Raw genomic sequence first — 144,179 nt, forward strand, 5'->3', positions numbered from 1 at the left:
TACTACCCTTCTTAAGCACTGGTGTGACCTGCGCAATTTTCCAATCTGCAGGTACAGATCTATCGGTGAGCGAGCGGTTGTATATTATTGCTAAGTAGGGAGCTATTGTATCAGTGTAATCTGAAAGGAACCTAATCGGTATACAATCTGGACCTGAAGACTTGCCCGTATCAAGCGATTTGAGTTGCTTCGCAACCCCTAAGGTATCTTCTTCTAAGAAACTCATGCTAGCAGCTGTTTGTGTTTCAAATTCTGGAATATTCCATTCGTCTTCCCTGGTGAAGGAATTTCGGAAAACTGCGTTCAATAACTCCGCTTTAACAGCACAGCTTTGATAACAGTACCATCGGCACTGCACAGTGAAAGGATTGACTGCATCTTGCCGTTTGTGTACTTTACATACGACCAGAATTTCTTCGGATTTTCTACCAAATTTCTAGACAATGTTTCGTTGTGGAACCTATTAACTGTTCGCTCATAATGCATAGCTTGGGGGTAAGTATTTCTAGAAAGGAAAAACTAAGGAAAAAAACATAAAGTGAAAGTGTTATGTGGAATGTTGGATATTTTATAATCATTATCATTATAATTATTTATTTGTATAATTTTTTTATCAAACCCCTACTCTGTTTTAGCTAAGTAATCTTCAATGTATAAAATTTATTGCATAACAGATACTTTTTAGCTGCCTTTTAAAATAAGTGTATTTTTTCAAATTCTTTAATCTCTTCTGGTAATTTATTGTACAGTTTTATTCCTTAGTAGAAAATACTGTTTTGAGTTTTATGTTTATTTTTTCTTGGTAAATGTAAGTTGACTATCTCTTGATCTGTGGTCACAGACAGAGCTGTTTGTGCAGTAATTACCAATGTTATTTTTGATGTGTACAGCTGACTGATAAATGTATTCACATGGAGCATTTAAAATGCCCAGTGTTTTGAACAAATCTTTACAATGAGCTCGACTAGTAGTTTTGGTTATTATTCTTATGGCTCTATTCTGGAGTTTAAAAGCTGTGATCATATTTTGTGCATTTGTTCCCCAAAAAAGAATGCCATAGCTGAGAACTGAGTGTACGTATAATTAATATGTAACTAGAAGACACTGGATGTTACACACTAATGATAGGATTCGAAGGGCATAACATGCTGATGACATTATGTTTACAGGTACTTTTTTATGTTCACACGACTTCAACTGAGAATCAATATTCATTCCTAGAAATATTTTATTTGTTATACAATCTATAGATGCCATCTACGTTTAATTTGACATTGTTATTCTTCCTCTTCAAACTGAAATTCGTGGCATCAGTTTCCTTTGTGTTCAATGTCACTTTATTGCTTATTGACCAATCATAAACTTCATTGAGAGTTTCTTTTGCTTTCTTGACAAGGAGTTCTCTTATTTTCTCAGTGATTGTAATATTGCTAACATCACCAAAGAGAATTTTTTCGCCATGAGTACGACTACTGGGAAAGTCATTGATGTATATCAGGAACAGCACTGGTGATAATGTGCTACCTTGCAGAATCCTTATATTATTGTATTTTGGTTCTGATAAGTGTTTTACTAAATGTTTAGATCCATTTGAAGTACGTGTTGTCTCTACTCTTTGTACCCGACCAAAACTAGTAATTAGCTATCCCTCTTATTTCTAATGCTTCTAATTTATTTAATAGGATCTCGTGGTCGACTGTATCAAACGCCTTAGAAAGATCCAAAAATATGCCTCTAACACACTCATCTTTATCAAGAGCATCAAGTACAACTTTTGTGAATTCTACTACAGCTGAATCCGTATTTTTGTCTCTTCAGAAGCCAAACTGTGTTTGCTTAAAAGATTGTATTTATTCAGGTAATTCATTAATCTGTCTTTCATTACTGTTTATATTTTTTTTAAATGCCCACAGCAGGGAAATGGGCCACTAATTTTCTATGTCCTCTGCATGAACTTTCTTAAGCAAAGGTACAACTGTTGCCTGTTTTAACTGATCTGGAAATGTCCCTGATGTGAAGGATTCATTTTTCATATTTGTTAAGGGGCTTTGTATAATCCCTATGCATTGTTTCAGCACACACACTGGGACTTCATCTAAGTCTACTGACTTTTTATTATTTCTAGTTTTTGAAGAGTTTTATTGACTTTTCTGTGGTTGGAAGTAACATCATTGTATTTAGTGCAATATTATTTACAGGTGCTATATTTGGGGGGGGGGGATTTTTGCTGTAACTTCTCTGCAATACTTGAAAAATGCTCGTTTAGATAGTTTGTTAAGTGTTGTGGATCTTTTATTACCCTATCCCCCTCCCTTAGCAGTATATTATTCTGCATTTGTTTGCCTCTCCCCATTTCCTTTTTTATAGCATGCCAGACCTCTTTGCTTTTATTCTCTGCATTATATATTGTTTTATCATTAAGTGACATTTTTGCAGCAATAAGCACTTTCCTATAGATCTTTTTGTATCTATTATACAAATTTAAGAATTCTGGATCATTGTGAATCTTTTTCAAGGAACTGAGGTGTTTAAGTGTTTGGGAGGATTTCTTAATACCTGCTGTTATCCATTTGTTTTTGTGAGATGTTGATACAGTCACACATACTTTTGGAAATGCCTTTTCAAAGTTCAATTTATATAATGTGGAGAAATTAAATAATTTCATATTGACATTGGTTTTCTTGCACACTTCATTCTAGATTTGTTTTTCTAGTTCTTTTGAAAAATCTTTTATTTTGATTTCTGATAGATGTCGTTTGTAGGCTTGTAGTTTTCGGAATGAGTCGATGCTTGATTTTACTGTTGTTATTTGACAGAGGTGGTCTGATAGTATGAGATCTTTTACAGCTACATCACATTTTTCCCTGTCCATATTTGTGGCCACATGGCCAATTACTTATGAAGTCACTGATCAATAGGGACATGCCAAAACTTTGAAGGATGTTTATGAAGATGCTGCTGGATTCATTTATGATATTAGTGTCAATGTTAATGTCACCACATAGAATTATGTTAACCTTAGTAGTTGAAACTTTATCTAGAATTCCTGTTAACTTATTGAAAAAAGTGTCCACACTACCACTGGGAGATCTATACACACAAAATGATTAATTTCTTGGTGATATCAAGCCCTGTTAATTCAATAACTGATATTTCAAAGTGTTTGTCTTCACTTACTGTACTGAGGTCATGTCTTGGTTTGAACTGTGTTCCTTTTCTGATATAAATGCATGATCCCCCCTCAAAGTAGTTCTGCAGTAAGAGTTTTCCTTTTCATACAATGAATGTTAGATTTCTGTGTCTGTACACCAGTGCTCAGTAATACAAACTACTGTGCAGTTCAAAGATTGGAGCTCAACTATTAATAGTTGTATTTTATTTTTTATTGATTGTATGTTTTTATGGAGGATTGTTACGTCTGTGAAATTCCCCATGTTACTCTATCCAATGGTTTGTTTTTCTTTGTGACATCTGGTATATGTGAAATTTGAGCTGTTAAAATCTGTCTTGTGAGAGGTTGTTTCAGTATTTTTAAAGTGCTGGAGATACTCTCTAGGCAGGGGAACGTGTTGTCAGGATTTATTATCAAAAAGGCCAACTTTTCCTACCTATAACAACCATTTGACCATGTGTGTCTCAAGATCCACTCCCTATACTTTCATGAATATTTCCTTCCCAGTCCTGTTTAGGTGTAGGCCATGCCTAGTGAAACCCCATCTGTTGATAGTCCCAACTGGCACCAGAGAAACATTAGCAAAGTTGGTTATCCTCAGAGCCATCTCTAATCCCACACTGATTCGCCTCACAGCTCCATCAAGGTGTGGCCGATCATGACGCAGGAACAGCTCAAAAAAGTGAACATTGGAGCCATGAGTCATGGAAGCTATCTTGTCCAGGTCACCACCTATGTCTTATGCTCCATCCCTGACCAAACTGTTTCCCACCCCACCCACTATCACAACATGGTCCTCTTTTGTAAAGTTCTTACATAAAGACCCTAGATCCTCTATCACATGATTTAGCCCTGCATTTGGCTTGAAGACACTGGTGGCCTTGTACGCTACCACTAAACTTTCTTGTACCTGAGGGCCTGCACCTCGCCTATGGCTAATACCTAGCAGCAGCACTTTCTTCTTCCTAAGACTTTGCACATTCCTAGGCTTCTTGGCCTTGGTTGAAGTGTGCAGCACATTTCCTTCTCTTCGTTCTACTTGAGGATCTTCTCCACTTAACTCTGGCAGTAGTAGATACCTGTTTTTGGTGTTGATGATAAAACTGTCAGAAAGCGTTGTCTTTCTTCCTATCCTCCTATCAGCTGCCAGTTCCCAACCACCGTCATCCCTCCTACCTCCCTTGATCCTTATGAGTTCCTTCCTTGCTTCCTCCAACTATGCCTGAAGGACACAGATTTTCCTTTCCTATTCCCCAATCAAAATGTTCCTACTGTGTACTCTGTAGTTCCAGGAGAGAGCCTCTTCTGTTCTCCAAATATTCTCCGCACTGCATCCCCCCCTCCACCCAGTGAAAATATTTCCTAGAAGATTGTACACTGTCTTAGATTTATACTTGATGTGTTGCTATTTTCTATAGGAAAAGTGAAGCCAGAAGTACAGTGTCTGTGTGAACATTGGTTATCAGCTCAAAAAGGTGAGTACCATGACTGTATTGAATACCTAGATTTGGTAAGCGGATGGCTCAGAACAGCTGCTTCATTTGATGGTGTATCTGCATATACCAACAGAGAACTGAGTGTTAAAGAAATTCTGTCAGGATCTAGAGTTAGAATGGGAGTTATTAGATCTTCATATAACTGTTGTGTTAGTCTACCGTTCTCCAAATGGCAACTTTGAAAGTTTTCTCATCCAAGTGGAATTGTGCCTGTGTTACTATTCGTAAATGAACTTGAAATGAAAAATTGCACTGTGTGGTGATTTCAGTGTTCACTTTGGTGAAGAGAGTACTAAAGAGAGAATTAATGAATCTAATAGCCAGGTATGAACGACTTGTTGCAAATCATGCCTGCAGTTGGTGATTGTAATTGACACGATGATCTCTGGTCACAAAGCACTTGTCATGGAATTTTATACAAAAAGAGCTATTTATCGACCAACTGTTCCTTGCCATTCTAATAATGTATTTACAAAAAGGGTCATAAATAAATATAAAAGCTTAACTGCTTTTGAAACAGCTCTATTTGCAGTTGAGTGACAGCTCGCATTGCAGGAAATGGCATTGACTGATACATTTAAAGAGTTCTTCCAGACTACTGAAACGATATTTCCCTACATCTCTCCACAGAACACTAGAAAACGTCCACATCTACATCTACATCTACATCCATACTCCGCAAGCCACCTGACGGTGTGTGGCGGAGGGTACCTTGAGTACCTCTGTCGGTTCTCCCTTCTATTCCAGTCTCGTATTGTTCGTGGAAAGAAGGATTGTTGATATGATTCTTTGTGGGCTCTAATCTCTCTCTGATTTTATCCTCATGGTCTCTTCGCGAGATATACCTAGGAGGGAGCTATATACTGCTTGACTCTTTGGTGAAGGTATGTTTTCTAAACTTTAACAAAAGCCCATACCAAACTACTGAGCGTCTCTCCTGCAGAGTCTTCCACTGGAGTTTATCTATCATCTCAGTAACGCTTTCGCGATTACTAAATGATCCTGTAACGAAGCGCGCTGCTCTCCGTTGGATCTTCTCTATCTCTTCTATCAACCCTATCTGATGCGGATCCCACACTGCTGAGCAGTATTCAAGCAGTGGGCGAACAAGCGTACTGTAACCTACTTCCTTTGTTGTAGGATTGTATTTCCTTAGGATTCTTCCAATGAATCTCAGTCTGGCATCTGCTCTACCGACGATCAACTTTATATGATCATTCCATTTTAAATCACTCCTAATGCCTACTCCCAGATAATTTATGGAATTAACTGCTTCCAGTTGCTCACCTGCTATTTTGTAGCTAAATGATAAGGGATCTATCTTTCTATGTATTCACAGCACATTACACTTGTCTACATTGAGATTCAATTGCCATTCCTTGCACCATGCGTCAATTCGCTGCAGATCCTCCTGCATTTCAGTACAATTTTCCATTGTTGCAACCTCTCGATACACTACAGCACCATCTGCAAAAAGGCACACCTGAAATCACTCTTACTTCGGAAGAGTTCTCTCCATTGAGAATGACATGCTGCGTTCTGTCGTCTAGGAACTCCTCAATCCAATCACACAATTGGTCTGATAGTCCGTATGCTCTTACTTTGTTCATTAAGCGACTGTGGGGAACTGTGTCAAACGCATTGTGGAAGTCAAGAAACACGGCATCTACCTGTGAACCCGTGTCTATGGCTTTCTGAGTCTCGTGGACGAATAGCGCGAGCTGGGTTTCACACGACCGTCTTTTTCGAAACCCATGCTGATTCCTACAGAGTAGATTTCTAGTCTCCAGAAAAGACATTATACTCGAACATAATACGTGTTCCAAAATTCTACAACGGATCGACGTTAGAGATATAGGTCTATAGTTCTGCACATCTGTTCGACGTCCCTTCTTGAAAACGGGGATGACCTGTGCCCTATTCCAATCCTTTGGAACGCTTCTCTCTTCTAGAGACCTACGGTACACCGCTGCAAGAAGGGGGGCAAGTTCCTTCGCGTACTCTATGTAAAATCGAACTGGTATCCCATCAGGACCAGCGGCCTTTCCTCTTTTGGGCGATTTTAATTGTTTCTCTATCCCTCGATATCTACTATTTTGTCAACTGCGCGACAATCTAGAGAATGAAGTACAGTAGAGTCTTCCTCTGTGAAACAGCTTTGGAAGAAGACATTTAGTATTTCGGCCTTTAGTCTGTCATCCTCTGTTTCAGTACCATTTTGGTCACAGAGTGTCTGGACATTTTGTTTTGATCCACCTACCGCTTTGACATAGGATCAAAATTTCTTAGGATTTTCTGCCAAGTCAGTACATAGAACTTTACTTTCGAATTCATTGAACGCCTCTCGTATAGCCCTCCTCATACTACATTTCGCTTCGCGTAATTTTTGTTTGTCTGCAAGGCTTTGGCTATGTTTATGTTAGCTGTGAAGTTCCCTTTGCTTCTGCAGCAGTTTTCTAACATGGTTGTTGTACCACGGTGGCTCTTTTCCATCTGTTATGATCTTGCTTGGCACATACTCATCTAACGCATATTGTACGATGGTTTTGAACTTTGTCCACTGATCCTCAACACTATCTGTACTTGAGACAAAACTTTTATGTTGAGTCATCAGGTACTTTCTAATTTGCTTTTTGTCACTTTTGCTAAACAGAAAAATCTTCCTACCTTTTTTAATATTTCAATTTACGGCTGAAATCATCGATGCAGCAACCAGTTTATGATCGCTGAGTCCCTGTTCTGCATTAACTGATTCAAATAGTTCGGGTCTGTTTGTCACCAGAAGGTCTAATATGTTATCGCCACAAGTCGGTTCTCTGTTTAACTGCTCAAGGTAGTTTTCAGATAAAGCACTTAAAAAAATTTCACTGGATTCTTTGTCCCTGCCACCCGTTATGAACGTTTGAGTCTCTCAGTCTATATCCGGCAAATTAAAATCTCCACCCAGAACTATAACATGGTGGGGGAAACTACTTGAAATATTTTCCAATATTTCTTGTAAACATGAAATAACACAGACATTATATGGTGAAAGAAAAAGCAAGGTACACTAAAAAAAAGGGGAAAAATAAAGTGCATTTTACTTTTATTACATGATCACTCTGAAACAGCAACAGATCCCAGTGCAAAGGAAATGTTCTGCAGCAAATATTTGCAGACAAAAAGACTTTATAGAAAGACTGTAGGAGAAGCTAAAAAGAAAAGCAATGATAGTTTCGCTGAAGAAGTTCTCAACCCATGCAAGGTATTCTGGGACCTGATCAGTGAACACAGGAAAAAAAATCCCTTCTCCATTACATAGTCCAAAAAACTTCAACAATTATTTTATTGGCATTGTGAGGAACACTATAAATGCAGTCCCTGACTTGATGATAGACCCCACAGCTGCTGTAGGAAGTGACAAAGTTGCATAATGATGAACTGGAGGCAGTTACAAAAAACGAAGAAATAATGATTGTAAAATCTTATCACCGTTTTGACAATCATTATATGTATGGGGTGACCTCTATCATACTCAACAAAATGATCTACAGCATTACTTAACCATTAACTACAGTAATTAATAAGTGTATCTCTGCTGACTTTCTTAAACTTTTCAAGGACAGTACAGTTTATAAAAAGGGTAGCCCAGTCATGGTAGCAAGTTTCAGACGCATCTCAATAATTTCAGTCTTTGCTAGAGTCATTGAGACTACACTGAAAGAACAAATATCAAACTAAATGAAACAGTGGAAAATCCAGGATAGACTGTGACAATATTGTGAAAACGTTAGTTGCTACTCACTGTACGGCAGAGATGCTGAGTCATAAGCACAACAAAATGACTGTAAGAAAGTTAGCTTTCTTCTAACAAGGCTTCCATCGAACACACACACACACACACACACACACAATGCCTTGTTGGTCGAAACTTTCTGACAGTCTCTTTGTCATGCCTATCTGCTACTCAGCAACTCTGTTACGTGGCGAGTAGCAACTGTCCTTTTAAAAATATTGTAACATTTCAACTACTTTGAAATTCATGAACTCTTCTTAGATGCACAGCATGGTTTCCAGAAAGGCAAATTTGCAACAGCAGCACTAGATCTGGTTACTTCAATAAAGCACAGTTTTGATGAAAAACCATCTTTTCCAGTGGCATTCTGTGACCTTACAAAAGTGTTTGACTGCATTCCTTAGAAGGTCCTTCCAGATAAGCTCAGCCAGTATGGAGTTGGCAGCCCTCGAATATTGTCTCGAAAACACACGGCAGATAGTGCTAGTCCTTGGAGCGCTTTTGTGTGAACAGAAATTGGAATTTAATCTGCCACAGGGATTGGTAATGAGCCCCTTTCTGCTACTAATTTGTAAATGACTTAGGCTCTCAAGTGCAGTTCTTGCAATGTGTGGACGACTCAACTATTTACTCAAAAGGTCTCGATGCCAGCAAGGCTCAAGAATAATATGCCTTATTTGATGTGACAAAAGAATGGTTTGTTATAAACAAAACGAACATCGATGAAGAAAAAAACGCAAGAATTGATAAGAAGCATCAGTGAGAAAGGATACCTAAACAGTGTATGGGTTGTAAAATTACTGGCGTTCGTGGTGGACAGCACACTTCAGTGGCAAAATAACGCTGCACATGTTTATGAAAACGTGTTATGAGACATATACCTCCTGAGAAAATTGAAACATGTGATAGCCGATCAGTATCTCCTAATAGTAGTTACTCATTGTTTCACAGCAGTATTGACTATTAGGCTGTTACTATCACGTCATCTTACAGGCTGCAAGAAAGTATTATTACTAAAAAGCAAAAAGAAAAGAAGCAATCGGAATCATAATACTGAGTAGCCCAGAGGAGCACTGCAGTCCATTGTTCACAAAATTGCGAATAATGACTCTTTATAGTTATTATGTATTTTTCTCTCTCATTCACATTAATAAAAATGTAGATTCCCTCAGCAAGAGATATAACATACATGACCTCAAAACTCGCAATAAAGAGAGCGTTAATATACCAACTTGTCGACCCAAAACAAGAGATAGTCTTCCGAACACTGCCCTGAAAATGTTCAGATCATTCCCAATGGAAGTGCGGGTCATATCCTCGGAGAGATTCAATAACAAAATTTCAAGAGCCTTGAAACTAGGTCCATTGTACTCCATCAAATAACTTTTTACTGTGAAGAAATTAAATGGATGTACTGAACTTTCTCCAAAACTAGCGAATCTTTCAGAGAAATCTAATGCAACAGCAGCTTAAAATTATATGTAGTAAAAAGCTTAATCTATTAAAATATGTTGTATTGTTACACATTGTTCGTAGATATCAATTTTGTAAGTTTTGTCTTAGTCTCTCCAGCCATGGCTGGCGAATGACACAGACTTGTTAATAAAGTAATGTTTGTTTTGCTCACAATAAGGACACTTTGCCTCATAAAAATATTACACAATGCTGAATCTTCCTTAAAGAAAGAAAAATGTTCGCAGTAAGTAAGTCGCCGTGTTTAATGAAAAGTCCCGACATCGACATCAATAAATAAGTCACATTGGTAAATGTCAAATATTTACGTAAATGTAATCTTTGATTATGTAGCAGTGGTTGGGGGCGGTGGTGAGGATAGTGCGTACGGGATGAATGTGGCCAATATTCCAGTAGTAATGAATTAGTCAATTAAGACATACTCTGTTTTTGTGTTGTGTAGTACTGTTACATAATAACATGTGTTGTTTATTCGCTGGCGCAGCGGAGTTGGGTCCATATTAAGTTATTAATGCGATGTTAAAGTGATGGATCCGTTCTATTTTTACGAGGATTGTAGGCTCAGAAGAGACTGTGTAAGATAGAGTAAATGTCAAAGACATTTCATCATGCCATTCGTCAGAAGTGTACGTCCTTTTTTTCATAACAAGATAAATATAAGTAGTACAATTTTTCCTCAGGAATTTAAACTCAAGATGATATAAGGTCTGAAACATGGGCTCTGTGCCCTACGTATTAACCAGTTTAGAAGATGTGTCATCGCTGTACGCTCCTCTCAGATCCACACAGAGAATCAAGGTGAGTTACTAACATGCGCCTTTCTCACTTAGTGTAAAAGATGCCTTCATTGTGATATTGTGCCAGCTGACAAATTCTTATAAGCAACAGAAGTTTGTAAGTTCAGATACTTACTGTAGTTCAGTTTTGTCATATCACCACGTGTTCCAATCATCCATGAACCAGAATTTAATTTTTGTTTATGTCATATAACAGCTTCACGACGTGCCACTTTATTTATTTCAAATTCCATGAATCAGTATAGTGATGAATCACAAGGATGTGCATCTTTATATATATACAACAAACATTATTGTAATGACAAGAATGTAGCAATCTGGTGATATACGCTTAAAGGATGGACTAAAATTAAATAGATACAGTTCAAATAAACATGACTTAACTACTGAAAGTAACTTTTGATACAGAGAAAAGAAAATTAGTACATTGATCATATTAGGCAGCAAAGACGAATTACAGCTAACATGATATAAATAGAGACTAGAATGTTGTTGTTGTGGTCTTCTGTCCTGAGATTGGTTTGATGCAACTCTCCATGCTACTCTATCCTGCGCAAGTCTCTTCATCTCCAAGTACCTACTGCAATCTACAACCTTCTGAATCTGCTTAGTGTATTTATCTCTTGGTCTTCCTCTGCAGTTTTTACTCTCCATGCTGTCCTCCAACACTAAGTTGGTATCCCTTGATGCCTCAGAAAACTGTCCTAGCAACCGATCCCTTCTTCTAGTCAAGTTGTGCCACAAATTCCTCTTCTCCCCAGTTCTGTTCAGTACCTCCTCATTTGTTACACGATCTATCCATCTAACCTTCAGCATTCTTCTGTAGCACTACATTTCAAAAACTTCTATTCTCTTCTTGTCTAAACTATTTATCGTCCACGTTTCACTTCCATACATGGCTACACTCCATACAAATACTTTCAGAAAGACTTCCTGACACTTAAATCCATACTCGATGTTAACAAATTTCTCTTCTTCAGAAACGCTTTCCTTGCCATTGCCAGTCTACATTGTATATCCTCTTTACTTCAACCATCATCAATTATTGTGATCGCCAAATAGCAAAATTCTACTACTACTTTGTCTCATTTCCTAATCCAATTCCCTCAGTGTCACCCGACTTAATTCAACTACATTCCATTATCCTCGTTTTGCTTTTGATGATGATCATTTTATATCCTCTTTTCAAGACACTGTCCATTCCGTTCAGCTGCTCTGCCAAGTCCTTTGCTGTCTCTGACAATGTTATCAGCGAGCCTCAAAGTTTTAATTTCTTCTCCATGGAGTTTAATACCTACTCCAAATTTTTCTTTTGTTTCCTTTACTTCTTGCTCAATATACAGATTGAATAACATCGAGGAGAGGCTACAACCCTGTCTCACTCCCTTCCCAACCACTGCTTCCCTTTCATGTCCCTCGACGATTATAACTGCCATCTGGTTTCCATACAAATTGTAAATAGCCTTTCGCTCCCTGTAGTTTACCCCTGCCACCTTCAGATTTTGAAAGAGAGTATTCCAGTTAACATTGTTAAAAGCTTTCTACAAATGCTAGAAATGTAGGTTTGCCTTTCCTTAATCTTTCTTCTAAGATAAGTTGAATGGTCTGTATTGCCTCACGCGTTCCAATATTTCTGCGAAATCCAAACTGGTCTTCCCCGAGGTCGGCTTCTACCAGTTTTTCCATTCATCTGTAAAGAATTTGCGTTAGTATTTTGTTGCTGTGACTTACCAAACTGATAGTTTGGTAATCACATATGTCAACACCTGCTTTCTTTGGGATTGGAATTATTATATTCTTCTTCAAGTCTGAGGGTATTTTGCCTGTCTCATACATCTTACTCATCAGATGGTGGAGTTTTGTCAGGACTCTTTCTCCCAAGGGCGTCAGTAGTTCTGATGGAATGTCTACTCCCGGGGTTTTGTTTCAACTCGGGTCTTTCAGTGCTCTGTCAAACTCTTCACGCAGAGTCCTATTTCCCATTTCATCTTCATCTACATCCTGTTCCATTTCCATAATATTGTCCTCAAGTACATCACCCCTGTATAGACCCTCTAAATACTCCTTCCACCTTACTGCTTTCTCTTCATTGCTTAGAACTGGGTTTCCATCTGAGCTCATACAAGTGGTTTTCTTTCCTCCAAAAGGTCTCTTTAATTTTCCTGTATGCAGTATCTATCTTACCTCTAGTGAGATACGCCTCTACATCCTTACCTTTGTCCTCTAGCCATCCCTGCTTAGCCATTTTGCACTTCCTGTCAGTCTCATTTTTGAGAGGTTTGTATTCCTTTTTGCCTGCATGTTTATATTTTCTCCTTTCATCAATTAAATTCAATATTTCTTCTGTTACCCAAGGATTTCTACTAGCCCTCTTCTTTTTACCTACTTGATCCTCCGCTGCCTTCACTACTTTATCCCTCAAAGCTACCCATTCTTCTTCTACTGTATTTCTTTCCCCCATTCCTTTCAATTGCTCCCTTATGATCTCCCCGAAACTCTGTACAACCTCTGGTTCTTTTAGTTTATCCATGTCCCATCTCTTTAAATTCCCACCTTTTTGCAGTTTCTTCAGTTTTAATCTACAGATCATAACCAATAGATTGTGGTCAGAGTCCGCATCTGCCCCTGGAAATGTCTTACAATTTAAAACCTGGTTACTAAATCTCTGTCTTACCATTATAAAATATATCTGATACCTTCTAGTATCTTTAGGATTCTTCCATGTATACAACCTTTTTTTATGATTCTGGAACCAAGTGGCAGCTATGATTAAGTTGTGCTCTGTGCCAAATTCTACCAGGTGGCTTCCTCTTTCATTTCTTACCCCCAATCCTTATTCACCTACTATGTTTTCCCTTCACTACCTGAATAATTTCTTTTATCTCATCATACATTTCTTCAATTTCTTCATCTGCAGAGCTAGTTGGCATATAAACTTCTACTACTGTAGTTGGCGTGGGCTTCGTGTCTATCTTGGCCACAATAATGCGTGCACTATGCTGTTTGTAGTAGCTTACCCGCACTCCTATTTTTTTTATTGATTATTAAACCTTCTCATGCTTTACCCCTGTTTGATTTTGTATTTATAACCCTGTATTCACCTGACCAAACGTCTTGTTCCTCCTGCCACCGAACTTCACTAATTCCCACTATATCTAACTTTAACCTATCCATTTCCCTTTTTACATTTTCTAACCTACCTTCCCGATTAAGGGATCTGACATTCCACACACCAATCCGTAGAACACCAGTTTTCTTTATCCAGATAACGACGTCCTCTTGAGTTGTCCCTGCCCACAGATCCAAATGGGGGACTATTTTACCTTTAAATTTTAGTCAAGAGGACGCCATCATCATTTAACCATACAGTAAAGCTGCATGCCCTCGGGAAAAATGACGGCCGTAGTTTTCCCTTGCTTTCAGCCGTTCGCAGTACCAGCACGGCAAGGCTGTTTTTGTTAGTGTTACAAGGCCAGATCAGTCAATCATCCAGACTGTTGCCCCTGCAACTACTGAAAAGGCTACTGCCCCTCTTCAGGAGCCACACATTTGTCTGACCTCTCAACAGATACCCCTCCGTTGTGATTGCACTTATGGTATGGCCATCTGTATCGCTGAGGCCCGCAAGCCTCCCCACCAATGCCATGGTTCATTGGGGGGGGGGGGGACTAGAATATAAGTAGGAAATACAATAAAAAATTGCAAAAGACTGTCACTGATTGGGCCTATTCTGCAGGTACTCGCCCAGAGAGTAGAAGGACTTATCCATAAAGTAGTATGTTAATTTAAATTTAAATGTAGGTGGGGAATTAATGTGGGCTTGGATGTCACCCGGAACTTCTGTTGGAGTTTTGTAGCAGTGTAATTAACACCTTTTTGTATAATTCTTAGCTGTTTGTTCTCTGTGTGAATCATTTTTAGCCCCTGTATTGCGATCATGGTAGGCATTATTGGATGTAAAAAGTGAATCGTTATGCAAAACAAAATTCATCAAAGAAAATAAGCACTGACCTCTGGTGTATCATATTTGGAGCTTACGGAACAGGTTTGTGCCAGAATATCTTGGTTGAACACCGCTCATGATTCTAATTGCTCTCTTTTGTGCAGTAAAGATCGTTTTGGCTACACCAAAAAATTATGCCATATGACATGATGGAGTGAAAATAGTCGAATTAAGCTGCTTTGATAGCATTCATATCAATAACTGGGTTGATTACATGCAGGGCATAAGTTTATGAAGATCTAGAATATGTCCAGACCAGTTTACCTTGTCTCAAATTATAATGCCCAGAAACTTAGAGGTGTCACATTTTAATATGTTTTGACCATCACAGTATAAGTTGATTGCTTCATTTTCTTGTTCTTTTTTTATATTTAGTGTTAATCCGTTAGACTTAAACCGGTGTACGAAATCAATAAGTTCAGCATTGTATTTATTTACTAGTCCACTGATTGATTGACTTTCAAGGATAAGTAAATTTGCTCTGTGTTTGTACAGAGTGGGAGGTCATTGACAAAGATAAGAAACAGTAAAGGCCCCAAAATGGATCCTTGTGGCACTCCACAGTTTAATGTGCCCCAGTCAGGTAAGACAGGACAGCCATCAAAACCATTTAGTATCACCTTCTGCTTACTATTGTGTAGGTATAATTCAATGCATCTACCAGTATTACAATTCAAACCATAAAGATTGGCCTTCTCTAAGAGAATGTTGTTGTCAACACAGGCAAAAGCCATTGACAAATCACAGAAAATTCCAATAGACGACATTTTGTTATTTAATGACTCAAGAATTTCATTTGTGAGAGAGAAAATAGCTTGACCTGTTGCTCTGTTCTTTTTGGAAGCCAAATTGATTTTTGTTGAGGATGTTGTGAGTGGTGAGGTGCCCTACAGTTCTCTTGTACATTGCATTCTCTAATATTTTTGGGATGCAACCTTACACAGCTGTTGGACAGTAGTTAGTTGAATTAGTTCTGTCACCGTTCTTAAAAAGTGGCTTCACAATAACAATCCTCAATCTCTCTGGAGAATACCTTGCTGCATAGATTCATTAAAAATGTAACACAGGACTTGACATGTATTTAATCCCTACAGTGCTTTACAACTTCCGATGAAATATCGATACGTGTGGAATTTTTGTTTTTTAAGGATTTGATTATATTTTTGACTCCACTAGTGGTGACTGAAGCTATACAAATTGGGTCACATCTGTTGTGCTCAGCTCTTTGTATTAAATTCATGGCCATATTTAATGAACGCTGACAACCAACATGATTCGATGCGGTTAAGAAATGATTGTTAAATATGTTAGAAATTGCTACAGGATTATGTACCACCATGTCATTATGGCTTATCTCTGTGGTCTTATTATTAATTTGTTTTTGTCATGTTCTCTTTTTATGACATTCCAAATTGTTTTGATTTTGTTTTTAGAGTTATCAATTTCAGATGTTATGTATAAGTTTTTGGATTTGTTTATTGCCCACTTTAAAACTTTACAGTACAGTTTATAATAAAATCTTCTAAGGGGATCATTTGATAATCTTACGAGGCATGTAATTCTCTCTTAGTCTTGCAAGAAATAATAATTCCTTCTGTAATCCATGGTTTGCTAGAAGCAGCCTCGGAGTTCTTCCTAAGTCTTTTTGGAAAAGACATTTCAAGCAGGGAGATAAATTCATTTAAGACAATGTTAAATTTATCATTTACATCAGGTATCCCACAAACTGGGTCCTAATCTATTTTCGATAGATGGTAATTAAAGTTGAAAAGAGTTTCAGTGTTGACGCATCTAAAGGACTAGTAGGTGTGGGAGATTTTGTTGCACAAACTGGTGTTATTTAACCTTAAGCTTTGGCCATCATGATCAGAAAGGCCGTTTATGACTTGGCTTATCTTTGCATTGTTCATTCTATTCTTGTCAATGAAAATATTGTCTATCAGACTTTTGCAATTTTCTGTAACTCTAGTGGGGAAGTTAACCATAGCTGCCAAGTTGTCAGAGTTCATTAAATGTACAAGGTCAGTCGTTACTATCAGTTAAGAAGTTGATTTTAATGTTTCCAGCAACTATTAACCCTTTAACTTCTCTGGACGTGTTAACGCGTACGCCTTTTTACCTGTCCCTGTGTGCTCTGAACGTGTTTATGTGCACCACCAGTCCTTCTACCTGGTACTCTGAACGTGTCTATGCGTACACATGTTCAGAGTACTAGGTAGGACTGGTGGCACACTTAAACACATTCAGGTTTAGGTGCGCACATTCACCTATCCAGAGCACACAGGGGCAGGTACAAAGGGGCACGCGTAATACGTCCAGAGCAGTTACAGGGTTAAATTTCTGGATATGATAAAAAACTTCCCAAAAGTGTTTCCAACTTATTCAGAAAAATACAAACTTCTCTGCTGGAGCTCTGTAAATTGTAAGCATTGCAACTGACAGGTTCTTTCTAGTTATTTAAATCCCATGGACTTTAAAATGTTGATCTGCAGAATATTTTTAAATCCAAAGATTTGTAAATAATTTTGCTATCAATATAAATTACAGCACCACCTTTCTCTCTGCTTGTTCTACAATAATTATACCCCTCAAGTTGCAGTCCTTAAATTTTGTTTGTCATATGATGCTCATTAAGGCATAACTGGTGTGTTTACTTCCAACTGTCACTTTACTGAATTCTACACATAGTAGTTTCCTCCCTCGTACCTATCTTTATTCACTATTTGGAAGCGTGTTTTGGATCTTGCCCAATTTTTATTTTCCTTATGATCAATAAACTCAAGGAAAAAGTCAGTGACACTAGTTGGATAAACTGTTTAATGTTGTAAGAATGTGCTCAAAGACGCTAATCTAACACAGATAGTTAAACCATTAAATAAACAAAATGATGAATGCGGGTTTTACACATCTGTTGATAGACACTGTTATTGTTATGTAAAATATTTCAGGCACCTACTAAGGAGGGAAATTTATATTGAAATGGGCAGATGTATGAATATGTGTAAAAAGTTAAACTATTTTTTAAAAATATTTACGTATTTGAATACCACTTTCTGAATCAGAAAATAGAAAAAACTTACACAATTAGGCAACTTATATCAGAACTGCCAGTAACAATGTGAAAGCTGTATAGATGGTTGTAAAGCAGCAATCTAATCCAAAGAGAGTTATGACAACTTCCTAAATTGTAAGCGAAGTCAGTGGACTCAAATCATGCAGTAATAAGTGATATTATCAGAAAACTCGAGTAACAACCCTGTTTCTGTCTTCGTCTTGCTAATCTGGAAGAATGTCAGTGTTAAGTTCCAGATATTCTATAGCTGGCTTCCCAGATTACATTATTATGAACAATTCATGTCAAACTGGGACTTTCTCTAGATATTTAATAAAGTAAAGTTATATGACCACTAAATACGCTGGGCAGAACAGGTGATTAGGATTGTGGAAAGGGCCAAATGAGGTTGGGGTCAGTTTCACCTTAAAATTGTAATTTATTGTAATTCAATAACATATTTACAACCAAAACGGCACACAGCCAAACCTTTACAACTAAGAATTTCAAACTGCAATTCTTTCACGGATGAAGACCTCCAAACAAGAAATCTTAAAAATCAAAAAGATAAAAATGCAGTTAAAAAAGCAAATAAAAGCCCACAATAAAATTTTCAAGATTTTAAAATAATAATGTTTCAAAGGCAGAAGGAAGCACTGTTTAAGCTTGAAAGGTAATTCTAAGAATAAGATTCCAAGGCTGAAGGCACAAAATTAATTTTCCAAAATTTTTAAAAAAATATAACCATAAGCCTTAAGTTTTAAGTAGTTGAAGCCGGACTAAAAGAAAAGACAACACAACGGCAATAACCTTTCAGCAAATATCCACTTGCCCAAATTCAAATTTACTTACATAAAACACAGTGAAACCAAGAATTTTTTTATCATTGGCTATGATAGAGTATAAACAGACAATTAAACACTAGTGAGAAAGACAGTAAAGACAATAGTACTCGGAAGCCTCCAGGGAGTCGGTCTGCCCTCGTTCACTTAGGTGAGACAGGTGGTGAGCCCAACTACACTTGATCCTTCGGAACCCAACCAAAGGGACAGCCCCGGACCGACTGACAAACAACTTGGTTGCCACCAATCGGTACATGAGAATTCAAACACAAAATGTTTATGTGAATCTGCAAATACCATAACTATAGGTTTGCCTTTTCTCAACCTGTCTTTGAAGATGAGTCGTAGAGTCAGTATTGCCTTACATGTTCCTGCATATCTCTGGAATCCAAATTGATCTTCCCCCTAGGCTGGACTTTGCTGACTTTTCCATCCTTCTGTAAATTAGGTTTGTCAGTATTTTGTAACCATGACTTGTTTAACTGATGGTTCGGTAGTATTCACAAGTCAGCACTTACCTTGTTTGAAAATGGAATTGTTACAAGCTCCCTAAAGTCTAAGGATATTTCGCCAGTCTTATACAGAGTGATTCACAAAGATATGCAAATATTTTAATATGTTATTGTACAAGTAAAATGAAAGAAGAAAGTTCATATAAACATAGGTCCACAAATGTTTAGCTACGGAGTTACAGCTAATAAAAGATTTTGCCTGAAATTCAGCACCTTTGCTAATACAAAGCCATCACAAAACTGTACAAAGTTAAAGTAAAGCACAATTTCCATTTATTTTGTTGTTATTGATCTGGTGAACCTAATAAAACATGTCCCAGATTCGTATCTGTAGTAGTTTTCCAAAACATCCAGAGCAGCAAAAACGTAATTTTGTAAAAATTTTAATTTGTTAACTATGTGGTGCAATTTGTTTTTTAATTGCCAGACAATTGCACAAATGACTGAAACAACTCTCTAATAGTTGCCAACAAAGACACAAACATTTCTACATTCTTAATGGAAAGTAAACAAATTTACTAATATAATAACCTTTGCTTCTCTGGATTTCTGGAAAATTACTGCAGATGCACATTTGGGACATGTTTTATTAGATTCACCAGATCCATAACAGCAAGATAAATGGAAATCATGCTTTACTTTAACTTCGCATAGTTTTGTGATGGCTTTATATTAGCAAAGTTGCTAAATTTCAGGCAAAAGCTTTTATCGCCTGTAACTCCGTAACCAAACATTTGCGAACCTATGTTTATAAGAACTTTTCTCTTAAGTTTTACTTGTAGAATAATATATTAAAATATTTGCCTATCTTCGTGAATCATCCTGTATATCTTGCACACCAGTTGGAATAATTTTGTACTGGTTGACTCTTAAAGGGATCTCAGTAATTCTTGACAGAATGTTTTCTACTCTGGGGGCCTTCTCTCCACTTACAGTCTTCAGTGCTCTGTCATGTTGTTCTTGCAGTATCTTATGTTCCATCTTATCTTCACCTACTTCCTCTCCTTTTCTGTAATATTATCCTTAAGTGTTTGCCTTTATATAGGCCCTCTAAATATTCCTCCCACCTCTCAATTTTTCTTACGTAGCTTGACACTGGCTTGTCATCTGAGCTTTGATATTCATGCGGTTGCTTCTTCTTTCTCCAAGGATATCTTTAATTTTTATATAGATGGTGTATTTAATTCCCCTAGTTATGTATGCTTCTACAACTTATTTGTTCTCTAGGCATTCCTGCTTGGCCATGTAGCATTTTATGTCATTCTAATTTTTTAGATGTCTGTGTTCACTTTTGTTTGCATTATTTGGTGTTTTTATATATGTCTCCGTGTTTCAATTAAGTTCAACATCTTCTGTCTTACTGAGTGATTCCCACTAGGCTTCGTCTTTCTACCTATGTGACCCTCTACTTCCTTCCCTATTTCCTCTCTCAAAGCTACCCATTCATCTTCCATTGTATTCCTTTCCTCTGTTGCAATCCAACGTTGCCCACAACTTTGGTCCTTCTGAAATTCTCAAAACTTCTGTTTTCTTGAATGAAATTTTCACTCTACAGAGGAGTGTGCACTGGTATGAAATTTCCTGGCAGATTAAAACTCTGTACCGGACCGAGACTCGAACTCGAGACCTTTGCCTTTCGCAGGCAAGTGCTCTACCAACTGAGCTACCCTAGCACGACTCACACCCCGTCCTCACAGCTTCGCAGGAGAGCTTCTGTGAAGTTTGGAAGGTAGGAGACGAGGTACTGTCAGAAGTAAAGCTGTGAGGACGGGGCGTGAGTCGTGCTTGGGTAGCTCAGTTGGTAGAGCACTTTCCCGTGAAAGGCAAAGGTCCCAAGTTCGAGTCTCGGTCCGGCACACAGTTTTATTCTGTTTTCTTAGCTATGTCCTGCTCCCATCTCTGTAAGTTCTTACCTCTCTTCAGTTTCTTCAGTTGTAGTCTGCATTTCATAACCAGTAAATTATGATCAGAGCCCACATCTTCCAGTGAAAATGTTTTGCAGTTTAAAATCTGGTTTTAAAATTGGTCTTACCATTATGTTGTTTATTTTAAAGCCTCCAATGCCACCCAGTCTCTTCCACATATGTAGTCTTCTTTCATGATTCTTAAGCAAAGTGTTAGCTATGATTAAATTATGCACTATGTAAAAGTCTGCAAGGTGGTTTCCTCTTTCACGTGGTTTCCGCTGTTCCACATTCACCTACTATTTTTGCTTCTCTTCTTTCCCTACATCCAAATTCCAGTCCCGTGTCACAATTAAATTTTTCATCTCCCTCAACTATCTGAATCATATCTTTTATCTTATCATACATGTCTTCAATCTATCCATCTTTTGCAATTGTAATAGGTCTATAAACTTGAATTACTGTTGTAGGTGTTGGCTTTCTTGTCTATCTCGGCTATGATAACATGTTAAGTATACTATTCTCATTCATTGTGGAACAGATTGTCAGGGAAGTAAAATAATTACAACTTAGAGCAAAACTGTTGCATGGTTTTAACATACTGACATATGCAGATGATAGCATACTCTTAGGAGAAAATGAAGATATTAATTCACTCACCACAATATTGTGTAACAGCTTACTTGGAAGAGGAATAGAAACAAATACCAGTAAATTCATATACTTCATTGTCTCATGGCTAACTAACGCAGATCATATCTTTAAAATTGGTGCGAAGAAATTGAAATAGTAACAGAATTCATCCAGAACTGCAGTACCAGCACAGCAAGGCCACATCAACTAATGCTGTAACACCAGATTAATCAATTACCAGACTATTTTCCCTGTACTTTTGAAAAGGCTACTGCCCCTCTGCTGGAACCAAGGGTTAGTCTGTCCTCTCTACAGATACCTACCCATTTTGGTGGCACCTATGGTACAGCTATCTGTATTGTTGAGGCATGCAAGCCAGCGTAGCTTGGCAAGGTCTGTGGTTTATGGAAAGGAGGGGGGCTGGGGGCTGATGTTTTCAGTGCCTATCTCTGATAATATCCCAGACCTCCAGTTTCAATGACTACTCATAGAATTTTATCAGATTTCTGTTTTTACCTTACATTTATTGAACTTCTGTTGGTCATTATTACTGCTAATCTGTCTGTCTTACGACAATTTCCCATTATTAGCTGCCAGCTCCTTGGTTTTCCGTAGTGTTCCTTAAGAAGTTTGGAACTGCTTTTTATTTCCAGTTTAGGAAGATTGTAAAAATACTGGCCTCTTACTGAACTGAACTGAAGTGGGTCTCAGATTGGTACAATGCCTTTCTGAAATAGGTTTTGTGTAATTTATGTATGCACTTCAATGACCATCTGTATTGTGTCTTCAATGAACAACAATGGCTTCCTTACCTCATCTTGAGATACTGGGTCTGCTGCAGTGCTTTTTAATATCCCAAATATTCTACAAATGAAGATGTAACACATTGTAAATTGTGACTAGACTACAAAGATCTAGAGTTTGGCTCCCAGTCAGATCTAGAAGTTTGCTGTCAGCAGTTAATCTCCAACAATTGTTTGTTAAATTGAAAGTTACGAAGTTGCACTGTGATTTGTAGTTTACAATAAACTGTAGGTGCCATAGAATTTGTTGAAGTCTTTTTAAATCTCTGATAGGAATAAGGGTATGCAATCTCCAACAGGATCATATCCAGTAAAGCACTGTGATGTTGGAACCAACCTTGGGCTTGTGGACGGCTTTACCACTTTTTTACTACATTGGTAGATGGAGAGATCTTTCGAGTGCTGGTGTAGAAAGTATACGAAGTTGACTCTGACATAGAACATTCTTGAATATCATTCTTTTAAATTTTGCATCATTTTTCAAAGTGATTAATTTAGTTGGCAAGGTGATATTGGTATCGCCCTGACTTCTCCCAAGCGATTGGCAGCTGCTGTGAATCGATGAGTTGGAAGAGCTCCTGAGAGTCTTGTACCTGTGATACCTGTACCAGAGATACCTCAGGTACTATCCTCTCCTGTGGATCCTGGCTCCTCTGCAGAAAGTACAAGATCTGTTATTACCTGTTCGCTTGACTGCAAGTGGTGTCCTGTCCAGGGTGGATTCGGGTGTTGTAGTGATCCCTATAACCAACAAGTTCACTGATACTGAAACAACCAGTGGGACTCCGGTTTTGGAAAATCAGTTTTACCTAGTGTTAGGAGGCAAACGCAAAAGGATAGGGGTTTATTAACTGTCAGCAGTCCAAATGTATGGTGAATGATGGTACCTCTTAGCAGCAGGGGATAGGAAGGTATGTGTGTGTGCCTGGAGCTTTATTCAATATTTTGAAGAGACTATTACAGTAGCCATTGAGGGAACAGAGTGCAACCAACTGCAAATTGTGGCACACATAGGAACAAATGATGCTTGTCATCTGGGCTCAGAGGTCATTCATGGGTCATCTCGGCGACTGTCATTGAAGGCAAAAAGACATATATGTTCAGTAAACTAGATAAAAAAAAAAATCAGTAGTTTCATATCCAATGAGGAACTTGAAACTTTCAGAACGAGGCAGGAGTTTGTAGAGAAACAGTAGCTCAAATTTAAAAGAATACTTAACAGTGCATTGGAGAGATATTTATCCAGTAGAACAGTTCATGGTGGGAAGGAAACTCTATGGTATACAGTCACTCTAAAGAAACAGAGATTACTGTATAATAGGTGTAAAACAAAGGATAAGACTATAGCTAGAGAGATGCTGAATGAAACGCATTTGGCTGCCAAGTGAGCAGTGTATGATGCTTTTAGTGACTACCATAGCAGAATATTGTCAATTTCTGATCATATGTAAAGACTGTTAGTGGCACCAAAGTTAGTGTCCAGTCACTATTGAATGACAAAGAAACTAAAGTTGATGGTAGCAAAGCAAAAGCTGAAGGGCTTAACTTTGTTTTCAAATATTCCTTTTCAAAGGAAAACCCATGAGAATTGCCCCAACTTAATTGTCATACCACTGAAAAGGTGAATGAAGTAAGTATGTGTCAGTGGTGATGAGAAAATCATTAAAATTGAACAAAGCTCCAGGCCCCCAATGGAATCCCTGACAGATTCTATACTGAATCTGCAGCTCAGTTAGGCCCTCTTCTATCTGTAATCTGCCATAGATACCTTGAACAACAAAACCATCGCAGTTCTTTAAAAAAGGCACAGCTCACACCTGTCTACAAGAAGTGTAGTAGAAATGATCCACAAAATTACTGTCCATTATCCTTTATATTGATTTGTTGTAGAATCTCATGACAGAATCAAGTGAAATTTGTGACTGGATTGAGGACTTTTTGGTAGAGAGAACACAACATGTTATCTTAGATGGAGAGTCATCAGATGTCGAGATAACTTTGGGTGTGCCCCATGGAAGTATGTTGGGACTTTTGCTGTTCATGTTGGATATTAATGACCTTGCAGACAATATTAATAGTAAATCAGGTTTACTGTAGATGATGCAGTTATCTGCACAGTGAAGTACTGCTTAAAAGAAGTTGCGTAAATGTTCAGTCAAATCTTAAGATTTCGATGTGATGCAGGTACTGGAACTTGCCCTACGTGTTCAAAAATGTAAAATTCTGCACATCACAAAAGGAAAAAAAAGTATTCTGTGACTAATGTCAATGAGTCACTGTTGGAATGAGCTAACTCATACAAATACCTGGGTGTAACACTTCATAGGGATGAAATGGAGTGATCACATATGTTCGGTTGTGGGTAAATCAGGTGGTAGACTTCGGTTTATTGGTAGAATACTGGGGAAGTGTAATCAGCCTATAGAAGAGATTGCTTACAAATCACTTGTGCAACTGGTTCTAGAACATTACTCAAGTGTATGGGACCCGTATCAGATAGGACTGACAGAGGATGTTGAACATATGCAGAGAAGGGCAGCAGCAATGGTCAGAGGTTTGTTTAAACTGTGGGAGAGTGTCACATAGATACTGAAGGAACTGAATGGAAGATTCTTGAAGACGGACATAAACTATCCTGAGAAAATCTAGTAATAAAATTTCAAGGACCAGCTTTAAATGATAACTCTAGGAATATACTAGTACCTCATACTTATTACACAGGTAGGGATCGTGAGGACAAGATTGGAATAATTACTGCACACACACAGGGGCATTCAGTTAATCATTCTTGCCATACTCCATATGTGAATGGAATAACTGGTGCAACTGGTAATAACTGGTCCAGTGGGATGTACCCTCTACTTTACTTCTCACGGTGTTTGCAGAATATTTAAGTGGATGTAGTAGATGCAGCTGTGGCTATAACACCCTCCCCCCCCCCCCCCCCCCCCCACACACACACACACACACACACACACACACACACCAACAACAAAGTGAATCGTGAGCAGAAATTTGATCCTGTCAAGGCCACCCATCAGGTTTGACCCAAGACATAATCATAAATCACGTGTGGAAATCCAGTAAGTGTAGGATACACATTGTAACAAGAGCTGTAGTTGTCATCATGACATCATACTTATTGGCTTTACCAACTTGTAACTAAATTGCCAACTTCCAATCAAATCTAAGACATTGAGTTGTGCTGCAGATTAGTTTGTCACAATGGTCTACATCGCAAAAAAATAATTAAGACCACAATAAATTTTTCAGTGTTCTTTTTTTTTTTTCTGTTTATGCATATACGAAGCTGCACAACTCGTTATTACATCTGGTGTTGGTAAGTTCAACTGATCCACACAAGCTTATAATAGTAATTTGCATGTCACAAATAAGTGTGGAGTTCTCAGTCACTACTGGTTTATATTATGTAAAACTGAAAATACTTCATTTTAATGGGAAAATAAAAAAATACCTTATTTATACATAGTTTAACAGGTTTCATAAATGTTATTATTGAAAACAAAATAAGGTTATCGCAGCTATTTCTTTTTCAGTACACCTGCTTCGCTGTCTCAAAAAGTTTTCTAATATTTGGTGCCACAAGTGGAGGCCTCTATGTGTTTCGCAGAGAATCGTGTGCCTTTCTACAGTTGATTCCTAACAAGGTAAATACATGAAAAATAATTGAGATGTAAACATACTTTTAATGTATATGTGGTAACTTCATGTGGTATTTGTTCTGCACATGCACCAGTTTTGAATTCAATTACAGGTATCACAACTTGTACTTTACAATAAAAATTGAACTGGCAGTTTTCTTTCTCTGTCCTTATGGCTGTGGCCTATATACCTATGCTGGATCATCATTACCTGTAGAAAATACTAATTCATTGGAAAATATTACATCCTGTCAATCACAATACTTATTTTCCTCCACAAATACTCATTGGTAGTCAGTAATCATCGTGGAACTTCCCCTTGGTGGCTGCACATTTACTTTGTGCTTAAGTCTTGTGAAACTTGTACCAATCCTTATCAACTGACCTGGGAAATGCCGTAATATGTTCATGTTAAATTTAACTGTGTGTGTATACCATTCCGACATTTTTCTGAAGATTGTGTGGCAGCTGTGCCACAGAAATGCATGAATGGAACAGAGCTACTTACAGCTGGCACAAGCTAGTTGCATCAGGTATTTGTTGGCATGCATGTTTACCGATAACCAAAGTCCTGACAACGGTGTGACACGCATGGGTGTAGTAGGTCTGCATAAAGCAGCAGTGCAGATGCATTCTTTTCCCTCCACAATCTGCAGACTGTGTCGAGCCCAATGCGAGCTCTGCATTGATGCGTATGGAAGTTGGTTTGATGATATGTGTTATTTTCTGCTTGCATTTCTTTGCATCAGCAAAGTATAGGGCACCCTGGAGTCATGGAAATAGCTTGCTTTGTTCTAGACACAGGTCTATTGTTCTCTCTCTGTCATGGGATCGGTTGACGCACTGGGCACTGAGGAGTGTACACCCTCCAGGGCAGCGTTTGAGTGGAATTATCGTACAGACACCTTTACCTCTTTTGCCAATTAGTAGTCATTGTAAACAGATCATTTTTCAGTTGCTCATTTACTCTTTTGTGTAGAATAAACATACTTATGGTAAATATGTACTTTAGCAAGTCCCATCACTATAGCCTGTGTCCTAAACATAGCGCGTGGGTGCAACATTAGAGCAAACTCACTGCATGACTTGCCTGTAAGCAATTGTGCCCATAAGTTCCATAATTCACTGCCCAAAGTTTTTGCTTTCGTTCTGTTGTCTGCTTCAAACAGTCAAGCTACATCATAACAACATCCCACCATGCGGCACAGCCTGCCTGTAATCCAGGTATTTAACGGGTTACAACCTGGCACCTCATCACCATTTGATCTAGGTGCCTTGCCTCCAGTGGGCCACATAATCAGCATATTGTCTCCACTGTAGCTCCATACACCAACTACCACATAACTGGCTGCTTGTCCATTGCAGCTCCTGGACTTGGGTTCACTTCCCTGTGCCAGCACTGTATCAGGTGTCTAGGCAGGATGAACTTCCCCACTGGTTTTTATGTTCTCTGCCATCAAGCTCTGGGCATCGCACTCTGTGCTGCTAGGCTTGTCCTTTGCAGTTCCAGGACACAAGTTCAAGTCATGATGAGATCAATGTTGCAAGAGAATAGACACTTCGCTTAAACTGTGTGGTTCCACTATGGTGAAGCATTGAGGCCGCTTTGAATCCCGCACCGTGCTTCTGTCTCTGTGTGTGTCAGTGAACTCTTGAACAGTGCAGCCCATGAATGCTTTATTTCGTTATCTTTTATCATCAGTCCTTTTCTAGGTGGCCTTTTTTTTACTCACAGCTGTGAGGTCAGCTACATGTTACTAAAAGCAGTTTGCAGCTAGCACTGTGTGCCAATACTGTCACTAGTCAGCTGCAGGAGGACACACCTACTGTGCGTGTGTCCAGTCACCACTGATGGCTTACTGTCATGGTGCTAGCACTGACATCATGATGATGTGCATGAAACCCAAACATCTGTCCACAAGCCATATGCAGGCTGGATGCCTGTGCCTTGTTACAGCTCCGTAGCTCTGCTCTCCAAAGGGCGATCTGTGTGCGACCATGTTGCAGAAATGTGTGACGGGCCAGAGCTGCTCACAGCTGGCACAAGTTAGCTGTGTCAGGTATCCATCAGCACGCACACTTACCAATAGGCAGAATTCTGACAGCAGTGTGATATCAAGGGTGCAGGTCAGCAGAAAGCAACAGGCAGTGTGAGCTGAGCCACTGCACAGTCCAGATTGACCACGAATCGAGTCCAATGTGAGTGCTCTGCTGGCATGTATTGAAGTTAGCTTGGTGCTCTCTGTTTGTTTTTGCTTTCATTTTATCATTCCCATGATGTACACAGCACCTCGCAATGGCGAAGAAAGTTTGCTTCGTTCTGGTCCACGTCACTGAGAAGTGTGTACCCTTCAGGACAGTGTTTGAGCGTCATATCATGGTCATGAGGCCATCAGTGTCATGATCGCAAGTTAGTAGTCATTGTGAACATTTCAAATGTCAGTTGTTCATTTACTCTTTTGTGTAGAATAAATATATTTACTGCAGATGTGTGCCTCATCAATTCTTGTCACCATAGCACATGTCGTGAATAGTGGGCAGGTGTGACAATAAAGTTGGGTCACTGCATGACTGACACGAAAGTGGCAATAGACCATGTTCCCTCTTTACTGTGGTAGTGCAATTAAGAGTTGAGAAGAGAACTTGAAACATGCTAGCAAATACAATTAGAAGTTGAATTTAACACCAGGCGTGCCACATGAATCATTTTTGATATAGAAGAGTCCTGCCCCCTTCATAATCATTGCAGGACCAAACGCTCCTGTGACTTTGTCATTTCTGGAGTTATACAACTCGCCAAAATTTCATCCCTATAGCTTACTTACAAGTACGAAAAATTTACCTGTTATACCTGATGTACCATGTATGCTATTTTCGACCCACGTGCAGAGTAATGTAATTTGATTTCAATAACACTGGTTTGCAGACTTCAAATAGTTTCTGAGCATGGCTCAAAGCGATTCACGAGATGTTGAAGTGTGTTATGGTAGTTTAGGACAAAAAATAACATGAAATAAGAACAATTTGGAGGTCGGACAATGTTATGTATCACTGTGGCTTTCCGTTCCCTACGGACTGGCTACATGCTGTCTTCTTAGGCTTAATTTTATATCATTAGGGAGACAACACAAGAAAACTGATAAATTTTGCCTTCCTTCAGAAATACGGAAACTATATACTGCATTGCCTGTCACAAGTGAGGTGAGAGCATGATTGCTGTTGGGTGTTGTATCCTTGCAACTGCAGGTGCCCATTCATACAGTATATGCCAAAGAAACCAGATAAGTGTTGGATAAAGTACTGGCTTTTGTGTGACGCTGACAAGTGCTGCTGCCTGAACGGATTCCCTTACTGTGGCAAACATGAAACTCTTGGTCTGAGCAAGGGTCTTGGTCACCATCTTATGAAGTTGGCACAGGCAGTCCTCAACTGTGACCGTTTAACATCAGGAATGACGATTTCTTCACTTCTGTGAATCTGGCAAATGAGCTGAAACAAAAATGAACTACTTTAGTTGGTACTATGCAGAGATCAGTGAAAGAGGTCCCTCCTGTGGTGCGAAGTGGAGATGATGCATTGTATGCAACACACTTGTACAAATTGGGTGACAATCTTCCTACAGGATATTAAGACAAAAAGAAAAAAAAAAAAGGTTCTTATTCTGAGTAACATGCATGCTAGATGTCACTTCAATGAGAATACTGAGAAGAAATTTTCAGAAACTGTGAACATTGTTTACATAATCCGGGACATGTGGAAAAAAACCAGGAATTTTTTCATCTTGGAGAAAACTAGGAAAACCCTGGAAATTTTTTAGAATTCCAGGAATTTTTCATTGTTTTAGAATTCAGTTAAAATGTTTGTAATTTTGACTGGTAAGAGCTGATAAGTGGCAAAATGTGTCAAAGGCTGTAGGACAAAGACTGTGGAATACTTCATAACAATAAACTGCTGCTGACAAGCATGACATCACAACTGTTGACATTAGGTTCGTTTGACCAGTTGCCTGTGGGCTCACACACATGCGCAGTAGTTGTGTATGGGCAGTACCTTCTCCCACTTCCGGCTATTTGAAGTGTGGCTGTTAGCTGTATCAGCAGTAGCAACAAGCAGCCAGATGGTAGCCAGAAGAATTTTCTGGTACACCCAAGTTGCCAGATTGCTGCACGCGCTTAGGGGTCTGGGTATTAGTTCAGAGGGGGTTAGTCACCACGTAAGCCATGCTTACGTTTAGTGATTTTGATGTTTCCTCTTTGTTTACACTTCAAATGAAAACAAAATGGATTTCTGTGGTTGGGAGCTATCGAGTGAATTAAAATACATTCACATAATTACAGAAGGCTGTCATATGTTATTTGTTTGTTTTATGATTTGATTTTATTTCCACGTTTGTGGAAGTCAGTCGCCTTGCAGAATAATGAAGTTACTCTTGTCAGTTTGATAAATAAATGTGGCTTTTATTAATGTTTTCCCTAGAGGCAGTATTGGTACTCCAAGAAAATTTGCATCCTGAAAACTGCACTGTAATGTTAAGATCAGGTTGGGACCTACTTCATTAGGAATCTGGACATACGAGGGGCGTTCGAAAAGTCCATGCAAAGTCCGAGAAATGGCACCACTAGTGCTGGTTGAGGTCATGTTTAGTTAGCAGCATCTTTGGAAAGAACGCACACCAAGTTTCAGCCATATTGGTCTATTTCTTTGGGTTTGTCGTTTGTGTGAACCAAGGAAGTCGAGTGATTGTCAAAAAATGGACAAAAAAGGATTTCGTGTGGTGATTTAAAGATTACTTTATGAAAGGCAAAACGCCTTAGAAGACTAAAGAGGAGTTTGATAAACATTACCATGACTCTGAACCTTCGATTAGAACAGTTTATAAGTGGTTTCAAAATTTTCGGAGTGGGCATATGGGCACAAGTGATGCTGAATGTTCTGGACGCCCTGTGGAGTTTACGTCTCCAGATATCATTGATAAAATCCATGATATGGTGGTGGATGACAGAAGAGTTGTGGTGCGTGAGATTACTAGTACTGTGGGCGTCTCGAATGAATGAGTACATAATATTTTGTATAAACATTTGGACATGAGAAAGCTATCAACAAGATGGGTTCCGCGATTGCTCAGGCTTGACCAAAAATGGAATCATGTGAAGTGTTGCAACAATGGTTTGCAGCTGTTCAGGAAGAATCCACAGGACTTGAAGCATCATTTTGTCACTGTGGATGAAACATGGATACATTAGTACACTCCTGAGACCAAAGAACAATCGAAACAATGGGTTACCAAGGGAGAATCTGCACCAAAAATGGCGAAGACCATTCCTTTTGCTGGAAAAGTTATGGCGACTGTCTTTTGGGATTCGCAATGGATAATCCTCATCGACTATCTGGAAAAGGGTAAAACTGTTATAGATGCATGTTATTCATCGTTATTGGACCATTTGAAAACAGAGCTGCAAGAAAAAATGCTGGCGATTGGACCGCAAAAAAGTCCTTTTCCATCACGACAATGCACCACCACACACCTCAGCAGTTGTGGTAGCAAAATTAATGGAAATAGGATTCCAGCTCATTTCACATCCCCCATACTTTGAGACTTGTCTCCCTCGAACTACTATTTGTTCCCAAATTTGAATAAATGGCCAAATTTGAATAAATGGCTGGCAAAGATTTCATTCAAACGAGGTGATTGCAGCAATTAATATCTCTTTTGCAAACTTGGACAATTTCTATTATTCGGAAGGGATTAAGAAATTAGAACAGCGTTGTACGAAGTGTATAAGTCTAAAAGGAGACTATGTCGAAAAATAGAAAAGGTTTACCCCAAACTCGTAAGTAGTTTATATTTTTGCACAGACTTTTCAAATGCCCCTCGTATGCATGTGTACTTTAAGCTTTATTATGCATCTTAGTATGGTGTATGAAATTCCAATGCTCTTGGAGTATCTGATTTCTTTTATGACATCATGTAAGATCTATTAATACTATATATCTATGAAGATATGGACTTCCTATGTAATTGTAGCTGCCCATGTGCAATAACTCCTGTTTTCTCATACTCTCTGGCAACTGATGAAACAATTTCTAACAGATCGTAGGAAAATATTGTGAATGGTTCTTTTAAAAGCATTAGTTTCAAAGTAAATTTCCTTTTATGCAAGATGAATTATATTACATGTGCAAATGTGCAATGAATTTCTTAAATCACAGTGTGTTTGGCTCTCATTTAAAATTTAATGCATTGAGGACTAGCCACTTTGAAGAATTTCGAACCCAGAAGACCAGACATTGTCATCTACTGGCACGTTTGTGTGATGTATCTTAAAGTGTAACACATGTGAAAAAGACCAATATTATATATGATAATTTAGCTTTTCTTGTAGCTACACTTGTTTACATTAATTTAAACTATTAACTTTTCCTATTTGTGTGTCCACACTACTTAACAGTGATGTTACTATTGGTTGACTGCACACATGTCGTATGCCCTGAATATTTGCTGTCATTGGCTGATAAGATCATGTGACATGAGCTATGACCGGCTTACAAAAGCGCATTTCAGTCTTGATTTCAGTGCTTCGGAAACTAGTTACAAATCTATGCTTTCGTAATAGGAATACAAAAATATGCACCGTATCATAATATGAAAATATGCAGCATAAATGTTGCTGCACATCACAGATTTTTCCAAGACTTTTTCTTTCTGCTGAGTTTATTTGTTTTCTGAAGTTCCTCGCTGGTGTACAAAATCTTTACTATTCAAAGGATTGATATTTTTACAGCTCCAAGGGAAAGTTTACCGTCACTTATAATGGAAAAAGTATATTTTTCACCTTGGAAAAAGTGCATTGTTAACTGGAAGATTCAGGAAAAATCTGGAACTTTTTTCCTTGTCCGCGTATACACGGTAGTTGGAGGCCTCCGTGGGTTATAGCGTTACATTTTTCTAAAGCAACATAGCATTCCATTGTGATCTTCTGGGTTTTGTAATCTTAAAGAGGATTTTCTGAGGTTTTATTATATTTATATTCCCTACTGTAAAATAATGTAAAAACACTTCTTATTAGCACAATTACATTCCCTAAACCACAGGAAAATCTTATACTATAAGAAGATAGTACAATTACAAATTTTTTGATGTACAACTTCAAATTATATTAATTTTTTTGTATTTATTGATAATCCATTTTTCTCTACTTTTGATAGGTATTCTTACTCATAAATATGCAACGCTCAGAAATTAAACAATATAGCTTTGAAAGCTTTTTCCAGCTGTGGCAAAAAATAAATAAATAAATAAATAATAATAATAAAAAAATTGAACGAGACATAGTTGAGATATTTCCTCCCAAAAATTCCCTACAATTTGCACATAGAAAATTCTGGCCACCTTTTGCAGATGCATATCTTTTCATCTAGGCACCCAATGTTAATTAAATTTGATCCATATACAGACACCATAGGAAGGAATAACCCTCTGAAGTTTTGGTGTGATTCGTTCATATGAAAAGTATCAGTGGTCGGTCAAACCTAGGCTCTCAGAATAGTGTGAAGATTTTTTTTAGCTGCTTACATGCGGTTATCTATATTTAGGTGTGGCTAAATCCCTAACTTTTGCTGTGATGTGGTTCAGCATAAAATATTATCTGATGTTTATTAAACCAAATTACCAAATGTCTGCTAGAACTTTTTAAAAAAGCCTAGCAAACTTGGCACATTTGCACCTCCGTATGTGATGTGAACATGAGTAACCTCTCTTTAAAAGCCCCTAAAAATTCAACCACAGAAGATGCTGGACTGAAATTTGGTATATAACCATCAAAGTCCATGTAGAACCTTCACACCAAATTTCATTTGATTTGGAGATGGTCAAGTGGGAACCCCCTTTAATAGTGGTCCCTTTGATGGGGAATAACCTAAATGCTATCCTTACTGATGTGGAATGTTCCATACCTTGCACCTCTTCCTCGCCATACCTTGGCAGACTGAAGCATGCTGCTACGCAATCCACGTATGGAGCAGAGTTTGCGTTTTTAAATTACATTCCACGATTGTAAACTGTATGTGTTATAAACAGCTATGTGCACAGTGTTGCTGCATTTTCAGAGATAGCAAAAAAGTTAGTTGACTTCCTTTTCAAAGCTCTATTACCAGTTTTAGTCTCTCTATCTCTTCCGTCATTTGAGATAATCTCCATCACCTTTCAGGAACCTTGGTTCCTGGTCCAACCATAACGAACAATGTCATTGTGGACCCTCTTGATCTATCCAATACCTTGGGTTGATATTTTGCAGACGTTTATAGTCCCACCCATTACCATTCTGCCTTCCTCCCTCTAAAACAGGTGGTGGAAGATATCTTTCTCCTCCCAGAATCGTGAATGTTACTATACTGTCTTTACTATGAGGGAGCTTAAACTTGAGCTCTCTTAGTCCGTCATACTTTCCAAGACCAAACTGCATTCACATTCTGATGTTGCAATATTTATGTCCTGAGGGCTCATATGCTTTGTCCTCCATGCATATAGTAACCGTGTTTGGACAGATGTCAGATTTTCCAGTTGCTAGTGTAACACCATTGTCATTCCCATACCTAAGCCTGGTGAGGACAAACACGTTCCTTCCAGTTAATGCCCAGTGTCCCTCACCAGTGGTGTCTGCCAGGGTTCTGTGCTCAGTGTCATATTATTTGCCATTACCATTAACCCCGTTATGGATTGTTTCCTGCCAGGTATCTCAGGCTCTCTTTTTGTTGATGACTTCACAATTTGGTGCAGCTCTCAATGAACCTGTCTGACCTAAGCTGCATGTTCAGTGATTTCTTGATCATGTTTACTTATGGAGCATCAACAATGGCTTCTGCTTTTCCGCTGACAGGACTGTTTGTATGAACATATGGCAGCACCAGGAGTTTCTTCCCACATTCCTATGTCTCGGCTCATTTTTATTTTCCATTCATTGACCCACCAAAATTATTGGGACTTGTGTTTGATAGGAAACTCTTTTGGTCCTCCCATGTCTCGTATCTGACAGCTTGTTGTGGTTGCTTCCTCAATATTCGACATGTTTTATGCAGTGCCTCGTGGGGAGTGGATTGGACCATCCTCTTCCATTTATACCGGTCCCTTGCCCATTTGAAAATGGATTATTGATGTGCTGTATATTCATCTGCACGTTCGTCTATCTTACATTGCCTTAACACCGTCCACCATTGCAGGATGTATTTATCCACTGGTGCCTTCTATACTAGTCCCATTGGGACTCTTTACGCTCTTTCTTACACTCTTACTTACTGTTGTCTTACCAGTGGGATGTTCTCCTCAGTTGTTACACAAGTCATCTGTCTTCTGTGCTAAGTCATCCATCCTATGCTCCATTTTTTGATGATTCCCTTGACCACCAGTGTGGGCTGTGCCCATCACCTCTCTGCTTCAAAAGCTTTGCTTTATGCTTTCTGCCACATTCCCCATAGGTGCAAGCCCTTCACCGCACTCACTTCGTGTTGAGGTATGTGCTCATTTCGGACTCTATTCACTTCCTAAGGACATTACGTCCGGCCTGGTGTATTGCAGCAAGTTTCTCGCTCTTGACACATGGCTTGGGGACAGTGTCTTCGTCTACACCGAAGGTTCCAAGACTGACCATGGTGTTGGGTGTGCCTTTTTACTTGGCGATGACCCCTTTCAATATCTGCTTCTTGACCAGTGCTTGATTTTTACCGCAGAGCTCTACACCCTTTTATCATACCACCCAATATATTTGCTGACACGGGATTCCAAATTGCGTCATCTGCTAATATACTCTGTGCTGTTCAGAGCCATGGTGCACTTTAGTCAGTCCACCCTTTAGTACAACGGATCCAAGAATGCTTTCTCACGCTTACTGTGGGGGGAGTTAATGTGGTGTTCCTATGGGTCACTGGTCATGTCGGTGTGCCAGGGATCGAGGCTGCTGATGTTGCTGCAAGGGCTGTAGCTCTTCTCCCTCGGGCTGCTAGTCATTCCATTCCCTCGGAGGATCTTTGTGTCACCGTGTGTCTTCATATAGTATGACCTTGGAGTGCACAGTGGTCTTCTCTCCAGGGGAACAAACTCTGGGACGTAAACGTCTTCCCGTAGCATTGTCGACTTTCGGTCCTCACATCACGAGGAGATAATGCTAGCCTACCTGCTTATAGGACACTGTCTTTTAGTCACCATCATTTATTAAGTGCCGACCCTGCCTCACTCTATGCTTACTTCTCTCAACCCTTGATGGTGCGCCATGTTTGATTCCCTCCGCTTCGTGGGGACCTCTGCCATCTCAACAATGTTTTGAGAAATTTTCCCTAGGGCTGTCCTTGTCCTTAGTTGCTCCTCTTTTAAAGTTGCTTGATTGGGTTTTGCCTTTTTCATCTCGTGTTTTTATTTAATACTTTTTTTTTTCCTACGTTGTGATATAGGTGCTTATGATATTAGTATTTTTGCATCCTGAAGCACTAACCAACAACCTCAGTACCATTATGGTACTGTAATTCTTACAGTGTCCATTCTGTTGTTCTCCAGGCAATGGCCAATCTGGCTATGAGCACAGTCTGTATGCACACTGACAGGCCGCCCACATTGTTGCGTGTCTGCTGTCGCAGCTCTGCCATACCTGAATGCATCTACCCACTGAGCTGCTATTTGGTGCGGTAGAGCAACATTCCCCGCCGCTTCCATAAGCATTGTCATGCATTTCTCCCGTGCTGATCTACAGTCTTTACTTAAGAGTGCTGTTAAAGTTGGGTGACATTCATCCGGAATGGCTGCGCAACTCACAGTGTGGCCTCTCTTCACATTTCATTCTCCTGGAAAAAGACTGCCATCTAGTGTAATGTTACATTATTGTCGATTCTTGGGGAGACTCCTGGTGATGCCATGAAATGAAATGCGTGTAGGTTGTGATGTACTGTTATGCACTGTTGCAACTGACAGTAAAACAGGGTTGCGACAACAACCTTGTTTTCACGTTTCTTTTTCTCGTGCTGTGTGTGTGTGTGTGTGTGTGTGTGTGTGTGTGTGTGTGTGTGTGTGTGTCCCTATATGTAGTGTTTACAAATGAGTTAACCTTCCATTTGCATAATCCAGACTTTTAAAAGTTTCGTACAATTTTTGAGACAATAAATTGTTGCCATGACTTCAAATTATGTAAAGCAAGACTTGTCATCAAAGGGTTTAATAGCACTGTGGTGTAGACTGCAGTAAAAAAAAGTGAGTGTAGTTTGTTTCACATTAAGTGTTGGTGCAGCTGAGATGATGCATTTGATACATATCTACTGCTTTCTTATACGAGGATTTAGATGTAATCTATTTGCAACAACTGGAAGGATACAGTGATGGTACAGAATGAGTTCGCAAATCTAGGTGAAGTTCGTATGGACTTAAGCAAGTACTGAGATGCTAGAGAATAAATGCATTTGAGGATTTCTCTTGTCAGCAGGCTTCAAGGCAAGTGATGCAGATTTCTTCTTATACATCAGAGAAGGTGACAAACTGTTATTCACTCGTTATGTAGATGGTGGGTTAGTTATGGTGAGTGAGTGGCAGGAAGCCAGGAGTTCATTGAAGAGTTGAAAATTAAATTCAAGATCATGATGAAACCAGCACTGTGCATCCTCAGACTCAAGATTTAATGATTTGATGATGGTGCAGTCTAGATAAGTCAGCAAACTTATGCAAGGAAGATTTTGGAGCAGTTAAGTTTTCAGGAGTGCAAACTTCTTTCAACATCTATTGTAAAGAAGCCAGATACATCACCTATGAACAACCAGTTGGAGTACTGATTTTTCTGCTGCTTGGAATGGGTCTCGATTTGGCTTAAATGTATCAAACACTTCACTCACTCTGCACCAGCAGATGATGTAGTGAGATTAAAATTAATATTTTGGTATTTAGCTGATATATGTGACCTAGCCATAATCTACTGCTCAGTTTTAGCAGTGGGGCACCAGACTGTTATGCTGATGTGGCCAGTGGGGGGTGCAACAAAACTGGTCGATATCTGGTGGCTTTATTGTACATGCAGATGTGCTATCTCCTGGCTCACTCAAGATAGGTAATGATTGCCGTATCTACAGCTGAAGCAAAACTTGGAGATGCGATAGATGCTGCTAAGCAAATAATTTATCTGGTAGACAACAAAACAAATGCCAAGTAAAGGAACGAAATAAATTATAAACGTAATGGAGAAACAAACTGTTGAGATCCTACAAATACCAAGTAAATGAATGCAGGAAACAACAAATCTATCCAGAAAAAAAACTATACAGATTGCACAAACCAATGAAATCACCAAAGAAACTGTGAACCACTCAAATTTAACTAGCAAAGACCAGTCAGTATCCTAAAAGCAAACCTTCAAAAGCTAGAAACAATCAAAATCACCAAAAGAACTGTAATTGATTGAAATCCAAAGAGAAAAAAACATTTAAGAAACCTGATAACATCAGTCTTCTAACATCTGTGGTCAAAGATTACAGTCCAAAACAATTCATTGAAATCCAAAGAGAAAACATTATTTAAGAATCCTGATAATATCACAATCGAATACACATTCTACATTCTGTGAAATATTTTCATGAGCATAAGTTACATTGTTATGGAGTTTAGTGATGATTTTATCCTGAAGTAATATTTCTGCTTTTGTAAATTTATGTATGTACTTTCTTCATTTGTTTAAACAAATCAAAATGGGCACTGAGTAAATGCTAATTTCCATATTTGAAACTGTGTGTTATGGCACCATTCTAGTTAAAGGGAACAGCTCATTGAAGATCCATCACAAACTCAACATCTGTGGTATGATTTGTAGTAATGGCTATTACTGCCATGATGAGCTAGTAAAACAATATCTGAAATGCTTATTGTCATGTGTTCCGTGTAGCCACATGGTTAGAAATGTCATATTATGAAGTTGCATTAGGTATGTAGATAGTTTGCGTTCTCATGCAGACTTTCTTCTCCCCCCCCACCACCACCCTCTTTGCATTTGTGAAAGATTCTTATTAAAAACTGAAATAGTTGCTATACTGCTTCTTTCAAAATTTAGTTTTTTATTGTGAATCTGTTGGTTTTGAGGTTTTGGTTAGGCAGGAACTAACAGTAAGACTGTTTAAATTGCTGCAATTTGTTTACAATGATGCATCTCACAAATATTTCTTTTATTATTACATGTGTGTTTATTTCTATGGTTGCATCCTGGATTGCAGACCAAAATAAGCATATATATATATATATATATTCCACATGGGAAAAATATATTAAAAACAAAGATTCCAAGACTTACCAAGCAGGAAAGCGCCGGCAGACAGGCACAATGAACAAAACACACAAACACACACACAGAATTACTAGCTTTCGCAACCGATGGTTGCTTCTTCAGGAAAGAGAGGGAAAGACGAAAGGATGTGGGTTTTAAGGGAGAGGGTAAGGAGTCATTCCAATCCCGGGAGCGGAAAGACTTCCCTTAGGGGGAAAAAAAGGACAGGTGTACACTCGCGCGCACACACACACACACACACACACACACACACACACACACACACACACACACACACACACACACACACATCCATCCGCACATACACAGACACAAGCAGACATATTTAAAGGCAAAGAGTAAGGGCAGAAATATCAGTCGAGGCGGAAGTACAGAGGCAAAGAAGTTGTTGAAAGACAGGTGAGGTATGAGCAGCAGCAACTTGAAATTAGCGGAGGTTGAGGCCTGGCGGATATCGAGAAGAGAGGATATACTGAAGGGCGAGTTCACATCTCCAGAGTTCGGATAGGTTGGTGTTGGTGGGAAGTATCCAGATAACTCGGACGGCGTAACACTGTGCCAAGATGTGCTGGCCGTGCACCAAGGCATGTTTAGCCACAGGGTGATCCTCATTACCAACAAACACTGTCTGCCTGTGTCCATTTATGCGAATGGACAGTTTGTTGCTGGTCATTCCCACATAGAAAGCGTCACAGTGCAGGCAGGTCAGTTGGTAAATCACGTGGGTGCTTTCACACGTGGCTCTGCCTTTGATTGTGTATACCTTCCGGGTTACAGGACTGGAGTAGGTGGTGGTGGGAGGGTGCATAGGACAGGTTTTACACGGGGGGGGCGGTTGCAAGGGTAGGAGCCAGAGGGTAGGGAAGGTGGTTTGGGGATTTCATAGGGATGAACCAGGAGGTTACGAAGGTTAGGTGGTCGGCGGAAAGACACTCTTGGTGGAGTGGGGAGGATTTCATGAAGGATGGATCTCATTTCGGGGCAGGATTTTAGGAAGTCGTATCCCTGCTGGAGAGCCACATTCAAGGTCTGATCCAGTCCCGGGAAGTATTCTGTCACAAGTGGGGCACTTTTGGGGTTCTTCTGTGAGAGTTTCTGGGTTTGAGGGGATGAGGAAGTGGCTCTGGTTATCTGCTTCTGTACCAGGTTGGGAGGGTAGTTGCGGGATGCGAAAGCTGTTTTCAGGTTGTTGGTGTAATGGTCGAGGGATTCAGGACTGGAGCAGATTCGTTTGCCACGAAGGCCTAGGCTGTAGGGAAGGGACCGTTTGATATGGAATGGGTGGCAGCTGTCATAATGGAGGTACTGTTGCTTGTTGGTGGGTTTGATGTGGACGGATGTGTGAAGCTGGCCATTGGACAGATGGAGGTCAACGTCTAGGAAAGTGGCATGGGATTTGGAGTAGGACCAGGTGAATCTGATGGAACCAAAGGAGTTGAGGTTGGAGAGGAAATTCTGGAGTTTTTCTTCACTGTGAGTCCAGATCATGAAGATGTCATCAATAAATTTGTACCAAACTTTGGGTTGGCAGGCTTGGGTAACCAAGAAGGATTCCTCTAAGCGACCCATAAATAGGTTGGCATACGAGGGGGCCATCCTGGTACCCATGGCTGTTCCCTTTAATTGTTGGTATGTCTGTCCTTCAAAAGTGAAGAAGTTGTGGGTCAGGATGAAGCTGGCTAAGGTGACGAGGAAAGAGGTTTTAGGTAGGGTGGCAGGTGATCGGCGTGAAAGGATGTGCTCCATTGCAGCGAGGCCCTGGACGTGCGGGATATTCGTGTATAGGGAAGTGGCATCAATGGTTACAAGGATGGTTTCCGGGGGTAACAGACTGGGTACGGATTCCAGGCGTTCGAGAAAGTGGTTGGTGTCTTTGATGAAGGATGGGAGACTGCATGTAATGGGTTGAAGGTGTTGATCTACGTAGGCAGAGATACATTCTGTAGGGGCTTGGTAACCAGCTACAATGGGGCGGCCAGGATGTTTGGGTTTGTGAATTTTAGGTAGTAAATAGAAGGTAGGAGTGTGATGTGTCGGTGGGGTCAGGAGTTTGATGGAGTCAGGTGAAAGGTTTTGTAGGGGGCCTAAGGTTCTGAGGATTCCTTGAAGCTCCGCCTGCACATCAGGAATGGGATTACCTTGGCAAACTTTGTATGTAGAGTTGTCTGAAAGCTGACGCAGTCCCTCAGCCACATACTCCCGACGATCAAGTACCACGGTCGTGGAACCCTTGTCAGCCGGAAGAATGATGATGGATCGGTCAGCTTTCAGATCACGGATAGCCTGGGCTTCGGCTGTGGTGATGTTGGGAGTAGGATTAAGGTTTTTCAAGAACGACTGATATCTCTGCCCTTACTCTTTGCCTTTAAATATGTCTGCTTGTGTCTGTGTGTGTGTGTGTGTGAGTGTGTGTGTGTGTGTGTGTGCGTGTGTGCGTGTGTGTGTGTGCGTGTACACCTGTCCTTTTTTTCCCCCTAAGGGAAGTCTTTCCGCTTCCGGGATTGGAATGACTCCTTACCCTCTCCCTTAAAACCCACATCCTTTCGTCTTTCCCTCTCTTTCCTGAAGAAGCAACCATCGGTTGCGAAAGCTAGTAATTCTGTGTGTGTGTTTTGTTCATTGTGCCTGTCTGCCGGCCCTTTCCTGCTTGGTAAGTCTTGGAATCTTTGCAAGAAACTTCCACATGGGAAAAATATATTAAAAACAAAGATTCCAAGACTTACCAAGCGGGAAAACGCCGGCAGACAGGCACAAGAACAAAACACACACACACAGAATTACTAGCTTTCGCAACCGCTGGTTGCTTCTTCAGGAAGGAGAGGGAAAGACGAAAGGATGTGGGTTTTAAGGGAGAGGGTAAGGAGTCATTCCAATCCCGGGAGCGGAAAGACTTCCCTTAGGGGGGAAAAAAGGACAGGTGTACACTCGCGTGCACACACACACATATCCATCCGCACATACACAGATACAAGCAGACATATTTAAAGGCAAAGAGTAAGGGCAGAGATGTCAGTCGAGGCGGAAGTACAGAGGCAAAGAAGTTGTTGAAAGACAGGTGAGGTGTGAGTGGCAGCAACTTGAAATTAGCAGAGGTTGAGGCCTGGCGGATATCGAGAAGAGAGGATATACTGAAGGGCGAGTTCCCATCTCCGGAGTTCGGATAGGTTGGTGCTGGTGGGAAGTATCCAGATAACTCGGACGGTGTAACACTGTGCCAAGATGTGCTGGCCGTGCACCAAGGCATGTTTAGCCACAGGGTGATCCTCATTACCAACAAACACTGTCTGCCTGTGTCCATTCTGCGAATGGACAGTTTGTTGCTGGTCATTCCCACATAGAAAGCGTCACAGTGCAGGCAGGTCAGTTGGTAAATCACGTGGGTGCTTTCACACGTGGCTCTCCCTTTGATCGTGTACACCTTCCGGGCTACAGGACTGGAGTTGGTGGTGGTGGGAGGGTGCATAGGACAGGTTTTACACTGGGGGCGGTGTGTGTGTGTGTGTGTGTGTGTGTGTGTGTGTGTGTGTGTGTGTGTGTTAATGCCACCTTGAGCTGTTAGAATTAGAGCACACTGATGACCAGTGTTTCATTATTTCGTTTCCCCAATGCAGAGCTGGCCGACATAGATTTTGTATATGGGGCTGCACAAGAAAATGGATGTACAGGGAGTGATTCTCAGATAGGAATCGGCTGGATCGGCCAACATTCGAGCGTCTTCGTAGAGAGTTACGCACAAGTAGCTCATTTGATGTTTCCAGGTGTGGAACTGGTGTTCTAAGATATTGCAAAACTCCTGTAATGGAAGAAATAATACTAAACAGAGTAGAGGATAATCCTTCGACAAGCTTGGGAGCTGTAGGACGTGTGCTGGGTATTAGCCATCGAAGTATTTTGAGGATTTTACATGAAGGTGGAATGTATCTGTATCATTTACAGAGAGTACAAGCAGTGCTCCGTGATGATTATTTTCCATGTCTCCACCTGGCTCATTGGTACCTACAGTGAACTACAGCCAATGAAACCTTCACTACAGATCTTTTATTTACTAATGAGGCTACCTTTACACAGCTGCGTATTTTGAGCATCCCTAATTCTCGCCTGTGAGCGCATGGTAACCCGCATGTCACAACAGCACATGCCTACCAAGAAAAATTTTCCATTAATATTTGGGCAGGCATAGTGCACAATAACTTAATAGGACTGTACATTCTGTCATTTAACTGGCCACACGTACATCATCTTCCTAAGGAGGTCTTATCAGAACTTGTGTGTGATGTTCTTCTAGCCATCTGCAGATGAATTTGGTTCCAGCATGATGGGGCCCCAGTTCACTTCAGTCGAAACATCAGGAATCAGCTGGATGCTGTCTATGACCAGCTGTGGATATGATGGGGTGGTCCATTTCCCTGGTCACTGTGTTCTCCTAGTTTGACCTGTGTAGATTATTTCTTGCAGGGTCATTTGAAAAGCCTGGTGTACAAGAGTCCTGTCTCATCTGAAAAAGAGCTAGTTGCCTGCGTGTCTGTTGTTGCTGGTCATGTGATCAAAATGCCTGACATCTTTCCTAATGTATGCCGATCCATGCGCCGTCACTTTGAAATGTGTATTGCTGTTGGTTGCCACTGTTTCGAGCACCTTTCGAAAACTATTAATAAATTTCTGATGTGATTTGTCTTTACATGTCTTTTCGGTTTCCTGTGATTCATACCACTGTACAAGCTATCACTGTAATGTATCATTACCGCACACTTTATTTGTGTTCGAAATCTGCTTATTTAGGTTCCTTGTACCTGCCTTTACATTTTTGACATATAGTTTAGGACCACCCAGTGTATGGGATAGTCATGCATGTTTAGCTTGGTACCATCCTGTATGCAGATAACTTAACACCAGTAGAGCATTGTGAAGCTAATGAAGAGTTAATCCACTGTCTCGAGCAAACACTTGGGAAGGTAGAGGCATGGGTAAAAAATAACTGAAATTAAACTTGCAAAAACAGAAATTTGTCATTTCACCACAAAACAACCTGCACAATGTGTAAGAGAAATACACGGCAGAGGGGTCCAGAAAAATATACATTCTTTTTGATATATAATATCTTTGGACCAAAATGACATACCATTGCAATTTTACACGGTAGAGTAGTCCATTGTTTTCTCAACAGAAATTAGCATGCATTTTCCAGCAGTTGGCAGTGCAGCAATGATTTAAGTAATATTTTCATTTGAGCAATGCAAACCCATATTGAAGTGGTACTGGAAGTATGAAAACATGATGCAGGTACAACGGCAATGACATGATGTGTGCAGATCTAGGCCACCAACATGTACAATAATTTATCATATTCGGGATAAATTTGAAACTGATGATACTCTTCAGGTTGTGTATGAGGAAAGGTCTGGCTTACCAAAAACATCAACAAATCCAGCTTCCAGAGCTGCTGCATTGAAATAGTTGCTATACTGCTTCTTACAAAATTTAGTTTTTTATTGTGACTCTGTTGGTTTTGAGGTTTTGGTTAGGCAGGAACTAACAGTAAGACTGTTTAAATTACTGCAATTTGTTTACAATGATGCATCTCACAAATATTTCATTTTTTATTACATGTGTGTTTATTTCTGTGGTTGCATCCTGGATTGCAGACCAAAAGAAGCAGATGTCATATAGGAATACGTGTTTTACTAGATTGGCTCAGAAATCCACGAAGCACTGTGCACATGAAAGCAGGGTAAACTGATAAAGCATAAAACAAAAATCTGAAGACTGCAAAGTGGAAAGTGCAAATTCCATGCTATGAATGAGGATGAACCGGATTGGACGATGGAGTACTTTAAAGTGGTTTGAAGGCGTGCTTTGTGAGGATGAACATTTTTGCATGGTTATCTGGTCTGATGAGGGACAATTCAAACAAAATGGTACTGTAAACTGCCAAAGCTGCATCTATCGGACACCTGAAAATCCTCACATTCACTTGGACAAACATGTTAATCTCCACGATTCTCCTGTGTTCCACTGCCCATGTACATTGTTCTCACAAGTACATCTTTCCACACTTGGCAGATTGAAGTCCCTTCATTGTTTACAGTACACTGTGGCTCACCTGAAATATAACCCTCTTCACTATGTGTATATAACATCTAACTTTGCCTCTGTTACATCCTTTGCTATTCCTCCCCCGTCCTTATCCCAGTCCCCCTATCTCTCCTTTCCTTCTCCTCTGTGGTTCCCATGCCCCCCCCCCTCTGGATGCTGCTAGCCCTACCCAACCAGGGAAGTGTCCCCCTTCTTCGGCATCAGCCAGTGATAGGTCCCCCTCTTTGGACCCCTCCCTATGGTGCCTCCTAGACAGAAGGCCTGCAGTCCGTGTCTATTCACTATGGAATTCTTTTCTGGGGAACAAAAGCACGAAACTTGAACACAGATTTCAGACTACAGAAGTAGTTCATAAGAATAATAACTAAAAATAGCAGTCAATCTCATTGGGAATTTTAACTACACCATGTGAGTAAGTTCACTGATCTGTTGTATACATCAAGAATAACATTGATAGTTACTGCACAAACAGCTCTGTCTCACATTTATAAAGAATCAATAAACATAGAACAGAAACCAGCTTTTTCTTTTTTTGGTAACTGTAAAATAAATTTCCCAAGGAAATTTAAGAGATTACAAAACAAACTTATTTAAAAAGACACTTAAAAGTACCTATTGAGGAATATATTCTGTTCAGTGAATGTTACTTTTAATAACAGAGTATGTGTTTGGTAAGAAATGCAATGCTTTAACGATAATAAAACACATGTCATTTCCATAACATTTTCTCACTGTCTTTTTTTTTTCTTGCTTTTCTGAAAACTTACTCCCAAAACTATGCAGTCCATAAAACTAACACCTTATTCTTGGTCTGATCTCAACATCTCACTCGCTATAGAGGGATGGTTGCTCAGTTTTTAAGGCTAGCAAATGGGAAGTTTCTGCACACAAAGTGGGAACCAACCATCATTGCTATGGCCCTCACGTCAGCTGATTTTGTAGTGTTACATAGTGAAACTGTGTGTGTGTGTGTGTGTGTGTGTGTGTGTGTGTGTGTGTGTGTGTAGTGAATGGGAGTGAGAAATGAATGGCTAGTATAGCAATAGTTTTTTACATTATTAAATAATTTCTTTGCGATATAGTATTGTGCACAAAGGATAAAATGAGTGAAGTAGCACGAATGCCTGTGTATATGAATTACATTATTTTTGTTATTCGTAAATTGTAATACCATGCCATGTCCAATATCCTTGTAAAAGTGATCTACAGATGAATAAAAACAACAGTGGGCAGCTGTGATATAATAATAAATTGTAGACTCAAATAAAACAAAAGTAAATAACCATACTCCTGTTACACGTAAGTGGAGAAAATGACTACGGTCGTGAAATACACATTTTGAAACATTATTTGTGGATTGCAGTTTTTTGATCATCATTTCATTGAAATAGGATGAAGAATTTTGTAACCAAAAGTAGATAAAAGTACTAATAAAAGAAGTAGTAGTTCACATCTTGCTGTAAAACCCAAAAGTCTTGTGCTGCTCAGTGGCAGTATATTGATAGTAAGGAACACACATAATATTGTTATCAGTCTAATATGATCATACACTGTGTTATCACTTTATAAAAGGAAAAAGTATTTTTGCTCTCTGTCTATGTTCTACTGGAGCAGTTAAATGATTCAGGATGATATCCATTGATTATGTGGAGTTCTAGTGGACTGAAATACTCGTAAGATAATACTGTGATATGAGCAATTGCTTTAGTTTGGTATTCTTTTCGTATGGGATATTGCCAGGCACACCTCCTTCAACACCGAAATTCTGATAGAGTTGAAGGACTCAGTCATTCCACGAGTTCGAAGAAGTTTTCAAGACCTGTTCAGTCTTTGTTTCATCTCTCACTTAAATAATTTTACTACTTTCCACAGTGTTGTTGCATTAATTAACTTTTTTTTTCCTTTCCAGAGTACTGATACAGCTTTGTTCCTGCCTGAAAAAAAAAGCAGTAATTAAATTACTTTCTGTTACTCTTAGGAGGGGCCTATTCAGCATGTGACAGTTTCTCCTGATGAGCAGCTGTTTGCATTTGCCACTGTTAAGGGAGCAGTGTGTATGCTTGAGCGGAACCATGTAGCTGGATCACGTCATTTGCACAAGTCATCTGAACATGTTGGTACTGAAGTTACTGCCTTGTGTTGGGGTGCTGAAAATGAGCTGTACATTGGAGATGCCTTGGGACGAGTGTCAGTACTCAGTGCACCCGTGCTGGTAAGTGTTCAGAGGTTTTTGAGACACAATATAATCATCACTTCGCTAATATCATAATGAAATCCATTGAAAAATATAGTGGGAGCATTGATGACATATGTGGTTGTTTTTCATGATAACCTGCGCTCTTTTAGGGGTTTATGGAGGTATTATAAATCTATAACATCCTTTCATTAGTGATTGAACTAAAGATTTTGTAACCTTGATGTCTATGACATTGAACCAATTGGTGCAGGTATCAAAAGACAAATAACAATATTTGGTATGCTTCCTTACCACAGTTTATCAACAAATTGTATTACTGCAGTTCTGTTCCCAACCGGCATTGTCATTAATGCAATAAATAACAAATTACAACTATATAGAACATAATGTAGAACAGGCATTTACTTCAAAATTTTACAATTGGTGGTGTTATGGTTATGCCTACCATTAACTAACCTACGCCCAGTCATAAAATTTCAAAGTAAATAACTGTTCTACACGAAGTTCTCTATGATTGCATGTATGTCTCGGTTTTGGCTGTTTCTTCCTGGAAGTACTTGGTACAGCACAAGATTACTGCAGTGTGGCATTTTTTGGTTGGCACAACTATCTCAGTTTGGTAGAATCATTCAGCGCTATTCACCCTTCACTATTTTTTTTTGTGGTATGAAGGATGATCACAGGTCCAGTGGGTGATTGCACAAAAAGAAAGTCCAGAGGTCTATCATGGAAAAACCCTTAAAAATGAGCAGGAATAACAGAAGAGAGGATGAAAAGTCTCCAGATCTGTCATGCAGTTGCATAAGTGAATTGTACTGCAAATTTAATATGAAATGATTTTACATTATCGTGCGGAAAGAAATTAAAGATGTTATTGACAGTGAAAGAGCAAAAATTTACGACAGATGGGATTCATTGTTCTGTACATCAAGAAGTACTTAGTGTTAATTTGCAGGCATGCAATAAGTGTGTTACTGTTACGTGGCAACTTGAGTGCGAAAATCTGTGAAATTGTTTGTGACTACCCTTATGGCTACAGTTTGTACTGGATAAAAATTATATTATGTCTTCAGCATGCCAAAAATAATTAAAGAATACTGAAAATCTGTTTTCTTTGTGATATATGTTGTTGGGAAACATGAAATATAGAACAGAGTAGTACCCAGTGAGACTGCATTGCTGTTTAAATGCTGTGCCTTTGCAGTTCCTCCTCCTCCATCCTCCTCACACTCAGACAGCACGCCACAGTGTTAGGGGATATGTGCAGTGAGGCTGAGCAATACGGCACTGTTGCCAATGTATGGCCCCCAAGACAAAATCTTGGACGGCCATGTTTTAGGATGTTGTTATTAAATAACCGAACAATGGAAAGTCCAACAATGTGGATAGTATGACAATGAAAATAATCCATTTTTGACAATGTAATGTAATTGTATTGATGAAAAATCTGCTCACAAAGCGGCGGCAGGAGCGCACACGCATGTGCGCAGACACGCATGCATGCATGCACGCACGCCCGCCAGCGCCCCCCCCCCCCCCCCCCCCCCCCCACACACACACACACACACACACACACACACACACACACACAGAGAGAGAGAGAGAGAGAGAGAGAGAGAGAGAGAGAGAGAGAGAGAGAGAGAGTCAGTCTTGTCCGGTGCTGTTCACAACAATCAGTCTTTCCTTTTCATCCCATCTGGTAAGTCTCCCCTGACCAAGGATTCTAGGTGTCTTTTCCGAGCTCTACTCAGTTTTCGAAACCTCCACAGTCTTTTTCCTTCACACCTCTTCCTTCCCCTTCAATCCTTCTGCCAGGAGGAGGAGTCAATGGCTCCAAAAGATCTCATAAGTAAAACCTTTTTGTTGTACGTCTGTTCTCCTGCTGCCACTTTGTGAGTAGATTCTCTCTCTCTCTCTCTCTCTCTCTCTCTCTCTCTCTCTCTCTCTCCCTCCCCCCCCCCCCCCCCCCTTGTCTAATAACAATATGGATAGGACAGACCACACAGAGATGGCATTTATTTGCAGACAAGCAGAATGAAGAATACTGGTAAAATATCAAGCTTTCAGACAAAGCTGTTCATCTGAAGCAGAAAACTTACCTACCGTATTTACTCAAATCTAAGCCGCACTTTTTTCCCGATTTTTGAAATCTAAAAACCGCCTGCGGCTTAGAATCAAGTGCAACGTAAGAGGAAGTTCTGAAAAATGTTGGTAGGTGCCGCCACAACTAACTTCTGCCGTCAAATATATGTAGCACTACACAGGCATGCTTTGCAGTCACATAGATAAATACTGGCGCCAAAACCTCTGCGCCAGTAAATAAATTTTTTTAAAAAAAGGTGGAAAACGAGCTTTTTTCTCTGCCCCGAGTTTCGACCACTGCATTTTCATACATTATCCAACGAAGTAAATACAAATTCTGTATTGTTCATCTTCGAATGTAGCAGTCTTTCAATGTACTACAAAAATCCGACTGGCAAGACTGTTCGGGATGTTTGTCAATATGGCCAACTCTACGTTCTGAATTTTTTCCTACCTGTGAGAAGATATGGTTGCTAACAGTAACTTTTATGAATTGTGAATAACATGCAGTATTCTCTTCATCATAAGAATAATACAAATATAAACATTTTGCCATGTATTGTTTCGTGTTTGCTGCTATCTCATTTAAATCTTGTCAGCCTATTAAACTGTGAAACTAGATGAGACAACAGCAAACGCGGAAGAACGTACATATCATGTCATGTTCATATTCGTGTTATTCTTATGCCGAACAGTGATACAGTCAGAAATAAAGCACAGCAATTGACTAGATTTTTAAATCCAAGATGACTAATTTCTGTGCAGAATGTTATGTACTAAAGAGGTGTGTGCAAAGATTTTCAAACAGAGAAAAATTTTCGCTAAACTCTAGTTCAGAACATCATCTATCATACGCAGTTTATTATCTGGTTCTTATTGACCCTCTCTCTCTCTCTCTCTCTCTCTCTCTCTCTCTCTCTCTCTCTCTCTTTTTTTTTTAAAAAGGCGGCTGTAGCGCGTACAAAAGTAAGCCATGCCACGAGTGGCGACAGGCTGTAAACTCATTATCAGAATGCGGCAAACAATGCATGATACAGTACAATAATGTGTTTTCAGCTTAGAGTGACGTAAACACCTATAACAAAGAGAACGGCAGTTATCAGATCAAAGAAAAATAAGCAATCAATTCAATCCAGATGAAGGACGTGAAAAAGGAAGGGTACCCGTATAATACGGACGGAGCGCCTGACGCATGGCAATGGCTACCTGGTAAAGCATAACTGCTAAACTTAAGAGTCGAACCACACTACTGTAGCTGTATCGTCATTCATTCGACCTAAATTGTGTCTCATATTACAATGGACCAACTTTGTTTCTCCCCTTGAATTTCGAGTCTCAAATTTCAGGTGTGGCTTAGATTCGAGTAAATACGGTACCCATTCTTACAAGCACAACTCGCACACTTACAGCCACTGTATCCAGAAGCTGGAGCCTGACTGTGACTGCATCTGATGTGAGTGACAATCTACTGGGGTGGGTGGCGGAGGTAAGGAGGAGGCATCGGATCTGGAGGGGGAAGGGTAGTAGGGTAGGGGTGGGGGAAGGTGCTGTGTTGCCTGTTAAGTGTGCAAGTGCAGAGACATGGTGGGTACAGAGACCCATTCCATGTTAAAACCTGAAAGTACTACATTGTACTACTACTTTCATTCTGTTGGCTTTTGTTTGTATGTGTATCTGCCACCCTTTGACAAGTAAAAGTTTATTGATCTTCATTTGCTTATTATTCATTTGCTCATTATTTCATTTCGGGGTTCTCTGACACTGCTATTAGCTGCTCAAAGCATGGAAAAAGCTCTCCTGAACTTCTGAATAGTGGCTTAATTGGTGTGTTTCAGTGGCAATTATAGCTATGTCAAAAACCATATAAGGTGATGTAGCCCTCTTGCTATTGGTCCATTGTTAAGGCAGGTGATAGAGCTGTTCTTGTGTGGGACATATTGCCAGCAAATGAGTAAACACTACACCAATTTGGTTCAAAAAGGTGTCTACTGTCCCCTCTTATTATATATTTTATGGAGAATAACTGCATCCAGTTTTTTTTTTTTTTACTTCATTCATTGTTATTTGTACAAACAGTAATATCTGTGCTTGTCATTTTTTATTTGGAGATCAGAAAAAGTGCATCTCTCACATCTTTCCACTACAAACAAAGGAAGTGATTTGTACTCAGGTGTACACTTGTGTTTTCTGTTTCTTTGAAACCACTTTCCTTCCACTATTCTTTATGACTGTGTATGCACGCTCTAACAACTTCGATTTTTAATTTGTCACAGAGCTGTAAAATTTGTCAATGTGAATAGTGTGACCTCTTTGAAATGAGGCAAGCACATTCCTACGACTTTGATTTTAATTTGCCACAGAAAATCAAACACTTTTGGAGAATTGAAAAATCTGAGAATGAAAATAACATGAACTTTTTCAAATAATTAGAAAACAGGCTGTGGAAGAATTGTGGCTGTGTTGTTTACAGAATCATCTTGTGATCCATACCACTGTAACTCCAAAGACAAGAACACAGTCAGTCTCAGAATCGTAAACAATAAATATTTTTAGTCCATATTTATCAGGTTTGTCTACATAAACACAAAATGTCAACCATCCACCAAATCCACGTATGCCTTTTTCGAAGTTTGCAGATGGCTAAAAGGGTTTTTTAAAAGTTCTTCTAATAAATCATCAAAAATATGTCTGATTTTTTGGTTGGTACCATGCTGATGTTGGCCTCTACATATTAAAATGCAGATTTTACTATGTGACCTTCAACATATTTATGATTGCTACGGATTCTGTGAAAGGGTTTAAGACGAAGTTGTTGGTAGAACAGTAATCTGTCGGTTTTAGTTTCTTCATGAGAAACGCGGATAGTTATGACAAAAACCAAATACCTTTTGTTTAGCTTCACAGTTACCCATAAAAACTAAACACTCTCAGATTGTAGCATGTGTCTGTCTTCAGTTTTTCATAAAGTATCTTTGCATTCCAGACTGTACATTTCACAACAGAATGAAGAAAAACATTGAAAACACTCAGTAGAGTGGAGCTCTCATCAACTACTACTTTTACTCCACTACTTTAAAAAACTGTGGCACAACAGGTTGTTGGTCAGTGAATGTCCAGCCTAACGCTGCATCAATCATGTCATATTGATATGTTTACCATCTCTGTGTTGGAGATGCAGACAACTATGCTGCAGCAATGTACTTGATTGAGTGGAGATTGTCAGAACCGTTGCAAGAGTGTCATCAGACTCCTCTCTCAAAAGATGCCTCAGGTTTATGGCCCTACTGTTTTGGGATGCCGCGACAGGTCTGCTGGCAGAGATGCCAGGCAGAAGCATGGGACGCAATGGAACATCCCTCAACTGGCATCTACCGGAGCGTGGGAGCTCTGTCTGCAAACTGGCCGCTACAGGTGTATCATCCTGGCTGCTGCTGTACCAGAGTGCCAACACACCTGCCATGTGATGGCTGCTGCTCACTCGTACCGAGTTCTTTTTGGGGAGGGGGGGGGGGGGGAGGGGGTGCACTGTGGATAGTTTTGACACTAAATCTGTTATCTGCGAGATTCAGATGATATCAGCAACTTTGTACACTCCGTGTCAGGACTACTCAGAGAGTGAATTGGAAAAACACTGGGAAGTGAGAGAGTCATAAATGAGGCCCAGTTTGAAGAATAAGCCCCACTACATTAGTCACATTCAGCTACATATAGTAATGCCCCTTTTAAACTGTGGCCAGCTGGAGATGGTGGAAATTATGGATCCTCAATTTCCTCACAGCCTGTTCCTGATGCTGCACTCCGATCACAAGAACTGTACGCCACAAAGTACGTTTACTATCCAGGCTATGTAATTTTTCCTCAAAACCTACTTCCAGGCTGCAATAGCACAGCTACATCTCCTGCTGCAGCAAATGATGCAGATGGTCCCAATACATGATACATGCTAGAATTATTTTAAGAAAAACATACATAAACAAATGAGACAGGTTGTCTCTTGTCAAAAACATTTGCAAATTGAATTTCAGTCTATAACAACGTACTTTTCAAGTAAAAACTGAAAATCACTTCTATGTGTATTTTACTGTTACAACTAAAACTGTAAATATTGCTGCAGACAACAAATAATTAGCAGTGACCGGACCAGCAGCAGCATCAATGGCCGGTGCGCCCATGTTGGAGGCGCGAGTGGCGGAGGCGCTGTCAGTGGAGTCGTGGGCTGAGGCGGCCAAGATGGCGAAGAATGCGCTCCTGCTCTCAGCGCTGCCTGCCAGAGAAAATGCGATTGAACACCAAATCATGTGGCGCCAAGCCAGAATGAGGTGAAGCAGCAGGAGCATGCGGTGGTGGGCGCAATAGCTGCAGGAGCTACCGATGGGCGCGGCTGTGTAGCAATTTCGCTGGGGAACGGGTGCTGCACGGCTGAGAGCGATATGAAGCAAGGAAAGTCCAGAGTGCGCACTCGCAAGCGTGCGTTGTGCGCTACTTGCTCATCTGCGACTTAAATGTATGCACAAAGCATTCAGCCTCGCCGTTCGACTGGGGGTGGAACGAGGCAGAGGTCAGATGGCGAATGCCATTAGCAGCACAGAATGCTTTAAATTCTGAGGACACGAATTGGGGGCCATTGTCGGAGACAATAACTTCAGTAAGGCCCTCAATACATAAAATAAACGTCAAAGCCTGAACAGTACTCACAGGTGTAGTAGACACCACGAAAGGAAAGTTGCTGTACACATCAATAACTATCAACCAGCGGGTGTCCCAGAAAGGATTCCCAAAATCAATATGGACGCACTGTCAATGTGCAGTAGGAGTCGGCCACACACAGAAGCGGATTGATACTCTGCGCAAGAGCGACAATTAGCAAGCAAATTCTCAGTATGTTTCTCAATGTTGACCCAAGTGTAGTGACGACGTGCTAATTGCTTCGTCTGCATTATACTCCAATGACCAGCATGCAGCAATCGGAGGATTTATGACTGCAACGAACGAGGTACAACCACACGAGACTGATCATTGTCAGTTCATAACAAGATAACACCGTGGTGTACAGACAAGTTATGATGTTGCGCAAATTAACATCAAACAAGTTGATCTCGAGTCTGCGTAGCAGATGGAGGCCATTGAGTACGAATATACTGCAAAAGAATCTGCAAAGAACCATTGGCAGCTGTCGCGAAAGCAACGCGACGAAAAGCCACCAGAAAACCATCAGCTAATTCCTTATCCTGCTAATCAATAAACATGCATGACAATTTGGAAGAACCAAACACTGCATCAGGACTGGTAGGTAGACGGGACAAAGCATCACCATTGCCATGCTGGGCCATAGGCTGAAACAAAATTTTGTAATTGTAGTTAGACAAAAACAAAAACCAGTGTTGCAATTTTTGTGCCATATGGGCTGGAACTGGTTTTGAAGGGAAAAACGACGACGTCAAAGGCTTATGGTCGGTGACCAAATAGAACTTGCGACCGTACAAAAAATCATGAAACTTTGTCACTCCATAGACAATAGCTGAAGCTTCTTTCTCAATTTGAGAATAGTTTTGCTGGGCAAAACTGAGCAACTTAAACGCAAAAGCGATCGGGCGATCGACAGAATTAATGCGATGCAAGAGAACCGGTCCAATGCCATGAGAAGCTGCATCGACAGCCAAAACAACCGGTTTGGAGGAATCGAAAGGAATCAAACAGCTATCATTCAACAAAGCAGATTTGAGCTTATGGAAAGCAGCGTCACATTCCGTAGACCAAACAATAGAAACATTCTTACGCCTAAGGAGATGCAAAGGTGCTGCAATCTGCACTGCATTTGGTATTAACCGAATATAATATGTAATTTTGCAACACGGACTGAAGTTCTTTCACGTTCCTTGGTGCTGGCAAGTCCCTAATTGCACTGAGATATGACAGCGAGGGGTGGATACCCTGTCCGTTAATCATATGTCCTAAATACTGAATCTCTGTTTGAAAAAATTTGCACTTGTCTCTGTTTTACTTTAGTCCTGCCTACAAAAGTACAGTAAATAAGGTATGCAAATTCTGCAAATGTTTGTCAGGGGTGCGACCTGATACAACTGTATCGTTCAGATAATTGTAATAACCAGGGACAGTGGCACACAACTGCTGCAAATAAGACTGAAAAATAGCAGGAGCCGAAACACAACCGAACAGAAGGTGGTGAAACTTGAACAATCCAAGGTGGGTGTTGATTACAAAATAGCGCTGTGACTCTTCGTCGAGTGGAATCTGAAAGTATGCGTCCCGCAAGTCAATCACGGAAAAGAATTTTCCCACACCAAGCGTATCAAAAATGTCTTTAGGACGCGGTAAGGGAAACGTAGCTACTACTGTATGGGGATTTACTATAGACTTAGTCAGCACAAATACGGAGACGACTGTTTGGTTTCTTCACATACACTATAGGTGAAGCCCATGGCGAAGTAGAAACAGATGCAATGACACCATTGTCTTGCAAATATGTAAGTTCAGCAGCTACGGCATCACACAGTGCGCACTGGAAAATAGGCATGGCACTGTTTTTAACTACAGCATTCGTTGCAAAGTCTGTGGCACAAGCAAGGCCATCAGAAAAGAGTTCAGCAAAATCATTGCACAGTGCAACAACACTGTCTGCATGGTCACTATTGTTGATGCAGAGAATTGCAAGGCCAAAAAGTTCAAATGCGTCCGTGCCAAAAATATTCGTAGCATCATTAGAGCGGATAACATGGAAAGACATGGCTTTTGTCGTTGCATCATATGTGGCTTGCAAACTACACGTGCCGAGCACAGAGATTTCCTGTCCAATAAATGCAGTCAGCGTGGAATTCGAACGACGAAGCGGGACCAAGCCAAGCAAGTCATACGTTGATTTGTTCGGTAAAGAAACTGACGCACCAGTGTCCAGCTGCATGGGAATAGAACATCCACAGACGTCCAAAGTCACAAAAAGTTTCCTCGCACTGTGCTGAATGCGGGAGGACGTGTCTGGCGAAATGTGAGTCACACCAAGAGCAGTAGAAGCATGTGAAGCAGAGGGCTTTGAATAAATGGCATTAACGTGCATAGGCTTATGTGAATCATGAGCACTTGGGTGAAATTTGAAGCCCGTTACATGGATGCTTAATCGAAAAGGTTATTTTTCAAAGAGATGAATGTCTGTACCCCAGGGAAAGGATACTAATGTCAGGGGAAGGGGAAGGGGGAGGGTAGTAGGCTGGAGGCCAGATTGCATTTCTTGCATGAGAAAATGTTCTTAACCCAGCCCTGAACATTTTTCTGGGAAAGACCATTTCCCCCCACCACAAATGTTGCTTGCTCTTCCAGTTATAGACAGACTATACTAACTGCACGGTTTTGAGTTTTATTCTTTCTCCATCATCCCTTGTCTTATCCAATATAATGTTTCTGCTGAAAAGAAAGCTTCATACTGGAAATGAGAATAAGTATCTTCTTATTGTTTCTGCATTTTTAATGTGCATTACTGATGCTTATGATAGGGCTGGTACTTTCAGTATTGTTACTTTAACTATATATTAATAAATGCCTGCGAGGAGTCTGTTGCCAGGTGTTGATAGAATGCATATTATTTTGTTGTATGACTGTTTTTATTTTGTAGTAAAAATCAATCATTGTTGTATCTCATATGATACTGAATACTGAGATCCTAGTTACATCTTCTGAATCTTTCATCGTCTGTGAAACGCCTGTTTTGTAATCTGCTAGGGAAAGTGATTATAGTAATGTTTATTTATACACAGAAACAGTGTTTTTTGTGCTATAAGTGTTAACTGTAACAATATTGTTATTTGCAGGGGAAGAATGTTTTTAGCACACCATCATTCCAGCTTATGCAGCTTGATTCACGTGTGGTACAAATGGATGGACAGGATGGACTTCTGTTGGTGTCAACACTCACACGATCATTTATCTGTGATACAATTAGAGAACAATATAGGCAGATAGGACAGAAGCTTCGGGAAGGGGAATTTGGAGGCTGCTTTGCAAAGCATGTCGAAGATAGACAACCACATATGTTTTGCGCTCGACCTGGATCACGTATTTGGGAAGCTGCATCAGATGGAACTGTTCTGAGCACACATCAGTTCAAACTTGCTCTTGCTGTACCTCCAGAACCAGTTATAAGTTATTCTAGTCAGAATTTGCCAGTCAGTTTAGAAGGTTCCAGTGTCTGTTGGAATCAGCAGTCATTTAATTTTGCTAAGCTGCTCACTTTATCTGATAGTTTTCTCTTTACTTTCAAAAGTGATGGACTTTACATTTTTGATCCGTATACAGCCAGGGTGATTCTGTGGAATAACAGCTTTACTGATATTGTGGATGCTGGCACAGTAGACAATAGCATTTATGTCTGGACAGCCACAGGGAAAATGCATGTACTTACACTTCATCCATTGGAGAAATTCTTGTTACTACTGTACTTTCGTAAACAGTATACATTATGTGGCCTAATGTGTAAACTTCATGAGAAATGGTTACTGGAAGCAGTAAACACGTCTCCGAAACTGTGTGTGTTAGCAGATCTTACAGAAAAGTTGGAACTTGATCAAGATTTAGTCCTGTCACTATCACCACTTCTCAAAGAATTGTCAAAACACGCTGAACAGAAACAGATAGCTCAGCGTCTTGATTCAGGAATTTTTATTGTTGGTAATGATTACTTTCTGTGCAATGAGGAGAACACTGTTTCCGAAGTCCCTAATGTAAGAAGAACAGAACATCTCAAAGATAAATCGAGATCACTAAGTCTTTCCCCTGAAAGAAACAGTGCACACAAATTAGAAACAGTTAATGAACTTGAGAACAGCAAAAGATGTGTCAGTCACAGTTCTCTGCCAGATGTGACAAATAGTTTGATTGATCAGCAACGTCCTTTTGTTGATAACAACATGAATAAATGGATAACAGAAGAAAGTTGTGGAAATTATATGGACCCTGATAGCAAATGTAGTGATGATTTTCAAACATCTGCTGTACCATCCCAGGAAGCAGTTCAAGCACTGAGAGAAATAGGACAATCAGTTACATGGACTATTACCAACAGTACAAAGTCTCTGAAACAGAAGTGGCAGTTTCTGGAAGACAAGGTCAAGAATTTCGCTCAAGAAAACTCTTCTCATCCATCTGAAGCTTTGTCTGATTGTCAGTTAACTGAAGATAATTCTCTTGTTAATTCAGAAAGAGCATACGAAGAACAAAGTGTCTTAGAGTATCCAAATTTGAACGTGTCTGATTTAATTAACATCTGTGATGAATATTGTAGAATGGATATTGCTGATACGGAATCACTAAGAATGAATTTTTGTAGTAGTGTCATAGCAATTTCTTGTAAATATAACCATTATATAAACAGAAGGAATACTAAACTAGATTGTAGCAAAGGTGACAATTTACATTTTAAAGATGAAAGTGAACATTTGGATGAAAGTGTTGATTCTTTGGTAGTGGGAACAGCCTTTCCATTTCACCACTACTTTTCTCCAGAGAGACTTGAAACTATGAAACTCTTAGTTCATGATGTTTTGAAGCATAAATCTCTAGTCAAACACTTAAAAGACTTCTTATATGATATAGAACTGCCAGAAAGCTCTCTAAAAGACTACTTTACTGTTATTTCAGAAGATAGTTTAAAATTAGATATAGCTATTGGTAGATTTTTGTCATTGTGTTCGGAAATAATTGAGCCTGAGACCGTTCTTGATGATTTAAGGAAACTGGAAGTGCCTTGTTACTTTACCTCTCTTTCTGTGTTACTATATATAGTCCAGATAGGTGCTTCAAATTTTCTTGGTTCTAGAAGTATAGAGAAGAGTGACAGTAGCAATGGTTGGTCAGAATTGCTGCTACTTAATGCTCTGTTCATTACAATGCAGATGGGTCAGACTGAAATGTACAACTCAGTTCGAAAGGAAATGTATGTAAAAGATATTTGTTATTTAGCGATAAAGTTGGAGCAATATATGGTGAAACATGGTGAAAGTGAACACTCTGCAAAACGTCACTGCCATTTTCTCTTCCTCTCTTGTGTTGTTAAATTGCCTAACTTCAGAAACACTGTACTGGATTCGGTGCATGACAGCTTCCTTGCAAATTTCATCACTGCAGCTTTAGAATCAGTTAACCAGGATTGTGGAAAGACATGCAAGTGTGGATATCCTCTGGAAACACCGAGTAGTGAGAAAGTTAAATTTATCGAAATAGGTACAATTGTTTTAGATTACTTTCAGAGGACTGATCATGAGCGAGCATTACTTCTATGCAAACAGATTCCTCATTTATGGTATCAGATGTTACATAAGAAGTGTGATAGGTCAGATACAGACTTAAAATTGATTGTGCAGTTGGGCAGTATACAACATTTAGAAGAATATCTATCTGAAGCAGATGTAAGTTTCTGGAATCATGTTTTATCTCTGGTGTTTACTTTTCGCTCTGGTACTTGCCTGGGCTGTAGCTACCCGTTTACGGTAGAAAAGGATTTCCATGGATCACTGTCTCTCTCTTTGTTGGGTGCTTTGATTGTCAAAAGCCTGGGCCCTCATGGAGCAACCTCTCTCTTCAAGAAGCATAGTCCACAGATTCAGCCTGGTGAACTTGATGCAAAGTAAGTGCAGTACAGTATTAATTAATTAATTTAATAAAATACTTTATTCTAGAATGCTGGATGCCTTACACATACATTTGATTTCTTAATTTGTCTGACCAGTGTGTTTGTAATTGCTGTATAATACCTTAAGTAATAATACATTGACCGCTACGGTCGCAGGTTCGAATCCTGCCTCGGGCATGGATGTGTGCGATGTCCTTAGGTTAGTTAGGTTTAAGTAGTTCTAAGTTCTAGGGGACTGATGACCTCAGATGTTAAGTCCCATAGTGCTCAGAGCCATTTTGTGTAGAGTTAACCCCTTGCCTTAACATTTTTTCAAATTATGTTCAAAAAATACATTTTTATTAATGAAAATATTCTATAATAATTAACATCATATATAGACATATAAAGAAACTTTTAAAGCTCCAAATAATGATTTACAAAATTTTGAAGATCACCAATAATAAAATCCCGAGTATGCTTGTGCACTGGACTTTGACTAAAATATCCTGAAACTTGAAGTCATTTTTTGGTTCTTTTATAGCTATGAAGTCTTACATATTCCTAGCAGTTGAGCATGTCTGATCGTATTTGTGGTCACAGAGAAAATTATGAATAGCATCATGTAATGAAATGAGCTTCTGTGTAGTGTTCAAAATTGTCAAATGGACTTTCTGTGGTAAGTCCAAAAAGAGCCTTACAAAACCGCATAGTATTAGCCCTCTTTGTCATTCACTTCACTTTGCTTTGAAGTTGTGCTAACTATTTTTCCAATTCGTCTGGGATTATGTCTTACTAAAGACTGCTTTTGCAAAACTGTTCAAGTGTGTTTGTGAATTGCTTAGAAATCTGACAGAGTCTATGCTCAGATGTATAATGAAAGAAGCTTTTGCTGTCAAATTAGCTACACAGGGTGAAGGCTTCAAACGTTTAGTATAAGAAAGAGTCTCTGAATCTACCACAAACACTATTTTGAAGCAAGCAATTCATGTGATCATATTATATCAGATGTCATCTCTTGTTTGCTGCGGGGTGAAGTAACTCGTTAATTGTTAGTATCACACAGGAAATCGTAATTTGTTCAAAGTTTTAGCATCAGAATATTATGGATGTACAGCACCATGATTACAGTACATAGATTTATTTCACACAAAGGAACGTATCACAAGGAATATCAAACAAATCAAGTCATGGATAATCAATATTGTCACAGTTTCTATAATCAAATATAACTATCCACAACAGAAGGAGGGAGTTGAGTGATAGGTCACTCAAACCGAAGGTAGGGGAGGAAGTGTGGCAAAAATGTCACTGGTAGGACAGTGCTAAACACTATGCCAGCTTCACTGCAGAGACAGAAGGAACATAGTAAAAATAAGTTAAAAGAGGAAGCGCAAGTAAAATTGGTTAAAAAAGGAAACAAAAGTAAAAATAGATTAAAAGAGGAAGAGTAAATGAAAAATGGGGAAAGGGAAAAAATAATACATTTTTATTGAGATTATACCTGCTTCCCTTCAATTTTACAACATGTGGGCCTGTCTCTGATTGCAGTTGAAATTACCTTCCCACACCTACATTCTCCAATCAATCCTACTTCCTTTCTAGGAAGTTATGGTTCCAAAAACTAGAAGAAATTGCCTTGAAGAATTTCTGTTACATGTATTGGGATTGAGCCTCCTGCAGGTAAGTATTGGCCAGCCTTTGTGTCTCTCTGTAATATTAAATGTTTTATTAATTGAATTTTCATTTTATGTGTATTATAATCACTGTCAGATATACATTTCCAGGAAAAAAATAATACACATCAAAAGACAATGTCAATTTTTATCTGATGATGGCATATGTCACCTGGGGGATAGTAGATGTACTGATAATAGTTTCAGTAGGGTTTGCCAAGAGGTATCATATTGGCATAGGTACGAGAGCGCCATCTATGTCTACCCTTTAATAGGGAATGCTCATACCCAAAAGGCTGAGTGTGATGCAAACATGTGAAGTAAGCAGGCAATTGTGCCAGGAAGATGCACTTGTGCTTCCTACAGCCAACTGAGTGAATTTGAAAGGGGTCAAACTGTGGCCTTCAGAGTGGTGGGATGGTTCTTTCAGAAAATTGCTACGCAAGTTGGATGTGCTGTGTTAGTTGTCCAACAGTGCTGATATCAGTGGTCACGTGAACATTCTCAGATCAATAGATAAGGTTCTGGATGTCCACACAGCACAGATGCGTGCCAGGATCATCGTATTGTAAGGGCAACAGTGGCGGATTGTACAGCTGCCACAGCACAGATAGGAGGTCTTGTAAGTCCAGATGTGTCAATATAAACTGTTGTAAACCTGTTAATGGCAATGGAACCATGGGCACGCACACCTCTAGCCTGTCTTCCACTCACACCACAGCATCAATGGGCACTGCTGGACTGGTGCTGTCAGAGGATCACTTGGAAGATGGAATGGCACACTGTAGCCTTCAGCGATTAAAGCAGACTCTGCCTGCATGCAAATGATTGTTGGTTGTGTGTACATCACAGTTTTGGTGAGTGTTGTCTTGTAGAGTGAATTTGTCGAAGACACGCTGACCCCATCCCAGGCCTTACAGTCTGGGATGCAACACACTACAACTCTCGTTCATCCTTGTGTTTCCAGAGGGCATACTAATCAGTGCTCGGTACATGCAGAATGTTGGTAGACCCATTCTTTTGTCATTATAGCAATAGGAAGGTGATGTGTCTACCCAACAGGATAATGCTCACCCACACACCGCCACTGAAACTCTGCATGCTCTGTAAGACATGCAACTTCCCTGGTTAACATGACCTCCAGACTTGTCTCCAATCCAGCACATGTGGGATGTGACGGGTGAGAAGTAACTAGTGCAATTTTTCAGCCAGCAGCTCTTGCAGAACTACATAACAGGTCGAGCAGATGTGGAATAACAGATCTTAGGACAGTATTCACCATCTGTACAGTTGACTGGATTTCAGAGTCGGCACCAGGATTACCACCCATGGAGACTACATAAAGTATCAATATTGGTGTTTGAGAATGGATGGATACCTGGTACCTCAGAACTGCTTCTGCCATTGGTCTGTAAATATAATCATTTCATGTGCTCCATATGCACTGTTGCAGTAATAAATCTTGAGTGAATTGGAAACTGCTTATGGGTTTACACACCCCCCCCCCCCCCCCTGCAGTGTGCTTCGAAATCAAACATATAGCCAATCATGATTGTATTTTACGTTCGAGAAGACCACTGCCATAAACGATGTTGTGCGTTTAGTTGTCATTTTTATAAACTTTGTTAAAAGGCAGGTGAAATAATTTCTTTCTGAATTCAGAATAAAAATACAATCTCATGTCGAAGAAGCATGGGATTTTAGTCAAACCTTGTCACACATGCAAAGAAGTGAGATTACCAACTCTGAGAAATAACAATATTACAAAGTTTTGACCCTGTAATGTCAGTACATGAACCATGAACCTTGCGTTTGTGGGGAATGCCTCAGTGATACAGATAGCCGTACCATAGGTGCAACAGGAGTGGAGGGGTATCTGTTGAGAGGCCAGACAAATATGTGGTTCCTGAAGAGGGGCAGCAGCCTTTTCAGTAGTTGTTGGGGAAATAGTCTGGATGATTGACTGATCTGGCCTTGTAATATTAACCAACACGGTCTTGCTGTGTTGGTACTGCGAATGGCTGAAAGCAAGGGGAAACTACAGTTGTAATCTTTCCCTATTGCGTTCAGCTTTACTGTATGGTTGAATGATGATGGCATCCTCTTGAGTAAACTATTCCAGAGGTAAAATAGTCCCCCGATTCGGATCTCCGAGCAGGGACTACTCAGGAGTACGTCATTATCAGGAGAAACAAAACTTGTGTTATACAGATCGGAGCGTGGAATGTCAGATCCCTTAATCGGGCAGAAAGGAAAATGGATAGGCTAAAGTTGGATATAGTGGGAATTAGTGAAGTTCGGTGGCAGGAGGAACAAGACTTACGGTCAGGTGAATACAGGGTTATAAATACAGAATCAAATGATGGTTATGCAGGAGTGGGTTTAATAATAAAAATATAGGAACGTACGTAAGCTACTGCGAACAGCATAGTGAATGCTTTATTGTAGCCAAGATAGACACCAAGCCCATGCCTACCACAGTAGATTTAGAGAAAGCTTTTGACAATGTTGACTGGAATACTCTCTTTCAAATTCTGAAGGTGGCAGGGGTAAAATACAGGGAGCGAAAGGCTATTTACAATTTGTACAGAAACCAGATGGCAGTTATAAGAGTCGAGTGACATGAAAGGGAAGCAGTGGTTGGGAAGGGAGTGAGACAGGGCTGTAGCCTCTCCCTGATGTTATTCAATCTGTGTATTGAGCAAGCAGTGAAGGAAACAAAAGAAAAATTTGGAGTAGGTATTAAAATCCATGGAGAAGAAATAAAAACTTTGACGTTCGCCGATGACATTGTAATTCTGTCAGAGACGGCAAAGGACTTGGAAGAGCAGTTGAATGGAATGGACAGTGTCTAGAAAGGAGGATATAAGATGAACATCAACAAAAGCAAAACTAGGATAATGGAATGTAGTCGAATTAAGTCGGGTGCTGCTGAGGGAATTAGATTAGGAAATGAGACACTTAAAGTAGTAAAGGAGTTTTGCTATTTGGGGAGCAAAATAACTGATGATGGTCCAGGTAGAGAGGATATAAAATGTAGACTGGCAATGGCAAGGAAAGCGTTTCTGAAGAAGAGAAATTTGTTAACATCAAGTATGAATTTAAGTGTCAGGAAGTCTTTCTGAAAGTATTTGTATGGAATGTAGCAATATATGGAAATGAAACATTGATGATAAAAAGTTTAGACAAGAAGAGAATAGAAGTTTTTGAAATGTAGTGCTATAGAAGAATGCTGAAGGTTAGATGGATAGATCATGTAACAAATGAGGAGGTACTGAACAGAACTGGGGAGAAGAGGAATTTGTGGCACAACTTGACTAGAAGAAGGGATCGGTTGCTAGGACAATTTTCTGAGGCATCAAGGGATACCAATTTAGTGTTGGAGGACAGCATGGAGAGTAAAAACTGTAGAGGAAGACCAAGAGATAAATACACTAAGCAGATTCAGAAGGTTGTAGATTGCAGTAGGTACTTGGAGATGAAGAGACTTGCGCATGATAGAGTAGTATGGAGAGCTGCAACAAACCAGTCTCTGGACTGAAGACAACAACAACAACATCGTCAGTACAGGTTACTTTGCAGAGAGATTAAAACAAGCCACTTCTCACTATCATGTCTGTTCCAAGCAAAGAAAGTGTACACTTATTACATTATACAGACAAAGTTTTGGATTTTTGGACTGATACAATAAAATAGTGGTTTGCATCATCACCAATTACAACATTTAATGAGAGAATGAGAGAATGTCAGCAGTTGGGGTTTTGTGTGGCTGTGACCATTTCATAATCTCAGCGTAGTCACATTTTATGGGCTAGATTGTGAAGTACATGAGGTAGTAACCGCAGCTTATGGAAAAATCTTTTTAAGTAACACAAATAATTTACAAAGTCTTCACTGCCTGAAGGAGAATTCGTAAAACTACATTGTGCATATTTGAAAGGTGATTTTATGCTCTTCTTGCATTTTATTTGAACCAAAAGCAAAAGAATCTCTCTCTGTCTCTGGCACAAATATTATTATTATGCAAACAGATATAGCCACCACAGGGAAAGATTTAATATTTTTAGAAGTTATTGCATTATTTTCTCCATTTGGCTTTCCGTGTACTACATAAAACCAAGGTATATTTTGTTTGGTGCTACAAATCAGGTGAATAGGCAAAAATATTTTTTTATGAATGGTTTTGTTTTGCCCGATGCATTTTAATGGCTTACAGTTATTGCGACTTATGCTGAACTGAGGTAATTGTTGTGGACAGTTTTGTCTAATATTCCCTTCACTGTGGTGATTTACTTACAGGACAGCTATGTAGATATGAAGTATAACTGCAGTAAATAGGAGACTCCTAGAAGAAATGACTTAAACAGAAGGCCTACTAGAAAACGTCCTGTTTGTCACTAATTCCTGAAACTCTTTCAAAAACTTATTGAAAATGACTATTGTAGAGTGATGGTCACTTTTATGCATTGTGGCCCCTTGCTGTTCTTACTTTTTCATAAATGACCTTCCTCACAGCCTACCAGTCGCAAAAACCCTTTTGTTTGCTGATGACACCTCTGTACTCATATCTGCACCCGAACAAATTCTCCAATCTAATATAGATAGCCATCGACTTATTTGATCTGTGCTTCTTAATGCAAAAAAGACAATTGGAATAACCTTCCACACTGCCCAAAACCGAAATCCATTACTACCAACTATATCACTGGAAAAAAGATGTTAAACTTGAAAATGAAATAAAATTTTTGGGGGTCACTATTACTGATGTGCTCATATGGAAAAGGCACATTGACGTTACCAGCACAAAACTTAGTAAAGTGTGCTTCACGATTAGATCAATAAGGAACGTCACTAACACAAGTACCCTAACCACAATGTACCATGCACTCTTTCACTCTGTACTTAACTACAGAATCATCTTCTGGGGCCAAAATTCTGAATCAATTAAGATATTCAAACTGCAAAAGAAGATAGTCAGAACAATTATGTTCAAAAACAGATAGACACTTGTAAACCATTATTTAAGAAACTAAATATTTAGCCCCTCCCATGCCAATACATACTAGAATTATTATTCTTTACCAAAAAAAGTATCAACAAAATTAGCAAAAATATGGATTACCATGATTATGACACAAGATCAAAAACCTCTCTAAGAATACTTCCCCACTCAACAAAACTGTACAGTGATGGTGTCAAGTGCATGGGAATAAAATTATATAACCATTTTCCAACTTTTATACAAGAAATCCAAGAAATAAAGAAATTCAAACAGACCGTGAAATCTCTTAATAAAAGACTGCTTATATACCATCCAGGAATATTTGGAATCAAAATTGTCTTAGTGCATGATAATGTATCAAAGCTGAATGTTATTAAGTCAATTTTGTCACATCATATTACAATTCTCTGTAAAGCTGTAACTTCAAGTAACATAATTTGTAGGTAATGTAAAATAATCATTCTTCTCTGTTCTTGTTTACTGTTTTAGACTCCTGTAAACTGTATATTTGTATTGACTTACTCCAATCAGGTGTACAAGCCATTGTACTGATTTGATCTAGGGGACAAATAAATAATAAAAATAAAGTTAGAGATAAACCTCATTCTCTCTCACATATTCACTGAACTGATGTGTTGTTCATGTTAGAAAAGTTTATATTGCCAAACATAAATCACACAAAAGAGTAGGTGTATTGTGATGTCATTATAAGAATTCCTCGATGGCAAAGTTGTGATAAAGGACTTTGTCAGAAGAAACAAGATTTAAATTCACTGTGAAATTTGTGCAGTGTATGGAGAGGTTGTCATGAGTGATAGTGATGTGAAACATTTGTGCAGAATGTTAGGGGATGGGCTAAATGATGTGCATGGTGAGGCATTGAATAGACAACCATCTTTAGTCATTGATGAAGTCATACACAAAATGGGCAGAATATATGGAGAAAACTAACAGTTTGCAATTGCGGTAATTATCCAACAAGTTTCCTCATTAGTGAACAGTTGTGAGCTGTAATAACATACAGGTTAAGCTACCTCAACTTATCTGCCAAAATTTTCTTGTCATTGTGAGACCCTCAGAATTGCTTCAGCTATCACGTTTCTGCAGTGGCGCGCAGATGAAGGTGATCATTTTCTGTGTGACATTGTGATGTGATAAAACATAGGTTCCATATGTAAGCATTTAAATAAAAATTCTAGAATGATTGACAAGCTGTAGATTGAAATTACTTTGCTGTGCTAGATATAGTTATGAGTTAGCTCCCAGTGATATGCACCTCTCCTCTGTCTTGAAAAAATAGCTATTCTTACTACAGCATTTTCAAAGATACCATCAAATCATACTTAAGGCCACTGGTGACATAGCTCCGTGATGAGTGTGTGCAGAAGTTCGTGCATCGGTATAAAAAATTCATGTGCTATGAAATAACTGACAATTCTGGTATAAGGTGTACACAGTATTTTATTACCTGTTGTTGTTAATAACAAGGTGGAAACACCTTTTTAGGTAGCCTATTATTTTAACACTTCAGGTAATAGAAAAGGTTTATGGTTTAGTATTGCCAGTATTAGTGTGTGTGGGTTTAATATTGGTAGAATCCTTGGAAAGCTGCTTGAACTTTAGGAAAAGATATGTATTACATTAAAACTGCCAATTTCCTAATTAGTTAGTTTCACTTGTCATTACGTGCCTACTATGAATGAATAAAAATCTTGGTAATTGCACTTTCGTTCCCATTACTGGTTTGTTTGAGTACTGACACTCTGTTCCACTATCTGTAGCATTTTCCATGTGGCTCTGCTCTTGTAGGAAAAAAGTGCCTAATTAAGAAAGCAGGTATTTAGTATTTGAATCCTGACTGATACTTTTGTTTTTAAAAATAAGCCCCTATTTAAGTTTGTGTGTCAAGTCCTTTTCATGAAATACACTGCATAACAAAAAAAGTGAAGCACCCAGAAGATGAGGATGAAACGAAGTGAAACTTCATGAGTTGAGAGGATATACAATGTTATTTCAGTGATTACAAATTGACTCAAGTTTACAAGGAACTTGGTAGTATGAGCCCAACATGATGTTGCAGCCTCTCCCCTGTGGCCCTTTCGTGGTCTGGATGCATGTATTGATTTAGTTGAGAAGCCACAGTGCCCTCTCCTGAGACAAGTTGGCCTACAACTGGTTCTTAAGATTCTGACTTCTGATACTATCACTAGCACAGTTTATGCCCGAAGTGATCCCACACGTGTTCTGTTCCAGACAGGTCTGGGGATTTTGGTGGCCACGGAAGAATCACACCATCATGAAGGCAGTTCATAGGGCTTTGTGTGAATGTGCATAGTTCCTTTGGAAAGTTGCACCTAAATACATTTGCATGAGAGGCAAGGATGAGGACATAGGATGTCTGTTACTTCCAATTGTGCTGTGAGACTTCCCTCAATCATTATGAGCCATGACCGGAAGCCATACACAATGGCTCCCGACACCATGACGCAACGAATAATACCGCTGTCTCTCTCCAAAAAGTTGGAAGAAGGGACCTCTCCAGGTCACAGCTATACTGGGCAACAATGTTCGTCTGGGGTAGTGCAGAATGGTGGGTTCATTGCTGAACACACTGTGACACCGTCAGCAGTCCTTGCTTCCAGATCACGGTACCTGTCCAACATATGGGATAGTAATTCACTATTTTGTCTGCTACTAGTCTCCAACCAGTGGTTTGGTTTGAGACAGAATGTTGCTGGGAGTTCTTGGTTGTCAGGGTTCACGGTCCCAGAACAAAGGAAGTCATTGGCTACTGATAGGACGAGAATGTTATATAAAAGTTTTATCTGTGTCACCAACTGATGAGAGAGAGATGCACACTACTAATGAATGGATGTTCCTGGCTAGTCAAAGAACAATGGAACTTTATTAACACAACACGTCAAGCAAGTTCAACATAAAGTAGGTTCGGAATAATCCATCTAAAGGATTGTCCAGATTTGATGTGAGAATGACACAATATACAGTAAAAGTTTCTTAGAAGATATAAACCATATCCTTAATGCTAGATGAAGTCAATGAATTGAGTCTGCTGGCATGCTCTAATAGGGTATCATAATGTAGCCCGTGGTGTATGCACTCGAGGTGAGTTGACAGTCGGGATGCGGTATAGCCCAGAGTGTACTGCGCACTCAGCAAATGAAACTCTTATTGAGGAACTGTGTAATGTTTGGCATTCAACCCAGAGAATAGTGAACTCCCAGTGGTTGTGTTGCTGGTGTACAGGAACGACGGTACATTGCTATTTGATTGGTGGCTGAATCACAGGTGACACCCAAGATAACAGCCTGAGGTGGTGCAGTTGTTAGTACACTGCACTTACGTTAAGGAGAAAGACAGTTCAGATTTAGATTTTCTGTAATTTTGCAAAATCACCCCAGGTAAATTCTAGGATGGTTCTTTTGAAAAGGGGAAGGTGGATTTCCTTCCCCATCATTTCATAATCTGAGCTTGTACTCCATCTCTAATTATTTCACTTCTGCTGGGATGTTAAGCTCTAATCTTCCTTCTGCCCTTCACAAATCTGGATAATGCACGATTCAACCAGATGGCTAAATGGAGACCCAGAGTGCGGTTCCTTTCAAACTCTGTCAGGTGCTGATGATGCTGTTACACATAGGCGGCATCTCCATGATCTTCAAAGTGACCTCTCAGCTTCTGACACTGTTCACACCCCTTATATACCGGAGCAGACTTATCAACAACACTTAACATGAACAACACTAATGCTCTCTGTTGGCCATTGTACCTGTCACAGAGAATTGCAGCTCTATGTATTTAGATAGTTGCTGATCATGTGTACAGGTATTAAGTTATATTGACATCTGCCATGTCTTCTGGGTGCTTCACTTTTTTGGTCTGCTGGTGTATATTGATTCACTGTGTATTAAATCCATAAGAAAATAATTTTATTTTCATACTGTTAACATGTGTGTTACCTGAAAACATTATCTGCACTTAGATGTTGAAGGGTGAGGGGGGAGGGGAGCAATTTTGGTCTCATTTTGTTCACTGTTTCCTGTCATCACCAATTTTTTTCAGGTTTTTCCAGTCCTGCATCTTTGCAGCCATGGTAAATGTAAAAAAGGACGGACTACAAAGTACTGTTGTTGATAGAGTACAAGGGCTGCCCGGACATTCATCTAAAGTTGCCACTTTCTCATCGAAGGTAAATGATGCATGCAATAAAATTTTAATATAGTTTTTAGGAAATTTGATATTTATATTTCTCCTTACCATATTCCTATATTAAATCGAAACCCTTTTTTCGGTGCTGCATATTGCTGTTTATTTTGATTAATGTTGTTTTTTGCTAGTGATGCTCATGTTTACAATTACATTATCTCATGTTAAAACATTTCTGTTGAACTTCATGGTCATCTCCATTCTTGCAGGGAAAATCATTCTGGTGCCACAGCTGATGATAATGTTTCTGGAAATAACCTGTCCACAGGTATAGTTGAATTCTTTATTTGGTCACAGCCAATTCTGAAAAAAAAATCTCATTTTCAAAAGATTGACATCATCATCATCAAACATCATTAATGATTGTAGATAGTTCACAAAAATAATGGAAATGAAGTCTGAAATTACATATGTAGAAAGTACACAAAAAAATGGAAATGAAGTCTGAAATTACTTACGGCTGTTAAACAAAACTACATTTTCCATCATGTTAACAGTAATAAGCAGGAGCTGATCGAAGACAATATAATGAGGCTTAGCCTTGAAACTGGTTGTGACAAAATAAAGAAGCCAACTTCAGCTGTGGAATATTTATTTCCTGGAATATTTCTATCGAAGTAACTGTTTGCCCAGACATTGATTTTGAAAGAAATAAGAAAATATTCATTATCTTCTTAGTTATATTTTGACCACATGCAGTCTTTTTTAAAAATTGTCTTATAAGGTAAACAGAGTTAATTGTATCTCCTGTTTATGTAACAGTTTGTACTGTATTTATAAAATGCTTTATTGTCTACTAAAAATGGTGCAGATAAGATAATGAGAAATATCTAAAATTGCCACTTTTGTTCTAAGCATGATGGTTACCTATAAAACCAATAAATATGTATTCATTCTCTTACAAAATACCATGCTTGAATCATCTGATACCCAGAAACAATTACTTTTTTAAAAGTTTTGTCTTGCGATGAGATCAGCACTACTGCAAACCTTTCTCATATCTCCTAAAATAATCCATTTATATCTGTGATGAACTTGCTAATTTTCCAATAAGTGAAAAAATTGTTTTGTAGTTTCATTTTGTATGACCCTGGGTACATTTGCTAGTAGTTAGTATCTATTACACACTCTGCTACTCTGCAAACTGTAGATTAGGTCTGTATGTATGGTAGCACAGGAGGCAAGTTTGTGTCAGTGCTGTAATTTACCTGATCTCGGATGAAACTATCCCTTCCATGGGTTCGTTTATCCTTCCTTTCTCCTATTCACACATAAATTCAGGTACAACCCATCTTATAAATTTTTCAATTTTATTTCCAGTTTCTGTCCCTTCTCCCTTACACCTACTAATTTTGAAAATTTCTCCATAGGATAGTGACCTTATCAGTCTATATAAAACACCAGTTTTGTGTCTCCTCCTTTTATATCATTTCCTCTGTTTCTCACTATGCATTTATTTCTATATGATTCAGATATTTCACTCTGAGCGTTCTCTCTCATGCACATGTTTTTGTTCATCAAGAACCTATTTTCTGTTACTAGATTGTAACGTCATGATGTGTTTGTTATTGTAGATCATCACATAGTTACAAACCACTAACTTGAGAGAGAGAGAGAGAGAGAGAGAGAGAGAGAGAGAGAGAGAGAGAGAGAGAGAACTGTAGACGTAATGATTTGTTGCTTTGTTCTTACCTTTAGATTAACGAAGACTGCTTATACAGGATGAGTAACCTAAAACTTGCACCACAGATATTGATGAAATGGAAAGTGCTATTGATGCATGGATTTCTCAGAATGAATTGGTAGTCAGGGGCTCATATTGTTAGCCAATTGACAGATTCTAGTAATACAGGGTGTTCCATTTATCTGATGATCACATGCCTGGGCATGGCAGACTGGCCATGGAAGCTGCGCCTGACAGTCGGATGGGTCCTACAGGACCACTGTATGCCCCCCCCCCCCCCTCCTCCCTTTTTTTGTGGGTTTCAGGCTGAGGGCCATACAGAAATACGCACCTTGTCAGCCAGTGTCATTCGATCGGTGAAACAAGCATCATGTGTGTGTAACAGTGAAGTTTGCAAAGGCAACAATGGCAAGAGTGAATTATTTAATTCCACCATGAGTGTTTACTTACAATTCGTATGTGTCTACAGAGTCCGCTCATACTGTTCGAAGATAGTTTGAACAGAAGTTTCCAAGTGTTTGAGTGCAGAGTCGTGATGCAGTTTACAAAGTAGTGAATAAATTTCATGAAACAAGAAGTGTTCAAGACAAGAAGTGTAAACGACAATGTACAGTGCTCGCAGAAGCTCATCTCTATGACATTGCATACCACCTGGAAAATTCCCCTAAAAAGTCTCTCAGAATTGTTTTGCAGCCAACACAAAGATCCTGCACCTCTGTACAAAGAGGCGCCAAGCTGCTTGACCTAAGACCCAATAAAGTATCAGTTGTACCTGACGATCCTGCGCTCAGGGTTAAGTTTGTGAATGTGTTTTAAGACAATTTCATGAGGGTGAAATGGATCATTACCTCATTCTGTTTTCAGATGAGGCTTGGTTCCATTTTCATGAGTATGTTAATTCCCAAAACTGTTGACATTGGAGTGCAAATTCTTCATGAGGAACCCCTCATGATCAGAAAACAGGGGTGTGGTGCAACAGTTAGTGGGACAGAAAAATAGGACCCCTTTTTTTTTGCAATGACAGTTACAAGAGAAAGTTACATGCAAAACATTTTGCGACCTATTTTAACAAACTGGGTGAAAGAGAATGAAGCTTCACATTTTTTCAACAGGATTCAGCAGGGGCCAATACGGCCAATGTTTCTTTGAATGCAGTTAATGATGTGTTTGATGAAAGAGTGATTAGTAACACAGTCCGGCTCACTATAAGTCCTGATTTAACTCCCTGCCAGTTTTATTTGTGGGGTGCACTGAAGGACAAAGTGTACACAACAAATCCTCACACAATAGAGGAACTCGAGGATAATATCGACGAATCAGTATGTACGAGAGCTGATGGGGACTCCTTTGTCTCGATGAAATCTTAGTTTTTTGTAGAACATTCAGAGGAAGAGTTTGTGGAGGTGGACGGCTTGTGCAAAATGCGGTCAGTCAGTCTTGATAAAAACAGCATCCTCTCCTCAGTCATGGCATTACTCACTTGCGACAAGCTGGGGGATGTTTCCATTACCATTGCACTTCGTAATAACTTAAATATGGTCCAGGGTATTATATTCCAAAGGGACCTTCTTTTGCAGTCCGATGACAAGTTGCATGCCAACTTAGAGTGATGAGAATTCATTTTGTCCGGCGCGTCCATCAGGGTCTGAGGGATAATCAGGTTTCCACCGGTGCCATCGTCTTGACTTTTGATTGTGACACATTACTCGAGGAGGTCAAAGAGATGGTCTATTGCTGTGATATCGAGCCGTATATCCCTCCCCCAATGTGGTGCTTTAAGTGCTGGAAGTTCGGGCATATATCTTCCCACTGTATTTCCAGCATCACATGTCGAGATTGTGGACGTACATTCCATCCCAATACTCCATATGCCCCACTTTCCATCTGTGTCAACTGTGGAGAACCTCATTCTCCTTGCTCACCAGAATGCAGGATTTTACAGCGAGAAAGGAAAATCATGGAATACAAGACCCTGGACCGACTGACCTACACTGAGGCCAAGAGGAAATTTGAGTACTTACATCTTGTGGCTATGACCTCCTCTTATGCCGCAGCTATGAGAACAGTTGTAGCCCCATCAGTTCCATGAGGTCCAGTCGGCTCTCAGAGCCGGAAGACTACACCTGCCCACTTGATGGTGGGGGGCACTTCCCTCCCTGTTGTTCCTGCACCACCTACCTTGGGAACACTGTCCCCCCCAACCATCGGGGACACCAGTCCCCACTTCTTGGCCTGAGAAGCGTAAGTCTTCTTCAGCTCCTCTCACTGGGAAGGGGTCCCTTGGGCCACCCCCTTCCCAGGTTTCTGCTAGTGGGACAGATGACATCCGCCAGTGGCTGAAGCGCCCAAAAGCAGCTGGTCGTAGGGCTTCATTATCATCCTCAGTCCAGGATACTGAATTAGTGAAGCGCTCCCAGCCAGAGAAACCCAAGAATCAGCGAGAGAAATCCAGAAATAAGATCACCCAAGACCAAGGGAATTGTGGTGGCACCCACACCACTGCTGCCTACAAGCTCTGCGTCTGAGATGATGTGAACATTCTGGCATCCACTGAGGACTTAGATCTCACCAGACCCTCAGACACAATGAATATAGCCTGTTCAGGAAATAAGTCGGCAGCAGCAGATGACCCTGAGGCATAGACTGCGTCATTGAGTGTTTCATGCCTTCCCAGTCTTACGATCACGTCATCCTCCACCCCTGTCCTTCGCAGCTACAGGGGATATCACAAGAACCATAGCGAATATAGTAGTGTGTCAGGTGGAGTTTGAGTTTGTCCTGAACTCTGTATGTAGTGAACCTGTTGCCTTTCAAATTCCTCTTGTAGCTGTGGCTGTCAGGATATGGACGAAATAGGAAATAACTGTCCGCAATGTATATCTACCTCCAGATGGCGCAATACCCCTGAAAGTATTAGCTGCACTGATTGATCAGCTCCCTAAACCTTTCCTACTTTTGGGAGATTTTAAAATGCATAACCTTTTGTGTGGGGTGGCACCAAGCTTGCTGGCTGAGGTATGGAGGTAAAAAATTTACTGTCACTACTCAACTTCTGCCTCTTAAATACTGGGGCCACCACACATTTCACTGTTACTCATGGTAGTTACTTGGCCATTGATTTACCAATTTGCAGCCCAGGGCTTCTCCAATCTATCCACTGGAGAGCACATGACTACCTGTGTGGAAGTGACCACTTCCTCATCTTCCTGTCACTCTCCCGGCATCATACCCATGGACACCTACCCACGTGGGCTTTAAACAAGGCAGACTGTGTAGCCTTCACCTCTGCTCCCACCATTGAATCTCCCCCACGTGGTGCCATCGATGTTGTGATTGAGCAGGTCACTACAACAATAATTTCCATGGCAGAAAATGCCATCCCTCTTTCTCTTGGGTGCCCCCAGTGAAAGACAGTTCCTTGGTGGTCACCAGAAGTCACGAAGGCAATTAAAGAGCATCGGCAAGCTCTAGTGTGACATAAACGGCACCCTTCCCTAGAGCACCTAATAGCCTTTAAGCGGCTCTGTGCCTATGTTCGCCTGCTTATAAAACAATGGAAACAGGAGTGTTTGGAGAGGTACATGTCTGGACGAAGATCAGACGTCTTTTTAGGTACCAGACACCAACAGTTGTCCCTGGCGTTAACATGAATGGCGTGCTCTCTACCGATGCAAACACAATTGCTGAGCACTTTGCTGAGCCTCTGCATCAGAGAACTCCCCCCCCCCCCCCCCCCCAGCCTTTCACACCCTCAAATGGTGGATGAAACAGAAAGTTCTCTCGTTCACTACATGCCACAGTGAAAACTATAATGCCCAATTTACAGAGTGGGAGCTGCAGAGCACCCTTGCACATTTCTCCAACACATCTCCTGGGCTGGATCAGATCCACAGTCAGATGATTAAACCTCTCTTATCTACTGCAAGCGGTATCTACTCGTCATCTTCAACCGGATGTGGTGCATTGGCATCTTTGGGAGAGCACCGTCATTCCGGTGCTAAAACCCGGTAAAAATCCGCTTGATGTGGATAGCCCTTCAGCCTCCACCAACATTCACTGTAAGTTGCTGAAACGCATGGTGTGTCGGTGGTTGGGTTGGGTTGGGTCCTGGAGTCACGTGGCCTACTGGCTTCATGTCAGGGCGGCTTCCACCAGGGTCATTCTACCACTGATAGTCTTGTGTACCTCGAATCTACCATCCGAACAGCCTTTTCCAGACACCAACACCTGTTTGCCGTCTTTTTTGACTTACGTAAAGCATACAACACGACCTGGCGACATCATATCCTTGCCATGTTGGAATGATTGGGGTCTCCAGGGCCCACTCTTGATTTTTATCCAGAATTTCCTGTCGCCATTAATTGCCTAGCAGCAGCTGTAGTGCCATTGGTCTCCCCTTCTCTGTATGCGGATGACTTCTGCATTTTCTAGCCCACGGCTTCCAGTTTTCAGCCGCGAAATCGTGTGTCGTGCACTTCTGCCGGCATCGTGCTGTTCATCTGGAACCAGAACTTTATCTTAATGATGATCCACTCACTGTAGTGGAGACATATCAATTCTTAGGACTGGTTTTCGGTGCCCGATTGACTTGGCTACCTCACATTCGTCAGCTTAAACGGGAGTGCTGGCAGCACTTCTCTGCGGCCTGAGCAAAACCAGCTTGGGTGCAAATAGCTCTATGCTGCTGCAGCTCTACAGGGCCATTGTTCAATCGCGCCTTGACTATGGGAGTCTGGTTTACGGTTTGGCAGCACCCTCAGCATTGCGTTTACTCGGGCCAGTGCACCACTGTGGCATTCACCTAGCAATGTTAGCTTTTAGAATGAGTCTGGTGACTAGTGTCCTGGTAGAGGCGGGATTCCCGCCATTGTGGAACTGCTCATCAGTTATGTTGCACACATTCGTAGTTCTCCTGAGCAGCTGAACTACCATCTCCTTTTCCCAGCCGTGGCAGTTCGTCTCCCACATAAGGGGCCCAGGTCAGGGATCAAAATTGCGGTTCACGTGCAATCCCTTCTCTCCAAACTGGAGTCCTTCCCTTTACCAACTCTACTTGAGGTCCATTTACATACATGTCCATGGTGTACACCTCGGCTGAAGTTTCGTCTGGACCTTTTGCATGGCCCTAAGGACTCCGTTAACCCTGCCACTGTCGCTTTCTCTCAACTCTTGACGTGTTCCAGAGCTCTAAAGTTGTTTACACCAATGGCCCAATGGCTGACATTAATGTTGGCTTCTTCTAAGTCCACAGTGGCCATATTGAACAGCATTCCTTGCCTGCTGACTGCAGTATACTCATTGCAGAGGTTGTGGCCATATCCCGTGCACTTGAGTACATCCGTTCCTGTTATGGTGAGTCGTTTCTTCTGTTCTGCCTCCCTGAGCACCTTACAAGCTATCAACCAGTGCTCCCCCCCCCCCCCCCCCCCCCTCCATCGTCATTCAGTGGTGTTTGTGTGGACCCCAGGACACGTCAGAACCCCAGGCAATGAACTTGCTGACAGGCTGGCCAAGCAGGCTACGTGGAAACCCGTCCTGGTGATGAGCATCTCTGAAACTGACCTGCATTCTGTCTTAACGAAGCAAGGTTTTTCGTCTTTGGGAGATGGAGTGGCATAACAGTATGCACAACAAACTGTGTCATTAAGGAGACTGCGAATGTGTGGAAGTCTTCCCTGCAGGTTTCTTTATAGGAATCAGTTGTTCTTTGTTGGCTCCACATTGGCCATACGAGACTCTCACATGGTTACCTCCTCCGTCAAGGGGACCAACCTCAGTATCGCTGTGGCTCCCAAATGATAGTCGTCCCTCTCTTGCTGGACTGCCCACTTTTAGCCACTATGCGCCGGACTTTTACTTTTCCAGTATCCTACCTTTGGTGTTGGGCAAAATGCCTCAACAGCAGCTTTAGTTTTATGTTTTATTCGTGAGGGTTGGTTTTATCAATTGATCGGACTTTTAGCACTTGTCCTTTGTCCTCCTGTGTCCTCCACCATGGAGCTTTTAGGGTGGAGGTTTTAATGTGTTGCAGAGTGCTGGATTCTCCTTTCTTATTCTCATGGTCAGACACTAGATCGCGTGTTCTTTCTTAATTTTAATCTCTTCTCCCTGTTTCGTGCGTGTCTGTGGTTTTCCCATCCTGTTTTGTCCATTGTAGTGTTTGTTGTCCTTCTGTCATTCTTGTGAGGTTTCCTTCCTCCTGACGTATGTCGTTTTTATTTTCTTCTTTCCCTTGGGTAATTGTTCCACTGGGAACAAGGGACCAATGACCTCACAGTTTGGTCCCTCTCCTCCCCCCCCCCCTTTTTAAACCAACCAACCAACCAACCCACCCACCCCCTTCAACCTGTAGCATGGCAGGTTCCATTGCCTCTGACCCAATGTCACCACTGGTGACTGGCACAATCTCCTCATGTTTAACAAAAAACTTATATTCCTTACCTCTTGCAACACCCACTTACTGCACACTCCATCTTTGCATGTATATTCATTGTATCTAATTTTACCAGGAATGCTTTTAGGTGGACTTAGAGTTCCCATTTGCATTTAAAGGCTTCTTTCCATGTCTTGCTGACTTGCTGACAGGCTGGCCAAGCAGGCTACGTGGAAACCCCTCCTGGTGATGAGCATCTCTGAAACTGACCTGCATTCTGTCTTAACGAAGCAAGGTTTTTCGTCTTTGGGAGATGGAGTGGCATAACAGTATGCACAACAAACTGTGTCATTAAAAATCTACTGCTGATACCTTCCATTGTGTGGTTCTCTTTGGCTGGCAGAACAGCCGTCCACACCTGTAACAATCCATGTTCGCAGAAAATACCCCACGTCTGTCTAATACCCCTGTTGATATGTTAGATTCTTCGCATTCAGTCACTAACCTAATAGCAGAATACGGATCCTTTGCTGCACCTATACGCACCCCTCTTGACATGTATGACAACAACTTCCTCAAAAAGCATTGAGCACCGTCTACTCAGCTTCTTGTAATGAAATTGCATTTGCTGTGCCCCAAACTCATATGTGTGTTCATTAACTTTCAAACAATGGAAATCCAGCAAGGAATATCAACAATGTAAGAAAAGACACATAGCTACTTACCATAAAGAAGATCTATCAAGTTGCAGACTGGCAGAGATTACCACCATCTCCAGCATCTTGGACCAGAATACAATTGTCACGTGGGATGCAAGCAGAAGCCTGGTGGGAGTGGGGAAGAGGAAGGGATAGTAGTTTACGGGTGGGGAGAGAGATGGCCACTGCCTGATGGAGTGTTCAGGAACTAGGCTAGGAAGGTCTCCTCTAGATGGACCATAAAAAGATCAGCATAGGATGATGCCATGCAGGTGCCCATGGCTGTGCTGTGGATTTGTTTGTATACCTTCCCTTCAAATAAGTAGTAGTTGTGTGTTAGGTTAAATTTAGTAAGGTGTATGGGGAATGAGGCAGCTGGTTTGGAGTCTGAAGAACGTTGGGACAGGTAGTGTTCAGTAGTGGTAAGGCCATTGTGTGAGGGATGTTGTTGTAGAGGGATGTACCATCAACATGACAAAACAGGGATCCAGGATGTAAAGGGTGGGGGATGGTGGTGAGTCGGTGAAGGAAGTGGTTGGTGTCTTTCACATGGGTTGGCTAGGCTGCAGATAATTGGTTGGAGGTGTTGGTTAGTGAGAGCCGAAATTCTTTCAGTGGAGGCACAATAATCAGCTACAATGGGGTATTCAGGATTGTTGAGTTTGCGAATTTTGGGGAGCGTGTAAAAGTAAAGTTGAATGTGCAGGGTGTCATAAGCCTGAGGAGGGAAATGAATTCAGGGGAGATGTTTGGGGGGGGGGGGGGCGCTAAGGCTTTAAGCAGGGATTGTGTGTTGGACTTCTGGGATGGGATCACTCTGGCAGGGTTTATAGACAGCAATGTCATTTATCAGTTTTCTTGCAATCATTACATAGCTTTTTATATTGGTATGATTACCAACCAGCTGTACACCAGGATGAACAGCCACCACAAATTGTGGCTAAGAGCAAAGTAGACCAACATGGGGCACAACATGCTGCTGAACATAACACACTTGATTTCAATGGCTGTTACACTACCCAAGCCATCTGGGTCATTCCCTCCACCACCAGCTTTTCTGACCTGAGCAGATGAGAGTTGTCCTTACAACAAATTCTCCGCTCCTGTAATTAATCCGGCATCAACCTATGATAACAAACTGTCTCCACACCCTCCACCCAACAGTTTCCACCCCCTCTGTCCTATCATCTCCTCCCCATTCTCATCTCTCACCCTGTTAATTGGCAGCCCACTGCTGATGCATTCACCTGCTTTTCCCCACTCCTCTCCCCCTCTCTTTCTCCCCCACCTCCCTGCCTCACAACCACCTGCCCCCTGATGGTGCACCTGTTGGTATCTAGTTCCTGCACACTCAAGCAGACAGTGTTCCTCTCTCTGTCTCACCCATACGCTACTATCCTTACCCCTTCCCCACCCTGCCAGACTGCTGCTTGCATCCCACATGATAGTTCTCGGAGATGCTGGAGGTGGTAGTTGTTTGTGCGTGAGGTGTGTGTGAATGGTGCATGTCTCACTTCTTTACAGTAAGTAGCAACCTCTCTCTTTGTACATTTTTGTTCTTTAATTTTACTTATCATGTCTGCAATATCTTACACAGTTTTGCCATGCCTCTTCACAACAGTGTTCAACTGCTCCTGAAAATATATCACACTATTCTGTTTTTACATATTTGCAAACACCCCTTTTCCATCTGTTCAAAATTTCTGCATTCATTAGTGCCTGTGTGTGCTGTATGTACGTGTTCATGTCTCCCCTTAGTCGCAGTTTTGCTATTGAGTGTCTGTCATTGACTCCCATCCTCAGATGATTTTCGAAAACAAGGGAACAATTAATCCTGTGGGAGCTGGATTCACCTCTTGCTGTGGTACCTGAAGCCATGCAAACTGTTTATCACTAGCTATCACTTTCACATACAACTAAATTTTGTCAGCTGTGCCACCTATTCCAACAATATCCATACTGCCTGCAGCTCGTTAAACTTGGCGTGTCTGACTCTGCCATCACAACACTACTCTCCATTACACACAGTAAAGTAAAAAGGAATCATGGCTCCAAAAACTCATCACAAACTAGATTTTTTGTTTATCATGAGCCATCTACAATCTCTATTTTGGCCTTGCAGTGTGACCACACTGACAATACATATAATAGGCTAGAGGCACTGACTCCATGTGTGGCACAGTATGCCCAAGCAAGTTAGTGTGTACACCTTACAGACACCAGATACTACTCTCTGCAATTACTCCTAAACTCAGATAAGTCAGTTGGCTCCTCCATCCTTGACAAAGTAATTTTCAAGTTATGATCACGGTCACTCTTCACTTCAATGTCTATTACATCCTCCAAAAGATAACAAAGTGATACACCACTTGCTGCGCTGTGTTAACACCATAGGCTGTGGTCCAGACACCAGTTTGAGTGAAGATACCACCACTAATTCTGAAACCAAACTATAGTGCCCTCAGGGCAGGGAGGGGTGGCTTAGAGGCAGGATGGTGCAAACCGGTGGTAGAGGCAAGGTAGAAATGGGAAAAAGTTACCTGTTAAAACCGATACTGATATTTTAATTCTGAATAAATGTATTTTTCGGTATTCATTTGATCTATATTTATTAGGTTGTCTTTGTTTTCCCAATAACTGGGTAAAAAAACTGGTCTTTCAATTTGCCTTACAAGCAGTGCTGAAATTTTTGTATTTAAATAAAACTTTTTAAAAAAGAGTAATGTTTATTCATTAAATGTCCATTGGTTTGAAATATCTGGTTATTATTGAAAATGGGAAAAGTGATCAATGCTATTTTAAATAACTGCTGACAGCTGGAAAGAGCAATACATGGCATATGAAGAATTGGTACTGTATTGCTGATACAATAGTGTAATTGTTACCACATGGCTTGGTCTATTAATGCAGCTACATCTGTAACTGCATGCTTGACAAGCACCCGTGGACAAGCGTGCTTGCTCAAGCATGCTCGAATGTGTGTAGGATAAATTTGCCAAAGCATCAGGACTGTACAAGCAGCATGATGCTTGATCAAATTTCAATTATGCATGATTGTGCGTATGTACCAAGAATAGGGAGGCTTGTGCAAGCCTTCATTAGTGATATGATTTCATTTTTATTTGGTAATGTTAAATTACACTCTACAGAGGCCGTACTGTAATGTAGGGCAAAGGAAAGTTAAAAATTAAAATGTTACATGAAGAAATAGAGAAGGAAGTTAAAGTGGCTGTTTGGTCAACACTGGAGGTCATGAGAGCCCAGAGCACCAGTGTGAATATGTTTCAGTTGAGTGGATGGTGTAGTGGTTGCGGTCTCACCTGTTTCAGGATAAGGTAAAACTTGGTTTTTCCTATAATCCTATGGGCCATTTTGGCCCATGTGTCATGCAATAGTAGTGTTTCATCCCATGGAATTCTTTACAGAAGAGTCTTTAAGAGACAGGAGTAGTGTCTTCACAAAACTCTGTAGAATAGTCTTTGTACTACACTGCTCTGCTCATATGAGCGACAAAAACGTTTTCCCACAATCTCTGCTGGAGTAGTGGCTACCAGATACAGGTATTTTAGCTGAAAAAAAATTATAGACCACCTGTGTTCTTTATTTTATTACTTTTTGAATGTGACAGTCTGCCGTCCTTTTGGACTAGTTTTGACAAATCTTCCAGTATCTTTAAAAAGCATGAACTCCAAATATCAGTTTTCCCGTTCTTCATAGTTTGGTGTTACACAAGTGCTTGACTGAATTGATTATTTTCATTTTGGATTCCCTTCAACTGACTTCAACAATCAAGCAACACAGCAACTCTTCTGTTGCAGTATTTCATCTTCCAGTACGTACCCAAAATTTTCTCATGAACTATGTTGAAATTTTGCAGTGAAGAGTGTGCCCACAACAGTTGAGCTGCAGTACTTACATATTGTTTAGTGTTGTCATAAAACATTATTCACACTACTCACATTGTTTTAGTACAAGGTTAAGTGCATCAAAGTTATTTAACTACATGTTCTGTAGATTATTTGAATGTTTTTTACAAAATGATGTGGAACGAATCAGTTTACTGTATGGGATATGTATACATAATTAGCTTTAACATTAATGAACATATTATTTTTCAGTCCTATTCATTCATGCAACTACACTTAAAAATTAGTTCATTTATTTATAAGCTATCAATTTTTGAATAAAAAGTTTGTGTAGAATGGAAAAAAATATTCAGAAAAAATGGTTTTAATTTAAATTTTAAACTTTCTTTGCTACCAACCAGACTTTTGATGTTATTGGGGAAGTATTCAGAGATTTTCATTGATGCATATTGAAGTGCTTTATGGTCCATTGACGGCTTTATTAGTTGGTAACAAAGGTAATTTTTTATTGTGATGATGTAGGTACTGACATTGATAGCCTTCTGAAATTGTGATGTATTGTTTGTGATGAATTTCATTAGGGAATATACGTGTTGTAAAGGTGTAGTTAAAATTCCAAGCTTCTTGAAGAGCTACCTGCGAGATAACTTTGAGTGAACATCAATGTTATGGTTACCTCTCATTTTCTTGCAGTCAATGTGTTTGTCTAAGTGATGTGTTAACCCAGAAAATTGTTCCATAAGACATCATTAAGTGGAGATATGCAAAATATGTTACAAAGGTGATTGATTTACCCTATTCCTAATTGATCATTCTCACCATTGCAGTAGAATGTGGGTTAAGTCTCTAGCAGTAGGACATAACTTCTTATATCCTGTACAGAATCTGTCTTCATGAACTTCATTTGAGTGCCACAGTTATATAACGCGTGATAGACCAGGAATGGAGATTACATCTGTCTACCCTCATGTAGCCGTTGTTTTCATCTGTATATTCGTGATGCTAACTAATTTATTTACTTTTGGGTGTAACACACATCTTGTAGCAGATACGTATATTAATTTCTGTATTTTCGTGTCAGATGAAATTCCTGAATTAATTTTTTACAGCTTCACACAAATGGTGACAGCAAACAAAGACAGAGGAGTTCCTTGATGTATGGTTAAGCAGTCATAATTAATTTTAACATTGGACTGTCTTTCTGACGTGCTTATGAGATAACCATACGCAAGGTATGAAAACATTTAAAAGATGCTGAACTGAAAATGACTGGCTGTCGAACTGTTTCTTATAGCACATCACAGTTTAGTTTTACAGCCAGACAGGAGCAATGATTCTTTTAAGCAAAACAGAATTAATAATATTTCACCAACAAGTAACCAAAACTGTGGAGCTAGAGGATTTTGCAAGATCCACTCAAAGAATTTGTAAAGAACCTGAATCCTTGAGGCAATTTTTGTTTATGAAATCTCCCCACCCTCCTTCATTGTACCACTGTGTTGTTTCTGTGTTCTGTGGAATTTTCTGCGCAATTGAGAGGGACCAGTGACATAAGAATATTACATCACATTTCATTGTTTGCATGTCATTACTTACTTCCACTGCAATCCATTAGGAACATATGGGCTGCTATCCATGATGGCTATTTCCACAGTAGTTCAGCTGTTCCATAACGCCTAACTATGCTGATGGTCAGGAAGCAATTTCACAATTGCTTCTTCACAAAGCTTGAAAACACAACCAATATTTAATATAAAATCTGTTCTGAAAGTAATGTATAATTTAAAGTATATTTCTAGTAGCTGACATACTTAGTTGACATTACACATTTGAAACAATGGAAAATGCACAACAGAATGACAACAACATTATGAAAAGGACACACACGTGCACATGCACACACAAAAGCGCAAGCACAACTCACATACATATGACCACTTTCCCAGGCCACAAAGGCTGGACTGCGAACAACTGCCCCTGATGGGAGAAGATCTTTGGTGGTGGGGGTAAGGAAGCGGCTGGGGTGAGGAGGGGGAAGGATAGAAGGGTAGAGGTTGGGGGGGGGGGTGTAGTGTTGCTTGTGGGAGCATGTAGGGACAGTGTAGGGCTATAGTGGACACGCTAGAGAACTACAGCCTGTGTAGTTCTGGAGTGGGAGCAGGGAAGGGGATAGACAAGTGAAGGACAGGGTTTAGCGGAGGTTGAGGGTGGTGGGGGGACTGGAATGTAGGATATCGTGCAGGGAGAGTTCTTTTAAACCTCCTTGGCCTCAACCTTCGGTAGTCCTGTCTTCACCCACATATTTCCCTACGTGTTGCCACTACAGAACTACAAAGTTCCACCAACACATCCACTAGTCTTTCTCCCCTCCTCCATTTCTTTCCTTTTCTGCTCCCCCCCCCCCCCCCCCCCTCCTTCCAGCCTCCTGACTGCACCTAGGATTCCTACACTGTCCCCACCACGCCGTTGCATGCTCCCACAAGCGGCTCCCCCACCCCTACCCTGCACTCTCCCACCCCAGCGTCTCCCTTACCCCCCACCACCCAAGGACTCCTTTTCCCATAAGGTGCAGTTGCTTGCAGTGTGGCCTCAGTGGCCTGAGACACAGTGGTCATGGGTATAATTATGCTTGTGTAAATGTGTGCACATGCATGTGCTTGTGTTTTCTACTGCAAGGCCTTTTAGCCAAAATTGCAAATGTACAGCAGGCGTTTTGTTGTGCCTGTCTGCAGCTCGACATCTCCTCTATAAGGTAAATTGAGCATTTGAATAGATACACTCTTCTTCTACACAAAATTGGTAACTCAATCACATGTGCACCAGTCAGCCGGTCCAATCTTTTACAATTCATGTCAGAGCCACAGTTAGTCACCACCTGTGCTTTTTAATGCTGGTTTCAGTTTCTGTAAACTTCATCCACCTGTGTGCATTGCTTGTGCATAAAATATGTTATTCACATGCAAAAGGGGAGGGAGATATGAAATATCTATATAACATTGATTCTGAACACACTACATCTTCTGATGAAGAGGTTATGACCCGTTTTTTGCTGCACTTTTTATTCATTCAATGTATTAGGATTCACATTATTGCACTTCTCCCCAAATCTAACTGCTTAATGCAGGTGCTTCGTTTCATTATTTAATTTATAATGGACAAACTTTCAGGAAAATAAATGCTGTTCACAGAATAATATTGCACATGTTACAGAATGATAAAGGTATGGAACAGTACTAATAAGGCTTGTGTTGCATTAAAGATTTCAGCCTTGTGAAGAAGTTATGTAGCAAGCTGCTTGAGTAAAATCATGCACTATCTGTGTGAAATTTATTTATTATTTCTAAGAGTTTTTTGTAAGTTATTTTTGTATTATTTGTTTTGAAAGAAAACCTAAAAATTCAGTGTTAACTGTTAGGTTACCCTAACTTGGCATTAAGGAGAAAATTATTTGCTTTTTCTTGTATTTGCAGGCAGCAGACAGGATCAACAAAGCTCTTCATGAAGATGGATTTGTTTTGAAACAGACAGGATACAACAACATCACAGAAAGAGCAAATAATCATCACTGGGGAGCACGACTTGACCTCTCTCGTGATACATGTGCTCTATGCTGCTTGCCCTTAGGATCACAGGTCTTGCTGAGAGAAGGGCAGGGCCTTACTGCATATCCATGTGGACATGTGTACCATACAGTTTGCCTCCGGAAGAAGTATGCTACCTGCCCTCTTTGTTGTTAGTCTGTTGATTGCTGATGAACAAAATGTCATATTTTGAGGCTCTCTTTTTGATACATACTAAAATTAATAACACAAGTAATTTCATTATAATTATTTTTTCACAATAGCAGCAAATGTCTGTCCTTTGTTAAACAGTCACGACCACGATGGTCAACTCATAAACAATTAATTTTTTGATGTATTATCATTTTTCTGGTGTTCAGAATTGTCACGAGAGAAGCAATACTAAATATTTTTGGGAACAGTGCTTTCTACAAGTGTTACATGGCATGACTTTCCACACCAAAACAATACATATATACTACATTTCAAGTAAATGACAGTTTCTAGAAATCACTTCTCATCTGCTGGGGTAAAGTGTTCTGCTGTGAAATTGGTTACAGTATAGATTGGCATCAGCAGTAATTGTTTGATTGATGGGTGAGGATCTCATTGTTGGCTTTTGCCACTCCTACATCTCGTGGGCAATCGTGCTGCTCATAATCTGTGTTGAGACTATAAGAGAATTTACAGAGCAATGCATGTGACTTTTCCATTTTAGGACCATAATATTGTTGATGCAAAGCAAATAAAAAATGGCTACTGTGGAATAATAAGTGACTGAAAGGGTAATTACATTAATGGTCAGAAAAGTAACTGATTCTAGAAAACTGCCTGTCAGGCAGCAATGCTTTCTTGGTTTGGTCATTTATTTCTCTCAGGATTGTTCTGTTTTAATCCGATTAAAAACATTCGATTTAGTGAGAGATATCAAATAAAATAGGCACTTAAATTTTTATTTTTATGATGATAAGATGAAGAGCACAGGAAAAGAATTTGCTTTCTCCATATTATAAACTGTTCAGGAGAGAAATTTTAAAGTATATAATGAACAAAATTAATCAATACAAAAGTCATTTGGAAGGACACACTATATAGATTAAATTAAACTGATTCCTTAGATATTTAAATTGTAATTTTATTGACATAATGTTTAAAGTGATCTCATGTATAACAAAGGAAAAATGTGCTGTGTGTATACAGCAGAATAGAATATAATCAAGTAAACCTATTTTTTTGTTTTTTAGAAATTGTGTTTGATTATTGTGTAATGAAAAACAATGTTTAAAACAATGAATGTTTAAAACAATGAATGTGAAAGGTAAAGGTCCAGAGTTAGAGTCTCAGTCTGGAACACAGTTTTAATCTGCCAGGAAGTTTCAAATCACTGTGTCCTCTGCTCCAGAGTGAAAATTTCATTCTGGGATAAAGACACTTCTTGGTAAGCATTTTCTCTTCGCTATTTTAACTTCGTGTGGCAGAGTGGTAATTAGAGTAAAATATAATATCACTTTGTCCCAACATACATTTCTCAGCCTAGTGTAAAATGTTTATGTAAAACACTCTTGGTTCTCTTCTGCAATACTACTTCAAAACCTGGAGGTCTGTAATACTTTTCGTTTAATGTTGCCAGAGAACCTATAGAGACATGTTATTATTATTATTGTTGGCATTATACAAAATTATACTGAAACAATTTTTTTATATTTTTACATTTTACCCCTGTAAGCAAGAGATGGGTATTCAAGTGACTGCTACTTTTAAGTCACTGTGAAGCTCTGATCACCAATAAAATCTAAGCTTCATTATCAGTTTCTTGATGTTGAATGACACACAGATGTTTGTTATGATGACCAACACTCTGATGAGTCTTGGTAGGAAAGGACATTTCCTCGAATATTTATTCTTCTGAAATGACCCACAATTTTGTATCATATCTTAATTGACAAGATTAAAAGGCGTAGTTTTACATCAAGCTTTAACCATTATCTGCACACTATTCACTGTAACTCCTGCTAATGCTTGTCACATTAATCAGTCTCATATTCTTATCACACTCCAAAAATAGTGTCTTCTGGTAGGGGAAGCTACTTCCATTGTTTCCAAAAGTTCCAGTTCACTCACACAATAATTAAGATACTTCGGTACAATGTAATTGTTTTTCTGGGATGAAGATGAATCACAGAAACTTAGACGTTTGACTTTCTTGTCCAATAATTTTGTCACAGAGTGATTTAGATTGTAAACAACTTCATTGGCTCCTTTCTTTTCAATATCTTCAATGTAATTGTAGAAAACTGAAGTTGCACTTGAAAGCTGAGAACATTGAAAGAGTAAACAGACAACTGCCTTGTGTAATAGACGTCATTAGTACTTATGTTTGATAAGCGTACATTTTTCGTCCATGCAGGTTGCTTCTGTTTCATTTGACTTTTGGCTTCTTAAATGAATGTTTCACCTTTGAATTTGTGTACTTTCCGATCAATAGTGATCTTATTTATTTATTTCAGTACTTGTGTTTCCATGTCATCTTTTTAATTTTCAGGTAACACTGCATTCATCACAGTTTCAACTCAGCAGTGCACTTATCTCAGGTTGATCATGCATCATGCCTTGTATATCCAAAAGCTATATTGAATTTGCTCTTAAAACTGTTCTATGCATTTCATATGACACGTGAAAATTTGGGTAGTTTTCCTGGAATATTTCATCCAGTTTTTTTTTTCACCAAAAGTTCCTCTGGGAGATACAACCTCTTGGTCTTGTCATTGTTGTAATGACATGATCTATCCTTAAATGAATGAATGTGATCATTAACTGCCATTCCTACTTCAGCCTCAATTTTCTACAGCCTATTGCCATGCTTATTCCTTCCAGCATGAGAAGTCTTGCCCTGCTTCAAAAAATTCTGACCTGTTATTAATCATTGCCTTGGTACTCCATGTACTTCCTCATAAAGGCTTTTCTGCATATAGGAATTTCATTTACAATGTCGTCACCTTCCACTCGTAAGTGTGTAGTATGCTCAAAGCTGTGCTTAATCTTCATTCTCCCTTGATAGCACTCTGAAGTGAAAGTATTGTAATGAGATCTATCAGATACAATGAGTGTTCAATCCAATGTCCCATATCACTAAATTTTATATAATACTTGATCTTTCTCCAGCCCTTACTATCACAAAACACTTTAACATACAGTTACAGCCTCTTCGTAGTTCTTGTGGCTCAACTCTTAATTTCTTCATGAATGTACTCATTTGCTCTCATCCATGGGTTTTCCTAACACTGAGGGAGTCTGAAGCACCCTTGTCTTTCATCCTCTGTTTAAGTACACATCATTCAATATAAATAATTAACTATTCACACTGAAATGAATCACTTGCAAAACCTGCATTACTGAACAGAATGTCTCAGGCTAAAGCAATGGTTTTCAGTAGCATTATTTCCCTGTAGAGTTTGTAGAGTTGTAGAGTGTGGACTGTTCATATTATCACACTGGTTGATTACCAATATTAAACAACATGGAAGCCAACATCTGATGGCATACATAACTTACTTTTGGAAAAAAGTGGACAAAGCACGTTCTTTCCCTGTACTCTTCAAATGGAAAAAAAGGCTAAACAATGGAAAATCCAGGATGTAGTGACAGTATTATGAAAAGCATAAGTTTCTACTCACCATATAGAGGAGATGTTGAGCTTTAGACAGACACAACAAAAAGACACTGTACGTTTGATCTTTTGGCCAGAAGACTGTGTTCTGATTTAGAAAACCCAAACACATTCACCCAAGTACAACAACTGTCTCTGACCACTGAAGCCAGACTCACTGGCCACACACTGTGTTTGTTTACGGCAGTTGTGTTTCCAAGAATGGGTGTTTGTTTTCTACATTATAAGAACCATTTTTGCATAAAGCTCACATGTATAGCAGTCTTCTTTTGTCTGTCTGTGCACTCAACATTTTCTCTATATGAAGAAAAAGATTACTAATTTTTGCTATGCATAATGCATATTATTTGTGAAATGTCTGAGGAATTTGCTACCCCCCGCAAAGGAAGTAAAACCTGACATGTCCTATTGTGATATCTTCATTCAACATTGTGTTCATACTTAATTAAAATTTATAATATGTTACAGACACAAGATATGGAAACCATTTTAATGAACTTTAATAATTCATTCATTCATTCACTCACACATTGTATTCCATATATCACATTTTGGAGAGCCTTCAACGGTGTGAAGTAATGAAAAATGCTGACTTAAGATTCTTTTGCTGTATTTGTGTGACTCATTCTTTTGTAATTTGCGACATGGACTACAGACAAATATCTCTGTGTCTCCTTAAAGTGATAGTTTCTGTTTCGCTATGACCTGTGCTACTTTTTGAAAATGAATTAGTTATTTGATGTGCAGATAAAAGTAAGTGGCTTCCGCTCTTGTGACCAATTGGGAGTAGCCAAAGGAACATAAAGTAAATCAGCTCATAGACCTTAATTATAAAAACAGAATGTTACCAAAACTGAAACCAATTAAATATATAGTTTTTCCATTGCATGTTCCACTTTTAACTTGTACAAACATTATCATTTTCATTTTTGTGCTCTTGTGTATTCTTTCCTTTAAAATTAGTGGCAAGTACAAGACCCAGATAATTCTGTGATAATTTGTTTAGGATGCTAAAAATGTGAAAGTTTATTGAAAAAGTCTGCCATTATCAGAGTTATTTAGTTATGTAGCATATTGTTGATCGCCAGTTGAGACTTCTCATTTGTTTGACAGTGTGTTTCCCACATTATTAACTTCACTGTGACACGCTTTAACTGTTGGATAAGCTGTTTTAGGAAACACATACAGAAGAATCCTCATTTGACTCCACATAAAACAGATTAAAAAAACAGCAGTGCACAAAACTATATGCTAAATCTTGAGTCTTGCTAATCAAAGTTTCTTAAATGAAAGGTTTGAGAGAGAAAGTGAAAGACAAGACAGTTACTGAAAAACAAGAAGTTTGTTCATATTTGTGGTGTCATCTTTTACTTTTTGTGTATTTTTTTAAAAGAAATGTTTTTTCTTGTTGAAAAATGGACTGTTTAATATTAGTGTGTGTATCAAATGGTGCTCTCTTTTAATGTTGTTTTGTGTGTTTTTGTTATCTTAACAAATTGACTTCTAAATATAATTTAATGGTAGGTATTCCTTAAGTGTTTATACTAATTGTTTCAGTACAAAGGAAAGTATTCATGAAAATTTGAAGTTAACTTGATAGTAACAGATTAGTACAGTGCTTAAAATATGTCAGATTGTTAGCTGTTCTGCAATGACAGTTTCAGATTACATTGGCTTAATATACATTATTCTGTATATAATGAAGAGATTTTATATACAGCTTCTTAATTATTTAACAACAGTGACATATGAAAACTGGTTAGAACTTTCAGTTCATTGTACACTATTTTGCATTGTTGCAAAAACTTAACTTGTGGAACTGTGTTACTTGCCTCAAATATTTAGAAAGAAATTGTGTGCCATCACTGAGCATCTACTACTATTGCCATCTACAGTTTTGTGTAACGTGTTTCATATGATATGATAGAAATTCTGAGTCTTACAGTGAAGTCAAAAAGAGTTAATACTCCAGTCTGTGCTGTAGAAGTTATCAAAATCAGCAGATGCTGTTATACTAATACTGTACTGTTGAGTCATTTGTATCGTAGTGGAAGATTAAGAGTCGTGGTAGCTGTAGTTGCACAACTCTATGAATGAATGGCATTGTGTGGAGTTTCATGAAAACTAGATGTCAGAAAAGTTGTGTGAATCTCAAAACATTGTGCAGGAGAGAGTGAATTAAAAAATTGTTGATGGTTCTCAAATGTTATTGATGCATAAATGTGGTGAGACTTAACCTAGCTAGGTATATTTTTCAGAAAAAAATTGTGTCCTTTTATAAAGCTTGCAAGTGTGTGCGTGATATTGCCCTTTACATAATTTTTTGTATATGTTACTCCAGTGTTACAAGAGAGATCTTTTTGTAGAAAACAATGTGATACAAACACAACTGACATTATAAAGAAATCATTATTTTATTATGTATGTGGATTACTGCTGAGGTAAATCCTACTGATTTCACATTGTGTGAAAATCCACCCTTCACCCTTAAAATTCCTCTACAAAAGGAAACTTTCCTTTTGCAAGGTGAAAAGCTGTAATAGAGTTGTGAAGTTTCCTTAGTCACAGTAATGTTAGGGGGATTATTCCTGAGATAACTGAAGCAGGTGGCAGAAGAATCTGCTTATCCATAAAAGTGTAATTTTGAGTTATTGCATGCTGTATGTGCTCTAGTGCAAAAAATTTAGGACTTCCAGTTAATTCATTTTTATAAAATTTCTTAATTGTTTCATAAAATGTCACTGGGCAGGTACTGGAGCAAAGAAGTAATCATTTTACTCTTGCATGGTCTCCAGCTGTTGTGTGTTGTTACAAGTGCATTTAAGTTAGACGTGATAAGACTCCCCCCCCCCCCTCACCCAACCCCCCCCCCCCTCTCTCTCTCTCTCTCTCTCTCTCTCTCTCTCTCTCTCTCTCTCTCTCTCTCTCTCTCTGTTTACCAGTTACTTATTATATTAGATCAAATCGCTACATAGTACAAAACTGTCCACTCTCTAAGTATTTATTATCTCCCCTCTATGGTGTATACTTGTAGCAATATTGTAATTATATTCAGAACTCACATTCGTAAAACTCAGGCGTTAGATAGCACAACTTATCTTTTGTAATGTATTAGGGCAGAAAAAACTTCAACATACCCCAGTGTTGATGGCTTAAATTTCATCATAAACCCCTAGTGGAAATACACTCCACTTTGTAATAGTCAATATTAAATAACAATGTTGGGGACAAATAAAAAGTGTTTATTTATCATGATGTAAATTGTATCCAGGATAGGACTAATGTTACAAACATGCAGAAACTCCAGAACACCATGGTCTGTGGTGAAACATGCAGGGTAAAATTAAATTAAGGATTATGTATAAGATTGTAGGTAATAGTATCTTTAGAAAAATATTATTTCGAGTCCAAAGTATGTAAAAAAATTATCAAATAATTTTACACAATGTCATATGATGCAATAGAATGAACACAATATATGGGAAAAATTAATAAAGATATATTTAACAATTGATGTGAGTAAAACTTCAGTGTCACTAGCAAAATCTCAAAACTACTAGTGCAACTGTGCAAACCATAAACATTATATTTTAATTCAAAGGTGAAAAGTAAGCAGGCAAGGGGAATTCTGTTGAGAGAGAAAACTGCTTCAGTTAGGAGAGAGAGGATGCAAGAGAAGGAAATGTAGAAAGCAGTGGGAAATGAATCACAACAGACAGCTTTTTTTAACAACATTTGGTCAGAATCATTCCATTACAAGAAGTTATGATTAAAAAAGTAGAAAGTCCACGATGTAACAGCAAATTATGAAAAGGATAGATTGTTTCTCAGCATGTAAAGGTGGTGATAGTCGCAGAGAGGCACAAGGAAAAGACCACTCAACATGTTAAGCAGTCTTTTCATTGTGCCTCTACGTAACTCAATGCCTCCTATGTGATGAGTAACAATCTATCCTTTCCATAATGTAATAATTATAATTAACTGTATTAGACGAGCATTGTGTTTGAAGTGCGCGGCATGATTTGGGGATTCATTAGTCCATTTCTATATCTGTCTTTCATTGAAGCATTTAGTTTTTCTGACAATATTAGGACCTTCAGGCCCTATCTTACATTTAACCAAACATCCTTAGAGGTTCTTATTACATTTGCCATCGCAATGAGTATAGTACATAAGTTACACATTGTAATAGAGATATAGTTATGAACATACTTATTACATTGTCAAGGCAGGTGAATTAATATTAGGGATGCTATGGAAGTTATTTGCTGCATTTCCAGAGAGAAGGAAGGACAAAGATGAACTAATGCAAGGTGAGTGGTGACATTAAAGCATACAAGAGTAGCCTGAGTGTTTCTCTGGAACCCATAATGGATGGACCTGATTTAGATTGCAGAATACTGCAGTGGGTACCAAATTGGGGGAGGTGGGGCAAATGTCAGTTGTATTGAGATGGTTTAATTCTCCTGCATCGTGAAAGAGAGAATATACTAACAGAAAGCCATGAATGCGAGACCAGAAGAATTGTGTCTTTAGAAAGCTGACATTTTAAATTTCACATTTAAGAAATCATTCACGCAGGAGGATTGTACAAACATACTGTCGTCTGACTTTTGTGCAGACTCCTGCATGTAGAGCACAGAAATAGACATCTATGGCATAGAGCAGCAGCTGAAAAGAGATGAAAAAAAAGTAAGCCACCAGGTCCTAATGGAATTTCAATTCAGTTTTACACGGAATACTGTGCAGTGCTGGCTTCTTACTTAAATTGCTTTTGTTGCAAATCTCTCACCCAGTGCAAAGACCTAAGTGACTGGAAAAAGTGCAGGTGACTCTCGCATAATCACAGACCAATATCCTTAACACCAGTTTGTTGCAGAGTTCTTGAACACATTCTGCATTTGAATATAGTAAATTTCCTTGAGACAGAAAAGCTTCTGTTCACAAATCAGAACAGGTTAAGAAAGCATTACTCGTGCAAAACTTGGATTGCTCTTTTCTCACAATATTCTGTAAACCATGAATGGAGAGTAGCAGGCAGATTCCATATTCCTAGATTTCCAGACAGCAATTCGCATGGTGCCCAGTGCAGACTATTGAAAATTTAGCTTTCCAGATGTGTGATACATGAGGGGCTGTAAGACCTTTCAAGCAATAGAACTAGATAAGTTGTCCTCAAAGGCAAGTGTTCATCAGAAACGATGGTATCATCAGGAGTGCCACAGATGATAGGACCACTATTGTTCTCTATATACATAAGTGATGTGATGACAAACAGGGTTATCAGCAGTTTACACCTGTTTGGTGGTGATGCTGTGGTGTACGGTATGGTGGCGGTGTTGAGTGACTGTAGGTGTATACAAGATGGCTTAGAATTTCTAGTTGACGTGACAGTTGGCAGCTTGCTCTAACGTAGAAAAATGTAAGTTAATGCACATTAGTGGGAAAACAGTTGTGCAATTTTCGAATACAGCGTTAATAGGGTGCTGCTTGACACATTCACATTGACACAAATATGCAAGTCTAACAACGCACAGTAATATGAAATAGAATGAGTGTGTCAGGTTGGTAGTTGAAAAGGTGAAATGTTGACATCGCTTTATTGTAAAAATTTTGGGAAAGAGTAGCTCATCAATAAAGGAGACGGTGTATAGAATGCTAGTGCAACCAATTCTTGTGAAATGTTAGTGTTTGGGATCCACACCAGATCAGGTTAAAGGAAGGTATTGAAGCAATTCAGATGTGTGCTGCTACATCAGATTTGTTACTAGTGGGTCCAGTCAGCACACAAGTGTTACAATGTTGCTTCATGAAGTCAAATAGGAATCCCTGGTGCGGAGATGGTGTTCTTTTCGTAAGGCACTATTGTGTAAATTTAGAGAACCGGCATTTGAGGCTGACTGCAGAGCAGTTCTGCTGCCATCAACATACATGTTGTGTAAGGACCATCAAGATAAGATGTGCAAAATTAGGGTTCGTAAGGAGACCCTTAGACAATTGTTTGTCTCTCACTGTGTTCACAAGTGGAACTGCAAAGAAATGACTAGTGGTGGTGTGTGGTACCCTCTGCCGTGCACTGTACAAAGGCTCGTACTTTGTCAAATAATGTGATATTTGATAATGATAAGGCCTTTCTGTATATAGTTTTCAAAAACACACCTACTGAGATACTGACACATTCAAAAATTCTTGGAAAAAGGAGTTCAGTGATATATGGCTTGTTAAGGTTTTCAGTGATTTTTTATAATAATAATGAAACAATTTTGTAAGTACACTTACCAAGGCTGGCAGAAAGAAACTGTATCTACATAACTCTATGGAGTTCGGCCTGATCTTAGAAACATTATTGTTTGTTTATACTTGTGATGTTGAAGATTGGATGCAACTCAGGAAAGAGGGAACTATTCTACTTAATAGCTATTAACAAGAATTTGCAAAAAGTTTTTGTGAAGATGTAAAATCATTGCAAAACATGACAAAAGTACTAGTGAACTGTATCATTTCTGCAGATCAACAAGAATTCAAAAACCTATAGAAATTAAATACATGATGCAGTATCACTTTACACTGTCACATTTGCTTTAACACACAAAACTACTTGATAACATAAACAAACACCTGATACCTGTTGCATATCACACAAAATCATTGTAATAAATCCATAGTGACCTTAAATCATCAAACTACATTTTTCCAGGTTAGTTGATAACTTGTCAGGTGCTCCTATGTACTGTTCTACCTACAGACACCGGACATAATGGTAACCATTAAGCAAATGCAGGGTTTAAAGTAATAGAATTTAGAGAAACTAAAGCCTTTATCCATTTATAAAATAATCAATGAAATTTTATTTCTTAACTAAAATAGGATGTTAGTGATTTATCTGAATAATCAAGTTGTGGGTGTCTGAATGTAAAATGAATAAGCTGAAACTATTTGCATTATATCTCCGTTTTTACATTTTTTTTCCATGTACCCCATTTAAGTACAAAACTGTATATATTCTTTAATTTTACACTTGAAAGTGTCACAAATGTCTTTACCACTTCACTAATGAGTACAAACATGTTTTAGAAATAAACAAAAATTATCTATCTTCAGTTGTTATATGTGAACAGCAACTAACTTGGCAGGCATAACCACCTCAGAATAAATAAAAATGTGACAATACAGTTTCACAAACCAATTACGAAACATTTATTTATATAAACTTATAATTAAAATGTATATGTGGTGTCTATTCTTTCAGACATGTCCAAAAGGACAGACAATGTTGCTGACCCTGCAGCCTTTATATGACAGTTACAGGAATAACATCATTAGCTGCTAGTGGGCATTGTAATTAAACAATGGGGAAAGTTAAAAATTTGTTCCGGATCAGGACTCGAACCTGTATATTTCTGTTTCTTGCAAACGATCGCATTGACCACTTACTCTGCTATCTGGGCATGGAGCATGAATGACTCAAATTTCCAACTTCTCCAAATACTACTGACGTAATGTCCCAGCCCATTACCATCACTGCTCACAGAGATAATTGATTTCCATTGGAGTTTGGGCTTTTTTGTGCACTTGCACAGAAAGGATAATGCGTCATTGGCAAACTGAAAAGTTTTTATTTCTTCTCTCTCAACCTTAATTTCCTTTTCAAATTTGTCCTTGCTTTCCTTCACAGCTTGCTGGTTGTACAGATTGAATAACATTAGCAATAGGCTACAACCCGTCTCACTCCCTTCTCAACTGCTGCTTCCCTTTCACACCCTTCAACTCTTATAACCGCCGTTCAGTTTCTGTTGTACAAGACGTAAATAACCTTTTGCTTTCCGTATTTTACTTCTGCTAACTTCAACAATTTAGTGTTGCAGTCAGCATTTGCAAGAGCTTTCTCCAAATCTACAAATGATATAATGTAGGTTTGCCTTTCCTTAATGTACCTTCTAAGATAAGTCGTACAATCAGTATTGCCTCATGTATTGAACATTTCTCGGGAAATCAAACTGATCTCCCCAGTGGTAAGCTGCTACCAGTTTCCATCCTTCTGTAAATAATTTGTGTCAGTATTATGCAGCCATAGCTGCTAATTGTTCAATAATATTCATGCCGGTCAGTACCTGCTTTATATATATATATATATATATATATATATATATATATATATATACACTCCTGGAAATGGAAAAAAGAACACATTGACACCGGTGTGTCAGACCCACCATACTTGCTCCGGACACTGCGAGAGGGCTGTACAAGCAGTGATCACACGCACGGCACAGCGGACACACCAGGAACCGCGGTGTTGGCCGTCGAATGGCGCTAGCTGCGCAGCATTTGTGCACAGCCGCCGTCAGTGTCAGCCAGTTTGCCGTGGCATACGGAGCTCCATCGCAGTCTTTAACACTGGTAGCATGCCGCGACAGCGTGGACGTGAACCGTATGTGCAGTTGACTGACTTTGAGCGAGGGCGTATAGTGGGCATGCGGGAGGCCGGGTGGACGTACCGCCGAATTGCTCAACACGTGTGGCGTGAGGTCTCCACAGTACATCGATGTTGTCGCCAGTGGTCGGCGGAAGGTGCACGTGCCCGTCGACCTGGGACCGGACCGTAGCGACGCACGGATGCACGCCAAGACCGTAGGATCCTACGCTGTGCCGTAGGGGACCGCATCGCCACTTCCCAGCAAATTAGGGACACTGTTGCTCCTGGGGTATCATCGAGGACCATTCGCAACCGTCTCCATGAAGCTGGGCTACGGTCCCGCACACCGTTAGGCCGTCTTCCGCTCACGCCCCAACATCGTGCAGCCCGCCTCCAGTGGTGTCGCGACAGGCATGAATGGAGGGACGAATGGAGACGTGTCGTCTTCAGCGATGAGAGTCGCTTCTGCCTTGGTGCCAATGATGGTCGTATGCATGTTTGGTGCCGTTCAGGTGAGCGCCACAATCAGGACTGCATACGACCGAGGCACACAGGGCCAACACCCGGCATCATGGTGTGGGGAGCGATCTCCTACACTGACCGTACACCTCTGGTGATCGTCGAGGGGACACTGAATAGTGCACGGTACATCCAAACCGTCATCGAACCCATCGTTCTACCATTCCTAGACCGGCAAGAGAACTTGCTGTTCCAACAGGACAATGCACGCCCGCATGTATCCCGTGCCACCCAACGTGCTCTAGAAGATGTAAGTCAACCTCCCTGGCCAGCAAGATCTCCGGATCTGTTCCCCATTGAGCATGTTTGGGACTGGATGAAGCGTCGTCTCACGCGGTCTGCACGTCCAGCACGAACGCTGGTCCAACTGAGGCGCCAGGTGGAAATGGCATGGCAAGCCGTTCCACAGGACTACATCCAGCATCTCTACGATCGTCTCCATGGGAGAATAGCAGCCTGTATTGCTGCGAAAGGTGGATATACACTGTACTAGTGCCGACATTGTGCATGCTCTGTTGCCTGAGTCTATGTGCCTGTGGTTCTGTCAGTGTGATCATGTGATGTATCTGACCCCAGGAATGTGTCAATAAAGTTTCCCCTTCCTGGGACAATGAATTCACGGTGTTCTTATTTCAATTTCCAGGAGTGTATATATATATATATATATATATAAGAAACTTCCACATGGGAAAAAAAATTAAAAACAAAGATTCCAAGACTTACCAAGCGGGAAAGCGCCGGCAGACAGGCACAATGAACAAAACACACAAACATACACACAGAATTACTAGCTTTCGCAACCGATGGTTGGAGGGAAGGAGAGCGAAAGACGAAAGGATGTGGGTTTTAAGGGAGAGGGTAAGAAGTCATTCCAATCCCGGGAGCGGAAAGACTTACCTTAGGGGGAAAGGGACAGGTATACATTAGCGCGCGCGCGCCCACACACACACACACACATACACACACACATACACACACACACACACACACACACACACACACACACACACACACACACACACACACACACACGTATAAAGACACAAGCCATGGCTCTCCCTTAAAACCCACATCCTTTCGTCTTTCGCTCTCATTCCTGATGAAGCAACTGTGGGTTGCGAAAGCTTGAAATTTGTGTGTGGTTTTTATTGAGTCTATCTACCAGTGCTTTCTCCGCATTAATCCTTGTTCCATAGATCATGAATACACTTTTTGTAATGATGTGGAATGTGTCACTTTAACACAAGTTTTCTTTACACAAGATAATTAATTAATTTTTTTACTACTTCATATCTAAAAATTCATCTATTGAGTAGAAGGAGTTGTCATTCAGAAATTCTTTTAATTTTCTTTTAAATGTTGGTTGGCGCTCTATCAGACTTTTAATACTGTTAGGGAAATGACCAAAGATTTTTGTGGCAGCGTAAGTCACCCCTTTCTGTACCAAAGTGAGATTTAATCGGGACTATTGAATATCATACTCTCTTCTGGTGTTGTAGTTATGCAATTCACGGTTATTTTTGAATTGGGATGGGTTATTAATTATATATTTCATAAGTGAATATATGTATTGCGAAGGCACTGTGAATATCCTGAGTTCCTAAAATAAATGTCTGCAAGGTGATCTTGGGTGGACTCCGGCTATTAATCTGATTACATGCTTTTGTGCAATGAATACTTTCTCTCTTAAAGACAAATTGCCCTAAAATATGATGACATATGAAAGCAGTGAATGAAAATAGATGTAGAAGGCTAATTTACTGATACGTTTATCACCAAAATTAGCGATAACCCTAATAGTATAAGTAGCTGAACCTAACCGTTTCAGCAGATCATCGGTGTGTTTCTTCCAATTCAATTTGTCATCAGTGCCCACACCCAGAAATTTTGAGTATTCTGCCTTGGCAACAGACTTACGTCCATAGTCTATATTCATCTACATCTACATGACTACTCTGCAATTCACATTTAAGTGCTTGGCAGAGGGTTCATCGAACCATAATCATACTATCTCTCTACCATTCCACTCCCGAACAGCGTGCGGGAAAAGGAACACCTAAACCTTTCCGTTTGAGCTCTGATTTCTCTTATTTTATTTTGATTATTATTCTTACCTACTCAACAAAATATTTTCGCATTCGGTAGAGAATTTGGTGACTGAAATTTCGTAAAAGATCTTGCCCCGACGAAAAACGTCTTTGCTTTAATGACTTCCATCCTAACTCGCGTATCATATCTGCCACACTCTCTCCCCTAGTACGTGATAATACAAAAGGAACTGCCCTTTTATGCACCCTTTCGATGTCCTCCATCAATCCCACCTGGTAAGGATCCCACAGCATGCAGCAATATTCCAACAGAGGACGAACGAGTGTAGTGTAAGCTGTCTCTTTAGTGGACTTGTTGGATCTTCTAAGTGTCCTTTGGCTTGCCTTCCCCACATTATTATCTATGTGGTCTTTCCAACTGAAGTTGTTCGTAATTTTAACACCCAGGTACTTAGATGAATTGATAGCCTTGAGAATTGTACTATTTATCGAGTAATCGAATTCCAACGGATTTATTTTGGGACTCATGTGGATCACCTCACACTTTTCATTATTTAGCGTCAACTGCCACCTGCCACACCATACAGCAATCTTTTCTAAATCGCTTTGCAACTGATACTGGTCTTCGGATGATCTTACTAGACGGTAAATTACAGCATCATCTGTGAACAAACTAAGAGAACTGCTCAGATTGTCACCCAGGTCATTTATATAGATAAGGAACAGCAGAGGTCCCAGGACGCTTCCCTGGGGAACACCTGATATCACTACAGTTTTACTCGATGATTTGCCGTCTATTACTAAGAACTGCGACCTTCCTGACAGGAAATCACGAATCCAGTCACACAACTGAGACGATACCCCATAGGCCTGCAGCTTCATTAGAAGTCTCTTGTGAGGAACGGTGCCAAAAGCTTTCCGGAAATCTATAAATACGGAATCAACTTGATATCCCCTGTCGATAGCGGCCATTACTTCGTGCGAATAAAGAGCTAGCTGCGTTGCACAAGAACGATGTTTTCTGAAACCATGCAGATTACGTATCAATAGATCGCTCCCTTCGAGGTGATTCATAATGTTTGAATACAGTATATGCTCCAAAACCCTACTGCAAACTGACGTCAATGATATAGGTCTGTAGTTACATGGATTACTCCTACTACCCTTCTTAAACACTGGTGTGACCTGCGCAATTTTCCAATCTGTAGGTACAGATCTATCGGTGAGCGAGCGGTTGTATATGAGTGCTAAGTAGGGAGCTATAGTATCCGCGTAATCTGAAAGGAACCTAATCGGTATACAATCTGGACCTGAAGACTTGCCCGTATCAAGCGATTTGAGTTGCTTCGCAACCCCTAAGGTATCTACTTCTAAGAAACTCATGCTAGCAGATGTTCGTGTTTCAAATTCTGGAATATTCCATTCGTCTTCCCTGGTGAAGGAATTTCGGAAAACTGCGTTCAATAACTCCGCTTTAGCGGTACAGTCGTTGGTAACAGCACCATCAGCACTGCGCAGCGAAGGTATTGACTGCGTCTTGCCGCTTGTGTACTTTACATACGACCTGAATTTCTTCGGATTTTCTACCAAATTTCGAGACAATGTTTCGTTGTGGAACCTATTAAAGGCATCTCGCATTGAAGTCCGTGTTTCGCGCGTCTGTAAATTTTAGCCAATCTTCGGGATTTCGCGTTCTTCTGAACTTCGCATGCTTTATCCGATGCCTCTGCAACAGCGTTAGTATCTGTTTTGTGTACCACGGGGGATCCGTTCCATCTCTTACCAATTTATGAGGTATCAATCTCTCAATTGCTGTTGCTACTATATCTTTCAATTTGAGCCACATCTCGTCTACATTTGCATAGTCAGTTCGGAAGGAATGGAGATTGTCTCTTAGGAAGGCTTCTAGTGACACTTTATCCGCTTTTTTAAATAAAATTATTTTGCGTTTGTTTCTGGTGGATTTGTAAGAAACGGTATTGAGCCTAGCTACAACGACCTTGTTATCACTAATCCCTGTATCAGTCATGATGCTCTCTTATTAGCTCTGGATTGTTTGTGCCTAAGAGGTCAAGTGCGTTTTCGCAATCATTTACAATTCGCTTGGGTTCGTGGACTAACTGCTCGAAATAATTTTCGGAGAAAGCATTTAGGACAATCTCGGAAGATGTTTTCTGCCTACCACCGGTTTTGAACAAGTATTTTTGCCAATAATCGAGGGAAGGTTGAAGTCCCCACCAACTATAACCGTATGAGTGGGGTGTTTATTTGTTACGAGACTCAAATTTTCTCTGAACTGTTCAGCTACTATATCATCGAAGTCTGGAGGTCGGTAGAAGGAGCCAATTATTAACTTAGTTTGGCTGTTAAGTATAACTTCCACCCATACCAATTTGCACGGAATATCTACTTCGACTTCACTGCAAGATAAATCACTACTGACAGACACAAACACTCCACCACCAATTCTGCCTAATCTATCTTTTCTGAACACCTTCTGAGACTTCGTAAAAATGTCTGCAGAACTTGTTTCAGGCTTTAGCCAGCTTTCTGTACCTATAACGATTTCAGCTTCTGTGCTTTCTATTAGCGCTTGAAGCTCAGGGACTTTCCCAGCACAACTACAACTACAGTTCCGACTGTTCCTTGATCCAAGCACGTCCTGTATTTGCCATGCACCCTTTGAGATTGCAGCCCACCCCATACTTTCCCGAGGCCTTCTAACCTAAAAAACCGCCCAGTCCACGCCACACGGCCTCCACTACCCGTGTAGCCGCCAGCTGAGTGTAGTGAACTCCTGACCTACTAAGCGGAACCCGAAACCCCACCACCCTATGGCGCAAGTCAAGAAATCTGCAGCCCACACGGTAGCAGAACCGTCTGAGCCTCTGATTCAGACCCTCCACCCGGCTCTGCACCAAAGGTCTGCAGTCAGTTCTGTCAATGATGCTGCAGATGGTGAGCTCTGCCTTCATCTCGTAAGCAAGACCGGCAGCCTTCACCAAATCAGATAGCCGCTGGAATCCAGAGAGAATTTCCTCAGATCCAAAGCGACACACGTCATTAGTGCCGACATGTGCCCCCCACTTGCAGCTGGCTGCACCCTGTGCTCTTCATGGCGTCCCGAAGGACCCTTTCCACATCAGGAATGACTCCACTTGGAATGCACACGGAGTGCACACTGGACTTCTTCTCCTCCTTAGCCGCCATATCCCTAACGGGCCCCATTATGCGCCTAACATTGGAGCTCCCAACTACCAATAAGCCCACCCTCTGTGATTGCCCAGACTTTGAAGGCTGAGAATCATCCTCTGAAACAGGGCAGGCAGCTGCCTGCGTCTGGCTCAGCCAGAGACAATGCCTGAAACCTGTTTGTCAGACGCACTGGGGAGGCTTTCTGATCAGCCTCCGTTGACGTCTTTCGGTGCCTGCCATGTCTTGGAACGACCTGCCAATCAACCACAGACGAGGGTTCAGCCCCACTGCGGGCAGCAACCGGGGCAACCACAGCGGTAGACCGATCTGGGGACAAACGGGACGAAGTTGACATCCCCGTGATACCCAAGTCCGGCACCCCACAGTGGTGCCCATTGGCAACAACCTCAAGCTGCACGATCGAAGTCAGCGCCGCTTGCAGCTGTGAGGGAAGGGGTGCCAACTCAGCCCTCATCCGAACACAGCAATCACAGTCCCTGTCCATTCTAATCGATATTGAACAACAGTTACTGAAACACGAGTCCGTGCCTAGATAACGCAAAGGAAACACGCAAAGAATGTATTAACTAACCTGTACAAATGCCTAACGACTGCGCTACAATCTGCCTGAATTTACGATTACAGTAACTAAAACTCGAAATTACACCTCCTATACGAAACTCACACGCAATTTAAGTAAGAATCTACGAATTAAACAATAAGGCGCCATGCTACAACTCTCAAATACTATAATACGCCCGAAAATTATGAATTAAACAATGCAAGTACCCAAAACATGCAAAGAAATTAAGAATTAAACTATGTAACGAATAAGTAAGCTAAGGGTATACGACTTGCTGCTGCAGCGGCTTATCCAACGGCGGCGGGGAGCAATGGTGTTATGCCATTTGCTGCACAGAATTGTATAAACTGTTTTTTCTCAAAATTTAGGAGAGTCTATTTGCAGAGAACCAATTAACAATTTTCTGAAATACATTATTTGCAATTTCCTTAGCCGATTATTGCTTCTTGGATGAGATAAGTGTATGTGTATCATCAGCAAAAAGAACTAGCTTTGCATCTTCATAAATAAAGAATGGCGAGTAGTTGATGTATATTAAGAATAATAAGGGTCCTAAGACTGAACCCTGTGGGACACTATTCTTGATACCTCCCCCGTTAGAGGACTCTGCTGGTTTTTGGAGACTATCTGAACTGTTAATTTTAATCTTCTGCATTCTTCCAGTTAAGTATGAATTAAACAATTTGTGCACTGCCCCACTCATACCATAATACTTAAGGGGCTCTAGAAGAATTTCATGATTCACACAATCAAAAGCCTCTGAGAGCTCACAAAATATTCCAATGAGCGATGTTTAGTTATTCAATGCATTTAGTATTTGATCAGTGAAACCCTATACAGCATTTTCTGTTCAAAAGCCTTTCTGAAAACCAAACTGACATTTTTACAAATATGTGATGCTACTCTTGAATACATTACTTTTTCAAGAACTTTGGATAAAGCTGTTGGAAGTGAGATTGGGTGGTAGTTTTTAGCATCAGATCTATCCCCTTTTTTATGCAGTGGTTTAACCGTAGTTTATTTCAGTCTATCTGGATAAATGCCCTGTTTCAGTGAGCCACTACATATGTGGCTGAGAATCCTACTTATTCGTTGGGAACAAGGTTTTAGTACTCTCTTGGAAATGCCATCAATTCCATGTGAGCTTTTACTTTTGATTGAATTTATTATTTTCCTAATTTCAGTAGACGAGATGGGTTGAATTTCAATTTTATCAAATTGCATAGATACTGCCTCTTTCATATACTGCTTTGCATTTTCTAATGAATTATTGGATCCTGTTTGCTCTTCAACACTTAAAAAAATGATTATTAAAATGTTTTGTACTTCTGACTTCTTGTTAACAAACTTTTCATTGTGTTTGATAGAAATACAGTCTTCCTGTGCTCCCGGTTGCCCTGTTTCCCTTTCCACAAGATTCCAAATTGTAATTTTATTATCAGATGTGCTAATCTCAGACATAATGCACATACTTCTTGACTTTTTAATAACTCTTTTTTTAATACAGTGCATTAGTTTTTATGATGTTTCACTGTTTCAGGATCATTACTCCTCCTAGCTACAAGGTACATTTCCCTTTTCTGTTTACAAGATATTTTTATTCTGTTAGTAAGCAATGGCTTTTTACATGGTTTCTTACTATTATATTTCATTGCTTTCTTAGGGAAACGGTTTTCAAATATACTCACAAAGATATCACGAAATAGGTTAAATTTTAAATTAGCGTCACGTTCCCTGCACACCTCATCTCAGTCTAACTGTGGCAAGCTTTCCCTAAAATTTTCAATTGGTAAATCGTTAATGGAACACACTATTTTAGAGGACTGAATTTTGAATTGGCATTACTAAAATCTTCGAACAATCCTGTTGGAAGAACATCTGCAACCAAGCACTATAGCAGCGCTCACTTTTAAATATTTTAGAAGAAGTAGAACTCATCCACAGCATTTTCAGTGATCCATCTGGCATTTTGAACGAGCAAACCCTACTTAAGCACGCAGTCCTGCTGAATAACTTCCTGTTGAATAACTTTTCTTTTTTGAAGCAGTGTCTAGCCTCATTTCCTTTTCTTTCTGCACACTGGCCTCGCATTCAGGAGGATGAGGGTTCAATCCCGCGTTCGGCCATCCTGATTTAGGTTTTCCGTGATTTCCCTAAATCGCTCCAAGCAAATGCCAGGATGTTTCCTTTGAAAGGGCATGTCCAACTTCCTTCCCCGTCCTTCCCTAATTACATGAGACTGGTGACCTCGCTGTTTGGTCTCTACCCCCAAACAACCCAACCCAACCTTCTCTTTCTGATCCCTGATTACTGTACGCCATACATGTATATTACTGTTCATCGAGTCAGTGAATTTTTTTTTACTCCAATAGGCTTAACGTATGTACAGCATATGCCACTTTCCTATAGTGAGGTCCACAAGGTCGACCCAGTTCATTTTACATAGCTGTAAAATTGTCCCCTCTTAATAAAAATTGCATGTTTTTCATTTTATCCTATGACTATTGCACACTATAATAGTGTGGCATTGTCTGTGCCCTCACTAATTAAAAATTTACCTGTCTTTCATGATGTGAAATGTGTCTCAGGTCTTATCTAAAGAAAGCCTCGATTAATTGCCGACTGTTGGTTAGCAGTTTTAAATTGACCCCACTCTTAATGTGTCCTTTTAGTGCTATTGCAGCTAGCTATTAATTGACATATTACTTTCTGACAGTAAAGACTATAAGGTTTCGCTACTTTCCTTGTTGATCAGTAATGAGAGCTTGTAAATAGGAGTGGCACATGTATATGTTCTTTTAACTGATGACTGTGGTGCGTTGTTCCACATTGACATTTATATATCTCCACTAAATTTAAAACTTGTTTGCTACTCATGTAAAAGGAAAGTTTCATTGCTCTTCACAGTTCATATAATAATTTTACATTGCACCTTCCACTCAGTTTAACCACAGTTCTGTACTGATCTGTTCAATATGCTCCTTTACTAAGCATAATGCACTCTTGACTTATTTTGTGTATTTGTATGTAATTTTTTTGTTTTGTTTTTTCTTCATTTCAAATATAAATCACTAAATTCAAATTGTGAATGACTGGGCTAGTGGCCCCACGTTCTTCCGTCTATAGATGGCAGCGCTTTTGCCACTCTGGTTTACCAATTTTTCTCCTCGTTCACATCTGCTACTCCCTGTTCTGTGCTCATAGGCAGCATACCACACCTGGTACATGCAGTGCTCAGGGACTACAGCACAGTGTGTTGTGATATCATTTGTATAGTTCCCTATCAAGGCAGTCGTCTGTAGTACTGTCTGGTGCCACTTTTGCATTGACGTAAGTTTCACAGCACCTAGCCCAACTGGCGGTTTCTAAATGTTTTTTTAAAGTTTTTAAAACCAAGAAAGTTTCTGTTTTTTATTTTTTGTGTGTGTTGCGGTGTGTGAAAATTATCTCCCTTCTTTTACTATTTCCAGTATGACACCTGGAGGTGGGATTATAACAGTGCAACACCGGTCGTGTGAAAATAAAAGAAATTTACAACTGAAGCGGTATTTTCAACCCCTGCCATTACAATATTTTTGAAGTCTGAGGGTACTTCCCCTGTCTCATATATCTTGCACGCTATGTGGAATAGTGTAGTCATCTCTGGCTCTCCCGAGGATTTCAGTAATTCTAGCTACTACTTCAGTGACCGTGTTTCTGGTTAAGCTTTTCACAGGGTGCATACGCTCTGGGAGATCTGGGAAAAAATTCGGGTATTTTTTATCCAGAGGAAAACGGGAAAAACCCGGGAATTTTCCAGAATTCCAGGAATTTTTCATTGTTTTCGTCTTTCGTTAAATTTCTGTAATTTTGACTGATAATAACAAATAAACAGCAAAATGTGTCAGAGGCTTAAGGACGAAGACCATGAAATACTTCATATCGGCTAACTGCTTCCGATGAGTGTGACATCGCAACTTTTTACATTAAGTTCGTTTTGAGTAGTTGCCAGCGGATGCAGTTGAGTTGCGTATGAGCAGCACCTTCTCCCACTTCTGGTTACTTGAAGTGTGGCAGAAGCGGTCATGCTACACAGAAAATATTATTCTGTTGCGCCCAAGCTGCCAGATTCGCGCATGCGCAGAACAGTCTGGACTTTAGTGGGGAGGGGATGATGACCCGTATTTAAGTTTAGTGATTTTGCTGTTTCCTGATGTCCTATTCCTCTTTATTTACAGTTCACATATCAAATGAAAACAAAACGGATTTCTGTGGCTGGCAGCTGTCAAGTGAATTAAAATACGTTCACATAACTACTCAAGGCTGTTCATTAGTGTCAGTCATCTGCTTTTATTTAATTTCCACGTTCTTGGCAGTTAAGCATTAATGGACTTGCACAAAAATGAAGTTCTTTTTGTCGACTTGCTAAATAAATGTGACTTTTATTAATCTTTTCCGCAGATTCAGTCAATTTATAAGAAAAAAGTGTTTCATTCCACATTATTGGCTAGTTTCAACTGTTCACTGAAATTCAAGTGAACATTTTCATCTTCTGCCACGTATGGCATTATGCTATAATAAAGAATCAAACATGAGAGAATACAGAACTGGTACTCCAAGACAATTTGCATTCCAAAAAGCCCACTGAAAAGTTTAATATCAGGTTGGAGCCTACTTCACTGTGAATCTGACATACGAATGTGTTGTTAAAGCTAAATTATACATTTTAGTATGTTTTATGAAATTCCTATGTAGCACATGTCCGCAAAAGGCAAAGGTCCCGAGGTCGAGTCTCGGCCCAGCACACATTTTAATCTGCCAGGACGTTTCATTAATGTCATTGTTTGAAACTTTACTGGCACATTTGTTTGATGTGTCTTAAGCCTAGATTACACGACAGCACTAGGTTGCAGGCAACTGCGCTATCGGCCATTGCGCATGCGCGCCAAGCAGCTCGTTGGTGAAACTAAACACTTTTGGAGTGTACCAACTTTAGCGACACTAGTTGTATGAGTTTGTGTGTGTTCGTAGAGTGTAGACAAACTGAAATATGAAGTGGGGAACGGAGAATAATGTTCTCATTTTGGATATCTACTCTTTGCATAGGTGTTTGTGGGATTTCAGTGATGCTGCTTACAAAAATAAGCAACATATTGCTGCCCCTGAGACTATCATGTGCCGTCATAGCATAGATGGCTTGACAATATCTGATGTGCAGGGCAAAATTTATTGAGTTAGGAGCACATATACAACTGAATGAAAAAAATACAAGCAAGAGTAATTCTGGCTGTGACAATGTTCTCGTCTGCAACACAAAAAATGCCATGGTTCGAGTTGGGCAACTCTTTGTTAAGGAATATTGTTGACAGGAGGGAAGGCTATACAGATTCAACAAGCTGCATTCTTTATTCGATATTCATCTATTCAAAACGTTACTGCAATGTTCCCCATTCACATACATTGGAATTTTGTCATATTGCCACTGTACATATCTATCTTCGAGAGAGTAGTTTGCAAACCATTCTCTTGTTAATGTGATGAGTTTCGAATTTATTAGTGTTAATGTTCATAATCATTGGTGTTAATGTTAATAATTATCGGTGTTAATGAAATAGCGTCATCACGAACTAAAACCGTATCTTATAGCATCCCAAGTGTTCTCATTGTAATACCCGCAATATGATGCTCGACTGTAATGCACTGAATATAATGCGTAATCTCAGCCCTGGCGACAGTGCTTCATTCCTTATCGCATAATTAACTCTATTCAGAGGAAACGTGAACAGTTCTGGTATCATTAAAAGAACTTCTTGGATCTTTCGCTATAAATTATTTCAGCAAAGTGCTGAGCAACCGAGCTGGCGTCTTTTCTTCATCTGGTCATGAATCGAAACATGTCTCTTATTTTTTTTCTTGTGCAGCGATTCCAGAAAACAAGATTTAACTCCATCACAAGTCGTACGACGTGCAGCTGCCAAAACTTCCATTTCAGACACTACTTAGGCACCCAAAAAACGACGAAACTGAAGTGTACACTGGTGTCGCCGTGTCACATATATGAAATCCTTGCATGCAACTCAGTCCACGCAACGAGTGGCTCAACACAATGTCGTCGTGAAAACTAAGCTTTTAAGTGTAACACACGCAAAGAAAGACCAATGTTACATGTGAAAGCCTAGCTTCTGTTTGGTTAATCTTCAAGACCAATATTATATGTGTAAGCTTGACTTTTCTTGTAGCCACACTATGCACATCAATTTAAACCATTAACTTTTGAGTACACCATGTGTACTCTGCTCTGGATATCTCCTGTGACTGGCTGACGAGATCACGTGGCATGAGCTATGATTGGCTTACAGTTGTGCATTGCAATCTCTGTTTCAATGCTTCGGAAACTAACGTGCTGTGTTTGGTGGAGTTGGAATTTACACTTTTGTAATGTGGAAACGTGCAGCGTATCGTACTAAAAAAATTTGCAGCGTACATGTTTCTGCACATCAAAGATCTTTCCAAAACGCATTTCTTTTCCCCCTGCCGAGTTTCGTTTTCTAAAGTGCTGGGAAATTCTCACTGGTGTATAAAACCTTTGCCATTCAAATAATTGATGTTTTTACAGCTCCCAGGGGAAGTATCCTGTCGCTTATAATGGAAAAAAATGTATTATCACATCGAAAAAGTGCGTTTTTAACCGGGAGATCCGGGAAAAATCCGAGAATTTTTCTTTTCCTTGTCCGCGTGTACACCGTTTCAGTACTCTGTCAAATTCATCTTGCAGCATCATATTCCACCTCATATTTGTCTACTAGCTCTTCCCTTTCTTCTATAATACTGTTGTCAACTTCATTTACTGAGTATACACCCACAATATATTCCTTCCACCATTCTCTTCTTTGCATAGTACCATCTGAGCTCTTGATATTCATACAACTGCATCCCTTTTCTCCAAAGACCTCTTTGATTTTCCAGTAGGTGGTATTTATCCTTCGCCTAGTTGTAGATGCTTCTTTAGCCTTACATTTGCCTTCTTAGTCATTTTGTGCTTCCTGTCAATCTCAGTCTTTAGAAGTTTATGTTCCCTTTCATCTCCTTCACTTGCTGTATTTTTAGATTTCGTCCGTTCGTCAATATCTCTTGTGTTATATAAGGAATTCTATTAGGTCTTATCTTTTTACATATTTGACCATCTGTTGCCTCCACTATTTCATCTCTCAAAGCTACCCACCATCTTGTAATCTATCCGTTTCCCTTGTTTCAGTCAATTGTTGCCTAATTATCTCTTTGAAACTCTCAGTAACCTCTGCATCTTTTAACTTATTTAGATCCTATCTCCTTAATTTCCTACCTTTTTGCAAATTCTTCCCTACAGTTTATAACAAATAAGTTGGGATCCGAGTCCACATCTGCCGCTGTAAATGTCTCACAGTTTAAAAACTAGTTCTGAAATGTCTTGCCTTACCATTATATAAGCAATCTGAAGCCTTCAGTTGTTTCCAGGTCTCTTCTTTGTGCCCAACTTTCTTTCTTTTCTTTAACCAGGTATTAGCAATGATTAAATTATGCTGTGTGCGGAAAGTCTAATAGGTGGTATCCTCTTTCATCCCTTTCCCCCAGTTCATGTTCACACACTATTTTTCCTTTCTACCCTTTTCCAACTATTGCATTCCAGTCCCCCATTACAATCAAATACCCATCTCCTTTAAAATCTGCATCATATGTTCTTCCAATCTGTTCACATTCTGCAGAGCTAGTTGGCAAACAAACTTGTACTGCTGTGGTTGGTTTTGGCTTTGTGCCTATCTTGTCTCCTATAATGACTTTACTATGTTGCCCATAGCAGCTTATCTGCATTACTATTTTCTAATTCATTATTAGATTTACTCCTGCATTACTTCTATTTGATTTTGTATAGGCAGCCCTGTACTAATCTGGCCGGAAGTCCTATCCCTCCTGCCACCAAACTTCAGTAATCCCCACTATATCTAATGTCAATCCATTCATTTCCCTTTTCAAATTTTCTGATTTACCTGCTTGGTTAAGAGATGTAGCATTCCGCAGTCCGATCTGTAGAATGTCAGTTCTGTTTTATCTGATCATTTAACCACACAGTAGAGCACCATGCTCTTGGGAAAAGTAATGGCTGTAGCATCCACTTGCTTTCATTCATCCATAGCACCAGCACAGCAAGGCCATCATGACTGATGTTACAAGGACAGGTCAGTCAGTCATCCAGAATTGCACCTGCTACTAGTAATAAGGCTGCTGCCACTCTTCAGGAACCACATGTTTGTCTGGCCTTTCCACAGATAAAAATCCATTGTGGTTCCACGTACAGTACAGCTACCCACATCATTAAAGCACACAAGCCAGTGCACATTGACAATGTCTGTGGTTCATGGGGCAGAATATGAATGAAAAACATCATTAAATGACGAATTGACAAAATTGCAACATTCTCGATTTTGGATCAGGCTTTTCATTAAATGTCAAGGTGTTCATCACATGCTCAATACTTTTTGCGCAGTAATATTGACCATCTGAGAATGATACTGACAGATTGCACAATATATATATATAAGGATACTGTTCAGTTTTAAAAATATTGATCCATGCTCAGTATATTTCATAATATACTGTACTGTGTAAGGCATGAACAACCTCCTCCCAGCACGCCCCCCCCCCCCCCATGAACCATGGAGCTTGCCATTGGTGGGGAGGTATGCATGACTCAACAATACAGATAAGTGTACCATAGGTGCAATCAGTGAAGGGGTATCTTTTGAGAAGACAGACAAATGTGTGCTTCCTGAAGAGAGGATGCAGGGGCAGCAGTCTGGGTGATTGACTGGTCTGCCCTTGTAACATCAACCAAAATGGCCTTGTTGTGCTGGTACTGCGAACGGCTGAAAGCAGGGGGAAACTGGGAAACTACACTCAAATTTTTTCTGAGGGTATGCAGCTTTTCTGTATGATTAAATGATGGTGGCATCCTCTTAGGTAAAATATTCGAGAGGTAGAATAGTCACCCATTTGGATCCCCAGGTGGGATCTACTCAGGAGGATGTCATTATCCGACAAAACTGGCATTCTATGAATCAGAGTGCGAAATGTCAGAATCCTTAATTGGGTAGGTAGGCCAGAAAATTTAAAAAGGGAAATGGATAGGTTAAAGTTAGATATAGTGGGAATTAGATAAATTCATTGCCAGAAGGAACAAGACTTGTGGTCAAGTGAATACAGGGTTATAAATACAAAAACAAATATGGGTAATGCAGGAGTAGGTTTAATATTGAGTAAACAAATAGGAATCCAGATAAGCTACTACGAACAGCATAGTGAACACATTATTACAACCAAGATAGAGACGAAGCCCACGCCTACCACAATAGTAGACGGTTATATTCCAACTAGCTCCATAGGTGACGAAGAAATTGAAAAATGTATGATGATATAAAAACAATTATTGAGATACTTAAGAGTTACGAAAATTTAATAGTTATAGCGGACTGGAATTCGATAATAGGAAAAGGCAAATACGGAAATGTCGTAGGGAATATGGACTGGTGGTAAGGCGCGAAGAAGAAATCCACCTGGCAGAATTTTGCACAGAGCATAATTTAATCATAGCTAACATTTGGTTTAAGAATCATTAAAGAAGGTTGTATACGTGGAAGGGAATTGGAGACACTGGAAGGTTTTGCGTAGCTTATATAACAGAGATTTGGGAACCAGGTTTTAATCTGTAAGACATTCCCAACGCCAGATGTCGACTCCGACCACAATTTATTGGTTATTAACTATAGATTAAAACTGAAGAAACTGCAAAAAGGTAGAAATTTAAAGAGATGGGATCTGGTTACCTAAAAGAACCAGAGGTTGCAGAGAGTTTCAGGGAGAGCGTAAGGAAACAATTGACAGGAATGGGGGAAAGAAATACAGTAGAAGAAGACTGGGTAGCTTTGAGAGGTGAAATATTGAAGGCAGCAGAGGGTCAAGTAGGTAAAAAGAAGAGGGCTAGCAGAAATCCTTGGGTAACAGAAGATATATTAAATTTAATTGATGATAGGAGAAAATAAAAAAATGCAGTAAATGAAGCAGGCAAAAAGGAATATGAACATCTAACAAATGAGATCGACAGGAAGTGCAGAATGGCTAAGAAGGGATGGCTAGAGGACAAATGTAAGGATGTAGAAGCATATATAACTAGGGTAAGACAGATACTTACTGGCTATAGGAAAATTAAATAGACCTTTGCAGAAAAGAGAACCACTTGTATGAATATCAAGAGCTCAGATGGAAAAACCAGTCCTAAGCAAGGAAGAGAAGCGGAAAGGTGGAAGGTGTATATAGAGGGTCTACACAAGGGTGATGTACTTCAGGACAATATCATGGAAATGGAAGAGGACGAATGAAGTGGGAGATATGATACTGCATGAAGAATTTGATAGAGCGCTGAAAGACGTAATTTGGAACAAGACTCTGGGCTAGACAACAGTCCATTAGAACTACTGATAGCGTTGGGAGAGCCAGGCATGACAAAACTCTTCCATCTAGTGAGCAAGGTCTATGAGACAGGCGAAATACCCTCAGACTTCAAGAAGAATATAATAATTCCAATACCAAAGAAAGCAGGTGTTGACAGATGTGAAAATTGCCGAACTATCAGTTTAATAAGTTACAGTTGCAAAATACTAACACTAATTCTTTACATACTAATGGAAAAACTGGTAAAAGCTGACCTCGGGGAAGATCATTTTGGATTCCGTAGAAATGTTGGAACACATGAGGCAATACTGACCCCACGACTTATCTTAGAAGATAGATTAAGGAAATGCAAACCTACATTTCTATCATTTGTAGACTTAGAGAAAGCTTTTGCTGCTGTTGACAGGAATACTCTCTTTCAAATTCTGAATGCGGCAGGGATAAAATAAAGTTTTAAAAAGGCTATGAAAGGAGGATATAAGATGAACGTCAACAAAAATAAAATGAGGCTACTTGAATGTAGTCGAATTAAATTGGGTGATGCTGAGGGAATAAAATTAGGAAATGAGACATTTAAAGTAGTAGATGAGTTTTGCTATTTGGGAAGTAAAATAACTGATGATGGTCGAAGTAGGGAGTATATAAAATGCGAACTGATAATGGCAAGAAAAGCGTTTCTGAAGTAGAGAAATTTCGTAACATTGAGTATAGAGGTAAGTGTACAGAGTCCTTTCTGAAAGTGTTTGTGTGGAGTCTTCGAAGTATGGAAGTGAAACATATACAATAAATAGGTTAAACAAGATGAGAATAAAAGCTATGAAACTGTGGTGCTACAGAAAAATGTTGAAGATTAGATGGGTAGATCACGTAATGAGGAGATACTATAGAATTGGGGGGAAGAGGAATTTGTGGCACAAGTTGACTAGAAGAAGGGATCGGTTGGTAGCACATGTTCTGATGTATCAAGGGATCACCAATTTAGTACTGGAGGGAAGTGTGGAGAGTAAAAATAGTAGAGGGCAACCAAGATTGAATACACTAAGTAGATTCAGAAGGATGTAGGTTTCAGCAGTTACTCGTAGATAAAAGTCTTGCACAGGATGGAGTAGCATGGAGAGCCACCTCAAACCAGTTTCTGGACTGAAGACCACAACAACAACAATGTGAACAACTGATACAGCAATGCCATATGAGCTTGAATACATCAGAAAAGACAAGATGAAAGAAAACATCTATTGAACTGCATCCAGGGGAATAAACTAATTACATGTTTAATACTTTTTCAGTAATTAGCTCTAGAAACATTCGAAAAGATGTTTAAGTGCAGGAAAATAACTCTGCAACCATTTGTTTCTTTGTTTCAGAAGCTTTAATTATTTGTTGCAGAAATATATAATAGTGCAACCTGCCTGCCCTCTATTCTAATGTATTATATTCTTTTCAAGTTTATTGACTGCTTCCAGCATTGTGGAAAGAGAAATCTGACAAATATATGAACAGTATCTTTTCTGTATACATAGGTTCACCAATTCATTGAAAGATTCCGATAGTTATTTGGCTCTCCAAGATCTCTTAGTGTGCTAGTATGGCCCTGTATGGAACAGCTTTCAATCCACATTTTCACACATCGCTGCTTCCTCTTGTTTTTCTATTCGCAACACGCAGCGACTGCAATCACAGTACATGCAAGCTCTATGCTATCAAAGTCCAACGTGTTCCCTACAAAGGCAGAGTTCTAACTGATTTCTCCAGGGCATAAATATAGCCCAATAATAATGTGCCAGTCTTGGCCTCGCAAGCTAGCTCGTGAGGGCCCCATAAGGAACCATTGTTACACTAGCCTGCTATGTGACAACACTCAGAAACACATTATTTATCAGTAACACCGAGGAAATGTGAGAAATAAAATAAAATGTTGCTTGTTATTTTTTAAAAAATGGACTCAAAACTTAATTTCTCCTTACAAGGATTCAGGAACGAGAATTTGACTCCAAATTTGTCTAATCAGTGTAGTTCTAATATAACAACTTCATGAATTGTACTATTTTAGAACTGATTTCAGAAGTGTGGTAGTATAAGACATTAAAACGGCAGAAGAATAAAGAAAAGCAACCAGCACACATGTATTATTCATAAATTAAATGCTCAATATGATTTCCATCAACACTGATGCAGTTTGGAAATTGGTATGTGGAGAACAAAGAGTAGACTGAAAAGCTCGTCTGATTTTAGATACTGACAACAATATATTTCTCCAAATCATCTGATGACATTTGTGCTACCCAGAAAACAATGCTTGAAAGTTCCACAGAAAAAGATGCCATCAGCCTGATATTAGGAGATGTGGTCCATATAACAATGGTGCCACATCCTATCTATTATATGGGTATATCTCATTCATTATAAGTCCCAGAGCACAATTGAAATATTGAAAACAAATACTGTGACATTATTTTGGACTATATCACCAAGAACTGATGGTAAAATGTTATTTGAGGAAACTGGTATGTATGTAGTGGGTTAGTGTGTTTTCAGTAAAAATGTGAGCCAGTGATGTTGTTTCAGATGAATCAATATTACTATGTACTGCTGCAGAAATTCAGTTTGTTTGATTCAGTGAGTGTTCTTTACCATTCATGGTGTGAGTCTTCTTTACCACTCATGGTGACATATTGTGTAAATTTACTTGTCTATGGCAGTAGCAGTAAAAGGTATCATGTCCAAGAAAGATTTGTTGGCTTTTGCAGATTTAGTCTTGATCCTACAAAACAAAATCTGTTACTAGAAATCACATTTGTGCAGCTCCTAATGAAAGATGATGTGGAAAGGATTAAATATATTGTAGTATTCAGTGGATGCCTAAATGAGTGATTCCAGCTTTATTCCAAATATTTTGTGAACTGACTTGAGTGTCTTTGAAAACATATGTTGAATACTGTCTTGCATGTATCAGTTTTTCCTTTCATTTGTGGCTTGTCTTGTCAGTCAACTTGTTTTCAAGTTGTTGGAATCTAATGTGATTCTCGCTTCATGGTCTCTGTAGTTTACAGTCTTCCCAATACTGCTCTGGAAATTTGTGGGAGTCCATAAATCCCTTGAGATCTGTCACCAGGTGGCTGCCCTTGTTTCCTTTTTCCCTTCGAGATTCATCGGCATACACTCTTTGTCCATTACCATTCATTTATTTTAAATTGCCATTCTATAGTAACCTTCTCCTCTCAATAGTTCCTATTATATTCCTTTCCATTTGCATAATTTTTCACATTTGCAAGAACGATCTCATTTAAGTAATTAAGTTCATCAAAACACCACAAACTAACCTCTCGTCTGACAAAGACAGTCTAAAGATGCAGTGGCAATTTCTCCCGATCTGTTGACAATGATATTTTGAATTATTGCTTTACTGAGTGACTGAAATGTAGTTCAGGTACCTGTGAACATAACAATATGTTAGAATTCGTTTCCTAAACACGAACTATTATGGTAATGTATGGTTACTTATAAATTAATTACACTATTAACATTTTCACAATTATTTCTTTAATACGAAAGTAAAGCCAATGGAAGAACAAGTCGAAAACATACTTAATAATGCTAGTTTTGTTGAGACGCAATTTTCTGTGTGAACAAGTGTAACTTTTTCATACGGTGATAAGTCGCAGAAATCACAGGAGTCACAGAAATCGCAGAAGTAGCAGAAATCGCAGAAGTAGCAGTGCCAAGGCCACCCACCTACAATCATCAGACCACAACACAGAAACCAAGATGGCGGCAGTCTTAGGTCAAGTATTTCTGCGGTACCCTAATACAAATTATTTACAAACTTCATAAATGGAAAGTAGATTCTAAATTGCGTACAAAATGTCGTATTGTTATGTATTTTTCTATATTAAAACTTAAATAAAAAGTAGTTACTACAGTCACAAATTATGTAATAAGTACTATGACGAAGTAAAATTTTGAGATGAAACTCAAAATCAAATCCAAACAACTACTACACAACACCTGTAAATGGCATATTTGGACACTAATAATAATTTTCAAAATAGAAGCTACATAGCAATTATAAGTGAAGCGTGTAACTAAAGCTCACAGCCTAGTCATTTTCCACCTTTTCACAACTTTTCAAGCACTGTTTTGGTGCTGTAGCTAGCAATACAAACGAAGACTTTCAAATCTTCATCCACCATGGGAACGTTTGGTGTTTTATGCTGTAATTTACTTTTGCTGCAAAATAACTTAATGTAAATTCACCATTTTTAGTAGAACAGAGCTTTAGTAGACTTATTACTTTGAGTTTCCTCTCAGATTCGAAGAGTTGCTCGACTGAAACATTATATGTGCAGCCACTTAGTCTTCTATAAGCTCCAAATCTTGCTTCTAAAGCAACAGTGTGTAATTTTGGTGTAAGAATGTAGGACCAGTTGTAAGTGTTAAAAATGTATCTGCACAACTGAACTGTTGTTGCAAGTGTGTGAGAGAAATCAGTATATGTTTCACTGGTTAATTTTCCACGAGTAGGCAATGCATGCCAGATGTCAAGATATGTTTTCAAATTTTCGAGAAACAGAAGTTTGGAGTCAGTAGGTCGAGTGATTGGGCTAGAATTATCATCTGATGTGTATTTGCCTTTCATGGGCTGCTGTTCATTAGAAACTGTCCACCATTTAAAGATTAATTTTAAAAACTGAATAGTGGCATCAGAAATCTCAATCCCCTGGCTTTATTGTAGGTGACTAGGTGGTCTTGTAGCAGTGGTAGAGTGCAGAGGGATACAAGACCTGTCTTCCTTGACTGTCATAAATTACAGTTAATAATAACAGATACTGAAAAGTAGCATTCAGAGAAATCACTGATATCGGAAAATCGCAGTTTAGTAAATCACTAGTGATAAGCAAACAGCAGTTGCGTTCGAACAGACTCGAGGCTTCACAATACGGCGAAGTGCTCGGTACACTATCCACCTTACTCGAACAGTCACGCGACATTAGACTGGCGGCACTAGCACAAGGGATATGCCAGAAATTAGTAGCTAGCTCTGTTCAGAAATAGACAGTTTTGTGGAACATATGAAGAAATAATATGAAATTCTATCAAAGTACAAGCTTTTGTTGTATTTCAATAGATTTGCATTAAAAGTTCCTGTATATGTATGTATACTGTGTAGATATATTAATATTGCGTTTTAAGTAAAGGTAAAATCCAGTGGCGAAAAATCTTGTCCGTAGAAACCATTACTTGATTTTCATGGGAAACAGTAATGATTTAACAAGTGGGTTGCAAATGAAAAATGCGAAAGCTTTTCACTCATTGGAAGACTGGGCAAAAGCGTTACCAGCTTTTCATCAGCTTTAGAACATGGTGATTATATTTAGATGAAACTAGAAAGAAAATTAATCCAGAATTAAATGTCTGACAAACGAAATGAACCACATTTAACTGACTGCAATTATAGGCGCAAGAATAAATTACAGCGGAAAGAGCCATCCGCATGTATTCCTTGTTTGTCCCCGTGTATATCCGCTGGCATCGCTATCGCTAGAGTCCCGTCCGTCATGTCCGGAGTCCTTCTCATCACTTCCGTGTGCTTTATTTCGTCCGGCTACCCCTCGACCTTGTTTTATATGTGTTTCGAGGTTCCCCCACACGTTCATTCAAATCACGGTTTACCCCCGTTCTCTGTCCATTTATTTGGTATTGTCCATGCTGAAACTTCAGCAAAGACCGCACCTCTTTGGTATTCTCACTAATACCTGCCCTTGAACTGTTGCCTACCATTTCGACGTCCTTTACAAGCTCATTTCTCAGATCTTGGGTTTCAGAAGCATTTTCTTGTTTGTTTCGATCCAGCTCTTGTTGGAGAGCACTAATCGCGCCGCTGTTCAGCTCCACTTTGGTCTTAACAGCCTCCGGATACTGCGCGCTCGCTACCTGCACCTTGGACAATAGCTCTGCAGGGTTCCGCTCTGACTGAGTTTCCAAAGCCTGGAATTTCTCGGTCATTATACGTGCCTGTTGTTCGACCACCTTGTTAAGCCTTGACTGTTCGTTTTCAACGTGGCCGAAACATTGCTCCTCAACACTAACAGATTTCCCTATTTCTACAGCTATTTCTTTTCATAAAGTGATCTGAAATTGTTTCAGATTATTTACTATGTTATTCTCTAGTTTATCGAATTGCTTTTCTAACGCCTCCAATCGTTTCTGTGTCTTCTCACTAGACTCTATCACAGCATCAATCCGCTTTTCTGTCACCTCCAGTCGCTGCTGTGTCTGCTCGCTACATTGTATCACAACATCAAACCGCTTTTCTGTCGCCTCCAATCGCTTTTCAGTTTCCCTCGTAGATTTATGTACCTCGTCGATCTTACTTAATTGACCCATCATACTCTTCAAAAGCACATCCATTTCTATAGCACTCTGTTAAGCTGGCTCCATTACTCTTATCTTCCCTATCAAGATTATTAGTGACCTGTAGTTTCTGACAATCCAGATTCGCAAGATTTTCTACTATTCAGTTTGCTCAACTGTGTTCAACATCCTGATTCTATGTGTTCTAAAGGTTCATTATTTACATTCAGCCCAATAGTATTGTCGTCCTGATTATTACGACTATTATTTTTCGCACGGCCGCATCTATCCATAATTTTAAAATTCAAAAATCCACACAATAAAAAAAGAATAATAATGCGTCCCCTGACCTCGACAACACACGATTATTTTACTGTGCAAAAACAGAACTTGCAATGCAGCCTGTACTCAATTTTGTCAAACGCAAAAATCCAATAACATATCAAAATGTCACACAAATTCAAACATATACATACAACAAACAACGCTGTTCACAATGTTGAGACAAAATCTTTCTCTCAAGCAATACAGAAGTTGTTTGAGCGCTGTGGAAAAATTTGCATATAGTTAACACACTGCTAAATCTAACTTTACATCAGAATTTCGCAGGTCTAGCGCGTCCTAGGCCAGGGTCGGTCATATGTAAAGTATGTATGGAGAAGTGTAAATGGATCCTAGCCAAGGCTCGATATATGTTATGTACCAAGAATAATGGGGATGTAAGCCTTGTGCACAATTTCTGGTTAAGCCACTTCACAAGGACAATCATAAATTCAAAACTTACAGGGTCACCATCAGCCCAAGCCCTTCCTAAGAATTAAGAGAAGGCCAAACTGGAAATTATCAGTTAAATTAAATTAAGAATTTAATTATAAGAATGAAATTTTTAATAGAAACTAACAAGATGAACACCACTGTATGTCATATATAAAAAAATCAGGGAATAGAAAACTAATTTGAAAACTGGCATCAATGAGAAAGACAAAGGACACAGAGTTTATCTTTTATGTAGCACATTTATTTCATTACTGAATTTGATGCACATCCAAATGAATACACATGACTGGTACCTGAATGAAAAATTTAACTAAATAATTCTCCAAAAAATGGTAGAATAGCGCAATTAAGAAAGGAATAACACCCAAAAGGGAAGAGAAACACAATAATTCAATCATTTCATCTACATGCCCATGAAAGAAATAGTTCAGAGAGATGCCTATCAACATTATGCTCATGCACTAGCTTTGAAAGAGGTTTATCCGATTCGCAAGGTTTGTATAGTAGATATACGACATGGAATCCGCACCTGCCACTTACGAACGGCCGAGCTTCAGCACGTGGTAAACTTGATTATGAGTTAGCTGTTCAGAAATTAGGCATTGAACTAGGCACAAATATAAGAAATTTTAATGGTGCAATAGCAGAATGATTTTGCTGTCACGAAATAAAATTAACCCCGCAGTGCAGAAACCCTCTCTAGGAGCTACGGACTGTAGTCACAAACCGCGAGCTGCAGAGTGTCCTTTCTCCCTCGAGCTTCTCCTAACTATCGATGCAACGGAAGCTACCAGAGGGATAGGCTTCTGCCACCAACCTGACAGACAAACCAACCTCATACTAAAAGGAGTAAACCTCTCTGTCCAGGTACTGGGATCCTAAGTTGTTCATCTTGCGCTACCCTCCAAATGAGAAGCAAACATCACCTGCTCCCAGCAGACGACAACCAACTCAGCGTTCCTCACAAAAATCCCAAAACCACTCGTAAAAACACTCATTCAATCACATTCATGCACACATAGGGTAGGGTGAAAGGAAAAGCGTAATAAATATAGGACACAATTTCCTATGGAACACAAAAAAATCAAAGATAATATCATTTAATAAGCCTTAACTTTGATTGCTCAGTCTTTCTGTGAGAGTTAATAAATTAAATCCCAATCAGGTGGTGAACAGAATAGGATGCACAGAATCCAGTGAGACGAGCGTCTATGAAACGACTCCACAGAGACGTTTCACATTTAACTGTCTTAGTAAACGTGCAATATGTGATACTGTTTTGGCTTTCTAGTCATATTATAAAGGAGCCAATAACCTTTTTTTAATTTTAAAAAATTACCCAAAAATGGATCATTAAATGTAAATGTATGCGAAAAAATTCCAGTGTTCTATTGGTAAAACTTCCTGAAAAAAATATACATGAAAACAGCTCAATTTAACATGAGAGAGATAGAATGTATCTTCTGCCCTTGAAATAATCTTACTTTGACATGTTGTCTCCAAAGCAGTAAATTCGAAACTACAGTTTTTACTGGAACTGTGCAAAAGGTGAACTTTTACTTTCTTGTTCTCGGACAAGATACTTACAAAGCTGTTTATGAAGACTCAAGTAGTAAGATAGCAATAAAGTTCGAAGCAATATACAAGGTACTTCAGCTTTTAGCGACCTGAAGATCAATGAGGAAATCACAAGCAACAATTGACGTTTGTTACAGCGAAATATATTTTGTCTTTTGTAAGCTCTTTGTATTCAATTTCCCAAATTCTCTTATGACCTAGCAAAACTGTATTGTGCAAACTTTGAGTGTATTAAAAATGCTTATCACAGGCAATGTGTAGCTTCATTATGGATCAGCACATTAGCATTTTTTTCTTAGTTTCTTACCAGTATTCAGAAGAACTGGAACACCATTGACAGAGAGTTGTACTCCTTGTATGCCGCTGTCTGATATATTAGAGACTCACCTGAAGGGTAACATTTTTGCATCTATGCTGACCACATTCCTTTAATGGCACTCTTCACAAAAGGAGCCTCCAACGGTTTTCTGGAGAATGCAGTCATGCAAAGTTCATGTCACAGGCAATCCAGCTTTGAATTACCACAGATGCATGACATGGAATTCAGTATATCTCTGTTGCGTGAAAAATCTTGTAATATAATTTGAGTCTTTGTCCCCAAATAGTTTTGGCATATTGTCTAACGATACATTTCATAATTTGTCTCATCTGGGAGTGTATGCTATGGTGCAGTTACTGCAGTAACTGCAGTTTGACCTGAGGTAAAGAATGGCTGAATCCTGCTGGGTTTAAGAACAGCTCTGAAAGAATATATAGGATACACAGCGACGAAGCTCGTCTACAGGGAAGCTTGAGACTGTTTGCCACACTTATTACAGGCAAACTCACACAGATTCCAGTGGGTGAATTTGGCAAGCCATTCTATGAGATTATGTCTGCTGTGAACAACCACACCTAAGCGTCATGGTGACAAGCCAGTGCTGATTCACAATGATCTGTGCAATTCTACTCAGGTATGGCTGTGAGGTGATTCATTCCACCCACCTTTAAAACCATCATACATTGGACCTTATGCTGTGATACAAAGAGGATCGCATTCCTTTCAAATTTTTTGAGTGGGAGTAGAAAGGCTGTTTCAATCATGTTCTTAAAGCCGACTAATCTTGCAGAGACCACCAACATGGATTCAACTAGGGCCAGCCCACATCTACTGGGTGGGACCTCTAACCCATTAACACTCCTTGCTGGACGATGAATTCAACCAGCACATACATCAAGCAGACAAACAAGCAGCTGTGGCTGCCACAGTCACCTATGCCAAGGTGTACAATAAAGGTATTGTGGCAGGACGGCAGATAAAACACCAGCTCCCAGACATTCCTGGAGCGCTGGGTTTCATAGAATAGAGGAGGGAGAGAGTGGGGGATATGAGCTGGTATAGCAACCTGAAGGTCAATGGAGGTATCACAAGCAACAATTGACATTCACAGTGAGATATATTTAGTCTTTTGTAGGTTATTTTAATCTGTTTGGTGCGTCCTCTTGTGACATTTTATTGTGTAAGCTTTGGGTGTATGAAAAGTGTTTGTTAACATGCTGTGTGTGCTTTCACTCTGGATCAGTATATCACTCACAAAACCCTACAAGCTGATTTCATTAACAGGAATTCCTAAATGTATTATAGTGCTCATTTACGAGTAATGACCAGCAGCTTGATGGACCAAAATGTACATCATATTGACTAAACCATCAAATCATAACAGCAAATATAGTCAATAAAATTTCTCTTGGTTTTTTACCACATTGTCATCATGTAAAACGACTGCCTAACAGCCTATCAAAATTAGATGACAGCCACAACTGCAAATATATGTGAAACGAAGTTTCCTCATTTAGCAGTAAACAAAAACTCCCTGAACATGGTCACTTGCAACAGTGACTGAAACAATGGCAGTTTTGCAATTTGACAATGTTGCCACAAAACCAGAAAAATTTTATTGACTGTGATAATGGCCACGGAAGCTTACATTCATAAGCAAATATAGTGTTTCATTCTACATAATTCATCAGTACATGAGAGTATAATTAGGATATACAAGTTACTGAAGCTATAAATGTTATTTTTCAATGTTACGTGTTTCCTCGGGACACACTTCAAACAGGTTTCATCTCAGCAGAGGTTGGAGTACAACTGGTAGTTTACTACAAAAAAAGGATGATATAACATGGGTTTGTACCACTACTCCATTATCTCTATTGGTCTCCAACTGATCTGGAGTAAAATGATTATGGTAAACAATAAGATTAGTATTAGCTGATATCATTATGACTCTTGTCATTAAAAGCAAAATTTATTAACTGTCCATTGCAATGATCCTTAGTAGCAAAATCTATGTTCGTCTGTGCAACAACAAAACCTTGTAGACATAACTCGTAACGATAATGCAGAATGTGCACAATATGTTTGAATAATGCACAATGACACTTTCTCATATGTAACATATCATATAACTTACTTAACAGCTCGAAACTTTTAATTTAAAAAAAAAATTATCGTCTTCTCTTAACCAACATTACTCTTGGTATTTAATTGTTGTTAAGTTTCAAGTATGTATTGTATCCAGTATTTACAACTGAGATTGTTTGCCATATTACAGAAACAGGTAAAAAAGAGAAATAATTTGCCCTTCTTGAGCTGTTTCAGAACCCTATTTTTCTGCGATACTATGCGAAATACAGACAAACCAATGAGGAAAGCACGCTTCAGGAACTCTGCACTACAAATCAAAACAAGAATCTGTTTCGTTAGTCACTCATAGGTCATGTTTTTTGTATATTTTCAACAACTATATGCAAATAAAAGCAACGATGTACCTCAACATTATGCAGCAATTTTCGCCTGCGTATTTGTTCAGGTTAAAACACTGGTGTCAAGAGGAATGTTCAGTACGAGTCGTCAGCTCTGGCCAGTGAAGTAACGTTAATGGCTGCTGGGACATCACCTTTTCATGCATATATTGTTTTGTTTGCCAAGGAATGTGAAAGCAAAAAAAACTGTTATAGTGAAGCATTGAGCACAAGGTTAGGTTGGTAAGTGACAGGTTGATTGTGAGTTGTCAAAGCCAACAGATGCAATATTAGAAAAAAAGAAACTAGTTAGTGACAGACGGATCTGTAGCTTAGCCCATTTGAAGAATCGCCAGTAAAATCACTTTAACAGTCGTCATATTGTTTACGGCGTTTGTCGCATGTTTCCTATGTCTGTGGTGAAAGCCTACAACTCGTATCAAACACGCGATATGTATGCCACGCGGCACGTACTCCGCTGCTCGACTCGCTGCAGCTCACATCGTTACCGTCGCTCGCGCACGCCAACGCCACTAGCCCAACGCCATGGCTGGACGGAAAGGGAAGCAGTTTGTAGCCGCACTGGAAATTCTCATCCATACGATGGGGAACAACAGCGGCCGCCAACGGCAGCCAAAGTGCAAGCGCACTCAGCAGACGAACAAGATTCAGCAGTGCTACAAGTGCCAGCAGCTGGGCCATACTGCGCGCGACTGCAAGAACGTCGTCGCGTGCTTGAAGTGCGCGGCGGCTCAGGACACGCGCAGCTGCACGAAGCCTCGTGGGGCGGCCAGCAGCTGCGCGGCCACACGCCGCCAACTCGCATAGCTGCAGCTACCTCAGGGAGCCGCGTCGTCAGCCCGCCGTACCACGCGCTGCGGCGGTGTCAAGCGCCACGACGGCCGCCCCAGCCCCCCGCTCCGGAGAGGGTTGCGAGCCGCGCCGTCACGAAGCAGAAGCCACCAATGACGACGCCATGGCCGTCCTCCAAGCCGCCTTTGCGGCAGAACGGACCGTGCTCAAAGAAGAACTTGTCCAAGTTCATCGGCAGCTCCAGCAGCTGCGCGAGGAGATGCGGGTTCTGAACAAGAAGATGGTTCCCGCCCCCGCGCCCGCCTCCCCAGCGGTGCGCCCGGCGAGGGTGAACGCCATCACGCAGACGGACCTACCGCCGCAGAAGGACATGGCCACTCAAACGGACGTCGCCCCGTAACCTGTAGCAATACAGGAGACCGGGGAGACGCCCATGGACGTGGCACCGTCCTCTCCTTCCCCAACTCCAGGCGGGAAGGCAACACAGAAGGGGAAGCAAGAAGAGGATGGCAATCTTCGCACGGACATCATACCCTTCCCGGACAGCACGAACATGCCAAACTTGCTGAATACCTCTTCGCCCAGGCGGAAGGGGTTCGGAAGCCGTTGCTTCCGCACAGGCCGTTTGACATACGCGGCGGGCATCGGGCAATTCTGCTCGAGATCGTCAACAAGAAAGGTCTCAACGCGAAGACGGTCTTCACGCAGCGCGACTGGGAATACATCCTAGAGCACGCAGTCGTGCGGCTGAGGAACGAGGTTCGCGACGGCACGAGGAAGCTGTCTGCAGACCTGCAGACAGCGCTGCAGAACGTCTCTCGCGAGACAAAGAAGACGTAAAACATCAAAGTCCACTAATATGCCTGCATGCTAGTAGCCAGGACAGGACAGACACCGGACAACGAGAGGATAAATCATACAGTGAGGCCACATCACCATCACATCTCCAGGAACAGCAGGAACGACTGTAATAAGTCTAAACTCTTACACCTCGGGCCAAGGTCAAGGCCTGTTTGTAAAGCGTCAGCCTATCTTAAAGGTCATTTCACAGTTGCCGTCAAGGAACTGGGGCGTCACACGTCGGCGCCGCCAGTGTATTCACACTGTCCGTCATGTCACAACAATTCAATTCACGTCACGTGATATCGCCTTGTATGTCTGCCCATAACTGTGTTTTTCGTGGGAGTTGCCACATTCTCAAGGTGATTTCCCGCTGTTTTTGCAAGTGGTGTGCACATACACAACGTAGTAGCTTATACATGGTGGTCCATTGACAGTGACTGTGCCAACATCTCACGAACTAAGCATCAAACAAAGAAACTAGAAAGAACGAAACTCGTCTAGCTTGAAGGGGGAAACCAGATGGCGCTATGGTTGGCCCGCTAGACGGCGCTGCCATAGGTCAAACGGATATCAACTGCGTTCTTTTAAATAGGAACCCCCATTTTTATTACATATTCGTGTAGTACGTAAAGAAATATGAATGTTTTATCTGGACCACTTTTTTTCAGCTGGCGTTGTAATAGTCACAAACGTATTAGTACGTGGTATCACGTAACACTCCGCCAGTGCGGACGGCATTTGGTTCGTGATATATTACCCGTGTTAACATGGGCCGTTTACCAATTTCAGAAACGGTCGATATCGTGTTGATGTATGGCTATTGTGATCAAAATGCCCAACTAGCGTGTACTATGTATGCTGCTCGGTATCCTGGACGACATCGTCCAAGTGTCCGGACCGCTCGCCAGATAGCTACGTTATTTAATGAAACAGAAAGTGTTCAGCCACATGTGAAACTTCAACCACGAGCTGCAATAAATGATGATGCCCAAGTAGGTGTTTTAGCTGCTGTCGCGGCTAATCCTCACATCTGTAGCAGACAAATTGTGCGTGAATCGGGAATCTCAAAAACGTTGGTGTTGAGAATGCTACAACAACATCAATTGCACCTGTACGATATTTCTATGCACTAGGAATTGCATGGCGACTACTTTGAACGTCGTGTACAATTCTGCCACTGGGCACAAGAGAAATTACGGGAAGATGACAGATTTTTTGCACATGTTCTATTTAGCGACTAAGCGTCATTCACCAACAGCGCTAACGTAAACCCGCATGATATGCACTATTGGGCAATGGAAAATCCACGATGGCTGCGACAAGTCGAACATCAGCGACACTGGCGGGTTAATGTATGGTGCGGCATTATGAGAGGAAGGTTAATTGGCCCCCATTTTATCGATGGCAATCAAAATGGTGCAATGTATGGTGATTTCCTACGTAAAGTTCTACCGATGTTACTACATGATGTTTCACTGCATGACCCAATGGCATGGTGAATGTCCGGCACATATCTCGCGTGCAATTGAAGCGGTATTGAATAGCATATTTCATGACAGGTGGATTGGTCGTCGTAGTACCATACTATGGCCAGCACGTTCACCGGATCTGACGTCTCCGGATTTATTTCAGTGGGGAAAGTTGAAGGATATTTGGTATCGTGATCCACCAACAACGCCTGACAACATGCGTCAGCGCATTGTCAATGCATGTGCGAACATTATGGAAGGCGAACTACATGCTGTTGAGAGGAATGTCGTTACACGTATTGCCAAATACATTGAGGTTGACAGACATTATTTTGAGCATTTATTGCATTAATGTGGTATTTACAGGTAATCACGCTGTAACAGCATGCATTCTCAAAAATGATAAGTTCACTAAATACATGTATCACATTTGAACAACCGAAATAAACTGTTCAAACGTACCTACGTTCTGTATTTGAATTTAAAAAACCTACCTGTTACCAAATGTTAGTCTAAAATTCTGAGCCATATGTTTGTGACTATTACAGAGCCATCTATCACAAAACAAAAAAGGTGGTCCAACTAAAGCATTCGTATTTCTTTACGTACTACACGAATATGTAATAAACATGGGGGTTCCTATTTAAGAAAACGCAGTTGATATCCATTTGACGTATGGCAGCGCCATATAGCGGGCCAGCCATAGCACCATCTGGTTTCCCTCTTCAAGCTAGACAAGTTTCGTTCTTTGTAGTTTTTCCGTTTGAAGCTTATTTCGTGAGATATTTGGCCTGGTCACGATCAATTCGCCACCCTGTATACGTCGATTTTAACGTCCAAATTTGTACCAAATTGAAGTTTATTGGACTCAAATGGTTTGGAGCTTGCAGAGATAGCGTGTATATTACAGAAGGAAGTCAGAAGTGCAAAACAGCACAAAAAAGAGTGTGCATCCGAAAAATGTCATTATGTGGTACAGAAAGGGAACTGCACATACTATACAAGCAGCTCAAGGAAGACAAATCTTCATTTTATATTTTAGAATGTCGAAGTTCCGGGTTTTTCATTTGTTGTGTCAAACTGCACCCAGAATCACTCAAAGGAACGCACTGTTACAAGCTGCCATCACATTCTGTGAAAAAGTGGGATTGTTTAAGGTTAAGTTTAGTTGCTAGTTCAGTACAAATTTTTGTATAATAGTCATATCTCCCTCAATAACTTTGCCTTCAAGATTTATAGGTTTTTCTTTACGTTTTTTTATTAGTTTTAACAGTTCAAGTGCCTTATTTATGCTGGCATTAGCTAGTGGAACCAAATAAATATTGACAATTGATTCTTGCAAAACTGTTCCACACGCAATCCAGAGACCTACATCACAATAAATAAACTCGCCACAAACCCATATTGAAGCAAACAACTTTCAGTGTCTGAAGTTTCAATAAATTTATTTACGAAGTGTCAGAAAAACCTGGCAACTACAAATAAATTCCACTACTAATCAATTTGATTTTACCAAAATACATATTTCACTTCAAAGCACAGCCATACTTTAATGCAGTTCATTGTAAAATATAAAATACCATACCATTATGTACAAAAATTCACTTAATATATGTAGTAGAGGGTAAGTAATTTAGCACACTCAAGCCATACAATTCAGACTGCTGCCTCACTGCTTCAAATTATCTTTCTTCATTTATTAGAAAATTTAATAACCGAAATAACGAAACGCAACAGTTTGTAACAATTAACGAAAAAACAGCAAATATTAGCCATGAAACCCACAATATAACAAAATATAGAGATCTGTGCTTGGCCGTATATTGGGAGGAAATGAGTTTGGTGGTCACATGATCAACAAGAGACCAATAAAGTCAGCCATCAAAACTTTCCTCCTGATAAACCTTGATTGTGCCGCTATGTGACATGACAGTACACGATGTCCAGTGTGGGTGATGCCATTTGAAATTCATTGCAGAATGTTTGGATGGGATGTGACAGGATGTGAACTGGCCTTAAATCTTATAATTTATGTTAATGCATGAAAACTGCACATGCTACCAGTTTGTGGTCTGCAAATTTTCATAAGCTGGATTCTTCTTCTTACTGCATTTCTCCCTTCAGAAGAACGCTAGTAAAGTTGTTATTTAAAATAAAAATGAACTGATTGTCATTGGTCACAGCTGACGAAAATTTTTGTCATCTGTAAAAAGATCAGCAGATTGTTTGCATAATCATCATGGTTACCGGTTAGTTCAACAAAATTTCAGTACACATTTTCCTCTCATTGTAAGCTGCGAATATGTTAATTCCCAGAATAAATGCAACAGAAATAATAAAAAGTTCTTAACACTTCACAGACTTGATATATATCATGATCATGTGCATATTGCATGTTTTATTATCAAAAGGGTTTATGAAAGAAGAAATAGAGCAGCATAAAATTGCGAAAATGAAATCGCACATGGAGCAACCACACTGTTATACGAACCAAGGGAGCAGAGATCAGAGCTATGCTACTGCGAGATGCTTCCTGTAAATGGCATAATCCACATAAACGGTAAAACTGTGCATCATTTTACATGTATGAACGTAAATCTAACCGAAAACAATGGTGCTGCAAAAGGTGTAATGCATATGGCCTTGGCAAAACAACAACGAAAGTCTGCAAAGGCGAAATTATTTCCATACTACTAGAAGAGATTCATGCTTTAAAATATAAATATGTCAGTCTCAAGATACAAAATGGGGAATATGATAGTAAAAGAAGCAGTGAACTATTATTAGATACCTGTACTTGCAATTTGCGTAACAAATGTGTAAAAAATGTAGGCAAACCGCTAAGAGTGGTAGCATATGTGAAGTGTGAGTCAAAATGTCACATTTTAAGTGCAAAGGCAGACTCCTCATTGAAAGAAAACGAACATAGAACTGCAATATGTGTACTGATATACTAAACAGGTCAGCAAATATTCCTATAACACACCAATTTGAAGTGCTCGGTGATGATAGTGACAATAGTGCTTTTGCAGATTACACTGAACATATGCAGATACCAAGTGTTGCAATAGCTGCTCTTGGGAACACTACTGTTTCTACACATCAACATGAAGATATAGAATTTCCTAGTGGTTCTGTTCCTGAAAACGTCTGCCAATATGATAATGATTGTAATCGTCTGAGAAAGCTTGTGATTCTTGCTGACAGTCACAAGCAAGGGATAGCTTCTCATGTACATAAAGGGACACAAACTCTGTAGGCAACAGGTTTTGTTAGGCCTGGGTCATCACTGTCTCAAGTCATAAAGTATGTTCATTTGAAGGAAATTGGTAAGTTGTTATTGAAAGATTATGTTGTACTATTTGCTGTCTCAAACCATGTGTACCAGAATGAAACTTCATTAGCCTGCCAACAACTAAAGGAGTGCCAGAGTTACCTGGGACACACAACTTCTATATATGTCAACATTCCTCACCGTCCTGGTCACGTGTGAGATCAGCACTGCAAATGAACGGCTCTCAAACATATGCGATCAGTTTGCAAATGTGAATGTTGAGGACAACAATAGTATTGGCCAAAGATTCCATACCACACACGAACTTACTTTGAATTGGGAAGACGTTTATAACTCAAAAAATAGTCAAAACAATCACATGTAATTATTTCATATCAGATAAAATAAAAGACATAAAACTGTTGTATCTCGCACTACAAAAATGAGAAACAGTGATTGTTTGCCGCTATAGCATATTCTGACAGTAGTTATCATTCAAAGAAAGAAGTACAGGTAATCACCTGAATAGCTTAAAAACATTTCACCAAAATATACAAAGCCTTTTAAATAAAGAAGAATAACTATCGCTTTCTCTTCAAGAAACAGCTGACACTGATGAAACTATTCCTTATGCGCTCTTCCTAACTGAACATCAACTAGAAGCTACAGATATCAATCAGATAGATTTAAATAGTCATATAATTGTTTCTTACTACTGTAGGACCAAGTTAAGGAGTGGTCGGTTGGCAATTTACATGCACACTACTCTTAGATCAGAAAGCATTGATGTAGCTAAGTACTGTATGGAACAAGGTTTTGAATGCTGTGCTGTTAAAGTAGAACTGGAAAATCAGTTCCTCATAATCAGTGCAGTTTACAGTGGACCTCTGGGAAACATTAAAAAGTTCCTCTCACAGCTACACTTCTTACAAACCTTTATAGGAATAGCAGTCAGGCTGTAGTATATGGCGATTTTGGCATTAATTTTCTTTCAAGAAGGTAGAGTCGTGAACAACTGGAATCATTGTCATCAGCTTTCAAGCTATAATAAATGGTCTATATGATCATGATGGTCAACTAACAACCTTAAAACTCGCCAGTAGAAAAACAGTAAATGGTCAGATTCAGGTTAAACATGTTAGAATAATAAATACAGAATCTATTTGCTTGTTTAGAAACAGTTTACACCATAAACAATGGGAGGAAGCAGATACAATGAATGAGAAATTCAATTCATTCCTGTACTTATTACTCAAACATTTGGAAGTCTCTTCCCCCAAAGACAGATTAAAATAAAATCAAACTGTTGTGGAAGGAAAGAGTGGATAGTAGCTCACATCAAAATATCATGTGCTAAACAGAGACAAATGTATGTAGAACAAAGGGCTAGTACAAACCTAACAGTGATAATACATTACAAAAAACACTATAAAATTTTAACATGTGTAATCACGAAAACCAAACAAATGCATTGTGCAGAAAAAAACAGTACGTAAAACAGTAATGTGAAACCTTATGGAACATCATAACAAGTGATGAGAAAAATGGGAACATAAAATCTGAGCAAGCAGGGACTCTACAGTCCTCTGGTCGTGGTCCAGACAAGAATAATCGAAACGTCTCAGTCTCTGATATTAATAATATTTTTCGCACTGTAGCTGAAAGAAGAGATATCATAAGCAATTTCGCACTCAAGTCATATAGTTATTAAATCACAAGCAAATCGCACCAAAAATTGAACTTCATTTCAAAAGTACAACTCCTAAAGAAATTTTTAAAAAATCGTGAAATTACCTAAAAGCTCTGGATTTACTGGATATAATGGAATATCAGACAGAATCTTAAAATCATGTGCATCCTTACTCAGTCACATATTAAGCTCTTTATGCAAGCAATCAATGAAAACTGGGACATTCCCAGACAGATTGAAACATGCAGTAGTGAAGCTCAACCACAAAAGAGGCTCAAGGAATGTACTATACAATTATTGTCCTATCTCTTTGCTGCCAGTGTTCTCAAAGCCGTTTGAGAGATTAGTGTATGATGGGATTTATAGCCATATGACACAAAATGGCTTCCTGACTCCTGCACAGTTTGGCTTTCATAAGGGATTCTCCATAGAGAGAGCTCTATTGAGGCTAACAGATGAAACTCTAGGTGAATTAAATTTCAGAAGGTATCCAATAGGGATTATTTTGACCTTGCTAAGGCATTCGACTGTGTAGATCATAACACAGTGCTAAAAAAGATTCCACACTATGGCATCAAAGACAAACCTTTGATATGGCAAGAATCTCATCCACACAAAAGAAATCATAGAGTTATCTTAATGGAGGCAGGGGCAACTCTAAACTCAGTCTGGGTAAATGTAAAATACAAATTCCCCAGGGATTGATACTTGGACCACTGATTTTCCTGATATATAATAATGGTCTACCAATTACAATTAACGACAGAACAAAAACACTCATGTTTGCAGATGATGTGAGTATTCAGATCATGGGACCCAGCTCCACAATGCGAGTTACACCCCAGACAGTCCCTAACCACATATACAGATGGCTCCCAGCAAATAACCTAACCCTAAAATTTTCAAAAACTAACATTTTACAGTTTCAGGCAGTAAATAAAAGAACTCGAATCTCCTGACATAAAGATCAAAATAAACAAAAAAATCATGGAATTAGATGTACAAAATTCCTTGGCATCTATAGAGACAACATGCTAAGATGGAAAGAGCAAATTGATCAACTATTCAAGAAACTTAGCACACGGTGGTTTACCCTGAGAGCTATTTCTCACCTTGTTGTCAGAGAAATATTACTTTTGTCACATTCTGCATGTTTACATTCTGTTCTCTCCTATGACATTATCTTTTAGGGAAATGCTACAAGTGTTGAAAAAGTCTTCAAACTACAAAAATGAGCAGGGGGTGTCCAACAGAACATTCTGAAGACGATATTTATTGTTAAAAATCAATATATATGTATATACACTCACTGATGCTGTTTGTAGCCAGCAACAAGGAATTATTCCACAAAAATTGTGACATTCACAAGCATAACACAAGACAAGAAAAAATTTCTACTAAGGCTTTGCAACTCTTACAAATATCCATAGGGGAGTAACTGAGATAGGAATAAAAGATTATAACGAGCTTTCTATCAATATAAAAAAGGAAATTGATAACATATAGATATTCAAAAGGAAACTAAAACCTTTCCTCAGAGAACAAACTTTTTATAAAATGAATGAATTCCTAGAGTTACAAGGCATCATTTTGAGTAAAAATGAGGAAACCACTTAGATTAAAAAATTCTCAAAAGAAATCTTTATTTATGTCATGAAAACAAAATTGCGTAGTCTTGACATAAATTATAATAATAAAATGTAAATTTATTTACATCATAGGTTCAAATGTTACTTCCATTTTTTCTACACTATAAAGTATTCACTTGAAATTAAGTGATGAAGATAAAAAATGTTTATATTAATTTGTATTATAGTGACATAAATGTAAATTATTTATTTATTTGTGACACTGGAATAAAAGGTGTCCTGCCATTCATTCTGCTATTTTAAGAATTTCTTGAACTTATACCACTAAAGTACAAGTTTTATTATTGTCCACAAGTAATTGCTCATAGAAAATAAGTATTTGTACGATGTATAAAATGCTCAGGTAATTTCGTACTATTTCGCTTGAGTTGTCCTATATTTATAGAGCATGCTTTGTACACTGTAATCAACAGTACCAAATAAAAAATCAAATAAAATCCTTGCCTCGTAGATACAAATATCATGTGACCCAGTTTCATCAAACCTTGAACTTAATCGACGGTCATACATTCCAAGGCAGTATACCGAGTGCCATCTGTCAGTGATTCCAAGCAACAGTACGTTTGGGAGCTTCAGACTAAAGGACCTGATGTCGCTTCACAGTTAAAATTTTCACATGGAAATAGTCGTAGTGACATATATTCTTTAGCTGCACCAGTTAATTATTTCTAGTTTATTAACAGAAACACTGTAAGCGCCCACGTCTTTTACTTATTTGTGAAGAGAATACTTCCTAACCAGTGGCATTGGTTGTGACTTTTTCTATATATATACATATAGCAATTTCCAATGTCAGTTAATGACAGTGAACATGCTTCATGTTTCAACAAGGGAATTATGGAGCATTTAGATTTTACTTTCTTTGCTTTTATCTTGGGTTTAGAAAAGAACTAACTTGGTTATGTCTACCACTTGTAACAAAGCTGGCGGATTCCATCCAGGTGTTATGTGTTTGCTATCCTGCCATTTTTTTCCAAATATGATCGGTATCATCATTTATGTGACATGTTCTCACTCCCAGAAATCTTAAATATTAACTCAGGGCGTATCCAGCTACACTTTATTATGTGTTACTTTAATTAGGTTAATTACAATTGATAAGTGTGATTAGTTTATCTGAAAATAGCGCTAATTACAAATGCCAGTAATATAAAACGTGATTCTCTTTGTTCATATGTAAATACATGCCTGATTGGTAACTTCCTGATAACATATATAAAAAATCCATGTAACGGACAGTAGCATTTATATAGCTAATGTCGAAAATATGTTAGCACCTTTTGTGCTCACTAAGTTTCAAAGTAATTGGCATTCATATTAAAAATATTGTTACTGAAATAGAGCATCCTAGTTTGGTGAAACAGACAGTGCAATTCAATAGCAGTTACTGCTGTATTTATATGATCTCGGTCCACTGCTCAGTTAATTAGAAATGTAACTTTTCAATTATAATATGTAAAAAGCCAGTGAACAACAGTAGATAAATGTAGGACTAATTATTGTCATCATGTTAAAGAGAGGCTGCTGGAACCATATTTCCCTTTCCATGTATAATAGGAGGCAGCGGTGCCTCGAAAAACCCTCGAGTTTGTAACCTTAATTCCGTCCTAAATTAATTTTCAATTCAATGTGCATGTCCTTCAATCATGCATGGGTTTACAATTACTATGTGGAGTGACTGTGCGCTACAAATCCACATTCTGTCTGATATGAATTGGCAGTAAAATGCAAAGTCTTTCAGTATTTGTTATAATGTAGAATAGGAATAAAACTACATTCAAATATGTATACAATATGTAAGCCAATCAACATAACTATGTACATATACAAATATAATTATGAATTTCTATAAAATCAGTGTTTCTTGGCAGGAGGTTTGTATCATCAATATTTGACTCAATTTTGTGAATGTGTTTCCTTTTCACCATTTCAGACTTTGCTAGTCATCCTGAGTGAATCCTTCCGTAACACATGGAATACCCCTTTCCTTGCGGCGAGCGATCGATGTAGGTTATACACTGACTTTTCGAGATCTTCGCCGTTTTTTCTGACAATAAATTACATAATACTTGATGGTGCCTGTAACTTTGACAAATCAAGATCCAAACTTGGTGAGAATTTTTGTATTTCAGCATTTGAATTCCTCTCCAAGACATAAGTAATTCTTTGCCACTGAGTTTTAACAGTTTGAACAGCATTGTCAAAGTTTTCATTATTCATAGTTATTCTGCTTTCTTCCCGATTTATTGGAAGTTTAAAATGTTTGTGCACTTAATCTGGCATCAAAAAGTCAATTTTCCTGCTTTCATTGTTTGCACTCGATTCACAGTCATATTATCGAAGAATGATGCTGAAAATGAGGACATTCAAACCCTGTCTCATTAATGGTGAATATTTAAGGTACTCTTCGTTACTTTTAAAAACCTGATTCTTATATTTATTTTACAATTAAAGTTTCTAATCGAATCTTTCTTTTTGTCTTTGTTTATGTTTCGTTCCGAAAAATGACAATTATATATTTTCTAAAACCAGAAGCGTATCAGCTTCAAATGACGTCTTGTTATAATCCAAATGGTCTGAATTGACTACGAAAATTTTTCTGTGAAATAACCACACTCTGTATCGTAATCACCTTCATGAGATAAAGAGCATCAAATTTAACATTGGTAATTATCATTGTCTCTATCATATTTTACATTTTCAAAAATGTCCACCGTACCACAATATCACCTTCAAAAGTTATGTATTACCCGACAGCACACACGAAAAAAGTAGCCCCAAGTGCTGCACAATGAAAAACAAACGTGATTGATGGACGAAATGAAAGCTATCTGAAATAAGCGCTCGAGCATCATGGCTATGTTCCCCACATCGCCTTAATTACGTGTCAGGAACAACACTTTGCGTTTCAAACGTGTGTACAATTGGACATACCCCTTGGAATGAACACCAGTTTATAGAGGGAATTCGAGTAACACACAAGGCACTGTTGTCTCCTACTGAACACGGAAAAGGAAGTATGCCTACTGGAAGTCTTTTTAGCCAATCCATGGGAGGTTTATGAGATGAGTAAGATTTGTGTCCAAAAATTTACCGCAGACGAGTTATCACAAATTATAACTAGTAAAATGTGTCAAGTTTTAACTAAATTTCGCATGCAAGAGATCATTCCGCAATTTAATGACTGTTTTCGATAATTAATAGGACAGTAAATGTGTAATTATCATTACAGACTGTGTGAATCTTCAGTAGTTGTCATCTAACTCGATAACAGATTCAAATTAATTAACTGTCTTGTCACCTGAAATTTATAATTACGGTGCACATTGATTTTCTTTTTGATATGGCTGTCTACTTGGAAGGAAAAGGTAACTAGCAAATGTGTTAATTAGTTGCTTGCAACACGCTTATTATTGTGAATCAGTTCATCATAACATTATGGAGATGGTATTGTTAGATTAAGTAAAACTTTCTAGTTCATCTTTACATTTAGATCAAACTGTGCACACAATATTTGAAGACACCCTATAAGCTCTGTAGACAAGAAATTTAATACAGAATTTACAGATTATCGAAAATTATCTTCAATGTGGACTTACAATCTGATTTGCAACTATACAATTATCGACTAAACACAAATTTTGGAACAGACAAAATATATATTACATATAAACAAACATATAAACATATAAACAAACATATAAACATCATAGAAATAGCCATGCTAATTTCGCCATGCTTCTGTTTATTTCTTTCACTACCCAACCAGTTATCACAATCTGCATAAATATAAAACCTCATCGTTAGCTTCTATGACTTTCATCCGTTTGTTGTTTGCTGTGCTGTAAACGGATTTAAAGACTACTTTGAGACTTAGTACTTTCGGTTCATATTTGTATTATCAAGGTTTTTGTGGAGAATCTGGAAAGGTGCACAATGACAAAGCCAAAAAACAGCTTTCAAAAAAATTCTTTCCCAAACTTCTTCACATGCAATTTCAGTGGCGCCAGATGCTCATTTGCGTTGGTGGAAGCCTGAAACAAGTTGTGGCGCCTCTGGCATAAAGAGCCATATCTTTGGGCCCTATGGTCTTTGATTTACTTTGTCTGTGGCACCCCGTGCGGCGTGCATTAGTTGATGATCAAGCACTACCAGACGCTGTGCTTTGCACTTTGTGGATGGTCAGACTGCTGTCGGACCTACAGCTACACCTGCTATATCACGTCACTGACCTTCTCTAGGTTCGCCTAAGCATGGCCGATCGAGCCTATGCTATCATTCATCACTGACACCGCCTGTCACAGACGACATCCTCATCGCCATCAGTTGGCACGACTGCACCTTCAGTTCCACACTCTGCCTGTCAGGAGCTGCCACCTAGCGGCCTACGGGAGATACTGCCTGCAGCCACCCGACAGCCGCAGACCCCACCCGAGCAGCAACCCGATTGGCTTCCAGCCCTGACGCAGTCAACTGCACTGTTCTGGTTTCACGTTAATTATGGGGACGCTGCCCGCAACTGCCACACGCCTTGCACATTTCCCAAACTAGACAAGCAGGCCCACTTAGACACCACGTCCCACCACGATCCTTCATGGCACCTGCTGTCCAATGTTACACCACTCACTTCAGGAGGGCGAAGCCTCTACGTCACTGACTTGTCATTGGGCACCCGATTTCTCATCGACACCAGCGTCGACGTCAGCTTTATCCCAGCCAAGGACGCAGTCAGCATGCTTTCACCTACTATCCCCACCTTGATTGCTGCAAATCATACTCCTATTGTGGTCCTTGGCTCCATCAACATGTAACTTCACATATCACCAGTCGCCACCTTTCCTAGGACATTCCACGTCGCTGACGTGGATGAACCTGTGACTGGGTTGCACTTCCTACACCATTACGAACTTTTTCCAGATCTGCATGACACCACACTACCACGCTTTGGTTCTACCATTCTGTACTCGAACGAGCTGAGCATGACTCCTCTCTCTGCCTCCTAGGCTACACTTTTCACATGTGCATTTCTGCTCGAACATATTATTACACAGCTCTCTGATTTCCGGCTGTGAGTCCACAAATCGATGAGCTCCACACACAAAATGAGTCGTTAAACGCCCCCATTGCCGACACCTCTGTTAAATTGTCACACGCACAGAGTACAATCGGCAGCCTGTCCGCAGAACTGTAACAAGGTAACCCTACACTCGTATCTACTATGTCTTTGCACTATGTTGCACCTGTGTCGAGTCTTCCTTCGCCTACTGCCATTCCCCTGCCATCACGGACGAATCTACAGGATGCTCATGTTCTCACTTCTCGTGATCCCTCGCGTCGTGCGGCTGCCACACGACGCCGTCCGCCGTCCTCAGCTGCCTGGCAAGGTCAGTGAACCGTCGTCGCACCTGTCGCCCTTCTCGCCACCCCCTGCCTGCGTCCCTTCACGGTTATATGCTATCAGCAATGGCACTTGTCATAGAAACCACACTTTGGATGGCCCACCTGTATCTCATAAAGCTGTGCAACTTAACACTACCAAACTTCTGTGTGCAAATGAAATAGCTCACCTACGGCCACACCTACCTCACCCTCATATTACACCACCGGTGTTAGTACACAAAGACCAGGCATCATGTGAATTAGTAATGCTGTGCAACGATTCCATATGAGTGGCCTTGCAACCACACCACACCGAGTCTTATGCTGTGGAGTGAATACTTTTGTGATTCTTCTCAATGGACAACCCAATACGATTTCAATGAAACAATTAAAACCGGCGTGGTCCCTCTCCAAACCGCCTTCCGACAACTCCAGTCTGCCTGCCATCGCTGCTGCCTCGCCTGCTGACGCCACTGACGAGGCGTCCAACAACGCTCCACCACCTACACAGCAATCCAACACACGTGACCATGGCGCCCACTTCTCACTGGACACTGCCTTCAGCCGATGCCCTCACATGAATATTTTGTGTTCAAGTGAGAAAGCTTCACCCCACCGTGCTCCACACTGCTTGGAGGGGGGGGGGGGGCAGCTCTCGGTTCTGCCTCTGGCGTAAAGCGCCATGTCTTTGAGCCTGATGATCTTTGATTTACTTTGTTTGTGGCTACTGAGCACGACATGTTTGTACAGCATTGTTGAATTCGCCTTGTTCTGTGCTTAAATAAATGTTCATTCGACAGGTAAAGTGTGTTTTTACTGACCTACGACACATAATACCCACAAAGTCAATAAACGTTTTGACGAGATCGCTACATCTGTTGGTCATATAGTTTTCTTTTCTGCCTTACTGCTTAAGAAACATGTAGACCTAATCCAAGAAATACTGTATCTTCTAGTAAAGTATATAAAGTTGAATTCAGTTTTTGTTTTTTGTGTTATGTGTGTAATATTGTTGTTGGTTAATGTGCACCTAACCACTTGATTTCTAGCTTCTCTTCCTTACTTAACAAAGTAAAGGGCATTTTAGCAAACAATCTACTTTATTCATTTTAAAAGTACTGTAGGAATACTTGAGTTTCAATGACACTACTTCAGAATACTGAACACTACTGAGAGATTGGTCCTGTT

The 144,179-nt window shown here is 39.7% G+C and overlaps 1 protein-coding gene across 3 annotated transcripts; it reads left to right on the forward strand.

Annotated features, from left to right (window-relative positions):
* Nucleotides 1–10,222: 10,222 nt before the first annotated feature.
* LOC126282272 (Hermansky-Pudlak syndrome 5 protein homolog) lies at nucleotides 10,223–93,579 on the forward strand. 3 transcript variants are annotated; one of them, XM_049981884.1, is made up of 7 exons: nucleotides 10,233–10,501; nucleotides 10,597–10,714; nucleotides 26,020–26,130; nucleotides 47,494–47,727; nucleotides 57,615–60,424; nucleotides 71,168–71,294; nucleotides 87,403–93,579. In XM_049981884.1, the coding sequence occupies exons 2-7, from the start codon at nucleotides 10,631–10,633 to the stop codon at nucleotides 87,667–87,669; spliced, it is 3,633 nt and encodes a 1,210-aa protein (XP_049837841.1). In that variant the 5' UTR covers nucleotides 10,233–10,501; nucleotides 10,597–10,630; the 3' UTR covers nucleotides 87,670–93,579. The 3 variants fall into 3 exon arrangements, with proteins under 3 accessions (XP_049837840.1, XP_049837841.1, XP_049837842.1); XM_049981885.1 differs by having other exon boundaries at nucleotides 10,236–10,491; XM_049981883.1 differs by having other exon boundaries at nucleotides 10,223–10,714.
* The last annotated feature ends 50,600 nt before the right edge of the window (nucleotides 93,580–144,179 follow it).

Source organism: Schistocerca gregaria, chromosome 7 (genome assembly GCF_023897955.1).
Source record: "Schistocerca gregaria isolate iqSchGreg1 chromosome 7, iqSchGreg1.2, whole genome shotgun sequence".
NCBI lineage: Eukaryota > Metazoa > Arthropoda > Insecta > Orthoptera > Acrididae > Schistocerca > Schistocerca gregaria.

Bases quoted from the DNA above. Each gene is read 5' to 3' on its own strand.
- LOC126282272 (XM_049981883.1), top strand. From the start codon at position 10,631: ATGGGCTCTGTGCCCTACGTATTAACCAGTTTAGAAGATGTGTCATCG. The intron at 47,728-57,614 runs GTAAGTGTTCAG...TGTTATTTGCAG, and splicing joins TACTCAGTGCACCCGTGCTG to GGGAAGAATGTTTTTAGCAC. The intron at 60,425-71,167 runs GTAAGTGCAGTA...AATTTTTTTCAG, and splicing joins CCTGGTGAACTTGATGCAAA to GTTTTTCCAGTCCTGCATCT.